This window comes from Solanum verrucosum, unplaced genomic scaffold (genome assembly GCF_900185275.1).
Source record: "Solanum verrucosum unplaced genomic scaffold, falcon-dt-bn FXZP01000285.1, whole genome shotgun sequence".
NCBI classification, from domain to species: domain Eukaryota; kingdom Viridiplantae; phylum Streptophyta; class Magnoliopsida; order Solanales; family Solanaceae; genus Solanum; species Solanum verrucosum.
Window position 1 is genome coordinate 1,147,432 of NW_026019934.1, and position 109,912 is coordinate 1,257,343.

The 109,912-nt window shown below is 36.1% G+C and overlaps 11 protein-coding genes across 18 annotated transcripts; 4 read left to right on the forward strand and 7 right to left on the reverse strand.

The window, feature by feature from the left end:
• Nucleotides 1-3,066: 3,066 nt before the first annotated feature.
• On the reverse strand, nucleotides 3,067-4,282 carry LOC125834037 (uncharacterized). The gene is made up of 4 exons (XM_049513218.1): nucleotides 4,106-4,282; nucleotides 3,881-3,979; nucleotides 3,547-3,789; nucleotides 3,067-3,468 (listed from the first exon to the last, which is right to left on the reverse strand). Exons 1-4 carry the CDS (start codon nucleotides 4,280-4,282, stop codon nucleotides 3,067-3,069), a joined length of 921 nt encoding a protein of 306 aa, XP_049369175.1.
• Nucleotides 4,283-7,121: 2,839 nt separating this feature from the next.
• LOC125834811 (probable ADP-ribosylation factor GTPase-activating protein AGD14) lies at nucleotides 7,122-15,681 on the reverse strand. Of its 3 annotated transcripts, none has more exons than XM_049513963.1 (13): nucleotides 15,381-15,681; nucleotides 14,179-14,240; nucleotides 13,474-13,561; nucleotides 13,307-13,368; nucleotides 13,117-13,213; nucleotides 12,565-12,975; nucleotides 10,898-11,779; nucleotides 10,623-10,748; nucleotides 10,433-10,546; nucleotides 10,248-10,334; nucleotides 9,517-9,652; nucleotides 9,395-9,437; nucleotides 7,122-7,351 (listed from the first exon to the last, which is right to left on the reverse strand). In XM_049513963.1, exons 1-13 carry the CDS (start codon nucleotides 15,474-15,476, stop codon nucleotides 7,297-7,299), a joined length of 2,259 nt encoding a protein of 752 aa, XP_049369920.1. In that variant the 5' UTR covers nucleotides 15,477-15,681; the 3' UTR covers nucleotides 7,122-7,296. The 3 variants fall into 3 exon arrangements, with proteins under 3 accessions (XP_049369920.1, XP_049369925.1, XP_049369930.1); XM_049513968.1 differs by having other exon boundaries at nucleotides 9,517-9,646; nucleotides 15,381-15,640; XM_049513973.1 differs by lacking the exons at nucleotides 14,179-14,240; nucleotides 15,381-15,681 and adding an exon at nucleotides 13,683-13,867.
• A 2,234-nt stretch (nucleotides 15,682-17,915) lies between these two features.
• LOC125834859 (protein ZINC INDUCED FACILITATOR 1-like) lies at nucleotides 17,916-23,980 on the forward strand. Its single transcript, XM_049514017.1, has 17 exons — nucleotides 17,916-18,054; nucleotides 18,610-18,650; nucleotides 19,283-19,343; nucleotides 19,418-19,520; nucleotides 19,657-19,759; nucleotides 19,961-20,014; nucleotides 20,124-20,186; nucleotides 20,757-20,806; nucleotides 20,928-21,003; nucleotides 21,276-21,500; nucleotides 21,626-21,713; nucleotides 21,847-21,932; nucleotides 22,033-22,140; nucleotides 22,720-22,764; nucleotides 22,861-22,949; nucleotides 23,526-23,569; nucleotides 23,753-23,980. Exons 1-17 carry the CDS (start codon nucleotides 17,922-17,924, stop codon nucleotides 23,926-23,928), a joined length of 1,545 nt encoding a protein of 514 aa, XP_049369974.1. The 5' UTR covers nucleotides 17,916-17,921; the 3' UTR covers nucleotides 23,929-23,980.
• A 682-nt stretch (nucleotides 23,981-24,662) lies between these two features.
• Nucleotides 24,663-27,471, forward strand: LOC125834880 (uncharacterized). The gene is made up of 3 exons (XM_049514031.1): nucleotides 24,663-25,064; nucleotides 25,732-25,856; nucleotides 26,969-27,471. Exons 1-3 carry the CDS (start codon nucleotides 24,680-24,682, stop codon nucleotides 27,170-27,172), a joined length of 714 nt encoding a protein of 237 aa, XP_049369988.1. The 5' UTR covers nucleotides 24,663-24,679; the 3' UTR covers nucleotides 27,173-27,471.
• Nucleotides 27,472-27,898: 427 nt separating this feature from the next.
• Nucleotides 27,899-31,395, reverse strand: LOC125834836 (ABSCISIC ACID-INSENSITIVE 5-like protein 2). 3 transcript variants are annotated; one of them, XM_049514007.1, is made up of 4 exons: nucleotides 31,314-31,395; nucleotides 30,004-31,022; nucleotides 29,852-29,923; nucleotides 28,100-28,314 (listed from the first exon to the last, which is right to left on the reverse strand). In XM_049514007.1, the coding sequence occupies exons 2-4, from the start codon at nucleotides 30,823-30,825 to the stop codon at nucleotides 28,234-28,236; spliced, it is 975 nt and encodes a 324-aa protein (XP_049369964.1). In that variant the 5' UTR covers nucleotides 30,826-31,022; nucleotides 31,314-31,395; the 3' UTR covers nucleotides 28,100-28,233. The 3 variants fall into 3 exon arrangements, with proteins under 3 accessions (XP_049369947.1, XP_049369964.1, XP_049369956.1); XM_049513999.1 differs by having other exon boundaries at nucleotides 31,309-31,388; XM_049513990.1 differs by lacking the exon at nucleotides 31,314-31,395 and having other exon boundaries at nucleotides 27,899-28,314; nucleotides 30,004-31,124.
• A 1,281-nt stretch (nucleotides 31,396-32,676) lies between these two features.
• LOC125834803 (pre-mRNA-splicing factor ATP-dependent RNA helicase DEAH7) lies at nucleotides 32,677-44,597 on the forward strand. The gene is made up of 17 exons (XM_049513956.1): nucleotides 32,677-32,956; nucleotides 33,052-33,187; nucleotides 34,402-34,626; nucleotides 35,585-35,658; nucleotides 36,675-36,921; nucleotides 37,323-37,499; nucleotides 37,586-37,725; nucleotides 37,845-37,942; nucleotides 38,097-38,205; nucleotides 39,715-39,892; nucleotides 39,993-40,222; nucleotides 40,321-40,497; nucleotides 41,627-41,698; nucleotides 41,818-41,994; nucleotides 42,143-42,204; nucleotides 42,317-42,469; nucleotides 42,566-44,597. The coding sequence occupies exons 1-17, from the start codon at nucleotides 32,951-32,953 to the stop codon at nucleotides 44,163-44,165; spliced, it is 3,861 nt and encodes a 1,286-aa protein (XP_049369913.1). The 5' UTR covers nucleotides 32,677-32,950; the 3' UTR covers nucleotides 44,166-44,597.
• A 926-nt stretch (nucleotides 44,598-45,523) lies between these two features.
• On the reverse strand, nucleotides 45,524-49,909 carry LOC125834826 (calcium-dependent protein kinase 20-like). Its single transcript, XM_049513980.1, has 8 exons — nucleotides 49,062-49,909; nucleotides 48,824-48,967; nucleotides 48,592-48,744; nucleotides 47,582-47,697; nucleotides 47,027-47,194; nucleotides 46,109-46,333; nucleotides 45,835-45,945; nucleotides 45,524-45,695 (listed from the first exon to the last, which is right to left on the reverse strand). Exons 1-7 carry the CDS (start codon nucleotides 49,807-49,809, stop codon nucleotides 45,865-45,867), a joined length of 1,635 nt encoding a protein of 544 aa, XP_049369937.1. The 5' UTR covers nucleotides 49,810-49,909; the 3' UTR covers nucleotides 45,524-45,695; nucleotides 45,835-45,864.
• Nucleotides 49,910-50,568: 659 nt separating this feature from the next.
• Nucleotides 50,569-55,664, reverse strand: LOC125834869 (binding partner of ACD11 1). The gene is made up of 8 exons (XM_049514024.1): nucleotides 55,555-55,664; nucleotides 55,353-55,459; nucleotides 55,184-55,259; nucleotides 54,234-54,305; nucleotides 54,046-54,108; nucleotides 52,905-53,257; nucleotides 51,525-51,648; nucleotides 50,569-50,927 (listed from the first exon to the last, which is right to left on the reverse strand). Exons 1-8 carry the CDS (start codon nucleotides 55,558-55,560, stop codon nucleotides 50,907-50,909), a joined length of 822 nt encoding a protein of 273 aa, XP_049369981.1. The 5' UTR covers nucleotides 55,561-55,664; the 3' UTR covers nucleotides 50,569-50,906.
• Nucleotides 55,665-56,954: 1,290 nt separating this feature from the next.
• Nucleotides 56,955-57,516, reverse strand: LOC125834900 (uncharacterized). The gene is made up of 2 exons (XM_049514051.1): nucleotides 57,414-57,516; nucleotides 56,955-57,324 (listed from the first exon to the last, which is right to left on the reverse strand). Exons 1-2 carry the CDS (start codon nucleotides 57,514-57,516, stop codon nucleotides 56,981-56,983), a joined length of 447 nt encoding a protein of 148 aa, XP_049370008.1. The 3' UTR covers nucleotides 56,955-56,980.
• Nucleotides 57,517-58,224: 708 nt separating this feature from the next.
• On the forward strand, nucleotides 58,225-68,269 carry LOC125833701 (uncharacterized). 2 transcript variants are annotated; one of them, XM_049512875.1, is made up of 12 exons: nucleotides 58,225-60,268; nucleotides 60,889-60,978; nucleotides 61,056-61,292; nucleotides 61,500-61,721; nucleotides 61,808-61,919; nucleotides 64,312-64,470; nucleotides 65,651-65,709; nucleotides 65,818-65,897; nucleotides 66,014-66,093; nucleotides 66,208-66,248; nucleotides 67,180-67,228; nucleotides 68,032-68,269. In XM_049512875.1, exons 1-12 carry the CDS (start codon nucleotides 58,265-58,267, stop codon nucleotides 68,034-68,036), a joined length of 3,138 nt encoding a protein of 1,045 aa, XP_049368832.1. In that variant the 5' UTR covers nucleotides 58,225-58,264; the 3' UTR covers nucleotides 68,037-68,269. The 2 variants fall into 2 exon arrangements, with proteins under 2 accessions (XP_049368832.1, XP_049368842.1); XM_049512885.1 differs by having other exon boundaries at nucleotides 65,657-65,709.
• Nucleotides 68,270-73,696: 5,427 nt separating this feature from the next.
• Nucleotides 73,697-91,133, reverse strand: LOC125834092 (FH protein interacting protein FIP2). Of its 3 annotated transcripts, none has more exons than XM_049513269.1 (11): nucleotides 91,009-91,133; nucleotides 90,230-90,339; nucleotides 87,856-87,990; nucleotides 86,257-86,412; nucleotides 84,312-84,395; nucleotides 82,621-82,667; nucleotides 82,319-82,392; nucleotides 81,607-81,665; nucleotides 81,248-81,307; nucleotides 78,963-79,043; nucleotides 73,697-73,975 (listed from the first exon to the last, which is right to left on the reverse strand). In XM_049513269.1, exons 1-11 carry the CDS (start codon nucleotides 91,055-91,057, stop codon nucleotides 73,922-73,924), a joined length of 909 nt encoding a protein of 302 aa, XP_049369226.1. In that variant the 5' UTR covers nucleotides 91,058-91,133; the 3' UTR covers nucleotides 73,697-73,921. The 3 variants fall into 3 exon arrangements, with proteins under 3 accessions (XP_049369226.1, XP_049369243.1, XP_049369236.1); XM_049513286.1 differs by having other exon boundaries at nucleotides 90,230-90,426; nucleotides 91,009-91,077; XM_049513279.1 differs by lacking the exon at nucleotides 78,963-79,043.
• Nucleotides 91,134-109,912: the final 18,779 nt, after the last annotated feature.

A 109,912-nucleotide genomic window follows, 5' to 3' on the forward strand; every position in this document is an offset into this window, starting at 1 on the left:
TTGGGTGGGTTGCACGTGTCTCTGTTTGCTGGTTCAGAATATGACAACTACTTTTATATCAATGATACATGTAGGGTAAAGTAAAATAATGCAAACTCAATGAATTGATGACCAAGCTATAATGGAGGAAAATATGCAGCTGAATGTCCTTTGATCCAAAATTTAAACGTCAAAGGGTTCAACATTTCAACAAATATAAGGTTCTTTGCAATAAACTCGTTATAAAATCTAATACTTGTTGAAATGTTGTGTGTTGAAAATATGGTAAATTTGGTGACAATAGACAATCACTCATTGGCACTTTAGGTGTAGACAGTGTCAAGCAACAATTTCACTAGCAGCTGAAAATACAGATTTAGGCTCCGAAAGAAAGTGATCAAGATAGAGTTTCATTTCCAGTGATAGCCCTTACACCCAACAACATAATTCCACAATTAGAGTCTGAAAGGGAAATGATGTATGCAAGTCTTACCCATAACTTTGTGGGGTAGGAAGGTTGTTTCTGATAGACCATTGGCTAAAAAAGAAGTTTTTCAATTACAAGTGCTCAAGTAATACAATGAATGGTCACAAATCAAACAAAATATGCAAGTCCCTTGAATTCAAATACTGTGGAATAGTCCTTTCCATTCCTACGTTCAACAAGGATTAGTAAGAAGCCAAATTGCCTATCCCGTATATGAAACTTGCATACATGCCAAACTGAGGAAGCGTAAAAGAGAGGAAACTAAGGGGAGGTTAAAAAAAATACAACTTTGTCTCGATATTATTTTCCATAGGAACACCTAAGGAGTAAGTTTTACATGCCAAAAAGTAGATTGTTTATATATGTAACAAGTAACAATCCTTTTTTCTCCCACTATCTCCACAACTGCTAAGAAAAATTCTTCAAGAAATCAAATAGTAGAACTTATTCTTGAAGAATAAGCAATTCACTCGTCGCTTTGACAAATGCACAACCAAATAAGAAAAAAAAGAATATTAACTACCCATATCCTAAATATGAATGAAACCAACTTGAACATCTATTCATTCATCCACTAACAAATGGGATCTAATTTTTCTTCACTGTACCCACCTAGTTCTTGTCAAAAATTTATAAACTAGTATCAATTCCCTTTAGATCAAGACAAAGAATAAAAATCCCAACTTGACAAATCAATTCAAACACAAATGCAGAATTCCTATGAAAAATATAAATTGAAAAAATCAGAAAAGATTTTCATATTAAAATTACAAGAATCGACAAAGAGAATTAAGAAAAGAAAATGCATACCAGGATTGAAATAGAGATCAATTTTGATAGTCCACAAAAACCCATCAACTGTTTAGAGGATTAATGGGTCATAGAACTCGCTAATAGGGATGAAAATCCAACAGCAAAAACTGGGATTTGATATAATAATGGAGGATGATCATCACTCGTTAGATTTGTTTGTCAATAGCAGGACAATTACAATATGACTCTGCATCTTGTAGTTTAGCTACTTATTATTAATAGTAATAATAATAATAAAATACCAATACCAATTAAAATGAGAAAAAGAAAGAAGAAAAAAGGTTCATCTATGCACAAAGAATCTCTTGATTCATGTTATCAAGATGTCGATACACAAGAATGCAAATATTAGTAATTGTTTTGCTCCAAAAATTAAAGAATAGAAAAAGATATGTTTTTTGCCATTTGAAATTAGAATTAAGAAAATAAACTATGTCAAATAAATATTCTTAATAAACCTTAAAACAATTTTTTTGTTGACTTTCAAAAGACGAAATACAATAGTAACTATTTATAAATTATATACGTGCCTTTGTAAATAACATTTGTGAAAGCTGACATATGAATCGCATATTTATCAATCGTATTTGTGTTGACAATTGATTAAACGATTGTGTTTAATTCTGAAATGCTATTTATAAAAAAATTGTTTTTAATATGCGATTTAAGCACACATCATCTCAGAATGATACCATCAACTGCACGATAGACCATGAGTAAACACTTTTAGCAAGAGAAGAGTCATCCTCCTCACAAGGATCGACTCCTTTAAGTGCGAGGTGCGATCAACCGTGAAAAGTCAATAATAAAGAATCCACTCTCTGATGAGCGAAGGAAAGCGGGTCAAAGCCTGCCAAGGCGTCATGCCTCACAAAAAGAGTGGAAAATTGGAATAAGAAAAGGAAGAATTTACGCTCTTTCAAGAAAGAGATTATAGTCCTTTATGGCTCTTTCAACCCACCAAAATGAAAGGTTTGCACTGTACCTAACTAGAGAATCTCCTTCAGGTGCAAAGCGTAGGTCCTTTCACGAGAAATTTCCAACGAACAATTTTAACGAAATCTTTCAATTTCTTATTTACTATGTTCAACTATGTATTCCTCTATCCGTAGAGTATATTGACGGTACAAAAATGGCTATAACAAAGTTTCTCTTATTCGTATTAACAACTTCTCTAGGAGAATGTTTTATGCGGTGCACTCAAATTTCTTCCGTTTCATCGATTTTATTCGGATCCCACCCTTCTTCCGAAAAAAGGGAAGGAGAAGGATAAGGATCCACTCCTCTTGTTCCTGTTTGGTCCCTTCCTTTTGGAAGCAGTTTCCATTTCTACATCTCTTTCCACCCTTTCTTCTGTTTTTGAGGCTTCTTTCAATTTCTTAGTAAGAATGGATGAGGGTATTCTGCTAACCCCAATTAACTTAGAGCACATTTAAATCATATTTCAACTATGCGTTTTGCATATTTTAGGAGGGAAATTACATCATCTCATGAATATCCTTAGATAATATGATTGTTCATTTATATATAGTTTGTTAATTCAACATTTTGTTTCATAGAAAGAAAAAATAAAAGAAGATGAAAATAAAAAGAAAAATGAGATTAAATATTATATTAATCGATCTCTCTGTACAATAATTACAACTATTTATTAAACATGTTTGAATAATAGATAATCAATCTATGAAGTTGTTAGTTGTGATATAATTACATAATGTTATAGAGTAACAATCTACAACTAAGCAAAAAGAATAAAGAAAAAAGAGAGAGATAATTGCTTGTCATGTTTACTCGCTTTGTTTTATCTGTTTTGAAGCATTTGGATCAACTTTGATTTCGTCATTATAATTCATCTGTAAATCTTCAGTCTCATCTGAACTTTCCAAATTCGATGTTGTTTCATCAGTAGAGGATATACCATCCTCAGACAATTCGAAACCATTGTCTAATGTTGTCAAGTATTGGTCAGAGGGTAAAGGAGCACCAGAAATAACAAAATCAGTCATCATCTTATCTCCCTCTCTCATGCGATTAGAGTAAGTGACATAATCAAAACATTGTGTGCATTTTCCTCCAAAACATGATTCAAGCTTGTCCATATCAAACAAATCTTCCATTACTTTTTGATCATTTGGATACACAAACTTCACTTTCTTGTATGTCCTCTTCTCAAGGAATGGTTTTACCAACTACAAAAAAAACAAAAACATAATTCATGATGTGCAACAATGAAAAAATAAATTTACTATATATATTATTAGACTTACAATCCAGAAGGACTCAAAAACTTTTGGTGGATTATAAAGGATTGCAAGACCTAGCCTCTCTGGATAACAATCTTGCAGAATACGCGCTGTTTCCCTAGTCACTTTTACTGATATGCTAGACATGTTCCATCCTTCAAAGTCGATCAACCAAACCATTTGCTCTTGACCAGATTTTAGATCCAATATGGAATTCTCCATGCAATAAACTAGATATCTCATTTGCATCTCTACTGAGTAAGGATTCTGAAGTGTACGTAGGAGATATATATCAACTAAACATTAATTACAATTACAAAATTGATATAAGAAAATTTTGATAATTATTATTTCCTACCGGTATTCCAGGCTTCATGACAAGCACAGTCCTTCCATATTTGTCAAAATAATTGGCTTTGTAAACTTTTCCAGGTTCTGCTTGTTGAGCAATATCATCCTAATTAGACACAAACTATATATTATTATTATTTAATATGATGACATAAATGAATAATTATTGAGTGAACTATATATCTTCATTATTGTATTGATATGAAACAAACAAGCTTACATCAGTACGTACCCAACGGATCATGTTTGGTTTGTTTTCTAGTCTCCATATTAATGCTTCTTTGAGCATTTTGGCTGACCTTTTTGTATGCCAATTTCGTGCTCTCAGAAATCTTAGAATTGATGCATCCGAACACATTGCTGGAAATTTGTTAAGAGCAGGACCAATTAATTTTCTAACCTCATTCATCTGAATCACAAACAAATGAATTACTATTACATTTGAACACATCAACCTACAAAAGCAATTTATATTCTTTTTTTCTATTCTTTATTACTATATCATATTCTTATCTTACTACTTAAAAATAAATCCTTTTAATTTCATGGAGAACTTTTTACACATTAAATAAAATATTTATCGCACATGATTGTGAGGCTCTCTACATCAAATTCTAGCTCCTTAATTATAATGAAATGAGGCATATAATAATATATATATATACGTGAAAAATAGATGCTAAATGTAATGTAAATGATCTCGAATATAGAAATTAAATTAAAAAAAATAATAGAGTGGGAACCTTAGCTTGCTGCTCTGCAGATGAGAGAGAGAATTCAACTCCTTGCGACTTTTTTGATGACATATTTACCTAGTCTTGATATAGAGAGAAAAGACGGAATTAAGCATATCAACAAATTAAAGTACTGCACAATAATAGTAACTATTAAAGGTAGCACAATAATAGTAACTATATAGATAAAATTATTTTAATAAAAAGAGAATAAAACAGTTATGACCACTTAAAATACGTACACTAAAAAAGGTTAGGGTAACTGTCTAAAAATGATTAAAATGAAAAATGACGGCAATGTTTTAGTTTACATAATTTTTGTACAAGTAATAAATCAAGAAAGAAGCTAAATTGTGCGTCAGTTTGAACATTAAAAATAAATAAATAGCAAGACATGAGATATACTATATATCTTTTGATAGAGCATAATAAGTAAAGATATAAATTTCAATGCACTGTTGGCAAAACTGAAGCTAAATGCTATTAGAATATCTTACATTGTATCAGTGTTTAAAATACTATATTTAGTTGAATCACATGCAAAACATAAAAAGAGTGTCCATTATAATATCAACATTGTTAAAAGTTTATGCTCGATGGTGACTTTAATTCGTAACTATTTTCATCTACGATAATTTTCTCATTTGCTTTTACATCAATAAAATTAGACATTGTCATGCTGCGATAATTAATGTACCAAAAGCATCAACTAATAAAGAAAAGAAAATATAGCATGTTTTCAGTTATGTTACAAAATTTTGAATATAGAGCAAGTCTTTCTTATTTTAACATTGTCAATCTAAATAAACAAACTTATTAATTTCACTTTACTTTATCGACTAAGAAGAGCAAACAGAGCAAAGTTATATCTCTCAAATGAATAAACAACCTACTTAAATAATAGGTCAATAAATAAATCTTACTCTTTGTCAAAGGAATTTAAAAAATATTGCTTTTACATCACCAAGATCGAACCATTTTTCGTTATGACAAGAAAATAAATCATGTTGTTAAATGCTTTATGATCGATTAAAATAGCACACACATGGAGAATGCGAACATAAAAAGAAAAGGAATAATCACAAGTTTTGCAATTTCAATCAACATACATACATAGATATATTATCAACTATACTTTCGTGTGCACTCACCTATGATAGTAAAACTGCAATATACAAACTGAGATTCAAAAACTATTTGAAAATTCAAGTAATACACATTGAGGTTTTGATGAGAACACATAAAAGTTATTTCCTCTTTCAAGAATTTTTCTTTTTAAAATAAAATTCAACGAAAATATGTTTAAATCACGCTACTCAAATAAAAAAATCTCGTACCTTAGCTTCTTATTAATTGTGCTAGACAATCAAAATGAAGGAGAGGAATAAACAACAAAACATTGAATATCATTATCCGAGTTAAAAATGTCAAAATCACCTTTTTAGATATATTGGTTGAAATTAAAACTCGAATAAGAAGTGGTAGAAAAAACAATGCATTACCAATAGAGTTGAGATTTGAAAGAGAGAAGAAAACCCATAAGCAAGAAGAAGACAATTATTGTGATGCAGAAATTGTAGGAAATTTGGATAATAGTGACATATTTTATTATATATATGTGAAGAAAAATAAAACCAATCATATGTTTGCATCAAGAAAGCTCCGATCTTTCAGCAAGTAACTGGATGGTATAGAAAAATGGTTGACAAAAAAAATGAAAACCGATGGTTATAGGGACATCTAGTTGAAGATTCTTAACTACTTTTTGGATAATATCATGTTTTTAGTTTTAATTGTATTTTACATTACATTAACATAGTCAAATAGATACATACAAGTTTCTCATTATTAGTTCATATACCTTATTTCTAACCTCCCAATTTTAATTATCACATTCTTATTTTCATCATACCATATATTATTTGTATCACATACTGATTCTTATTATTCATTCCATCGGTTTTCGGATATTAATATTATTGTTTTTTAGAAATAAAGTAGAAAATTACACAGCAAATAATTTTAATAATTAAAAAATGGTATTCCTAGGAAAAGTTGCTTGACTTGTAATATAATAATTGTACTATCAAGATAGAAAATCAATCTAATGGTTGTAGTTCCACCTAGTATCACTACCTAATGTGCTTGCTTTTCGATAGCTATTTAAGACATAATTCATTAAAGAAAAAAAATTGCAAGTTTAGCTGCTTCATATTCACGATTTTGAAGTTTGGTTTGCTAATGTTTAAAATGAAGCTTCACTTTTAGCCTGTGGTTTTTGTCTAAAGTTTCATTCAATGTCCTAAATTCTTCAAGTGAATAGTCATCCCCGATAAAATTTTTAAAATTTCAGAGCATTCTACTTGTTTATAAGTTTGTATATATCGATAAAACTACGAAGGGAGCTGACAAGAAAATTAATAAGGCGTCGTCATTTGCAGCCAAAGTAGCCAACAAGGACATTCTCAAAACATTTCAGCCAGATCACATCAACAATAGTATCAGAACACACTGTAGGCCTCAACAAGAAAAGGCATTGCCTAAACACAAGCGTTTGAAATTTGGTAATTTCTGCCTAGTTGTCTCGATACTTTTTTAACAATACAAACATGGCCAATACATGAAATACATAGGAATCTAAAAGTTGAAACAATGACCTAGCTGATCCAACAACTAGTTGAATACAATCCTATGCAAATGGATTTCCGCTAATAGGAGCAACTTGCCCATGTGTCGGCACATTCCTGCACAAGGAACAATCTAGTGAACACTAGAATCTTTATAAGATAATGGATACATCCAAAACTGCACTACACAGAAAGCAAACTCTTCAAGATGTTTTAAAACCTAAATACTATAAACTTAGAAAAAATTTAAAACATTCATATTTTCGTAATTCAAAATAACTCAAAAAAAATAATTATTTTTTGAAATAGCTATATGTGACGTCCCGTTTATCCCATCTCGTTCCCTTCCGATCCGTCTCGGTTCTATCTCGGTATATAGTGGGACGGGACGGAACCGAGCCTCCATCCCGGTAATTCCGGTCCGGTTCATCCCGATACCGGTCAACAACCCGGTCAAACCGTCCCGTTCTGGTCCTGTGGTCCCATTCCAGTCTGGTGCCCAGCCTTAGCCACAAAACACACACACAAATACACGTTTCAACAACAAAATCTTCCAGGCTTTCTTAAGCACCTCCGTCTTATTACCAGTTCTGCCCACTCCATGTAATACAATTTTCTGTGAGAGATTTCAACCCCACTCCCTCCATATAAACTCATCACCTCTTTCTCCCAAGGAAAACACCAATGCGGGATGGTCTTCCTAAAATTTGTATCTCACATGATCACTCAGTCATCCCATTTCAAGTGAACCCCACATGATGCCCCAATCATCCAGCTTCAAGTGATTGGTGCCGTGGATAAAGACTACACACTTGCAGATATGTGTTCTCCAAGGATGTTCCCCCAAAATATACACCTCTATAGAATTGTATTCTAGTAGCACAAACCCACATTATATCTAGTGCATCTTCAAATCTTCTATTCCCATATGTATTCCCCCTTCTACAAACTCACTCTATAAGATTTACTCCACCCTACAACCATATTTTGAAAATGGCAATCTGCCCCACCTTAGAACAATTAATTATCTACTAATCCATATTTCGTAGATATTACCCTTCCATAAATAGACTCCTCTTGAGAAAATCCCCACGATTCCAGAAGTGCCGCCTTGAAGGTGCGCAACCTTATAATTCAAAACCCCCATCAAGTGTGAGCCAATTCAGTATATGTAATTTTTGAATTGTAAAGAGATAGGATTAGAGGATTCAGATCAACTTTTTGAATTCTTAGGATCCTTGTAAGTATTATGCTTTTTGTTCTTTTCTGATTTTTTAAAGGTCCCCAAATGCTGAAGAATACAATGTTTACCAATTCTCAAAAAAAGTATATGTAATCCTGAGACTGCTTCAAACCATACTACTGCATCAGATAGATGCTGAAGTTCTTTTTTATTTAATAAAGAAATAAATTACATAAAAAGAGGGCAAACCCCTACCATACAAGGTATACCTAAAAGATAGAAAACCTTACAAAAAGTGAGGATACAGTCGTACTTCTTGTTCCATCACCATTTATCTCAAGCCCCTCAAATTCTCCTTCCATCATCCTATCCATAACTATATGTAGTCCCTTAATCCAACACGAGATTCTAAAGGATACAAGGGAACACCTAGTCTAATTCCCCTCGAACTTCGAAAAAGATTTCGAAATCTCCAAAAAGAAGGAACAAAGAAAGATTTCTTCTTAACAGAATCAGTATCAGCTCTAAGACCTTCATAATCATTTTAACCACTATATATGTCCCTGCAATTAGATTCAGCAGCCAGACACTGATCTACCACAACAAATCTGGTGAAAACACGAACTGTCACTAGATTAACTCGGCATCTAACAATCCCCATCTACTTCTTGTATGTTAACTGTACTTTTGTACGTATTATCATAAGCAATTCAACAGCACCAGCATTCTTGTGGACACACAAAATTCCCACCAGACAGCAGATACCATCTCCCAAATAACCACACAAGAACAAAATATAAATTAAGTGGAAAGTCTGTCAAAGTGTCAAATATGTTCAAGCATCTTCATAGTAGAGGACCTGGGCATTATGTTATAGTCTAGCAAGTAGAGAGCTAATATTGCTGATGAAATAAGATTTTACTAAAAAAAATTTGCATATTGTTTACAACGAAAATGGAAAAAGTAGAATGACTCACGATATTTGATTGCCAGCTGGTTGTGAGGAAACAAATAATGTCCCTACAGAGAGAGGACATATTTTGAGAGGCTGAAAGTTTGACAGAAGATAAGACTTCTTGAAAAAGTAAACATCACATACCATGCTGTCCAGCAGGAACATAAGTTGTTGCTGGGTTCTGAAGAAACCAAGATTCGGTCACACCACCAACAAAGGAAGATGACATCCCATCACTTGGCAATGCAGCCTGTAATGAGCTCATGTCCCAGTACTGTGGCTGAAATAAATCATTCTCACATTAGAATGCAGCAAAGCAACATTTTTTTTTAGGAAATCAAGTTTTAGAAGGCATTCATGTGTGTTACAGTCCCACTTTGCTTGATGGTACGGGGTTATTGTCTTCTTACATTGGTTTCCTCATGAGCTAATTTTGGGCTTGAATTAGGCTCAATGTCTACTTCATCACATGGCATCAGAGGCAGGCTCGGAAAGAGGGGGGGTTGTAGAGTCCCACATTAGTTGAGTAAGGGTTGTTGTCTCCTTTCATGTTTTTGGACAATCCTTACCTCAAGAGCTAGACTTTGGGATTGAATTAGGACCACCTAAGGCCTATTTTCTTTACAATGTGGCCTGAAATTTGGCCTAAATTCCTAGTGTAAATATCAGATAGATCATTTGCAGATCAACATAAGAAGCCTCCTTTAGTATTTAAAGGAAGCAATTGACCCCTAAAAGTTCTTTTTTTTTCTTGGAGGGGAGTGCTGTCAAGGGAGATTTTTCTTGACGTAGATGAACTCGGATAACCAAAAACAAAATGTCAAATTCTCACACTATATTTTTCAGAAAACAATATAATGAAAAATGTGATTTACCATATTGCTGCATTCCATGTCAGCATCGTAAGGAAGATCAAATGGGTTGTTGGACTTCTGCTCATTTGCATGTGAATGCACTCCTGTCTGTTAATAAGAACCTTATGTCTAAGAAGCAGGAAACAGCATACTGATATCTAGATGTTTAAAAGAGTGGCCAAGCACAGGTGAGTAAATTAACTGACCGCTACAGGAAGAGTGGACAATCCAGAGGACGAGGCACTGACATATGATGGAAAACTAGTAATAGGATATCCACTATCCAGCACAGCTCTTTGACTTTGACCTGTTGCTACATTCTGCAGAATAGAAGTCTTTAAAAGCAAAGGGAAGAAGCAAACTCATAAATTTTAACCATGCTAGGAAGATAATTACCTCTACTCCTCTTAAGCCCATGTACTGATCATCAACTAGATCATGGTTCATTACAACTTGTTCCTTACTATTAGGCAAACTGTTGAGAGCTAAGTGGTCATTAGAAACATCAAAGGCACTCCACAACTGCCAAAGACGAGTAAATATTATCCGACCTCATAAATTAAAGGGTTTCACATAAAAATGATAATAAATTAAGCAGAAGTTGTCAAGAGATGATTTTCAACTCATAAATTGCTTATGCCACTTCCCAAACTCAATAAGAGTACACTTACGTCAGTACTTCTTTCACTTGGAGTTGCTTCAACATTCTGCACACCTCCATGAAATGGAGCAGGCATTGATAAATTTAATGCACAAGCAGTGGAGTCTCTAACGGCTGGTCCATGAGGAGCAGATTCTATTGGTGATGGCCATTGCATGACAGAGAAAGTTGGGTCCGAATTCGGTTGAGAATCACCCTTTAATTGAATCTTGTTGGAGGTAAAGTTATTACTTCCAGGGAGTGTCACGTGCTGAGGCACATCAAATGTTGCCCATCCATCATTTCTCTCTGGATCCACATCCAATGACTTCTCAGTGACCGATTGCTGCTGTGTCTTTTCAGGTAAAAAGTCAAAAGAAGTATGGCCATAAGCAGGTGTCGGTGCCAGGGTGAACTGTTCGATGCCTGTTGTTGCTGCGTGCCGCTGCATATCAAATGTTGCCCATCCTTCATTTTTGGAAGTGACTTCACATGATGGTTTTTCATCAGCACTTGCAGCTGAAGGCAAGTTTGGCACCTCCGAGAAAAAGTCCAAAGATGAAGGTGGGAGAGTAAGCGATGGTTGATGTGAATTACCAATTGGACCAGTAGAAATAGATGGCTGAAATAAATCTATGGAGCCATTTGGTGATGACACTGGCAAATGAGACTTTGTTGAAATTGTAGGTGGAGCGTTTTGAGCAACTGAGGGAGCATTGAACAGATCAGGGCCATCTGGATTTCCGGGTCCCACTGATCGTGGCAAAGAGGGGAAAGTTGACAATTTACTAGAGTGAGTGTCTATTGATTGCTTTGATTCTGAAGTAACATCCGCTAAACCAACAGAATTTACAGACTTGAATGACAAGGAATTGCTGTCAAAGGATTCAAAACTTCCAGAAGATGCAGTTCTCTGATTTAACAAATACCATCATGTCAGTTTCACAAGGAAATGCTGCAGTGAAAAGAACAAGTAGCCTTTTTCTATAAGTCAAATAGAAAGAAATCTGAGTTCCACTTGCATGATCATAATATCCAAATTACATTTCATCGATCATGAATTTAAACATGCTCAATGATTTATCTTCAATATGTATCATAATCGAGAACAAAACCCCTTTTGAAAAAAAAAAATATAGTAAACCCAAAAGATATGTATAGTAAGTCTTAACTATCCCACCTCGCTAAAAGCTTCTGTAAGATTGTCACTTTTCAACTCATAAGCAGATGACTGTCAAGTGTCAAGCCATCACATTTCCTTCTTTCTTTTATTTTTATGAAAATGGCTATTTTCTTGTGTGACCTTTGGCACCTCCACTTAGAAATCAATCTATTATAATATGTTGAGATAAAAATGTTAAAACTCTCTACATTCTGCCCACATGCTTTGCCAAGGTTCATTGGTTGTTCATGGACAATGAGGGGCCCTTCTTGTTTAGCTTGGAGAGTCATATTATCATGCCCATTTATGACATGTAAGGACTAAACCAGAAAGAGAAGAATAAATTCCTTAATAGCATATTTTCATTAGTAAGAACACTCTAACCAGGAACTCAACCAGAAAGAGGAGAAAAAGATAACTTAACAGCATATTCTGATTAATAAGAACACCCCTAATCCAGAGCTGAATATGCTCCACCAATGAATAACAAAGTAATTTGAAGTTTAACATAGGTAAATAAGTAATAATTAAATGACCTGTGCTCGTAATATTCTTCCAGCATCTTTCTTGGCATGCCGTACATCTTCATATGAAATATCCCTTGAGGTGTCACTTAAGGGACTTCCGATGCCTCTCTGAAAGTTGGGACTCTGTGCTACAGACCTGAATGGATCACCTCCACTAGACACAGAGTAGTCTGAAGCTCTGGGATTAGATCCTTCATTACCAAACCTATCATCATACATATGATCACTTAAACGACTAGGACTCAAGAAACTCGACACCTTTCCTTCGTAAAGTCCCCGATCTGATCCTGGCTTTCTAGAGAGTGCTGGTGCATTTTTCCCATAACGCCGTTCTTCATACTGAAAGTCATATGGTGGACTTTGAGAATAGGAATGATAAGAACTTGCTCTCCTCATATCATCGTCGTGGTTTCTCAAGTTCTGACAACTCAATGGATATTGAACACATTAGTCTGGACCCAGTGTTGATTTGAATATTATGACTAAATCATAGCTAGAAGTTTCAAGAAATGTTCTAGTCTAAAGTACTGCATAGACAAAATATTACTCCAGATATAGTACCTGGGTATCTCTAGGAGGTCTATCAGAGGACTGCGCCCCAGCATATTTTTTATCAACATAGACGGTCTTTATAAATTCCCTCACTTTATCAACATTGCTGATGAGAAAAGAAAGTTAGGATTTTGTATCTTGAGGTTGTAAATTTACAGGAACCTAATAATCTACTAACAGTAACTTGCTAATCTTGTACCTGTTATTAGGAAGCCACTGACTTTGTGGGTCCCAACTTTTTAAATATATCTCTCTGGCCCGCTGAAAAAGTAAGTACAGGACAAGAGAATCTTAACTTCAAAGTGAAGAAGAACCAGCAATTATTTTACCTGATTTTTTTATCGGTAAAGAATACAATATTTTCACCTGATTACCACCCTGTTGAAGAGCTTCCACTTCTTGGGAAGTAAACTTAGACATGGAAACTGACTTCACACGGTGAGTAAACTCACGACTGCAATGGTAAGATGAAACATTTTAACTTTCACATCCTGATGTACAGGTACTCAAGTTTACAAACATAATAGAAAAAACATCACAAGCAGACACGAGAGGAACTTAAAATTTTACTTTACCACTGTTTTTATTTGGACAATGCTTAGACAATGAATTTAGATGAACATCACTAACCTGTTGCACCCTCACATGATAGTTAAAAATTAACACAAGGATGGACCTTTTCTTTTTTATGAAGTAATAAGAAAAAGGATGGGCATTTTCTTATCACAAAATGCCAAACTAATTTTTCAGGACATTAGTCCAATAGATTTCAGACAGATTGACTCCTGAAGCAGCTAAAATTAACTATGCATTTTGAAATTAGCTACTCCGCTGTAGTTAGAAAATAGAAGTGCCAATGAATTTTACAATTCTGAACAGAAGAAACCCTCTTGAATACCCCCAGCAGCTTTCCCTACTTTATTTCTGGACTACGCTGAAAGTATAGAAATTGTACAGTATAGACATAAAGAGGAGCAAGACCCCCCCCACCCCCCCTCTCTCTCTCAAACAAGGTTCCCGTACACATTATGCAACTAAAGATGTAAAGAGCATGCAAAATGGTACACTTACTGTATTCCGCTGCATGTCATGCAGACAAAGGTCCAAAAGTTTGTGCACACATACTGGGGACCCTGCACATCGTAATAGATGCAATGATTGATTGATTCAAAATGAAAATGAGAGCCAAAACTATTGACTAAAATAGTGAACAGAGGATAAACAGATTGGTGACATTAGCTTTCTACTGTTCATCTCAAGGAACTACTCCTCCGATTCTTTTTCCGGTAACTATAACCAATAAGTTTGTTTCAACTTTTTGTCACTTCAGAATACCAAGGCGGCATTATTTATTCTCAATTTCACTCTTACTACTTCAAGAAGGCATATAGTCACTGATTACTCATTTAAGAAAGAGATAAGAGTCGAATACCCCTCATAACTAATGTGAGTTTCCTTGATGGCATCAAGAGGATGAAGTGAGTATGAAAGAGAATGTGTTAACTCCTGCTATCAAATGGCTTTCTTAATGAGTGTGCCAAAACCTCTAAAGATAGATAAAAATGACCTAAGGTGTAATTTGTGCCAGTTTCTTGTTTTAAGTTATAGTGCTCATTTCTTTATGTAAACGCAAATATGAAGCAAACAATATGAGAATAATTATAAGAGGCAAAACACCACTGATGCATAAGTACATTCTACTGGGAAAATATATATCAGTCATACAACCCATCCTGAAATTTGTTGGGTTTGACTTGATTACATGAATCCCGTATACATTATACTTTATTCTGGTTCATTTCATTCCAATACATAAAAAAAATCATCTTTTAATACAAATTTAACGGTCCAAGAAACTTAAGGTCCTCTTTTTGATAAAAAAAACTTAAGGTCCTTTTAATTCAACACTTGTATCTACCCTATTCACGTCCAGTTCATTCTGGTATTAAAAGTTGTCCTTTTAAGACAAAGTAGAGATTCTCTTAATGTCACACTTATCCTACCGTATCGACGTCTATTTCATTCATTACTTAAATCTCATCTTTGAACACAAAGTAGGGGTTCTCTCAAATACCTCTCCTCTACCTACCTTTTCATTGGAATACAAAAGTTTGCATTTTTACCTTATTCATATCCATCTCATTCTAACAATTGTATTTTCAAACAAATTAAAGGTTCCCTAAACTTTAACAAGAACAAAATGATGAACATGAAAAATGAAAGTAAAGTGGAAAATTAAAAGAAAAGATAGAGAAATGAATAGAATAAGAAACCAAGCTATTGCAGTTGATGCATTTGCGATTGGGAGGGAGCTTGAGAAGCCCTCTTATTATCTTCTCGTTCCTCTCTTCTTCTCTCCTGCTACTCATGCTTGTAGGTTTGTTTCCCCCAATAAAAAAATTGAATTCCCCCAACAAAATTGGGGGAAATTGATTGAAAAAAACCTAGGGTTTTAAGTATGGATTTTGAATTTTGTGAAGGAGGAATGAAGAGAGAGGCATGAAGCAGCTCTCGCTCTCGCTCTCTCTCCGCCTTCAGATTTCAACTTGAGGTTCTTTTTTTCACTACTGCTGTGCTGTGGTCTATATTCAAATTGCTAATCATTTCTTTTTAAAAAATCTTGTCATCATGTGTTTGTGTCGTCAAAAAACACCACAATAATACTTCCTTTTCACATTTTTTTTATAAATAGTTAGATTTGTCATTTTATATAATCAATGCATAAATTATCATATTATTCCTATTATACTCTTAATAGAGTAGTTAATTAGTCTTATAAATATATATTTTGACCAAGCTAGAAAAACTAAGAAGTAATCATATTCAGTGGAGTAGTACTTCATACATTGATTAATTACTCTCTCCATTCACTATTCTATAAAATTTGATTTTGAAAATAAACTCAAAAATTTAAATAGCCATCCAAATGCATTTTAAGTTTTGAAATCTAGCATATTCATCATTTATTGAAAAATTGACTTAAGAAAACATTAAATAAGGGTAGAAAAATAAATTTACTTAATTTTTTTAATGCAAGTCCAATCTAAAAAGGTGGCATATAATTTCCTAAGGAATGAAGGGAGTAATAGGCTTGTGGCCACATTACTACTTTCTCCCCATCTGCATATTTATTTTAATTTGTTTATGTTATTTTCCTTCTTTTTTTAAGTATGATTTAAAAATTATTTTGATAATTTTTATTTTATATTTAAGATTATGAGATTAAAAAACATTATTTATATTTTGAAAGTAATTGATGAAAAAAGTTTATTTACTTTTTAGCAACTTGAATGGATGATGTATAACTTTTTTCATCAACTTGAATGGATGATATATAGTGTGCAAGAAAGGCTAACAAATTGTATTGTGTGAGAGAAAAGGCAAAAATGGCTCTTGGTCTAGTATTCATTTTTTAGCCATTTGATGTTACTTTTAAAAAATAACCTATTTCAGTATATATTTTTGTCTCCACTTTCAAACTTTAGGAAGTTTTGCCTCTTCTTTTCTTAATATGAACTTGAAGCATCAAAAAATTTCAGACTCGGCCTGGTTCGATCGCCTTATCTAACTGATGCTTTAAAAGGCGAAATCCTCGATTGTAGTTGATGTTACTGGAGGCATTTAGTCTTTGATTAGGGTAGGAGTCCCGTGGGAACATTTTGTTCAAAAAATTATCATGAATCATCTGTGGCTAACTATATATATGAATCTTCAAAGCATGAATCTCACATTTGTTCGAAATCATAACTAAGGAAACTGTGTAAACATTAATTATAAATAGTAGTACTTATTAATATTACTTTTTTGCATTGAATTTGGTCGTTTAATTATGTGATACCATGGATGAATGAAGTGCCATCTTTTTTGCCTATGGAGTTTGGACATGTTTTTGTGTTGTAAAATATGTCCAATCTGCAAACCTAATAAATACTGTAATGCCATCATGGGTCACCATCCACAAATATATATATGTATATGTCAAAATATTGAGTGAAAGAGCTAGAGAGTGATTTATCAAGGAGTTTATTCAATACAAAAATAAAATATAATAAATATTGAGGAAAGCTAAATCTTGATAGATATGTTTCATATCTTTATAATATAAAAAATAATGTTACATCACTCATTCGGAATAATGGTTCTTTCGTTTTTTTTTTTATATAATAACATAATTATAGCTAGGACACATTTAATCAAGATATATTTGTTAATCTTTTTGTTTGCTAAATCAACATGTGCTAAACGACGTAAGGTTTGTTGATACTCCCATACAAGACCTGAGACAATTCAATTATTGGAAGAATATATTATTGAGTTGAAATTTTGGCTTTTTTTGAAGAAGAAAAGTTAGGAAGCGTAATGCTAAACTTGTTTGATGAAGAAACAAAATATATGACCATCGTAAAACTTATTTTGTACATGTCACATAATAATACATATGTTGACAAGAATATATGTTATTTTTAAAAAGAAATAAATATTGTTGGTCAGTGCATGTTATAGTACTATATATATGTATCTAATAATATCTCTCATTATTATTATTATTATTATTATAATATAAATATGATGCACACATCGATGGAGACATAGTAATATATACTGTGTATGCCACAAAATGATTGATAGGAAACTCATTTAATTTTGAAGAGAAAAGGAGGTAATTAATTATGATTGGGACCTTCCCAACTACCCCTGATTTATAATTAACTAACTAATTCCTCCCCAGTCCACACACACATATATATCAGGTTTACAGTAGTGAATATATCTTTTTAATTGTTGACTCTCTCAAGTTTAGTTTGAAGAAGAAAATGGAGGAGGGGTTGTTGAAGAAATACGAAGAAGAAGATTGTCCAGGTTGCAAAGTTGAACAGTTAAAACGATCAAACACTGGCATCCCTGTTAAACCTGTCCTCTTCATCTCTGTCGTTACATTATGTGCATGTATGCCACTCTACAATTTTCTATATACATTCAATTTACATATACTATCTTACGTACTCTCGGATCCGACTACTCATGATAATTTTCATACACTTGGACAATCATGAGCGCGTAGCTAGCAGCTACATTTCTTTATCATGGATTTTTTAGAAATATTTTTCTTCTTCTTTTGTCATACTACACAGTTAATTATTTATAAAGGACAAATGGTAAATATGTTTTGACCCTAGCTACTTCTTTTTTCAGAATAATTTTGAATAAGTATATATTTCATATAGTTGATAATTCAACAACATATATATTTTTGTTTAAGAAGTGGAGAATTGATGATGATGCAAATTGTAGATATGGTTGCCTTGTTTTTAAGCTTATGAACACGTACCCATGGACATATTATTAATTATGATTATATATATACTTGTCCAGCACCATTATCACATAAAACATTGTCATTTGAAGTAATTTTGGAGGTTAAGTTGTAATTCTATATCATTCGTCTACCCTGTGATCACGATTTTCCACTAACATACTTGTCTCTTCTCAAATCTTTTGCAGCTTTGCCGATATCATCTCTCTTCCCTTTCCTCTATTTTATGGTACATATCCATTATGTGACTATAAAGCTTGCATTATTAATTAATGTGTATTTAACTTTCTTCGATCGCCTACGATAAAAGGTTAGTGCATTGGGCTGCTTAAATACGAATGAAGCATAATCAAGAGTTGTCTCTTTGGGCAGTAGCAGAAATTGTATCATGCCAAACTAGAACACGCGGTTAAACTTAAACTATGAACGAAAATGTGGAGAGATCAACATTTGGTCAGGTACAAGTATGTGATGTAATGAGAAGCACCAATGCATTGTCTCCCTTTGCAAACGAAGATTTTTTAGTAGTAGTTTAATGTTAACAAAACCAGAGAATCCCACTTTCATTGGAACTATCAATTTACCAAACTCAATTTTAGTATCTTGTCATACATCAAATAACCAGCCTAATACATAGAGAAGTTTGAGTTGGAGAAACTTATCATCATTTATAGGTGACACCATATAGTACTGGAAATAACTTGCACATAGAGCTTCTCAAGTTAAAACATTTATATTCTACTCAAGCATCTTCCTTGTGTCTTAGTCGTTTAATTATAGCTCCATTCTTCTTGTGTGTGATTCTTGATCTGCTAGTGTCTACACTATGGTTGTGGCAATATTGACATTTGACTCTTACAGGTAAGAGATTTTCACATTGCAGAAAGGGAGGAAGATATTAGTTATTATGCCGGATATCTAGGTCAGTATACCATCTGTTGTTGCTTCTGAGTAATTTCAGTGTTTTCCTTCTTACACGTCTACCATTTCTTGAAGGTTCTTCTTTCATGTTGGGAAGAGCTTTGACCTCTATTCTTTGGGGGATAATTGCTGATCGTTATGGTCGAAAGCCAGTTGTTGTGATTGGCACAATTACAGTGTTAGTAGTGTTGGTTAATCTATGTCCTCATGCATGCATAAGATTTTTGTTTTAATATAAAAATTCAGCTATGATTCCAGTTGCGCAATTTCATTCAAGTTTGCTTTTAATTTCTTATATGAGGAATCAACTGCAGGCTTATATTCAATGCACTATTTGGCCTTAGTACCAATTATTGGATGGCTATAGTTACAAGGTTCCTTATAGGCAGTTTGTGCGGGATAATAGGCACAATGCGGGTATGTCTTTACTGCTATGTGGAATTTTATGTCAACTATAAGCATCTTATTTTTCAGGATTGACATTGTGATTTGCATTATAAGTTTTTACTGGCCTGTTTTAAACTAGTTTAGTACTTGCTCTTCTTTTCATACAATTAAGAGTATGATGAGCATTGTTACTGGATGCATTCAACTTGTTTAGTTGTTCAATATCTCCAGGCTTATGCTTCTGAAATTTGCCGAAAAGAATACCACGCTTTGGGGATATCCGCTGTGAGTTGCTTCTCTCCTTCCTGTCGTCTCTCTTTTCCTTTTAACAGCTTTGTTACATAGCTATGAGATCCTATGCCATAAAATGTTTTTAAGCATCTTATTTATTTAGGTAAGCACATCATGGGGGATAGGCTTGGTGATTGGTCCTGCTATTGGAGGTTATCTTGCACAGGTACAGTACTTCCCATAGTGGAATTGTTGGTGATAACTTTTACTGTAGTGATGACTGAGAACTATCTCTCTTGAAAGAATTATTTCATCTGACTTGATTTATATATGGCATTGGACGAAAATTCATATACTATTTGGTGGTTAGGTAAAAGAATTAGTTTTGGTCACGATGACTAGAAATTATTGCATGTTAAAGTTGCAGTAATACACTGCACACTTGCTTAATGTCTTCCCATGATCCAAAATGAAAGATGTGCCGAAGGAAATCCTAAGAGGTTCTAGCATTGCACTCGTGCAACGTACACAAGGTGAAACAATCCCTTACTCATAGTGATGAAAGTATCCAGGAACAATTTTCATCTCATCCATGATAACTGACAACTTTTGCATAATAAACTTGCTATCAAAACGACGCACCGTTTCATGACTTGAACCTGAAAAGGCGTCCTACTTAGTGTCAAAACCAGCTTACATAAGCATTTAGAAGCTCTACTTATTAAAACTGTTTTTCTAATTATTATGAGTACAGGTTAGTGACTAACAATTCTTGTGTCACTTATGCTGTTTCTAGCCTGCAGAAAAATATCCAAGCATATTTTCCAAAGAATCCCTTTTTGGGAGGTAAGCGACATTCTTCCTGTTCTGTATGTTTAACTACTCTCAACTTTCAATACTGAGAAGAATTTGGTCTGGTTCTATCTGGTTATTTAAGAAGTTTATTTGTTTGTTCTCTACCTTGCAGATTCCCATATTTTTTACCTTGTCTTTTGATATCAGTCTTTGCATTAGCTGCAACAGTAATGTCCTGTTGGCTTCCGGTATGACTTCTAGTCTTATATATACTTATTTCTCATTTTAAGTTCCATCTAGGCTTTCCTCCATAAATATCCTTCCTGTTCACATTTCAGTCGCTTAACTCGTGATAATATTCCATAGCTAAGAACATAGTATGTAATTCTTGAATATGACCTGTTCTAATCCATAACATGAACTAAAGAATTTGACATAACTAATTCACTGTAAAACACATAAGACCATATTTTAATAACTGAAACAGTTTCTGCAGTTTGACTACTCTAACATGTTGCAGGAAACACTTCACAAACATAACAAAATAAAGAAAGATAAAAATAACTTTCAAGACGCTGTTGAAGGAACTCCAGATGAATCAAATGGTTTAAATGTGTCTCAGAACACAAACCATTCTGAACGCAGATCCCCTAGTTCTCAAAAAAGCCTTCTGAAGAATTGGCCCTTAGTGTCTTCTATTATTGTCTACTGTGTATTCCAGCTCCACGATATAGCCTATTTGGAGGTAATGTATCTTTCTTTCAAAAATCATTTTAATGGGAAAACTGGAAATCCAAGGAACCTTCTGGAGAATTGATCCTTAGCTTGAACAAACTTGTCAATATATCTTACCGTCGTGTGCTTTTTCAGATATTTTCACTCTGGGCTGTTAGTCCAAGGACCCTTGGGGGTTTAAGCTTTACAACTTCTGATGTTGGACAAGTTCTTGCCATCACAGGTATAAAGACATTGCCCAATTCTCTGCAGAACAATTTGCCTTGTGTTTTTTAAAGCTTTTTAGGCAGACTTTATTGGAAAATTGTGCATCTTTTAATCTGAAAATACTATTAATGTTTTGCATGATCCTACAGGCCTTGGTTTGCTACTCTTTCAGCTGCTTGTTTATCCACTGGTGGAAAGGATTACTGGGCCTGTCATGATTTCTCGGATCGGCGCAGTATGCCCATGACTAAACTGACAAATCACTTATATAATTACCACTTCCTATAAAGTTACCTTTTCACTGTTAGATTATATTGAACTTACTTATCTTTCAGGTTTTAAGCATACCATTGTTGGCTAGCTACCCATATATAGCTTTATTAACTGGTTTTGGCCTCTCCATAGCTCTCAACTGTGCATCTATGTTAAAGAATATTCTCTCGGTAAGAACTTTTCCTTAGATCATTGAGTTCTTCAGCTTCATGAAGTTATTGATTGATAAAAATTCAATGTGGTGCTTTTGTGAATATCCAGGAATAGTTGCTAATGTCCTTTGTTTTCCCTTTTTTGAATTTAAAATGTTTTTACTCCCTCTGTTGGTGTGTATGCAGTACGATTCACAAAAATCAATGGTGCATGATGAAGAGGAGAAAGAAATGACCTATAATATTTTGCTTCATTCATCTTTGCAGCTCTTTTCTCAAGTTTATGTCAGATTTTATGCTTTGTTACTCAATGTCTAAGATTCTTAGTTGAATGTAAATGAGTTGTATCTTAATTTTCTGGTTCATGATATCTCCTATTTCCTATACATGAAAATTATGAGTAATATATATATATATATATATATATATATGTATTTTTCTTACTGCTGCAAACACTTAATCTTAGTTCTTTTATGCGAGAAGTGAGGTTAATTCAGCACCAGAATATCTGTTCAATTACCTTTGTTTGGCTTTTGCAGTGTTAGTATCTCGAAGTTGTTTGTTTGGTCTAAGTGGTTATTTTTTATATTTGATCAGGTATCAATTACAACTGGCTTACTAATCATGCAGAATAGAGCTGTGGTAACTACCTTATACCATAAGCACTTTTTTTCCTTATGATCCATATAATAATTGTGATCAGTTAAGTTCATGTGTGAGTAAAATGTTTAACTTCAGTCCCAGGATCAAAGAGGAGCTGCAAATGGCATTTCGATGTCCTCAATGTCTCTTTTCAAGACAATTGGCCCTGCAGCCGGGGGCTCATTGTAAGTTGTTAATTTCTCTTTATCGTCTGCTGATCTTCAAGGTCATTTCTGTGCTTGTCACTTGAATTTGCCCTTGTTTGGTATTTGATCATTGGCTCGAGGCATTTTCTCAGCCCCTTTTTACCCTGAAAAGGCAGGTACACCTTACGTTCTTGAACCAATAACCATCTTTCAGCTAACCTAGCCTCCTCCGTCCCTCGGGACTAACAAGGGGTAGTACATGAATATTCACCTTAGCAGTGGACGAATCCTTAGGTTTTGGGGGCATTGGATTCTCACCAATGTTTGCGTTATTCAAGCCGACACCATTAAACAAACTTAGTACCATATATATGTCATGCAAATGAATGTAATGGTAAGTACTTCATGTTTGGCCTGGATCTGAGATTAACTTGGTATATTTGAAAATGCTAGAGTGGCGTAGTGATGTCCATTTTCAGTTTTAGTGAATAGGGGATTTTGTCTATTGAAAATGTATATGATGTTTGTTTAACTCGAAAGTTAAGGTCTACTGTCTATCAATCTAGACGTATAGATAGGCAAGATTATGTATCATCACACTTTTATGATCTGCAGATTGTCCTGGTCACAACGGCGTCAAGATGCTGATATTCTGCCTGGTAAGTAATTAGATTCAAACTTGAAGCTTGTGATCTTACTCACTACTTAAAATTCAAGTGTCAAAACATTTAGTAGCTTACAACAAGCATCAATTCCTGATGGCTCTCCCTGCTTTGATGCACTTGAATACAAAAGTTAAGCCCAACAAACTAAACAAAAGGCGATGTGATGTTGTAATACAGGTGATCAGTTGGTGTTCTTTGTTCTCAACGCCATTGAGTTGCTCGGCCTACTTCTGACCCTCAGACCCTTTCTGCAAGAACCTGAAGACAGCGATAATATTCCAAAATCAATACACAACTCTTTGGATCAAGAAAATGGAATGCAAGAGAGGCTCGTTAACACGGAATTACCCTGAAGTACCAACATTACAAGTTAGATGAATATCATCTTCAAAGAGTTGAACTAAAGCTAGTGAACAAATTCTCTCAGGATGATTGATTGTAAACCTTAATAATATCCACCATAATACAGATTTATGTATGTAATGTAATGTAATGTAATGGAGAGTGAAAGATGAAGTTTTTAGGTGTATCTTCTTAGAAAAATAAATAAATGAATGTTTTTGTGCCTTATGAATTATTATGTGCAAGTTGAATCATAGAATACAAAATCAGGTGAAAAGAAGTGGATTTGTGGAATGCCACACAATTTTGGAGTATTAATCGGCTTCACGACTGTACTTCTCTTCGAGAGGAACCATAATTGTTGATGTTTGGAGAGTCAAATAAAATTTTTCTTTGTCAATGAGCTTATAAGCATTTTAAAATTAGTTTAAACATAAAAAATTATGACTTATGTAAATTAATTTAAAAAAATAAGAAATTAATGCTCAAATTTCTTATGATAAAAGGAATATTGACATTTGCTAGCATAATAATGACAAAAATCAAAGCAAAAAAAATATAAAATGAAGATTCATTGTATTTTTTTACATGTACAACTATTAATTTTTACCTAAATAAACAAGTACATAATTACTACAACTATTAGTTTTTACCTAAATAAAAAACTTATCATCACCATTTTGAAACAAAAAAACTAGGTCCATATAGAAGAAAATAATGTTTTTTTTTTTTGAATATATGAATTTAAGGAAAAAGTGAGAGATGGCAAATCCAAGGAGGACATCATTTTCCCTTTCCGGTAACCAGAACCACCAGCAACTTCCAATTTCCACCGCCCCATTTCAGAATCAGAATCAAGGAACCCAAATCTCAAGTTTGATGAACTCACTCAAATCGTTCCTCAAGAAACCCCATGCTTTCCCTTTTCTCCTCTCCCTCTTCCTTTTTCTCACATGGGTTTCACTCAGATTCCAACGTCCTTCAACTTCTACCCCTCACCGAGAAGAGTGGCATGCTAAGGTTCAATCTGGGTCCGATCAAAATGCTAATCTTGTCAGGTTCTCAGATTCCTCTTCTTCTATTGCCAAAGATAAACGTGGCTGGTTGATCAATCCTATTTCCCTTGCCCTCGATTCTGCCATTTCAGGTCTCCCTTTACCCATCTTTCTTTCTTCATTCTTCAAATATTATATTATAGAATATGCGTGCTCCTGACCTATTAAATGGAACATGCGCGGTAGCTGCATTACTGCCTATGGTGGCCTGCAACCCCCTTCTCCTCGAATCCTATTAGGTTCATCTGGACTGATGAAGAGTAATTAAAGCAAGAAAGAAAATTAAGCATTTTGGGGCAGATAGCTAGTTAGAAAGACCTAGAGGGCAAGGAAAGTTTTGTTTTTTTACTCATAATATATCTCAAGTGGAATGAATGTGAAGGATTTATGTAGCCTCGCCTGACTATTTTTGGCATATTAAAGCTCATTCGATTGAATACCTAGTTGAGAAAAAAAATGTTTAGTTGATTGATTCATTCAAAGTGTCAGAAATTTAAGAAAATGTGCAAGTCTAGAATTGATTTTCTTGTAAAGATCAGGAGGTTAATCTTGTGAGGTTCCTATCTTCCTCGTCCAGTGTTACAGAAGATAAGCGTGGGTGATTGCTGTTGCTCAATTTTGTCTTGCCTCGATTTAAGTTTCTTAACATTTCTTTCTCCAAAAAAAAAAAAAAAAGGAAGAAGAAGCTGATTTTAAACAAATTTATTTGTCATTCTTCAATTGATTCTTATTGACAAAGGGAGGTTATGCTTGGTTCAGGTGGGGCAGCAGTTTGTGCTTCAGTTCATTTGGGTGAGATCAGATCTGGTGGTCTTAGAGGCAACCACAGACACCACACATGCAATGAGACATTTGTTATTTGGGGAGCTAAGACAGTATTCCGGGTATGTTTTTTTCCTCTTAGTAATGTCAAAGCTGAAAGCTTTTACAGTTCTACCTATCTTTACATTGGTAAGCTACTATACAACTTTAAAGTTACCAAGTTTAAAAAAGTTACTTTACAACCTTCCTTTTACTATGTTTATCAGTAGGGAAACATATTTTGCAGTTGCACATAATCCAGAAACATGCAGAAATTTGAAATGTTGGTTTTACACAAATCAATTGGATTCCTTTGTAGTCCCTGGAATGTGATGTATTTACCTGGGTGGAAGAGATTAGTATCTTGCTTAATAAATGCTTTTAGATGAAAGTGTGCATTGATTAGGAAGTGAATTTAGTACAAATGTGTCGACACAAACTGTCTGCCTGCACAGGCTCTTCAGGAATCTTATTGCTGTCACCTGTCCAGTGTACTTTTGTAGTTTTGCCATATTTTCAAATAAAGCAAACACTCTCAGACCTTGAACATTACATTGTATGCTAGAGTTTCATTCATAGACTTATATGATTTGGTGTATTTCTTGAATTCTACCCTAAACCACAATCAAGCTTTCTTTTCAAGTCCTTCAAAATCTTCAGTCTAGCAAAAATCCTCAATTTTTTTTGTTCCCAGTAAGCCATAATTGTTTGCTCCTTGTAATTACATTTTTTAGTACCTAAGATATGTTTTGACGACCATGAGCATGGGTGATTGGTTTTATGTCTCAAATCCTTCCTTCCCTCTTTTCTATTTCCTTTATCCAATTTTTGGGGGTTCTCTACATTTATAGTCTCTCTTTACTCACCATTGTAGCAGGCATTCTGCTCATGCTTTGAAAGAGTTCTATGTTAGTCAATTTTTGCAGCTAGCTCCTCTAAACCTTCCAAAGCATGAGTTGCCGCTTATTCGTTATTTTTGAATCAAATGAAAGGGAAATGAAGATTAAATAAACAATTAAAGCGCTACCTGTCAAAAGAAAAACCAACTATAGTTATTAAATCATCTCGTCTATTACACTTCGCATAGAATTTTCTTTCAAATGAGCTCATATTTTCCTTTTCTTTCTTATGGGTTAGGGTTGCAAGTTAATTATATAATATCAAGTCCTACTCTTGATTCACTAAGTTTTTACAGGTGGAAAATGATGCGGTAAAAAAAGGTTACGCGGAAGTAATAATTGGTGCAGATGAGGTTGCTGTTGCAGTCAGCCCCCTTGGAACTGCCCATGCTCTAGTAAATGTTGATCCGGTGCGAAGTACATACTTCATGGGGTGCCAGGATAGTGTAATCAACTACAATGGCTCAACGACTGATTTTAATGTATGGAAAGATCTATAGGTTTCCATTGTTATATTCTCATGGTTGCTCCAATAAGGCAACCGAAGTTTAACGCGTCTGCATCTAGCTGGTCCTTTTTCTTGCAGATGAGGGTTTTAAAGGGTGTGAATTAGTTTAGCTAGTGTAGATTAGGAAACAGTGTACATAAGGCATAGCTGCTATTCATTAGCCTTCTTTCGTTCTTTCCCTTTTGGTTTTTATGACAAAAAGATGTGAGCTCAGACATATCTCTACTGGATACAGCTTGCCTGTCCTACAGGCTTTACATATGAAAGCAGTATTTAAGCTCTTGAAATTTAGCAGATGTGCATGTTCAAAGATTTTGCTCGTTATCTTAGTTATAATTTTTGCATACTTCATTTGAAAGCCTTTTCCCCTTTGACTAATAGCTACACAAGTTAAATTCACTGTGTGTTATATGATGCAAGGGTACATGTAAGATGAAAGAGTAACCTAACTTGTTGAGTATAATGGGACAAAGGCACTGTATAAGGATGATCTTGCAATCGGGTTAAATAGTTGGAAAATAATAATAAAGTGTGCTTTTGTTAGGGAAATTGATGGCGGATTATAATATTTATGAGTCAAGCAATATGCACTAATAGGGAAATTCCATTTTTAAAATCTCAGAGTTTGAAAAACTATCCAAAGTTTGATCCAGCAAAGCAGCACGAATTCGAGCATTTTCAGTTAGATGAATCAAAAGCAGACCAAATCACAAAAAGGAAAAGGGGGAAAGAAGAAAATGAGTCGCTTGATTCTTAGACAGAGACCGAGTCCAGGCTGTTTTGTGACCTTTGTATCTACTAACTGATGACCCTAAACTATATATGTCCTCATTGTCTAGACACATCGTTAACTGTGAAAAAAAAACTACCAAAACCATGTTCTGAGTGTCCAAACTGTTAACGTTACATACACGGATACACTACATATTAGGGGGAGTACGCATCGACTGGAAATCACTCGAAGAAGTTACCAAGTCATTCTCCTGAACAAGGATGTTGAGAAAAAAGCATTACTAGCTGGTGAAATTTTCAATGACATTAAAAAAACACCATTCAGATAGGGCCTGAACTTGTTCTGCGGAGCTGATACTTCGGCTCTGGAGGTGGAACACTTGGTAAAATATCCTCCATCTCCTGTAGATAAAACCATATTTAATTAAGTTAACTCGTGAAAACTGAAGGGAGCTAGGCAACTACTGAAAATTGTCAAGACACAACCCTGAGTATAAAAAAACTTCATTTGAGGTTTGCCATGTCCGGAGCTTGTGATTTCTTCAAAAGCATTTGAAGGGGTAAACACAATCCAAATGAACAAAGAAAATAAAGGTTGGCATGGACAAGCAAAAGTCTTACCTACACATCTAACAAGTTTATGCAACTAATAATGAGTCTATTAGGGACCAAGCATTGAGGTTGATATTGAACTCCAAAGAGAAATTTTAACACACCCTTCTACTTATGAGACCAAGCAAATGTTGATGCCCTCGATGGGAAAGCACACTTAATTAGGTCCCTGCTAGCCCTCCCTCCCACAATCTGTGCCCCTGATTTCTTTTAAGTGATGTTTCCTCCCCTTGTTGAACATATACAGGAGTATGCAATAAAAAGATCTCTGTGAAAAAGAGCAATGAAGCAAGGATTTAAACAGCTCGATAGTTAGGAAACTAACAATAACTGCAATCTAGAACCATATCCTTAAGAATGTAGCTGGACATATATTTCTTTTTTTTGATAGGCAAGTGTAGTTGGATATGTTGGCTGCAAAAAGTAGAACCTTCTGAATCTTTTAGCAGCCAACAGTGCTTTCCCTAGTCAACACTTCCACAGATAAATATCAGTCTTGCAGTTAGAGAACTACTAGGTGTCACCTGTCCATGTGCATCTATAGGTGCTTTTACTTTCTGATTCTTCCCACTCATTAGATATATTGTTAAACAGAAAAGTAGCTTAAAGCCTCATGGACTACAACAAAATAAAACAGAAAATTAGCTTAATGCCTCATGGACTACAACAAAATAAAACAGAAAAGTAGCTTAAAGCCTCATGGACTACAACAAAATAAAACAGAAAAGTAGCTTAAAGACTCATGGACTACAACAAAATAAAACAGAAAAGCGAATGAGAAAACCGTTTGTATGACAGAGAAGAAAAGAGTATTCATATGGGAAATTATGATCAAGGAGTACAGTGAAGATAGTTAAAGACCTTCTTTAGTCTACTCCTGTTCTCAATGGCATTCCTATCATTTCAAATAGCTAATGGGCAATTCAATAAAATAATTACTTAACGGAACATTTATTAGAAGTTAATGGAGATCTTTTTTCACACCTACAATAACTTTGACATACTTTCATCAGGATACAACAAATCACTTGTTAATATAAAGGCTCTGCTAATTGATTAATCATCTTAAGGGGAAAAAGAAACAAAAGAAGGCATGAATCACCAACTGTACTTCCTTCTGATCGCATAAATGATTAATAACATGTTGTTTCATTGTGAAGGAAAATATCTTGTCCAATTAAAGATTTATCCAATGAACTTAAAGAAGTACGTGTCACAGCATTCATAGACCAGATTCAGCTATAGTTTCTTCCACAGAGAAAGATTGATTATCACAACCAACATGGAACTAAAGAGAATGTGCAACTGTTTGATTCGCAGATCCTACCTTCTGTCTCTTAAGTTTTTCATTCTCCTCTTCAAGAAATGAAACCTTGTTCTCTAGTTCATGGGTGTACGCCTGTTAGTCAGAAGAGTAAAATTTCACTGGCGCAGAGATGAAAAACTATATCACAAAAAATGCAAAATAAGCAAAAGTACCTGCTTTCTTGCTCGTGACCGAGCTGCAGATTCCCTATTTTTAATCATTCTCTTCTGCCTCCTTTCTACACTATTTTCAGCCACATCATGTGGAGCAACTCGCTTTCTTCCAGATGTTTGTGTGTCTGATAGTGTTCCCATTATATGTGCTGGAGACATTGTCACTTGAGTTTCAGGATAAGTTGCATCCATAATTGGGTTAGCAACAACAGGTAAAGGCTGTTGTATTGGATGGCCTGGCATAAAAACTGGTGGTATATTCTGCTGTTGTTGTTGATGCTGCTGTTCTGGTACCTGTTGCATTGTGGGGATTTGATAGTGCGGCCACTGAGCTTGGTGTGTCAATGACATTGAGTCAACCCCAAATACTAAACCCGAAATTCTCTTGCCTTGGGTCGACTCTGCAATCACTCCAGCCTTGACCAAGAAATCCTCCAGAGTTATCTCACCTAAAGTAAGTTGCCTCTCCTGGCTTCTCTTATCAACATTATCTGTTTTTACCCCCTGCTGAATATCTTGCCACACCTCATCGACAGTCTTCTTGCTGAGATCCCTGGACATTGTAATGCTCGATGGACGATGCTGAGAAGCCCCGTGCTGCACTGCCCCGTAATCATTTCCCCCCACCACTTCTTGATTAGACTCGATAGTCCATACAGTTTTAACAAACTCGTCGAGGTTCATGCTATTGAGTGGTTTCCCACAATTCCCCAATTGATTCCGAACTTCATCAAGAGTGAGGCTGTAGAGTGATCCTTGCGTAGCTAAAGCATTTGCCTTTGCTTCACCTCCCCCCTGAGATCCCATCCCTTGTATTACCATTCACCACTATCAATATGTCCACGTTCTCAACTGATCAATCAACCAATACGGATATCAGCTCCTAAAACCCTTAATTCACCTCACCAAAAACTAAAGTCCTAATCTTGAAATGCACAAAGCCCAATCAACCAATCCAGAAAACCCCTCTATTCACCACACTGAAATCTAAAGTCCTAATCTTGAAAATGTACAAAGCCCTGTGATTCACAACTAGCAACATCAGCCAATCCAGAAATCAATTTCAAACCCCTTTTTTTTTATTTACCACAGAAAAGAAAGTAAAGTTGTAATCTTGAAAATGTGCAAAGCCCAATGATTCACATTTGTTCAACGAGAATCCCACACAAAACAGAAAAGAGCAAAAATGAAAAAGAATCAAAACCATTTATATATCATAAAAGCCATGCAACAGAGATTCAAAGAAACAGCAACATATAAAAAAAGGGGGAAAACAGATCAATGGTAGAGAAGATCATACCATACCATACCATTAAACTGAGAAATGGAAGAATCAGTCAGAATCCATTAGCTTGCATGCAGCAACATTCACTATAAGAGAACAAAAACCCAAAAACTGAAACTCAATCCATACAGAGAGTACTATTAATATATTAATATTCGAAGACCCAAAATTCTATGTATAAAAATGGATATCCAATACCATTACCAGAGAAGAAATAAAAATAAAATAAAATCTGCCCTTGGTTTTATCTACTACAGTGGTGTGCAATTTACCACTGACCCCCTTTTTCTTGTAAAGTTTCTGGCTTTATTTATGAGCTTCAGTTACACCTGAAGGCTGAACATGCAACCTCTTTTGTCCTCTGTTTGGTCAGACACAGAGTTTTGTAAACCAATTGACTGATTACTAGGTACTCAGCATTAAATAATGTAGTTTTAGTTTTGTGAAAATACCATGAATTTACGTGCATTATGGAAGTGATAAATGATCAGAAAATTTGGAAACTATAATATTTTTTTAATTTAAAAATAAACTGATTTTTTTCCACTTTTTAGTTAGAATGCATTAAAGTTAAAAAGGGTAAAAATATTTTAAAAGTAAAGTTATCATTCTGGCCAAAAATATTTTTTCATATTAAAAATTTATTCATCACACTTTTTCTTAGTAGTTTAAAGTTGAAATTGTTAATTAATTAATGCACATATAAATATAAAATAGAAAGGCGGAGAATCTAAGAAGAGAAAAGATTATTTGCTTAAATTGGTATATATAAGCAGGATGGTGAGACCGTGAATCCTATTTTGTTATATTGTGAATCAGTCACAAAATTATGATAAGAAGTATTTAGATATTAATATGAAATAGAACTCACTAAAGAAGTAAATAGAGAAAAAAAAGAATTACATTTGTTAATACAAGGATAGAATGAACATTTACACTTTGTTTAGATGATAAGTACATATTGTTTCATAATATATTAAATTGTGTTAATGAATATAATATTTGGATATATTGTATCGTTATCTGTCATTACATAATATCACATATTCATAATTTAAATGATAAATCTATACAATAAAATTTAAATAACAATCAAAACAAATATTATATTTAAAACTAACAATACAATACAATATAACAGATAACAACCCTCCAAACAAGATGTCAAAAAAGTTGATTAGGAAAAGGGGAGGGGAGAATGACTATTTTTCACCGTTGATGATGTTTTTTTTTATAGAGATAGCCAACAAACTATTAAAGAAAAATCAATTAATACTACTAATAATAAATACATAATTTAATTATTTATATTCTACTTATATTTTTAATTTAATTAGTGCAAGGGCAAGAACTTGGCCTTCATCAGATTTCTTTGGTTTGTCTTTTTTTTTTATCTCTTCCCATGTATGTATGTATCTTCTTCATCTTTTGGGTTGATCTCGACTTGTGTTTCTTCGTTTAACCTGCCGATTTTATCTCTTTTCTGTGCGATTTGCCGTCTTCGTTTGAACTAAATTTGGGGCTTTTTGGTTCTTTCGGGGATTTGTAACTTTGAGGTTTTGCGGTCTAAAATCACTGCTTTGATTGCTATAGGGTTGAACTGCCCTTGCAGTGAGTGCAAGTTTATCTTATTAAGAGTTGCTACTCCTCCTCAAAGGGAACATGCAGGTGAGTGTATATGTTATTCTGTGTTTTTATAAACTTTTTTCAAGCCACAAAAATACCTTATACAATTCTTCTTTTTTTTTTAAATTTTCTAAAAGAAAGGAGATGCTGGACCAATTGATCTGGACAAGACAACAACGACATTGGAACCTGATAAGACGAGCAGTGGGGGTCTTTTTGTTCCTGGGAAAGAGAGAGTAGTTTTTAAACCTTCAGAACGGAAATCACTTCTAGGTATGATTGATTGACCCATATCTTTGTGGTTTTGGCACTTTATTTATTTCCATCTATGGTTTTATATAATATAATAGAAATATTGCATAATTTCTGTTTGTCGAATAGTTCAACATCACAAAAATTTGATCTTTATATGAAAACAAGTTTATTCTTTTGATGCTTTACATATTTATCTGAGAAAACACACAAACTTAACTAGGATGACTCCTAACTAGTATGTAAACATACTGCCCATTCCTTTCTCTCTCTAACAAATTGAAGGACCATCTGCAGACTAACGAGGAAATATGATCCATGCTATCTTATGACCTTAGATTATCAACCTCTCTCTCTATCTATCAATGATAGATTTTCTTTTCAAAAAATTGCTACTTCTTTTGGGTAGCTGAAAAGGGACAAGGCCGTAACGTGACAAACCTATATAAAAAGGGAATAGAATGACCTTAATAATTTTGCGGAAAAAATGAATCAGAATTTTGCACTGAAATAACAAGAAAGAAGTAAATGAGGCTGCACCTTGTGACACCTCATATACAATGATTGTGATGTGCATCATCCTTCCACACTTCCTTAATTTGTTTATATCTGCATACCTACACATATTTTTTTTCAAGCCTTGGATTCTCGGAGGCCCCACCCTGAACATAAGCCATTTACAGGATTTCCATTATTTGTATGTTGGGTTCTTGTACAGAATGTGCTTGTATCCTAGATTAATTGTTTGTATAGTATTCAAAAGCTTTATATAGACATTCCTTTTTTAATCGAGTAAAAATTAGATACAAGTTCCTTCTTCTTGCAAGAAGTATGCTTTTCCATGAGAACAGCAACAACTAGCCTCAGTCCCAAATAAGTTGGGGCTGGCTATGTGACTCCTCAGTGACCATGTTACTTCATTTAAACTCATCATGAGAAAGTTCTTGGAAAATAATTATTTAGGTCTATCTGAATCTTTTCTTTGTTAGGTGACATATGAGACATGCAGGTACTAAGATTTCTTTCAAGAAACGAGTAGTATAAGAATTAAGAACACTATATTGTAATAGTTTCATCTGCTTCTTTTCAAATTATGTGCTTAGACTAAACACATGTATTAGGTCCATTGCCATATTGAGTTATAAACTTTGACTATGCCCCCTTCTCGATAAGTGTGTGATAAAATGAAATTGTTTAGTGATTTATATCTTTATCAACTTTTCACAATTGGATAGGGCTTGATGCCTTGGCGATTGCTAAAAGGGGAGGGGCTACTGTAGAGAGTGAATTTAAAGTTCCAAGGGAGAAACTTGCTTCATTTGCGTCATCTTTAGATGAGGATGAAGAGTCATCTGCTGCTTCTGGAATTGATGAGTTGGGACATACTGCATCTAATGTTTCACGGAATAATGTACAGAGGAGGTATCGTGAATCTTATGCTAGTGAGACATCTGTTTCAGGTACCAGTTTCTTAACACTTTTTTCTTTTTACATTAGAGGATTCATTAGTTTAGTCAACTCCAACTTCATCAAAAAAAACTCTGATGTTGTGATTACTTGTGATATTTGTTGGTCTCTGCTGCCTGCATTTTAACTCAATGTATGAGTAGTATAACCCCTTCAGTCTGCATCTTACTACACTGCTACATATGAAAAGAACTAAGAAATTAACCATCCTCTTTATATCTTGCGCATTTTCATTTTTACACCAAAGGATCAAGTGAGCTAAACATCTATTCTTAAAGGTACAAATATTTCCTTTTTGCCTGCAAAGTATCTTTGATTTCTCTCCTTCATCACAGTCCACCATATAGTGCCGGTATAGTGTTCCTTTTTATCTTCTTTTCCGCTGTCCTCTTTTATTCCAACAAAGTAGTAGGTCTTTAGGAGATTATGGTATGCTTTGAATGTGCTGGCGACCTCAACAGAAAAAATAATTTTTTAGAAGAAGTTGCTGGAAAGAGTGATGCGTTGCCGGTGTCGGAAGTTCTAGTGGTGCATGATGATGCGTCGGAGGTGGTTTCCTGCAGCGTCTGGTTGGGGTCTGCTCGCCGTACCTTGTGGTAGTGTTAGTTTTTCTATAGCACTAATAGATAATTATTTAGACGCGGACAGGTTTATGTGATGAGAAAACTCAACCTCTTCTTGTGAAAAAAAAGAACCCTAGTGCTGCAGTGCTATGAGGGAGAAGACTTACCTCCAAAGGCAGCAACAACTCTGATACCATGAAGATGTCAAGAAGAAAAAGTTTCTTTGTATTTTTTGATGAATTTACAATCCATGAGTATGGGTACTTATACAATGAGTCCTAGGACTAAATAAGGCAATATTATACAATCAATTACACTCAACCACAATATCAATCTACTCTTATGATTAAGCTAGGAAATTGGTAATTAATCAACCTTTATTTTCTAGGTAGTGCAGTAACCTATGAACGGGAAGATGCTGAGACAGTCGTGAGGCCTCCTCACTTGAATGAGAACACAGAGGTACATTGCTTATTAGTACTCTTGCTTTGACATATTTCTATGTTATTTTCTATAAGTTTTGAAGCTTGATATTGTTGAATTGCTTTTTCTATAGTACCTTCAGTGAATCTTAGAAGTTTCTAGATTCCTATCTTTTTTTGTGTGTTTCAATTTTTTGACCAATATAGAGAGAGGAGTTCTGTGGGGTTTAATTCTTCCTCTTACCGTTTGATGTCTTTGCATATTGCATCGAGAAGAACAACTTCAGTGAGATGATAGAAGGCTACATTCTGAACTAGAAACTTTGAGGAGCTGGTACCATAACTAGCTGGAGTCTAAGCTTGATTGTAGATTCCCTTCCTTTTTTTGTGTGTTTCAGTTTTGACCAATATAGGGAAACTTTGAGGAGCTGGTACCTTTATTAGCTGGAGTCTAAGCTTGATATTCAGCAATACGCTGACTTACTATGAAGCAAATCTGAATACATTGTCCCTCTTCAGTACAGTGGAATATTATTGTTAATTATCGAAGTAGTATAAAATTGTCCTTTTTTTACATATCATAAATTTGCCCAAAGCTATTTTACAAAATACATATGAATGCACATTTATAGGTCATCCATCTTTGTAGTTCAATATAATGAAATAACAAATGCATAGAGGTAAATGGTTGCAAATTACCAACCATTCTTTTCGATGAAGAATTTATTAATAAAGTACAGCATTGAGTTTCATCAGAGCGTCTCGTATGCAAGATGAAGCTGTAATGTTACTGATTGAGTCATTTGAAGTTCGTTTCGCTGTTTTACTCTTCTTCTGTTCCTCTCGTTTCCATTAAAGTTAGTCAGGTTCTCCTGCTTGAGATTTTGGGTCTGAAATCTCTGTATGACTTGTTGGAAACTCATTCCTCAGTGCATGTGTCCTGCTTCTTTAGTGTTTACTGGTAAATTCCATCAGATGCTTTAGTTTCTTGCCTTAAGTGGATGGACTATTGTGTTCTGTAACGAACTCAACCTGTTGCTTCATTTCTGGTTCAAGGTTCCGGCTGCATCTTCTGGGAGTTTACGTTCTATGATATCTAGGGGCGAGTCAGTTGACCGTGAAAGAGATGGAAGTAAATACAGGGATAATTACAGAAGTGAAAGCAGGGAAGGGAGAAGGAGAGATAGAAGAACCAGCAGGGAAGAGCACCACTATAGGGATTCATCACGTGGTTATGAAAGAGAATATGATGGGGATGACGGAAGAAAAAGAAGTAGATATGATGGTTTCAGGAGGACTCCTGGTAAACATTACATCTTCATTTGTCAATGCCTGGTATTTTTGGTTCTGATTTTCCAAATGAAAAACAAGTAGGTAGCATGTAAACATGTCAGTGTGTGCACTAAAATGTATATGTCACGATGTACCTATTCTCGTGCTGGTGCTTGATGGAGTTGCAATGGTGTCAATTACTGTTCACTCAAATGAACATATCTGAGTCCAAAAAAGTGTCTTGAATTTTGCATGCATGTACACTACATCTTTCTTTTAGAGCAGGTGGTTCTAAAATCATCTGAATCAACATATAGAATAGGAATGAGCATGTTATAATTGGGGACTGTTGGGTTAGTCAATGGCTACTTTAATTTTGTGACATTTCTTAAAGCATTTGAATTGATCTGGCAAATTGTGTAATCTTTCAAGGAAGATCGGAATGGGATGATGGTAGATGGGAGTGGCAAGATACCCCTCGTCGTGAAAGTCGTTCCAGTAGTAGTAGCAGGCGTTATGAGCCTTCACCATCACCAAAGTTTCTTGGTGCTTCACCTGATTCTCGACTTGTTTCCCCATGGCTCGGGGATCATACTCCTCATTCTGCTGGTATGGTGTTTGTGAATTCTAACACTAGCATTGTTTTGTAAAAATATGGTCAGCGCATCATTAATGAGAAACCTTCATACCTGCAGGATCTGCTTCTCCGTGGGACAGTGTGGCTCCTTCTCCAACTCCAATAAGGGCATCTGGGTCATCTGTAAGATCTTCAAGTTCCAGATATGGTGCAAAATCCAGTTTGATTATGTCTTCTACAGGAGGTGCTCTGTCTGAGGTACTGCTTTATACTCAAAGTTCCATCTTCCTTAGTTTTTTTTTTTGTTTATGGGCGTGGGGCCTTAATTGGAATATTAAAAGAAGGATTTTTTTCACCTGTGCGTTACTTCCTTCTAGGACGGAGGAGATGACACAAATGGTGCCTCTGAAGATCAGAATGAAGAGATTACTGAAAGTATGCGTTTAGAGATGGAGTATAATTCAGATCGTGCCTGGTAATTGTCTTGCCATTTTATAGTATCTACAGTATTATGAAGTCTTATGACCCCTCTCTCAGAAAGTTATATGTGCTTACTATGTATTTTTTTCTCTTTCTAGTAATCAGTTTTGTTATATTTGGTAGAGCCAATAATCACTTGCATTATGCAGGTATGACCGCGAAGAAGGTAGTACAGTGTTTGAGGGGGATGGTTCATCAGCATTTCTAGGTGATGAGGCATCTTTCCAGAAGAAAGAGGTGGAATTGGCCAAAAAACTGGTAAGCACAGAGGGTACAAAATCCTTAAATCACAATTTTGGCAGATGTTCGCATTTATATGTTTGTGGGAGAACTAGCAAACTCTCGGATGTTACTGGGACTCAGTGGAAGTTGTAGCAATATGAATGACTGGTGCTTTAAGCTGATTAGAAAATTTACTTGATGGTTAGGGGTTTAGCTTGCGCTTGACAATTCGTGTCACTGTCTGCATAACAATCTTATGTGTCATAGCTTGCTGTATTTCAATGAGGCATTATGGATTTATGTTTTCTGCTTTGCGATCCCTCTATCATCAATAACTAATGATGAGAATGAGATGAATTTATATAATTCTCTGGTGCAAAGGGAACTAGAGGGCACGTGCCGTTTGATGCGTGAGCATGTTTTTCTCACTATTGTGATTGTGTCAGACAATGTGCTTTACCTACTGATTGAATTCCCTTTGTGTAGACCTGCTGTCTCTTTTAGATATGTATTTTGTATCATCCTATTTTAGACCATTGATGAACATCTGAGAGGTCACAAAGACGTTTGAACAGAAAAGGGATGAAAGACCTTGCACAGATATTATCCTTTTGACCCTAAACTGAAAGTGCTGTATTTTTCTTTCTTTTACATCCAGATGTATCTCGATTTTGCACCTCTTTGGTGCCACCATCTGCATAACATTGTTGCTTTCGATTAAAGAAGAATGAATTTTACATCTGAGAGGCATTTAAATTAGAACATGTTGTTTTTGGTTACAAAGCTTTGAAACTTGGTATGAAATTCAGGAAATTATAGGGAATTGCGAGATCAAAATAGTTTTGTCATTTTTAGCTGATGAGCTGGTTCTTCTTAGAATCTGAGCTAAAATGACTATTGGGGAGAGAACACAGAGATTTACTGGCTAAGTCAGGATATCATTTTTAATTTAACATCAAGAACTTCTTGGACCTTTCCTGATGAGATAGTCTGTTCTATGTGGGTTAGCATAATATCAAGAACTTCTGTAGTCTATCAAATGCAGTGTTATCAAAGGCGCGCTTTAAGCGCGCTTAAGCCCTAAAGCGAGGCTCAAAACGTGTTAAGCGCTTCGCCTCGCTTTATGTGCGCTTCAGTGCCGTCATCAAAGTTCTAAGACAAACTTTTCCTTGTCAATGAGCCTCTTATGAAGAAGCGACACTAAACAATTGATATTTCACTTTATCATTAAAAAAATTCAATTTCTTTGGTCATATATTTGTCATTCTTGTTTATAATTATTAGTTTTGGACTAAACATACACATTTTATTTTTTTCTCCCTTTGCGCCTTTTTTCATTAAAGCCCACGCTTTATTTGCACTTTGCGCTTAAAGCCCCCATGGACCTTAGAGCTTTTTTGCGCTTTTCGCTTTTAATAACACTGATCAAATGTAACTATACTGTGTAGTTAAGGATTGTTTATATATAATGAACACTAATGCAATGCATTTATGGTCTGTCATTGACGTCACCTTCTCTCTTTCCCTGCCTGCCACTTGTAACAGGTTCGTAGAGATGGAAGCAAGATGTCACTTGCTCAAAGTAAAAGGTTATCACAGCTCACTGCAGACAATGCTCAATGGGAGGACCGCCAGCTTTTGAGATCTGGAGCTGTTAGAGGTACCGAGGTGCAGACAGAGTTTGATGATGAGGATGAACGGAAGGTTATTCTTCTTGTTCACGGTACATCTCTATGATACACCTCAGCGGACAAATTTATTCTGGCTTCTCAAAAATGTTTGCTGTATTTTTTGTTTGGATATCTTACCATTTGTTGGGACAGATACAAAGCCTCCCTTTTTGGATGGAAGAATTGTTTTCACCAAGCAAGCTGAGCCGATAATGCCAATAAAGGACCCAACGTCAGATATGGCCATAATTTCACGTAAAGGTTCAGCTCTAGTTCGGGAAATACGTGAAAAACAAAACATGCACAAGTCTCGTCAAAGATTTTGGGAGCTGGCTGGTTCAAAACTCGGAGATATCCTTGGTGTGGAGAAGAGTGCAGAGCAGGTACCTTATGTTTCCATGAAATTGAACATACTGTGTTAATCTGGTGTGTTGCAGGTTGTAGACGATATAATCTGGCATTCCCTTTCACCTTATGCTAGGTTGATGCGGATACTGCTACAGTGGGCGAGGATGGTGAGGTGGATTTTAAAGGAGAAGCTAGATTCTCACAGCACTTAAAGAAAGGGGAAGCTGTCAGTGATTTTGCATTATCAAAAACACTTTCACAGCAAAGGCAGTATCTGCCCATCTTCTCTGTGCGAGATGATTTATTGCAGGTTTGACCTATTTTCTCATTCTGATACTCTGTGGAGTTTATTGAATGATGAGTTACTGTACCTGCTGATTGGCTTTTCATGTCTGTGAAGACATGTAGGTGCCACATACTGCGAGGTATGAAAACCTAATCAAAACTGATTTACTGTACCTGTTATCCACCTTAACACATACCTAGAAACTTTTACTTTGAACTTCATTGGGAATTAGTTAAATGGTAAAATTGACCTGAGGTTCCGTAATTAGGACTTGGAGCACTGCATACAAATTAGATGCTAAGCTGCTTTCTTAAAGTCTATTGATGTCTTTTCCCTTGAGATAAATTCACCAAATATTTTACTTCTGAAAAACAAAGTTCACTCTTTATGTTTTTTTTTTTTATAACCATGGTGTCCAGGCCATCTAATTCCATGGGGTGCTTGCTACCTCCTACCAACACAAGTACTGAGTACTCTATCCACTAAAGCTTGAATGAATAGGAAACCACCTAGTGTTTTGTCTCCGCTGGCTTTTGAACCTAAGATCTCATGGTTCTCAACCCACTTCATTGATCCCCAGGTCATGGGTACCCAACTCATTTAAAATGGGTAAAAAACGAGTCAAACTCATATTAACCATTTAAAATTGGGTAGTTAAATGGATAAAAGGGACCCATTTATAAAAGAATGAAGAGTGACATTAATATTTTTTTTAAGGTGTAGGTGGTCGGGATAGGGATAAGGAAAAAATCAATATTTTTTTTGGGAGGGGGTGGGGTAGTGGTGGGGAGGGGGGGTGCAACGTAGTAAAAAATAAATTTATTTTTTTTAAGAACAAATTTAAAAAAAAATAAAAATTGAGGCATTGGGCTGTGGGGTGGGGGTGCGGGGGGTGAAGAGTGAGGTTAGAGATTTTGCTTTTAAAGCTTTTAACATGATCCCTATAATAATATGGGTAAATATGGATACCCATATTATCCATTGGGTAACTCGCTTTACCCATTTAAAATATGAGTTGAGTCGAATATTTTACCCATTTTTATTTAACTCATATTCAACTCGACCCGTTCGTTTGCCGGTCCTAGTCATACCCTTTGGCGCCGCTGTATTTCTTCATTGAATGATTTTTTTGGTTTTTTCTTTTTGGGAACAGGTGGTTCGCGAAAACCAGGTGGTGGTTGTTGTTGGAGAAACTGGTTCTGGAAAGACAACACAGCTAACTCAGGTTGGCTTAGACTAGTGTTTTCTTTTTCTAAATCATCTTTTTAAATCTTAACTGGAATCTGTTGAATCTTTTATACGGTCCTGGGTCTTATTTGTATGTGTGTCTGTAATTGCATGCAGTACCTTCATGAAGATGGCTATACAAGTAATGGGATTGTTGGTTGCACCCAACCCAGGCGTGTGGCAGCCATGAGTGTTGCAAAAAGAGTCAGTGAAGAAATGGAAACTGAGCTTGGTGATAAAGTTGGATATGCCATTCGTTTTGAAGATGTCACTGGGCCAAGTACTGTTATCAAGGTGAGTCTTTTGACCATATGAGAGATGAGTCTACTCGCACCTCGTAATTGTATTTTATGTAATTTATGCAATTGGAAGATTTCAAGGTGAGTACCTTGGTTCACTTATAAGTTGGTGTAAGCTTATATATGTATATTTCCTTGTGCAGTACATGACTGATGGTGTTCTTCTAAGGGAAACACTCAAAGATCCTGATCTTGAAAAATATCGGTATTGTCCCACTCTTTATTTGCTTTCATAAGCTTTTATATTTGATTTCCTGGAACGTCAACTTTCTGCTTTCTTTATGTAGTGCAGTCACTCAAATATCTCTTTTTCGCAGTGTAATTGTAATGGATGAGGCCCATGAGAGATCACTTAACACTGATGTCCTTTTTGGCATTCTTAAGAAGGTTGTGGCTAGGCGACGTGATTTTAAGCTTATTGTCACTTCTGCCACTCTGAATGCCCAGAAGTTCTCTAACTTTTTTGGGAGGTAGGTTTTTTTATTGGATAGCTGGACAAGGATATTGTATGTGTTGGCTTTCCATCAACTTTCCACTTCACATAACCCCGTGTCTCTTTATTGCAGCGTACCAATATTTCACATACCTGGAAGAACCTTTCCAGTTAATAAATTGTATAGTAAAACCCCATGCGAAGATTATGTCGAAGCTGCAGTTAAGCAAGCCATGACCATCCATATTACTAGTGCACCGGGTGATATACTCATCTTCATGACTGGTCAGGATGAGATTGAAGCTACCTGTTATGCACTTTCAGAGCGCATGGAACAGCTTACCTCGTCAGCAAAGCAAGCAGTGCCCAATCTATTGATTCTTCCTATATACTCTCAACTGCCCGCTGATTTGCAAGCAAAAATATTCCAGAAAGCTGAAGACGGGGCTCGAAAATGCATTGTTGCTACTAATATTGCTGAAACATCCTTGACTGTCGATGGAATTTACTACGTCATTGATACAGGCTATGGTAAAATGAAGGTGTACAATCCTCGTATGGGTATGGATGCTCTGCAAGTGTTCCCTATTAGTCGAGCTGCAGCTGACCAGCGTGCTGGTCGAGCTGGTAGAACTGGCCCAGGAACTTGTTACCGGCTTTATACTGAGAATGCGTATGAGAATGAAATGCTGCAAAGCCCCGTGCCAGAGATTCAACGGACAAATCTTGGGAATGTGGTTTTGCTGCTCAAGTCTCTCAAAATTCAGAACCTGTTGGATTTTGATTTTATGGACCCACCTCCTCAGGATAACATCCTTAACTCCATGTATCAGTTGTGGGTATTAGGTGCACTTAACAATGTTGGGGATTTAACAAGCCTTGGCTGGAAAATGGTGGAGTTCCCATTGGATCCTCCCCTTGCCAAAATGCTCTTGATGGGAGAACAACTAGACTGCTTAAATGAGGTTCTGACTATTGTTTCTATGCTTTCAGTGCCTTCAGTTTTCTTTAGACCCAAGGATAGGGCTGAGGAAAGTGATGCCGCTAGGGAAAAGTTTTTTGTGCCAGAATCTGATCACCTTACACTGCTTAATGTTTACCAGCAATGGAAAGCTAATCAATACAGGGGGGACTGGTGTAATGACCACTTTTTACAGGTCAAAGGTCTGCGCAAGGCTAGGGAAGTAAGGTCTCAATTGCTGGATATCCTCAAGACACTTAAAATTCCACTCACTTCCTGTGGTCCTGATTGGGATGTTGTAAGGAAAGCCATCTGCTCTGCCTACTTCCATAATGCAGCTAGGCTGAAAGGAGTTGGGGAATATGTTAATTGCAGGAATGGAATGCCTTGCCACCTTCATCCCACTAGTGCTCTCTATGGATTGGGTTACACTCCTGATAACGTGGTTTATCATGAGCTTATCTTGACATCAAAGGAGTACATGCAGTGTGTGACAGCTGTGGAGCCTCACTGGTTGGCTGAACTGGGGCCCATGTTTTTCTCCGTGAAAGATTCTGATACATCAATGCTGGAACATAAAAAGAAACAGAAAGAGGAGAAAACTGCCATGGAGGAAGAAATGGAGAAGTTGCGTACAGTACAGGCTGAAGCTGAGAGACGAAACAAGGAGAAGGAGAAGGAAAAGAGAGCAAAAGAACTGCAACAGGTTTCTATGCCTGGTTTGAAGAAAGGCTCGACTACTTATTTACGACCTAAGAGGCTCGGTCTGTAAATTACATTTTTTGCTGTAGTTGCTAGATATGGTGTGATGACTCTTGTCCCAGTGCAAAAACCACGTACAATTCTCAGCCCATCTCTTAGTCATCCTCAAATTAATTTAGTGGAAGGAGATTCAGAGAACTAAAAAATTCAAAAGAAAGTTTACAGTCAACAAATGCATGCACAAGCTGAAAGTTTACAGTCAACAAATGCATGCACAAGCTCCTTCATATAGCAATTATCTTTACCTCTTGCAACCCTGAATTTGACGAGCTTGTATAAGTTTCTTGATATAACAGTTACATTTGCTCCTTTTGATCATTTGAACGTTTGGGTTTTAACTACTTTTGGCAGCATTCAGATTTGCAGATTTGCAGATTTGCTACTATTGTTGTGTTACATTATCTTCTTATCTGGAGTGATATAGAAAGGATAATCTACAATCAATTACTTTGTTTATCAGCATCCTTTGCACGAGTTGCAGATAGAATCATGTATGTTTTTGGAAATTTGTTGTTCATACCTTTTTTAATTATGAAAAAGATGTTGCATAATGTAGGCTTGCAATAAGCTTTGCTCTTTCACTTCTTTTGGCACATAAGAGTGCTTTATGTTGGCCAGAAGGTGATATAATGTTTATAGATTGAAGAGCAAGTGATATGGCGTAAGCATAGAAATGAAAAATTACATCCTCTGCAAGAGATTGAAGATGTTTATTTTTGCATAATTCCAACTACATGATTAACACGGGAAGACGAAAATGGATAAACAGTTCATTTAGTTGGTTTAAATTTTGTGATATTACTCGTTTTAAGTTGTCGCGTATTAATCATTCTACTGCTCCTGGGGAAGAGAAATCTCTACACTGGAAAATAAGCTCGATTCATACTGATGTGATGACCATTCCAAATTTGTCTTTCATCTGGTTTTCAACTCAACTCTACATTTCTATTACATTATGGAGAAGTCCATTCTCGTCATATTATGACCCTTGTGATCTTCATATAACGCTGATAACAGCAAGAGATCTAATAAGCTTTAAAAATAACAGAAATTGGAAGACAATGATTCAAAATTTAAATCTTTGCCAAGGCTGGTATGGCAGTGCAGAAACTGTTTTTTTTTATTCATTTTCAGGTAGCAGTTGAGGAGAAGGGGGATGACATAACAACACAAGACTGATGATATATCAAAAGAGAGAAGCCACTACTCATTACTGTAATGTAATTTTAACAAGAGAAAAAGGCACTTCAAAATGTTACTATTAAACAAGAGAAAAAATGTAGTGTACATCAAACTTCATCAAAAAAATGAATGCTACACACATCAAAATCATCTAATAAGGTGAAACGAGGGCACGGGACTGATATTGTGACTACGCCAAAAGGTAAGAAGAATAGCATTGAACTTGGACTCACGCATTACTTCTGCAGAAAATGCATTTTTTATGCAAAGCAGAAACACTGAAGAGTGAATGAAACACAGGTTCTAATCTGCTTCCACGGTATCTGCAGTAGTTTTGTGATCAAAGGGCCAAGCAAGCCTAAAATTAAGATGCGCAGGATTATATAAGATGGAACACAAGAATTAGCAGTAATTTTTACAGATATATGCAAACAAAAGTGTATGTTATGTAATGATGATACTAAAACCAATATGGTAGGATTGTTATCAAGTTTTACTAGGTTCTAAGGCTTCTGGGATGCCAATGCTCACACTCTCTTGTTACCATTCTTGCCAAAACCAGTATCCTGCATCATTGCTACAAATTCATTGTAGTCAATGCGCCCATCCTGAAGAAAGAATAAGAATATGAAGCTGATTAGTTTGAAGTTTGATCATTCTTTATTTCCAATTCTATGGTCATGTTCTTATTTATGTTCCAACAATTAATCATGCTTCCTATGTATTTTCATGATATTAGAAATAAAGTTCTGATTAGAATGACGAGTATACATTATCCTGATCAACTTCACGCATAAGTTCTTCCATGGGAATATTGCTCAAACCAAACTTCTCACAAGCCTGTTGGAGCTCTTCTTGTGTGATATATCCACTACCATCTTGATCAAAATATGAAAAAGCGGCATACATGTGATCCTCCTTCTGGACTTTGTTTAGATGGAGCATAGCAGCGATAAACTCGCCATAGTCAATGGTACCACTATTATCCATATCTGCCTGCATTTTTCCATGGAGAAGGCTATTTAATAAGGATCAGACTTGATGGTGTATTGTTAATGAGATATGATTGTTCCACTTAAAGACTGTAGCAAAGAAGCTGAAAGATAGAAGCCAGAAACATCTCACATAACTAACCCAAAGGCTACATATGTCCAAAGATTTAACAAAACAGAGAATATCAAGCCTTTGCTTCTTTCGAGCAACCATGACTTTTCTGGTAGTATTCTTAGTCTAAGTTTCTAAAACATTCACAGTAGAGGCTCTTGTTTCTATTACCAGTTACCTGGTCCTAATGGGCAAAGGGCACAGCTCTTCTGTGTAAGAGGAGTCTTTCTCTATTTTGGTCTTAGCAACCACATAAGGGATTTATATGTAATATGCTGTTGGACCTCTAATAAAAAGTTTGGAGTACTTGACTCAATACTAATATGTATGATTTTGCTAATTTCATTAGAGAATGCAACTAAGAGATCAATATTTCTGATGTTACAGCCATTGAATAAGAAACAGCTTTGTTTTGTTCTGGTCTTGCTTTTATCAACAGAAAACAATTGTGATTGTTAGGATTTGGTTTTGAGTATGTCTTAGAAAAAATAGGTTGTACTGAGTCAAAGCAAGTAGGAAAGATATCGAACACAAAAAGTAAAAACCAAAACCAAAACCAAAAATGAAAAAGGAACTTCTACATACCGCTTGCATTAAACTGTTTATTTCTGAATCCTTAAGTTTGGAACCAACTTTTTCTAAACCCTTTTTCAGTTCCTCCAGCGTAATATGTCCACTGTTATCTGCGTCTATCATTTTGAACATTTGCTTTAATCCCGCAATTTCCTCTCCAGATAGATTTTCAGCAATAACCTAAACAAAACAGCTGTACTTGGTCAAGCATAATAATACAAAACCTAGTACAACAGCAACAGCAACATACCCAGTGAAATCCCACTAAGTGGGGTGGGGTCTGGGAGGGTAAAGTGCACGCAGACCTTACCACTACCTCGAGGAGTAATACAAAACCTAGTAATAGTTGATAACAGTAACATGCAAGGGTATCCTTTTCCTGCTCCTCATTTTAAAATCACTAAGGAGAAATGGAGAAATACTGGAAGATAGCCTTTCCACTTCCCAATTTAGAATAGATATAGTTCTCACATTGTTTCTACCCAAGATTCTCTATTGTCAAAATAAGAAATACTGCTACTACACTAAGATCAGTGATCAAACGTGTCAAGAATTGAAACAACTTACTCTGATTGCTATCTTCTTTAATTTATTCATTGCAGAAAATTGATTCAGACGAGAAAGAACAGCAGAATCAAGAGGCTTATCTGGAGCAACTCCACCTACACGGACCCATGGGTGACCTGAAATAGACAATAAACAGTTTTTCTTGCAAGTCAAAATGCATCCAAATGAACTCTTAACCAAATATAAAGACAGACAAATGGACTTAACTGTTGCATTTCTATCAATTTATGAATGTTTTTACAATTACATTTTCCCTATATATATCATAGTCTCTGTTAATCAATCCATCAAAGAAGCTCAAATAAAAGGTCAGAATCTCTGTTAACCTATCCATCACAAAAGCTCAAAGTAGAAGGCCAGAACCTTCCTCATATTTCACAATATCTTAGCCAATGATACAGATATCGTCGTTAGGAGCATAGGCCTTGCAATAATGTATCCCAACCTGTCAACAATTTGGCAAAAATGCACACTAAAAACAAAGTTTCACAAAACGCTTGAGAGGAATTGTTCTTGGGTCCATCATTCTTCTTCCTTTAAGTGAACTTATACTTGGCAGTGTACAAGTAACTATTGATGTTCATAATTCACTTTAATTATTTTCCATCTCATGCGAGTCGCCTATATTTTGCTCCGCAGTTCAGTGGATGCTACAATGAGAAAAAGCTACTAAACTGTGACTGCTATCGAGATCCAGTGTTCAATACATTTTCCTTTTGGCATCTACAGTTTCTCTCATTAGAACTTTATTTGCCTTTCTTCATATCAAATTGGAAAAGAGGAAGGAAAAGAAAAAGAGGTTAGCAGGTACAAGAACATTTCTGCAACAAATAGCACAACCTTAATCATGTTCAACTCTAAGAATGATTTAAGAAGTATGTCAAACTTATCTGTTTCAGCAGACTGCATGACCATATTAACACAGAGAATAAAGGATGAGAAGAATCAAGCCAAATACTCAAAAATAGAAAAGTATGTCAAGAGAATAAAGGATTGGACTTAGATATTACAGAGAACTTCGTGAGCTGTCAACCGCTTTTTGGGATCTCTCACAAGCATTTTTCTGACTAGATCTTTGGCACTTTCTGATATAGCTGGCCAAGGTTCGGATACTAAGTCAAGTTCCCCTTTTACAATCTGTTCAAATATTCCTTGCTCCGTTTCTGATAGAAAAACATCAATGTATATTAGGCATCATGGTCAATATCATGGTAGCTTAGAATTATAGAAATAAAATCTCACCATCCCAAAATGGAGGCACACCGCTAAGAAGTATATAAGTTATTACTCCAGCACTCCAAATATCACATTCTGGACCATAACGCTTGCGCAGTACTTCTGGTGCTACATAGTAAGGGCTTCCAACCACATCGGTGAATGTTTCACCTGGATGCAAAAGATCCTTAACTAAAGCTCTACTTATGTATCTAACAAATCAATGATTAATGTTGCAGAGATGAACAATTATATGTAAATGTACCTGGTCTAAAGAAGACAGATAAGCCAAAGTCGATGGTCTTCAATGAGGACTCCTCTTTCTCATTGACAAAAAGGAAGTTCTCAGGTTTGAGGTCCCTATGCATAACACCGAGTGAATGACATGCTTCTACAACACCTACTATTACTCTTGCAAGTTCAGCAGCCTTCTTCTCAGAATAATGGCCTCTCTTTATAATCCTATCGAAAAGTTCACCACCAGCACAAAGCTCCATTACAACATGAACAGCAACAGCATCCTCATAAGCCCCAACAATCTGTACAACACTAGGGTGGCCTGCCAAGTGATGCATTATCTGAATTTCCCTCCGTACATCCTCGACATCTTCTTCAGTTGTCAACTTTCTTTTAGCAATTGATTTACATGCAAATTCTTTTTGTTGAGCTTTGTCGACACACAAAAAGGTTGTCCCAAATTGGCCTTGTCCTAATTTCCTTCCTAAAGTATAAATATCTTTCAAATTTCCGGTTTTTCGTCCTAAAACAGTATCAACTTGGAGGCCTGCACTCATTACTCGCTTAAGATTACTAGACTTATTTCTTTTGACATCTTCCACAACAATGTCGTCACCGTTTTGGGAATTTGTCGATTTTTCATCCTGATCTCCAGGTATCTGAAGATGTGGAGGAGGGGTGTTCTGGACATTATTAGAATCAGAGCCTTTTCCATCTGTCTTTGATGAATCTGCTGAATCTTTGTTCAAAGTGGGTCCGGAGCATGTATTCCCCATCAAAACATAAGATATATATTGCTCAGAAAATTAAAATCTCAACCATATTGATGAACAATAACAATGTAGAAACAAAAAATCCCCCCCCACAAACCAATGAATATAAAATTAAATTGGGAAAGAAATGATTTTATTTTTATTTTTTTATTTTTTTTTAGGTTTTGGGGGTGTGTGAGTGAGGAGATATATGAATCAATTGCAATTGCATGCATGCGTTATGTGTAGTAAATACATAATTACGGTTCACATGCTAGTTAGCTATTTTCCTCATAATTAATTAATTCAATTTGGATAATGTACCATGTCAAATTGTGACAAAAATGTACATGGATATCTTCTTGTTTTCAATTATAGTATAGTAGTAATATATTACGGGGTCTTTTGACAAGGTACCTAGTAACCTGCATAAGTATGTATATATCCTATTATTAATATTAATTCTTACCTCCTCTTAGTTGTTGTTAGTAATATTTGTCGGCTCTTTTTCTAATAAACCAGGAGGCGTGAAAGGGAAGGTAAGAATCAAACCACATTCCCACGTAGCTACCATTTCACTGTAAACCTTAGTAGGAATGCATTTACAGTTGATTAAATGATTATAATACAAAAACAACTTCATATTTAGAAGATAAATTCATAATTGTCTATAGGAAGTTTTATTTTTCTTAAATTGAGCAAAAACTTGAAATGATTAACATGAATAAACTTATCTAAGAGGTGAATATATATGCTGGATGTCATCGTAATATAAACATCAAATCTGAAATCTTTCTAATAAAATTCAGCCTCACCAAGAAAGATATGATATCAATACAAGCTCCTAACCTATCGTGACTTTGAAGGCTTACAAACAAAAGAATTACACAACCTCGTATAGTTGTATTCACCACACCACTCCACATTCCACAATAATATGGGAAGAAAAATTTACAGTGAAAAGAATCACATCACAGATGAAACTTGCTTGAATTTGACACAGACGACCTGCAATCTGCATACCGGATCCCAATTTCTAGATGTGCAAGGAAATAGTTATTGGAATCCCAAGCTATTTGACAGAGGCAACTTAGCAACTCCAACATACATTCGGCTATGATCTAGGCAACAATAGAAGGATCCTGCAAGACGGAACTTCAGTTTCAGTATTTCAGGAAAATTACCCTCAAATATACAAACAAAAAAGAAAGAAATGGCAGAGGGACGGGGGAGCACTTTGCCATCCAACATAGTGCAACTGTTCAGGATAGCACTTTGTAAGTTTATATTTTAAAATGTTACAGAGACATTCCTACCAAGCAAAAGTATATAGGTTGTCTAAGAAATATGCTCTTTACTGACTGCTTTGAGTCTAATTGTTCTCTCATTTCTTCCTCTGGTTACATGAAAGAGGCATGTCTAGTAACAGATTTCCTGCACTTTGTTTTGTTTTACTTTACATTTTTACTGGCCATAAATGTTAGCCAGAATAGTATAACAAAAACAACCTTCCTTAATTTTTTTGGGGGGGACCAAAGAGAACATATATAGCAGCATGATTCTTGCTTAAGGTACTCATTTTTTTAATCCCACCTATCATAATATTTCTTTTCATCTGTTTTTCTATCATTGTTAGTGACCTACGCCAAATAGGACAATGAATACAAATTGATAGATAGAAGTCAAAAGGTAGAGTTAGAGATACATAGGGGAGAAAAGAGAAGTGAGGAAAAACATACCTTTGCTGTCAAATTTGACAATGCAAAATTCCATTTCTCTCTCGTTTTTGTACCAGCAACTTGCCCTGCCTTGGCTACTTTACTAAAAGCACCATTCAGCCAGGCAGCTCCAGCATTAACATACCTGATCAGCTCCAAATTAATGGAAATGTAGAGCTTTAGTAATATAATAATAAGAACACCTTGTGCTTGCTTGCTTGCTAGAGTACAAGTGCTTAAACCAAAGTGAGTGGTCATGCACATTCCATCTTAAACCAAGGTAGTTCTCCCCCTCATTCCATCTTTACTTGGGAGATGCACTGTACTTAGTCTCTCTCCTTTTAATAAGGAAAATGCACAATGGATGCGGAGTGAGTGGCCATACACATTATAAGATGCTCATTAAAAAGATGAAATCAAGATAATCTTTGCCTCCTCAACCAACTGAAGTTTTTGAACTTTAATACTTCTTCAGCAAGTAGGAGCAACATGCCTAATTTTCAACTTCAACTTAATGGATTAGTAGCTCAAGTTATGCAAAACCTAAAAGTTGAAGAATTCATTTTAATTATCCAATGGAAAGCTATTGATTATGGTAGCAGGACCCACAATTTATGAATAGTTTGGAATTGTTTAAGGAGATGTTGTGAGGCCGCATACTAGATATTGCATAAAATGGAGCAGTAAACAGGGTGATGAAACTCGAAATTATTCAAAAAAAAAACAAAGAATGATTCAATGCCCAATGCTCTCTCAGATGTCAAATCAACAAGTCATTCAGTTCAACATTGACCATAAAGCAATCTAATCTTCTGTTCGACGAGAAAAAAATATTTCAATGCCAAATGCTCTCTCAGAAGTCCAATCAACAAGAAACATCCTATGCACACTGATGATAAAGCAATTCAATTCTGCTGTTCGATGAGATAAGGTGTAAACCTGACTAAAGAAGGGAAATGATAAAGAGGAAAAGCATGGAATGCGAAAGGACTCTATTTTCTTTCTTTTCTTTACTTTGATCAGAATGTTGCAAGGAAAGGAAAATATGTGCTATTCCCTTCTCTCAGAGACTCAGTTTAAATAAGTGGCCCCAAGGGGAAATTAGTCATCTTTTTTGCTTTATTTCCTCTTCTTTTAACAAATCAAACCAGAGTAGAGAACTTTAAAACTTTCCCTTCCTTTCTCTACTTCAAGATATAGGATAATTCGGCACATATAGCCACTTAACAGCATGCAAGATTCTCTTAGGATATTATCTCAATAGATAGAAGCAGACAAAGAGACAAAAGAGAGCAGGTAATACTCTAGAAATCCTAAGAACCAACTGTAGCAACAAGTACAGAAAACTGCATTGTTAAAAAACAGACTTGAATCACCTAGACATTTTTAAAGAATCCAGACCTGCTTGATTTGACCGCTGATCCTGTGTCATTCAATTTCCGTTCTGCTGCCATAACTGCAGCCATCGTTTTGTCTGACACTTGAAGCCTTTGATCAACAGATTTAACTTTCTCATTTACAACAGAAATTCCAACCGTAAGCTTTTCTGTTAGCCCAACTCTTCGGTCAAAGGAAATGACTCGGGCAGATGCAGTGGCTCTTAGCTGATGTTTCTCATCAAATGCCTTGGCTTTATTCATTGCATCTTGTCTGATAGCTGAACCTTTTGCCAACACATTTGAGACAACATCTTGGGCTTTACTGATATATACTTTCCCGTTCACCCTTCCATTGCTAGGAGAAGTAGGTTTGGCCTGCTAATGGAGACAAGTGATCAAGAGATTATACAAGTAATGCAGATCACTATAAAGCCGAAAAGAGCCTACAATAAGTACACAGTCGAAACAAATATATGCCTGCAAAGTGCAGATCATAATACATGAATCCTACACCACAATATACTTGCAATGGCTCTTCCATATCTAGAAGCTCTCTATAGACACAACAATTTTTATGTTCTTGTGGATAAAAGATACCCAACTTTTTTATCCTTCGGGGTGGCCCGGTGGTTTGGGCTTGGGACTTCCATGTTGGAGGTCTCAAGTTCAAACCCCTTGCCAGCGAAAGCAAGGGTTTGCCTTCTGGGTAAAGCTCGTCGCACCTCTCCTGTGTGGTTTGCGAGCTATTGCATAGGAGAGGGGTTTTTACCCCCTGCGCACCCAAAGGGTAGCGGCTGCAGGTTGCCCTTGTCATAAAAAATAAATTTTAAAAAAAAAGATGCCCAACTTTTTAATAACTTTAAGGAAGAATTATCCACCAACTTTATTTTCTCCCTCCGTCCGTCCCAATTTATGTGACACTTTTCGTTTTTCGAGAGTCCAGCAGTTTAAGTTTGATCGAAAATTTGCACATGAAATCTTCATTTTTTTTAAAATGAAATTTCTATATTTGTAAACTACATAAAAAGTATTATAAGTCACAATAATTGATAATTCAAAATGTTTAAAAGATCTATGAAAACTTACGGTCAAAGATAGACTTGTTTGAATCTCAAAATCCGAAAAGTGACACATAAAATGAGATAGAGGGATTACTATATTACCTCAGCAAGCGGAGAAGAACTTTCTCCAGCAACATTCACGGCATTATCAACTAACCTGACTTCCTGGAAGCAATGAGTAGACTACATGAATTGTCAATATAGATATTCCTAAATTGTTATACTTTAATAACCGATATTTGCAATTATATGAATAGAGATAACACTTCCACACTTGTCTATGTAGTTACCCGAGTCTCAGATGATGGAACATAGTCTTCTTCCTGCATAATATTTACAATCTGATCCACTATGGTTGCTCCCTGCAAAATGAGTAGAATCAGAAGGGTACTTCTCACAAGCAAACAATTCAACAAAGCAGTAGCAGTGAATATACACAAAACCAATTTCCATGTGCTTATTATTCTTCAAACAACAATGGCATATCAATATTTTGATGTCCTATAGTAATTTGAAATTAGGAGCATCATTCCTTCATTCTCTATATTGAATAACTCAATCAATAGGAACATTGTCAAGTATGCATCATCAGTCACTGGCCAAAAGCTAAAAGCAGATTAGGGGAGGATGTAGCATATATATACACTCATTATATTTCATCAAGATTTAAGTTATAACAAAGATTTATAATATCATCAGGTTATTTAAAACCCAAAAAGATACATGTAATAGTTGGAAAATTTGTTAACTCTTCAATTACCAAAAGAGGTGCTGAAAAATACATGCTGTATAGTTGAGCCTATATTTCATGTTTAACGGTAAAATCTACCTTTACTTTTTTCTCCATCAGACAAATGATTAGCTAAAGAAAACAGAATCTTAAATTTCTTTCCTAGTTCCTACACCTCCTTAAATTTCTGTGAGTTTATTCCACTCCTATAAACTGTCTTCCTGTGATGCTGCTAAATAATTTACTCCACCAACAAAAGAAGGATTTAATACTTTAGTTTCAACTAAAATTGCATTCCCTTGTAGTTTAACAGGTTATAGCATGTTTGTTCATCCTTTCCCCGAGTTACAAACAATTGTAATTATAAAGAGTTACATATAGCTGATTGTGTAATTCTAGACCACAGTGCATAGGATGTAGGAATAGCTTGGATGATAAAAGCATACACGGTTATGCAAATATAGACTAGAAATTAGAATTACTGTGAAAAAAAAAAGAAAGGAAAATTACCGACAACAACAAAGCAATTTCAAGCGCTTTCGGATCTTTAAATGTAACAAAGGCAGTCTTGGATTGTCCTTGTTCTCTGCACTCAACACCAAAACCAGTGAAATAATTAAGCTCGAATATATATTATCTAAAACTCAAATACCATCACAGAAAAGGTGAAGCTACTGACCGGCGAATCTCAATATGCTCAATCTCGCCGGAAAACGAGAAGAACTCGCGAACCTCTCTCTCAGCTGCCAGATCTGATACATTACCTACTCGTACTGTTCTTACCTCCTGAAAGTACATACAGAAGAAAGATTCAATTCATCACTGAGAGAAGAGAAAGAGATAAAAGAAGATAAAAATTGAAAAAAAAATGGAGAACTCACCTGCATTATTGAGTTTAAAATCTATATCTCTCAGCTTTGTTTTGCTGAGCCTGAGTGGAAGAGGAGAAGATATAAATGTGACAGCTGAGAATGTAACTGTTGTAGTTGTATAATGAAAATGGCCTTGCTTTTTCCCTCAAATATCGGCTTTGACATTCATCACTGTCGCTTTGCTAATTATTGAAGATTCCGCCTGCGGTCAGCTCAATGTGGACTGTATTAGGCATATATGTACGTCTTTTTAATCAAATTACAATTGACTCCCTATCTTTTGCGTTTCTCCCTCTTTTAATCCAAAATGTGGTTCTTTCTTCTTCTTCTTTTTATTTATTTAATTAACTAATAATTAATTTAAATTTTAAAGAGATAAAAGACAAGTTTGCTATCCTAGTAATCGACCAAGTAATTCACATACATGCATTTCAGCCCTAGTGTAGTTATCCACTGACATTGAAGGAGAAGAATGTCAAGGTACTTTCACAGTAAAGATTGCCGCCTAGTCCAATCCAAAAGCAAACAAGGGACGCTTCATTAAGCAAGAATCCGAGCTAAGAGCGAGACAGTTCAATTAAGGTATATATATAGAGAAAGCTCCAAGAGAATATTTAATCATGTCAAAACATATTTATATTAATATATATATAATATAAAAGATAAGACAGAGGGGGTATATGTTTAATGGTAAAAGCTGGCCCAAATCTTGTTTAAATTCTTTTCTTGTTTTTGTCAATGTTCCTTTATTAGTTCCCCCTTCTCTCCTTCTTTCTTTTCCCCTGCCATGAGACTTGCCACTTTTTTCTTTCATACTACACAAAAATACATTGCAAGCAACTTGAATAGTTTAATTAACATGTATGACATCCATTTCTAATTAATTTTCTTTTAAGTCAATGTTTCAACGTGTTCTTTGACTTAGCTTGAACTAACATCTATGTCATCTAATTTTGATTGTGCATAAGTCGACACTTAAGCTTGTATAAAATTAAATAAATAGACACATTCATCCTATCGGCATCCTACATGATAATTTTGTATCCTAAGTGGCGTCCTATGTGTATTATATTGTGTCGTGTAGGACACATGTATCTATTTATTCAATTTTAAACAAGCTAAAGTGTCTACTTGTGCACATCCAAAATTGAAGGGCGTACAAGTCAAGTTATGTATTATGCGTAAATAAAATGATGTTTTACTCTTTGTAATTAATTATTTTTGAGTGTGTTTTTTTTTTCAAATGTTAAAATCTTTTAACAAATAAAGTTGTGTAATAAACAGAAAGCAACTCATTGGTATCAAAGAGAAATAGAGCAGGAATAGTAACAAGGATGGAAATATTGGAATATGTTATGGACCTCTTTATTTCCATTGTATCATGCATACTCTTAATTATAATAATGTTATATAAATAGAAGTAATTTTAATTATATTAGTCTTTAACAATTGTAGACCTATAAATGTAGTAAGCGAATCCGGAGAAAGCAGAAACTACAACCACGATAGCTGCAACACCCAAGGCCACCTTTTTGAATTTCTTGAATCTTGATTCATTTGATACTTCATTTAAGCTTTCATTAGTACTCTTCTTTGGCAGTGTAATTTTGAGAACACCCTTCTCAAATTTGGCCTTTATCGCATCTACGTTATGATCCTTTCGTAATTGAATCTCTTTGAGAAAATTTAATCTGGTTTGATTTGCTTGACCATCTCCTGAAATCTTTACAACTCCACAATTGCTAACTTGTACCTTCAATCCTTCTTTATCCTTGAATTCTTGAATGCAAAGAAAAATAAATAAATTGAGGGATATATATTGCAATAATATTTTCAAGAGTTCTAACTAATTGTACTGTATTATTTACCTGGGAGATGGACCAAGAGAAGATCAACTCCTTCTTGATGTTGCCACTCATAAGATGGCTCAAAATGACCTTCTACTGATCCATCTAATTTGTTTTCCATCATGTAAGTGTATTTCTTCTGAATTAGTATAGTAATTTATATCTTTATATGCTTCTAGTCAACCAATGTCATGGTTTTAAGTTGTGCTACTCTCAAATTCTCTTCTTATATATAGGGCAAACATGATTGTTCTTTATAAAAAAAAAACATGACAAGGGAATGATTCCTTTTTTGGTTTTGATGGTTTTCCATTTGAGTTTCTTTAATTTGTGGTTTTCCTAGATTCTTGTTTTGAGCACATGATGATTTCCTTTTTGCAAGGCAATGAAAAATTCCATAGTCACTTCTTTCGTCCTCTAAGAGGGATTTTATTGGCAATTTCCTATATTCAAAAATTTAAGAGAGATGATGAAATATGTGAATATGCTCGTATCAATCAAACTTTTAAGTGTCGTAAATTAACTTTAGGAGGTATATATTGAGTAGTATTATAGACAACTTTGCAAGTGAAGTGATAGATAATTATTTCAAATGTCTCACTCAATTTTTCGTAAAAAGTATAACCGATCAAATAAAAAATAATTTATCTTTGCATAGATAAAGATTAAGCTACTTCTTTGCAAATTGAAGGTATATGAGCTTTAATTTTGGGTGTTAATTTTTTTTAACAACTTTTTCTTTAATATAAACTTAATATTTTAATGAAAAAAACTCTCCAAAATCTTAGCAAGACACCAAAATAGAAAGGGTGTTTTGGTTAAATCCCGTCTGTACGGTAACAAGTGACTTCTCCCTTTCCCCTGTTTCTACAATGCCGCCGAAAGCTTCCTCCGCGCCGCGGTGGGGCCGCACTAGATCGACCGCCAGAAAATCTGCTCTCGAAGCAATCGAATCCACCGGCCCGAAATCTTTTCCGCCTCCATCCACTTCCACCGCCGTGATCGATTCCCCATCGCCTCAAAAAGATAATCAATCGTCTCCCTCGATGACCTACTCTACAATTTCTAAAATCAGTGAGCATCCGGAGCAATCCCTGAGCTCCCAAGTTCCAGAAATAAACACTGGGGAAACCGGAGTTGAGTTGAATGAAGCTGACCAAGTCACGCCGCCAAAAACAGTGGAAATTGAAGCTGTTGGGGAGCAGAAAGTAGGGCAGAGTGGTAAGAAAAAAGTGGTGAAAAAGACAGTAAAGATTGTCAAGAAGATTGTCAAGAGGAAAGTGCCCAAATCTGTTGCAAAGAACAGTGAAATGACAGACGAATCAGAAAAAGGCTACGCAGAAACTGTTTTGGATTCATTCGAGGTTGAAAAAACTAGCTCTCGAGGCACAATTGAACCAGAAACTGTATATTTAGAGTCTAGTAGTGCTGCTACAGTTGGTGAGGGTCGTAACTCGGAGAAGGGCAATTTTCAGCCAATAGAAGTTGAGGAAGGTATTATTGCTGTTGAGGTTATGTTAGGAAAGGATGGAATGAAGGACTGTGAGGTTACTGTAGCTAAAGGTAAGTTAGAGCTTCCAATTTTGGAATGTAATGATGCAAAGGACAATCTAGGTTCCCTTGAGACAGGAAATGTAGTTGTTGATTCAGAAAAAGGTAATCTCCGTTCAGTAAAGATTGTCAAGAAGATTGTAAAGAAGAAAGTGCCCAAATCCGTTGCAAAGAACAGTAGAAAGACTGAGGAATCAGAAAAAGGCAGAGAAAATGCTAACACAGAAACTGTTTTGGATTCATTAGATGTTGAAAAAGCTAACTCTCAAGGCACAATTGAACTAGAAACTGTATATTTAGAGCCTAGTAGTGCTGCTACAGTTGGTGAGGGTGGTGACTTTGAGAAGGGCACATTTCATCCAGTAGAAGTTGGGAAATGTACTATTGCTGCTGAGGGTATCTTAGGAAAGGATAGAATGAGGGACTCTGAGGTTAGTGTAAATGAAGGTAAATTAGAGCTTCCCATTTCAGAAAGTAAAGATGCCAAGGACAATATAGGTTCCCTTGAGACAGGAAACATAGTTCTTGATTCAGAAAAAAGTAATCTTCGTTCAGTAAAGATTGTCAAGAAGATAGTGAAGAAGAAAGTGCCCAAACTTGTTGCCAGGAAAAGTGGAAAAAAGGAAGAATTGGTGAAAGGTAGCAACAATGGGGACGCAGAAACTATTTTGGATTCAGCAGGTGTTGAAAAATCTAAACCTAGTCCTCCAGAAACTGAAAACCTAGAATCTTGTAAGGATGTCTCAGCTGAAAATGAGGAGTCAAAGAAATACAGTTTACATCCGATGGAAGTTGAGAAGGCTAAGAGTGTTAGTGAGTTTGGTGCAACTGAAAATACATTAGAGCCTTGCATGTTGGATTGCAAAGATAGTGTTGTTGAGAATGATAATATGGATTCTCTTGAAACACAAATTGTAGTTCTTGATTCAGAAAAAGGTAGTCTTAATGTTTCTAGTAGTGATAATGTGGATTCGAGTAAGGATCAAAATTTGGTTCAGTTGGGAGAGGAAGGGTATAGTCAAGGCAGAGAGGAAACAAAGGAAGCTGTGGATACTAGTCTGAGGTTGAATGAAGGAATTCTATTGAGTGGGGAAATGGAGGCATTAGAACGGAAAAAGAGGCGGAGGACAGAGATTTTCATTGGGGGATTAGACAAGGAGTCAAATGAGGAGGATATCAGAAGTATCTTTGGTGAGGTTGGTGAGGTCGTGGATGTAAGATTGTTGATAAATCGTGAAACAGGAAAGAAAAAGGGGTTTGCTTTCCTCCGGTATGCTTCTGCTGCTGATGCAAAGAAGGCTGTAGAAAGATATTCCAAAGTTGAGGTAATGTCATTTGGAATTGCTACCTGTAGTCTTCTAAGTAGAACAAACGTTTGTTTAAGTAGTGCAGTTAGTTGGTTGGCTGTTTGTCTACATGTACAGCTAATAAATCAAGTATGTGGCGAGATTCATATTGATTTTTCGACAGACTATCAATTTACTGGATCCTATAGAACATTTTAAGTTTTAATTGAACTTATCTGTGCTTATCAAAAAAATTTGCTGGAAGCTTATGTAACAAATTTGCATACTCTAATATAGGTTAGAAATAGGTCTATGATTTTGGAAAGTAGGTTGTTTGAACTCATTTTTGGATACCTAGCTTTAAATGGATATGGCTGCAAATACTCTCTTTTCTTCTTTGTCGATAAGAGGTATGGACATTTCTTACTATTTGCTTAATATAACCGTACAAGTAATAAACACTATGCTTTGAGGAATAATCATGCTGTTGGGGGTGTATTCTTCATTTAATTTTCATATTACACCCAAAATTTAAGACAGAGAGAATAATATATTTTAGCTAAGTTTACTGGTGAGTCCTGCTGGATAGATAATTGCAATTTCTGCACTAAGCTGTTGTATGCGATGGACTAATGCATTTATTTGATTTTGAAACCTAGATATCTGGGAAGCAATGTCGTGTATCCCTTGTTGAGGGTAATGACACAATATACCTGGGTAATATTGACAAGAAATGGAAGACTGAAGATGTAAGCTTTACTGTTTGCTGCTGATTATTGTAATTCCTCTGGGTTAAATGACTTCTGAAGAGTTTATTTCTGGACAGGTGATTGATCTACTGAAGAAGGCTGGAATTGAAAATATTGATAAGGTCACAGTTATGGCTAATCCTAACAACATCGAGCAGAATCGAGGGTTTGCATTTGTTGAACTTGAAACAAGTAAAGAAGCTCAGATTGCTTTCAGTAAACTCCAAAAGAAGGATGCTTTTGGGAAACACATGAAGGTAAAAGTTGCATGGGCACAGCCTTTAATTGAGCCAAATGAAGAAGAAATGCTAAAGGTCAGTTGTGATGAAAGGTTTTGGAATTAATATATTGATGCTTATTGAGTTGTTTACCTGAAGTAAATGCTAAGCGATGCATGAGAAAAGAAGCCTCAATACTCTATTTTGTTTCTTCTTCTTTCCCTAGTCTTTCTGACTAACAATCTTCATCTATAATACAACTTTTATTTGATTAAAATACTTAATTGCTTCACCTTTGTCAAGGTTAAATCAGTTTATGCTGAATATTTACCTTCCTCATGGATTGAAGAAAAAGTGCGAGACTACTTCGGCAAATTTGGTGAAATTGAGAGTGTTGTTCTTGCAAAAGATCTTCCTTCCTCAAGGAGAAAAGATTTTGCCTTCGTCAATTATGTAAGCCGTGAGTCTGCTCTTGCGTGCATTGAGGCATTCAGTCATGAACCAGCTAATGACAGTGGATCCAAGGTTTCACATTGTTTCTGTAATTTACCATTAAGTTATTGCAAAAATTGCTGTGCTTATGATTATCTTCAATGTTGATTATATTTTAGGTAAGCATTAAGGTATCTCTTGCTAAACCCATGCCGAAGAGTAAGCAAACTAAACGTGTAACCCTTCCTTCTAGAAGGGAACCTCGTGAGGAGAAGAAAATACGGGACCAGTGTGAGTTTTTTGAAACCTATATTTGTCAATTTGATGATACTTTGGTATAAAATTGTTTGCTTTGTGGCATAAAACCATGGATGATCCTTATTTTTTTTGTAAAGAAAAGAGAGGAGATTCTTGGGGAATGAATTGCTTGATTATTACTTTTTCTGATCAGGTAAACAATTTCATTTCATAAATGAAAGTCAAAATTGGTCATATACAAGAAGTATACCCAAACGTTTAAAGAACCTACAAAATGATATGGTTCTCAAAGAAAAATCCCCCAATCATCTATTCATCCCGGGACTACATTGGTGCACCAAAAATAAATAAGGAATCAGAGACTACTCCTCAACTGCTCAAAATTCATTTCTACCCTTTCTAAAGCCCTTCTATTTCTCTCTCTCCCAATGATCCTCTTCAGACCCAGATAACAACTTTTCATGGCGTGCTCTTTCTTGCTTGATTATTATGTCAAGTAGGGTATCAAACATGTTTACGAGTTACCAATTAAGTAAAATACATATTTTTCTACTTAGATAATTACTAGCATTCTAAATTGCTACCCTTTGACCTTTAAATTTTCAACCGGCAAAAGTGGATAAGACTCTGTTTGTTTATTAAGATTAAGACATTTGAATCTTCATAAAACATCTGAATATTATGATGTTGTATGAGGATACGAATAATAAATAATTAAGATCATTTATATTTTCAACATTTGAATGTTTGAATCTTATCTTTATTGAAAGGTCATGAATATAAAATTGAAAAGAAAGCACCAGTTCATCTAATACTATATCAACAAAATGTAAGAAAGATAAATTATTAGGGTGGCAGGTAGTAGTGATGGTTGATAGTGCTAAATGGCGGTGGGTTAGTTGGGTGATAGTGGTGGTTCTGGGTGGTAGGTAATGGTAATGATGGTTGATAATAGTGGTTAATGTTAGTGGTTGGTAGTGGCAGCCGATATAGTTGAGGATGATGTGGTAGTGATTGATAGCGGTGGTTGGCTATATATGCCAATGGCATGGTGGTGGTGGTTGTGCTGATGATAGTAAATGGTGGCTACTGACAGCGACGAGTGACTGTGGTGATTTGGGATAGTGATATTTGTGGTTGAGATGGTGGGGTTGTGCATGATGGATGGTGTGTTGATTGTAAATGGTAGCTAGTTGCGATGACGGCTGACTATGGTGATCGACAGTGATGGTGATTGTGGTTGAGATGGTAGTTGTGGGTGGTAGACTGGTACTTGATACTTGATAGTAGGGGGCAGCAGCAATAGTGGGTAGTGATAAAAGTGATGGAGTAGTGATGAAATACGTTCTTTGCATAAACCCTTGAATCACTAGCATCTTAATAATATCAAGATTTTTTTTGAAGTCTTAATCATTCAGATCTATTCTAAGTCATTAAATGGTTATAACGGAAAAAACACACTTAATGATTGAGTTTTGAATGATTAAGATTTAGACCTAAAAAATGAGGCCCAAGTAAATGAAACATAGTAATATTCTTTTTCCTCAATATAATCTTTTCTTTTCCTTATGAAAAATCCTTTAACTTGTTGTGTGTCCTTTTTTTTTTTTGATGACAAGGGAAACCTGCAGCTGCTACCCTTTGGGTGCGCACAGGGTAAAACCCCTGCTCCTATGCAATAGTTCGCAAACCACATAGGAGAGGTAGCCCGCACTAGGCAAGCCCGGTGCGACGAGCTCGACCCGGAAGGCAAACCCCTTGCTTTCGCTGGCAAGGGGTTTCGAACTTGAGACCTCCAACTTGGAAGTCCCAAGTCTAAACCACTGGGCCACCCCGAAGGGTCTTGTTGTGTGTCCTTTAACCAAATATTTTTACTAGAGTTGGGTATCTTGTTGCAGTAATTAAGCCCATTGAAACATTATTGCATTAAGCGAATATGTCAAATTGGTCTCCAGCAAATTAGTACCAGTTGAAAGAATTTGGTAGAAACTAACATAATAAACTGAATATAGTTAAATTCTAAGCTGCATAGCCATTTCCCTTATTGTTTATCTTTAGATGACTTTGAGGTTGTCATGTTATTGGAAGTTATTGACACTGTGACACTGTAATATTAGCAAATTTGGCTAGAAAGCTGGGATCTTCTGTCAAAATCTATGTTCAAAGGCTTTTTGAAGGTTTTTTTAGACATGGTAACAAAATGTATATAAATCATCAACACAAAGTGTTGGAAACCAAATGAAGTGTTTACGACAGTGGATTCAAATCATAAGTATAAATGAAGCCTTTTTGTTGCTTGTGTCAATTCTTTTACGGAAAGAGGTTTCTTCTAAGCAAACATGATACCTATGGAGTAAAACAATTGTGTCTTGATAGCAGTCGTGAGTCTCGTCTTTAATGAGTAATTCCTTTATCGTGGTTATAGCCATCTTGAAGAGGCATGAACCCAGCAAAAAGGTAAATTACATGAGAAGATATGATGAGGATCATAGAATTGATGGAAGATCTTCTACAACCAATGAACTTCTGCACCTCTTGAGACAACAAGGGCCAGTTCGTCAGCTCCATTCCGGTTTGAACATGGGTAATTTCATATATTTCACTTCTAAAATTTTCTCTTCCTTTGCCTCATGTCATTAGACATAATTTGTTGGCCTAGCTTTCCATTTAAATGTTCTGCTAGTTGTAACTTGCTTTATTTTTTTGATAAGCTAAAGGTTAGTGTAGTGTACTTGTTCATGTACTTTTGTATAATGACCTCCTAAAATCATTGTTGTTGAACATTAGGGGAATAGAAAGCTACTTAGAGTAGAATGGTGTGTTAGGGTAAAAGAAAAGGTCCGAAAAGCATGAAAATCTGCAATATGTCATCAGCAAGGGACCATGTTACAGCTAAGTGCCGAAACGATCTCATGAACAAGGAATTTTATTCCTAAGTAGAGCCCCCTAGGCTGGGAAGATGTGCCCATCCAATCTTATGTTGGACAGGAAGTTTATTATGCTTTTATACCCTTTCTTATTTATTCGTCTTAGAGATTGGTTTAGTGATGTCGGTTAATATGTCCTTCGGTAGTTAAAGGTATTTTGGTGAAGAGGGTCAACTGCTTCTTTAGTTACTCTAGCAGTGAGAAGCTATCAATTAAAGTGAATTTCCTTGGAGGAAATGAGGCCCTTTTTATTAAGGTGGTATTCGGGTCGGTTTGCATGTACCTACACTAGTATTCTATGATCTCCCATGGTTTTGCCTACTTCATTGGCCCATTGGGTTCTAAAAAATGGACTTTAGAACCTCAGCTTTCTTTTAAAACAAAAGAAAGAAAGCAGGAGCTTGAAAGTAACGTCTAGTGCCTAGCAGTGTTATCAAAAGCAAAAAGTGCAAAGAAGTTCTATGGTCTGTTGGGGTTGTGGGCTTTAGTGAAAAAAGGCGCAAAGGGAGAAAAAAATAAATATATATATATGTTTTGTTCAAGACTAATGATTACCCAGGTGGAGCTGGGAGTCACCAAGGGAACAAAATATGAAAGAACCATGGTGCAATCGTGGTATGGGAGTTTGGGGGTTCTGTAACCTTGTAAGGAAAAAGAGATAAGAGGATGTATTTACCTTTTTATAGTTCTTATGCTTTCTACTTTGTTGTATATGTTTTATGTTTTTAATGGTTATTCATTGCCAGACCTCTGCACTTTGGATCCACCCCACCCTTTTTTTCTTTCTTCCTGTTGTATATAATTGAAATCTGTTTTCTATTATTCTTGTCCGAGAAGGCTCAGGTATTAACCATCAGTACTCGTTATCTGGAAGCAAGCGACTGTTTTCAGCTGTAGTAAGTTGCGAATTTGGTTGCATTTATGCTGCTTGCATCTCCTTATGTCCCTTCCACTTCTTATGTAGACATACTTATCTCTGAGGTACCCTCCTTCTGCCTCTGCAGGTACATAATCCACATCGTATGGATTCCAGTGGAGTTTCTAGAGTGCAGTTAGGGAGCTCTTTCCTTACTGCAAACCGAAGGTTCATACTATTGTCTGTCGTTGCTAATGGACATCTTATGCAGTCGTATAAAGTAGAATAACTTCTTGCAGATACTTTACCTCATTAATATTGACTTTGTACTTTTTTTCATTTAGTATGTTGCCACGTAGTCGTGGACCTCTGGGTACACCATCTTTTGCCTATTATGGCCAGCTTGGCAGTGACCATTCACCAGGTGAGTTCATACTGCAACTAGATGGTTCTTGAGATCATTTTTGACTCACAATAGTTTATGCCTTATTGAGTATGTCTATTTTGGTTAAGTTGTCTTCTTTTTGGGTCTTATCAGGTTCAGTTTATGGGGTCGAAAGCTTTCCGAATTCTTTTCAGGTATAGAATATTGAATGATCTGTGGTCATTGTTACGGTTCACCATTTCTCATGGCAAACATTTTGTTGTTCATTGGAAACCCCAGTTATATTACGTCTGGCACTCTTGTCATGCTCTAATTTATGCTACTGTTGTATGTTCTGTGGTTTTGAATTTAATGGACTGAGAACTGGGCGTGTTTTCTTTAGATAATTCATTGCTTGATATTGCAAGTGGATAGTAGTGTACCTCCCTGTTCCTGAATCAGACATTCTGTAGAATACATTTGCAATTGTGGACCAGATGCATCTTCTTTAGATGAAAGTACGAACTGTGGGCCATATCCAAGTCCTCCGGAAAATAAATAAGAGGGGAAAAAAGGTTTCCAGTGTGGCATGCAGTAGCTTTCCTTGGGAAAGATGGCATGTAAACAGACTAACAGAAAGATAATCTTTTAACTTCATTCAAATGTAACCAATTCTGAAAAAAAGAAAAATTCATTCTGCTCAATGACCTAGGATTTTTATAATGCTATCCGGTTAAGAAATGGGAAGCTTGTTCCTAAATAGCATTATGTTTTTAAATATTTTCTCATATTCTTGATTAGCATGTTTACTTTTGCATAGTTGCTTCAAGTGGTTTATACGACCCGATTATTCACCTGCAAAAAGTTCTTAAGCTCAGGAAACTAACTCATCAGGGAAGTACATCTCGATGATACCTATTTGACACAATTTCTTAAATGTATTTGATAAAGTACCATATATACATTATTATTAATTTATTTTAATCAGATCCTCCAGCCTAATTTTTTCTCCTTTCTGAGTAGTATTTATGGACAATTCTTTTTTTTTTTTTGAACATTAAATGAAAATTGAGATGCTAGAGACTGACGTTTCTGAGTTTTAGATCGGCACACAGTTTCTGATCATTGTTTTTGTTTGTCTTGCAGTCTCATGACCGCGACCCTTATGGTGGAAATCGTAGCATATATCGTAGATGTGAGTAAACTTCTTTTAGTAGCTTATTTGGCTTTTGAAATGTTTCTTTGAGCGGTCTCAGCCGATTCATTAATCAGTATATTATGTTTGCTTCATTCTTTGAAACCAGTCCCACCTGTCCTTGCTATAAAGTTAGCAGATGAGGTGTTCCTACTGCCCAGATATGTATATGAACCCTGACTAATGCAATCATAAGTTAAGGGTCGTCTTAAATGTTGGTTTCTTTTCCTGCATGTGTTCCTTCATTTACTTTTTCTGTTAGTTTGGGTGGGTAGGTGGGTGGTCACAAGAGAGTCCCAATGAACTCTTTCCTTCCATCTAATCCATTAGTCAATATTCTTGTCGTAGTGTTTTTCTTTAAAGTTGGGAGAGCACCATTCAAATGTGGTGCTTCAACAGTTTATTGTAGATGAAGACTCAAATTTCCATGGTGATCTTGGGTTTGCGTGAACTTTCTATTAAGTTCACATTATCATACCGTCTTTTGGATCTTGTAGAAATTAGATTCATGTTTGTCATGCATCTTGTCATTTTTGGTTGAGTTTCTTGTTAGTATGGTAGTTCTATCTTAAACACATGGTCTCCAATGTCTTGGAATTCCTCTTAAGGTTTATTTTACGTCTAAGCGCTGTTTCAACTTTAAATTTCTGCTGAATGTTATATGTAGTTGGTTGGCAGAAGAAATGAAATATAGTCAAAAGCTGCCACAAGTATCTGCTAAATGATGTGCTGATCTAATCCACTGTTGATCTTAGTTTTCATTCGACGTGATCTTTATCGTCATTCTTCATTGGTTTCTACAGATTGAAGGAGTGATCTGGGAATGCCACTGAACTGATGTTCTAGCAAGGATTGTCATACTGACCTGTTATTTGATTCTGTCAAGTTATTTGCAAAGTTCATAGGAATGTTGAGTTGAGTTGACTCATGCTAAGGGGTTTTGTAACTTCATCCTTACATATTTGGGTGACCACCCCAGGATCCAGGTCCTTCCTGTATACCCTGCAAATTTTGGCGATTTGCCTCCTGTTAAATATAATCTATTGTCATGAATTTTCAAATAGTATTTTTATCTTGGCAAACGTTTTAATTCTTTCTTTTTGACAAGTTCAGAAATAGTCGAGAGCATCAACTCAACTAGTGAACAGAATCTTGCTGGTCTGGTATTTCTTTGAGTAGATTCAACCATTAAAATGAGGAATAATCTTTACAATGAAAAAAATAAGAAAAAATTGGTGAGAATTGTTCAAACAGACAACTTTGACCAACTTGGTATTACGGTGTATTCGATTAAGTGTAACACCCTTAAATATTCTTTCATTGAAAAATATGATGTATGATATATCCAGTCTGGAAACAGTATTTGAAGGTGTTGTTTGGTTGAGCAATTCGCTACAAATAGGCTTGATCTGCTTTTAAACTTTAAACTGTTAAAAGTACGAAGTGCCAATGCGAAATGTTGGTTTATTTTTCTAATATTTAGTATTTTAAAATTAATAAAAAGTTTAGGTACTTTTTTTTTGTTTGAAGTATTTAGGGCAAACCAATCGGTGGCCACCTAAAGTTGGCACTAATTTTCACTTAGATACCTTAACTAAGCTTGGTTCATTTTAGACACCTCATGTCATGTCTTGCTGTGTCAATTTGTCACTTTCTGCTGAGATGGCATAGCAAGTGTGCTACACTCACTGGACGCGCGTGAGAGCCTCATTTTACCAAATTTTAATTTTTTTTTTCTTCTTCTTCCCCATTTTTTGGCTACCATTTTCCAAGCTTAAACTCTTGCCATGGTGAAATAAATTTGACAATGCCACAAACAAAAAGTGAATTCTAGCGCCCATAAATTTTAAGCTTAAGTACTTTCACTTATTTTGTTGTCCTTCCTCCTCAAAATAATTTGAGAAAATCAACATAAATTTCAAGAAGAAAAAAACACACTCAAAAATGGCAAGAAATCATATTTTCAATTATCAAATCCTACATTCACAACTAACAATTTAGCGTTCCAATCCATTTGTATGCCATCTCACATCATAATTACAGAAAAAGTCCAAATCAAATAGATAAGCTATATAATTTTTAGTAGAAAGTTTGTGACTCCATAGTTATGTACCAAAGAACCAATTTTTGACTTGCATTGATCCAGAAATCCAAAAAAAAAGGAAGAAAAAAAAAAACCCCAAAAAGGTCAAGCAAATGCATTACCACATTCACCAAATCAAGCATTCAAACATCATTCTATTAGAAAAAAGACGTTCTTATCTCACAACATTCACAAAGTGATAAAAACAAACAAAAAACAGCTTCTTCTTTTGACACATTTGGGTGAGGGAGGGTCGGGGGTGGAGAAGAAAATCTGGGTGAGAGAGAGGGGTTGGGGTTTGAGGTGGGCGTGGGTTGTAGAGAAGACAATTTGGGGTGGTGTGCATATGATTTTCTTTTTATTCAAAGTGTTTTTTTTAAAATTATTTAGTTAAAGAAATGTCACATGTCAATGAGTCATTGGTAGTTTTTTTCCTACTCAAGATTCATCATTTAATAATTATTTTTTCTATATATGCCATGTGTCTTTATTTAATTCGTCACTTTGACACGTCATCAGCAAGTGTGTTACACACATCTTACAAATTTGGCAGATTGTCGAAAAAGTGTCAAATGACACAATTGGGGATGACATGAGGTGTCTAAAATGAACAAAGCCTAGTTAAGGTGTCTAAATGAAAATTGATGCCAACTTTAGGTGGCCACTGATGGGTTAGCCCAAGTATTTATGAAGTCTAAATGTTTAGATTTACAAAACTAGAACTAGGACAACGTTTGAGGTAAAAATTATTGTCTGTCTTCTCACTTTGTTCTCCAACAGACACTTGTAATGGAGTAGGTTTTTCTTAAGTTTGAATGCTTTAGTTGTTTTTGTTCCCCCTCAAATATCATTGTAACAATTAATAATTCAAGCTACTGCTCATGCTGGAAACCCAGCTAGTTCTCCTGTCAATTGTTGCTTGAATCATCTTTAACCAGATTGCAATCATTTCATCGATTTTATAAAGCACAACTTATGAATTGTTATTCATGAAGGATAACAATCATTCATGAATACTTCTAAAAGGAAAATGCTTCAAAAGCAAGAAACAGATAAAATGTGTGATCGAGGAGAGTTTATGAATTCTAATTGTCGTGATTTGTTTGCATTGCATGAGATCATCCACCAAAGATCTTATCCACATACTCCACAACAAAATGGAGTTGTAGAAAGGAAGCATAGGCACCTCTTAGAGACAACAAGATCTATCAAATTTCAAGGGCAGTTACCAAATAGATTTTGGGGTGAATGCATAGAAGCTGCAACATATATCATAAATAGAGTATCTCTCACAGTCTTGGGAAACATGTCACCATATGAACTGATGTATGGCAAACAATCTTCTTTAACTCACCTAAGAGTGATAGGGTGTTTGGCATTTGCTACTAGTTTGAGGAATGATGATAAGTTTGCACCAAAGGCCAGAAAGGCTGTGCTACTTGGGTATGCTGTCAATCTTAAGGGATATAAACTGCTGTACATTGAGTCAAGGGTTATGTTTGTTAGCAGAGATGTTATTTTTTATGAAAAGGAATTTCCATTTCAAACATCAGGTTCAGGTGATACCACTGATCAAATATTTTCTATACTTCATTCACATGTAGAAGATTGTAAGCTCACACCATGTGTTGTAAGCAGAAATGATACTACTCATTCTAGTAGTGAAGGACATCCCAGTGGCAGTCAAGACTTTCAGCCTCATAACACAAATGTTTCCTCTGATGTTGCACCTCCTCAGGATGATCAGGCCTCTATGCCTGATGTTTTGTCTCAGAATCAGACCCCACCATTAGTCTTACATGATGCTGTTGAACCTGTTATTGTTAGAAGATCCAATAGACCTGCTAAGCCCCCTTTGTGGCACACATACTATGTTTTGCCTAAGAAGCTAGCTAGCAATTGCTTGTATCCCATTGGAGATATAGTTGATTATGAGAGCATCACACCAGCCTATAGAAGCTTTGTTACTAAGTTATCTCAGGAAAAGGAACCTGCTTCTTATCAGGAAGCCATACAGAACCTAGATTGATTGAAGCTATGCAAAATGAGATCCATGCTTTGGAAGAAAATCACACATGGAAGCTTACACAATTGCCTGAGGAAAAAAAGGTCAGAGGGTGTAAATGGGTGTACAAGGTGAAGTATAAGGCTAATGGAGGGGTTGATAGATTCAAAGCTAGGTTGATAGCCAAGGGTTACAACCAAAAGGAAGGTTTGAACTATCAGGAAACATTCTATCCTGTTGTGAAGATGTGGACTGTTAAAGTTGTCATAAGCTTGGCTACTACACATCACTGGCAAATACACCAAATAAATGTTTTTAATGTTTTTCTTCAAGGTGATTTGAATGAAAAAGTATACATGGAGTTACCTTTGGGTTTTAGGCATCACAGTGAGAGACGGATAGTGTGTAAACTCACCAAGTCACTGTATGGACTCAAACAGGCAAGTATGCAATGGAACATCAAGTTAACCAGATCCTTAGCTAATTCTGGTTTCCAGCAGAGCCATTATGATTACTCTTTATTCACAAAGCATCAAGGTGAAAGTTTGGTATTGGTATTGGTATTGGTGTATGTTGATGATTTGTTTATCACAGGGAATGATCACAAACTGATCCTTGAAACAAAGAAGGCTCTCAAAGACAGTTTTAAAATCAAGGATTTAGGGGAGCTGAGATATTTTTTAGGAATTGAGTTTGCTAGAAATGCAACAGGGCTTCTTATGCACCAAATAAAGTACTGACTTGAACTAATCTCAAACATGGGGTTGTCCATTTCTAAGCCTATCAGAGCACCTATTGAACTATTGAACTGAATCAGAAACTTACAACTACAGAATTTGATCTGCACTTTCCTCTACTGTGTACCAGAAGTTGGTGGGAAGGTTGCTTTATTTGACGATCACAAGGCCAGATATAGCATTTGCAATACAACTCCTAAGTCAGTTCATGCACAATCCCAAGACATCTCACATGGATGCAACAATGAGGGTGGTCAAGTATGTTAAACAATCAACTGGGTTGGGAATTTTTATGAGTGCCAATGCTGATAATCAACAAACTGCATATTGTGATGCAGAGTGGGCAACATGTCAAAATAACAGGAAATCCATTACTGTCTACGTGGTCACATATGGAAATTCTTTGATATCATGGAAGTCCAAGAAGCAAAACACTATCTCAAGGAGCTTAGAGGCTGAATACAGGAGCTTGGCATCAATAGTTACAGAAGTTGTGTGGTTAGTTGGACTCTTCAAAGAACTAGGAGTGCAGGTGAAGATGCCTGTGCCTACTTACAGTGACAACAAATTAGCAATACAGATTGCTGCCAACCCAGTCTTCCATGAACGTACAAAACACATAGACATCGATTGCCATTTCATCAGAGAGAAGGTTCAACTAGGATTAGTTCAACCTATGTACTTGGAAACAACAGAGCAACCTGCAGACTTACTCACCAAAGGATTAACTTGTGTTCAACATGCGTATCGGCTTGCCAAGCTAGGAATGAAGAATGTTTTTCATACACCTAGCTCGAGGGAGGATGTTGAGCAGCTAGTAAAATGCACAGCTATCAGTTAGCTCTGACAAGTTCGTTAAATTAACAAATTTAGTTAGTTAGAATTTGTTAGCCTGTTAGCTTGATGAACTGATTGTATATATAAATGGTATAGTCATAGAATGAAGAGAGTTGTAAAAAGAGTTCCCTTGTAAAGGCTTTCAATGTTCAATGAAGAAGAGAGTTTCTCTCCATTGTTAAGCAAGCTGTACTTCTACTCATTACTGCAGTAACTCGGTTCTATGATCTTAACAAATTATACTCCAATTTGATCTATCTTATTTCTCTATCAGAAGGATTTTCTACTGCTAGTATCTTTGCAATTGCCAAGTGTAACTGGAAAAAAAAGGCCACCATGTCGCAGTGGGTACAAGGTAATGGTACATCTTGCAGTTACTTTTGTTTCCCTATCTCCCTAGCCCCTTTCATGAGGTCCCTTATGAGGAAAGTGAATTAACCTGATGAACTCAAAGGAGTAGGTGTATGAAATTGTGATACCAGTAAGGTATGTGTTTTGGTGGTAAACAATTCAATTTGCAGCTTATTGCTGTTTCCTCGACTGCTAGACCTAAAGGAAAAAACCAGCAATGACAATATATGATCCATGTTATGTACTAGGATTGGGAAGAGTAGGGCATTTGCTAGTTCCCGTTTAGAGCAATCATTCAATGCACTGAAAGGATGTTACTGTGTAATGTGTTGATTACATTCATATATACTTAAACTAGACTTGTGGGATTATTGCATGATCCACAAATCATTTCTTCGGAAAAACCCTTCTATGCCTATTCAATTCTTCTTGGAAAGTACCTCTTGTTTGATCATTCTCAGATTTGAAAAGTTAAACATTCTTACAAGGCCAGAATGGTTTGAAACAATTTGGGTTTACACACATACAGATAATTAAATTGAGATTTAGAAACCAAATTAAACTAAAATAGTTGGTCAATACATGTAAGGCTTGATACTATTGCTATACAATTCTTTTTTGTAGATCTCTTCTTTAATGTTGCTCTGGGAGAGGTTTGGGATGAGCACAAATCTGTGGTGTCACCTGATTGCACCCAGTAAATTGGCACCATCAAGCTTTGCCCCCTCCAAATGCTGAGAGAAAGACAAATATTTAGTTCCAACTAGAATCAAATACAATGGCGAGCAAAGAATATTAAGCAACAGAGCTGAATCACACCCTTCAAGCTTCATCCCTTTCCCTATATTCCAGGCAAATATACGAAAACATACTATCATCAGTTAACTACTATGGTTAAATTTGTTACATCAGACATTTCTGCATTGCATGCAGTGGTAAAAAGGAGATTAGTCCAAGGATCAACAGAAGCATAATTGGATACACAGCTCAAATGATAGGATATTGACTAATATATGGAAACTTCACCTAGGGAAAATAAAACACTTCATATGACTTGTAAGAACCTCTTTTTAAAAAAAAACTCATATGGGTTGTAAGACATAACAATCTTAGATTCACTAGGAAGATAATTGACTTCCCCAAATGCGAATGATGTGATGATGATAAGGACTTTTCACATATTATTAGGACTTGTCCAAAATATAGATAAATTTGGAATAGTTTCCTCTCCCAAAATGAGATTGATTTCATGAAATGAATGCTATGCTTATGCTTGAATGGATTGATTGATCTCCTACTGTGTTACACTAACATTTTCATCTATTTGGCAAATGGAAAGAAAGAAATAGAAATTTGATTGGAAAAAATAACGTCCATCAACAGATCTTTGCACATATTAGTGGTTATGCTTGGGAAATTGTTGAAACATTTCCTTGACGAACTTCTATATCTGAAGTTAAGATTAATCATTCACTTGGTCTCCTCCTTGTTTAGAAAAAGATTAAACTGAATACTGATGGCAATGTGAAAACCCAAACTGGAGATGCTGCTTTTGGAAGACTTTTTGAGATACTCAAGGGAAAAGGATAATGGGATATTCATGTAAGATAAAACCTACCTCAAGCTTCCCTACGAAAATAGGAGTCAAACAAGGGCTACAATTAGCATAGGCAGTGAGATAAAAAGAGTTAGAAGTGGAAACAGATTGTTTGCTTCTTGTTAAGCTTATCAACGAAGACGGCATACAGTTTCATCCTCCAAGGCTATTATCAAGGATTGCAGATACCCGGAAGTCGAGAAAGCAAATATTATCAACAACTGGAGGGAGCAAATCAGTGTGCAGACATTTTGGCAAATAAAGGTCACAGACATAGAATCAGATTTGCTAATATGGGAAGATGTACTCATGGAAATTCATTGCTTGAACTCTAGTATAAAACTCAATGGTGCCTCTCTGGAAGGAATCAGACTTGATCATCCGAGAGCAACATTTAGGGAATTACTGATCTTGGGCGTATTTATATGCCCATTTACTACGATTTACCCGCATGTGACTTAGTTTCGAGGACATTTTTATGATAATTGTTGTGTTTTGATCAGTGTTATCAAAGGCGAAAAGTGCAAAAAACTCTAAGGTCTGTGGGGGTTTTAAGCGCAAATAAAGCGTGGGCTTTAATGAAAAAAGGCGCAAAGGGAGAAAGAAATACAAATATATATGTTCAGTCCAAGAATAATAATTATAAACATGAATGACAAATATATGACCAAAGAAATTGAAAAAAAAATTACGATAAAGTGAAATATCAATTATTTTGTTTCACTAGTTCATAAAAGGCTCATTGGCAAGTAAATGTTTGCCTTAGAATCTTTATGACGACACTGAAGCGCACATAAAGCGAGGTGTGACTTTGTATATAACTTATGAGTTGTGTGATACTTGCTATTAAGGCCTTATTTTGAGTAGTACTTTATTGTGAATGCTTGATTGCTAATAAAATTGCATCATCTTTGACACCTAGGCTCATGATTGTGACTTTGTATATAACTTATTTTATTTTGTAGTTTGTTATGATCTTGTCTCTCTTAGAAGTGGAATTGATACATCTTGATTAATACTTCTGTCATGTGTGGTGAGAATTTGTTTATTCCATGTTTTGCATCTTAGTCTAGAACTTGCCCTGCATATTATTGAAGCGAAATAAAAAGTGTCGCTTTGTTTAGGAGAAAATAATAGGCTTTCCTTGATTTGTCTTATAAATTTAAGCTTTTTCAGATATTATATCACTAGCTAGCCCTATGAGCATGTAGCCTTTTGTTGGTAGCCATATTTTTGCCTTAACTCTTATGTTGAATCCTTGATTTTTGCACCTTGCTTCCTTGAGCACTATAGCATAGATTGATTATAATTGGTAAATCTAAAGACAAAAAAGGATGGTTGAGTGGAAAAAGGTAATCAATGATAGCTATAAAGTGATGAAAAAGCCCTCTTCGAAAGAATGTGAAATGAAAAAGAAAAAAAAAGGGAGAAAAAAGAAGAAAAAAAAATCCTTCAGAAAAAAAATGACTGAAGCATTCTTGAGATCATGATAATTGTTGTAGAGAGGGCTGAAAATAAAGAGAAGAAAACAATGGGTGATGAAGTCTAAAATTGTCAAGTGCTTAGGGAAGTGTAAGTCACTATTATATAGTTTTCCTACCCGTCCCCTAGCCTATATTACAACCCGTTAAAGTCCTAATTGATTCTATTCGAGCATGCTTAATTAGCGGAGATGTACATAATGGGCAAGCCTATGGTTCTTTGTGCATACATGTGAATTTTATTTGTGAGTGTGAGAGTTGTTCTTTGATGTGAAGTCCTTAATTTATATTCAATCTTTTGAATTGAGTGTGTGAACTATTTCTTCTTGTGAGACACTTATTTCATGATGGATAGGTAGTTTTATTAATGTTCTTTGATGAGAATAGGTGAACAAGCTTAAATTTGATGAGTTCAAAGTTCTTCCTTGAGGTTAGGAGGTTAGAGGTTTGTTGTTTATTTTTATATCTTTCATAATGATCGAGAAGTGTACTTGATGTTTGGAAAGTTGTATATGACCTAATTGTTTGAATCAACCAAAGTGATGGCGTTCCTAGTTTGATTTTTTTGAGATGAACTTTAATGTTTGTTCAAGGATGAACAAAGGTTTAAGTGTGGGTTGGTGATCTTGGGTGTATTTATATGCCCATTTACTACGATGTACCCGCATGTGCCTTATGTTTCGAGGACATTTTTATGATAGTTGTTGTGTTTTGATTAAGTATTGCAATGAATGCGCACTAACATGCATGATTAGCATATGCAGGGGCTTCTAAAGAAATTTGAGCTAAATCGGAGGCGACGAGAGCGAAGGGAAAATGAACGCGAAGAAAAACGCCCATGGAGCAGCCTGGCGCGCTGTGCCAGGGCCTAAACTACTGAAGCCAAGTTCTGGCGCGCTTCCCCACAAATGCCCCGATGAAAATACTGAAATTTAAGGAGTCCAAATCCAAATAGAAGGAGGAATTATTTTCCCCAACTCTATAAATAGAGCCCTAGGCTTCTTTTGTAGGGGAACTTCTATTTCAAGTGCAAGAGACAAGGAATACAATTCACCATTAGGGTTCTTTTTCTTTTTCTGCTTTTCTTAGACATTAGTAGCTAAAGACCATTGTTGTGGGGCTGCGGCTACGAGTAATTGTTGAACATCGATTGTTTTGAATTAATGTTGGCTATCACTTAAATTACTTTTGAATTTTGGTTTTAGTATTTCATGCTTGTTCACCATAGAAATAAACATATTGTCTATTCTTGGACTCGAGAGATGAAGGGGTAGATAGACCAAAGAATACAAAGTGCTCGATCTCTCTTGCATATCACTTGTTTAGATTCAAGTTCAAAATTAACACCCAGATGAACATTGAGCTTAGTTACTAAACATGATGAAATATAAATGCTCGCCAATTGAGTTTGTCTATCCCTGCTCAACGATGTAGTTAGAAAGTCAATTGGAGTAGGCGATTAGAGGTCGGGAAATCATGATCATAAAATCAACCCTGTAAATTAGTAATTTGATAACCGTAGTTAATTCATCACATGAGATGTGATACATGAAACCTTAAGCATGTTGCAGCCCTAAAATTTCCCCAATCATAGAAAGGTAATCTTAGTATTTAATTCTTGCATTCTTTATTTATAAATCAAACTCTTTTGGCACTCTTGAATAAATAATTAGACTAGTATAATTTAGTAAGATAGTTAATCGACAAGTCTTATGGGTTCGATAATCCGGCTCTTTTAGAGCCACTACATTACTTGTGCGACCACGTACACTTGTGTGTGCAATTGGACGCAACAATTACCAAGCAAGTTTTGCACATAATTTGATAGGTGTCTCACAAACTTCATAAATGGCATATATTCATAACTAAAATATTCTGCCTTTTGGCCTTTTTGGTTGACGAGACATTAAGTAGTCAAAGAACATAATGACATACCGTTATACTCCAAAACTTGGAGCTAGAGATTGAAAAATGCTAATGTTAACCTCTCATGCTTCTTTACACATAATACATAGAAAATACAGTACAATTTAGCAGTCACAATTAGAAATATGCAAGACAGCACAAGAAAACTTGTGAGGTAGGGAAAGTTATTTCAACACTGAAAGATAGCAACTTGAAGTTGAAATGAACTCGTGAGATAGTAGCCATATGAACGCCCAAAAATTCAATGGTTTAAGTCAGAAAAGGAATTTCAAAGGCAGATATACAGGAAAGATGGTTTATAGTGGGAGAGAGTGTCATTTACTTATCTTTAGAAATTTATGATTACTACATCCCAATAGTTGGTGAGGTGAAATGCATTTCCTATATGTAGTTTGAAGTTCAAAGACGAAGGTTCCATCGGATCTCCCTGAGATTCCAATATAATTATTATTATTCAAGAGAACTTTGATTCACATTATCAACTTTCTTTCCTTCCAGATGGAAATTCATCGGTGAATTGGATTACAAGAACATCCAGCAGAATGCCAGGGAAAAGGTTAATCTTTGTCAGTGAATGAAAATCTGGCTTTGTTTCAAGCAATTATCTTTTCTTTCCTAAAAATTTCCACGTCTGTGCTTCACAGAATCAACATAATTGAGGATAGATGAGTAGGCAATAACAAAGCCCAACTGATTGGCAGTGGTAATATGACTTACTGTATCACGAAGATTCACATGCCGAAGATAAGCTCTTTGAAGGTTTGCACCCTTCAGATTTGCATTGGTTAACTTCGCACCCTGGAATAAGTAGTGGAAAATCAATTAAGAGGCATAATGGAAACTGACTCGTGTTTGGATTCAGAAGGAAATATAATAAGAGTAGCTGACTCATTTCATCTGATCTTTAGAGGAGTAGGCTATTGTATGGTTCATAGTAGAGAAAACGACCAAAATGGTCCTTGATGTTTAGGGGTTGAACTATTTTGGTCCTTTATATATACTTATTTTATTGAAATAATCCTTGATGTATATAAAAAGATGATCATTTTGATTCTTAACCCTAAAACTAACAGTACAAATGAAAAATTCTGTTAAACTAATTGTGGGTGCCTCGAAATTGACAAGTGGCAGACCCCTTCTACTCAATCGTCTTTCTTACACCAATTCTGCTGCAATTTTCAATTGGTTTATTCTTCTTTTCATTACCAAAATCCTTTTTTGCACACAAAAATCTCTTCAATTTTCAAAGAATATTGTTAAGATATCGATTTTCAACCTCTGTCCGTTCAGTTTTCACCCTTCTATTTGAACAACGAAATAAAAAAATACATGAAAAGACTATTAGTTTTTTTTTTTTTGATAAAGGTAACGTTTTGTATATCAATCATTAGTTTTAAAAAGGACAAAACAAAAAGAAAGCTATATTCTTCCCATATCTAGCTATAAAAAGAGAGACTAGTTGGTTAAAGGTTGAAGAGAGTTGGTTTATGGAGTTTTCTTGGGAGGAGCAATGGAGTGTATCATCTGATTTACTTAGTTCACATTTGTTTTAGCAGTCTCAATTTTTGTTTTATTTATGTATATATGAAAATGGGAGCTGCTTGGAATTATTGTTTGGAGTGAGATAAGAAATGAGTGTAGTGTGTACTATTTTTCTTATAAGAATATGGCTGGTGGGTGGACTGAAGATGGAGCATACCTTTAATGGTGAAAGAAAGAAGATTGAGGGAGAAAGGGTCTGTCAGGTGTCAATTTTAAAGTAACCCACAATTAAATTTAACGGAACTTTTTACTTTTACTGTTTGTTTTAGGGCTAAGGATCAAAATGACCATCTTTCTATATACATCAAGGACTATATCAATAAGGTGGTATATATAAAGGACCAAAATAATTCAACTTGTATACATCAAAGACTAATTTGGTCGTTTTCTCATTCATAGAACTCTCACTTCTCATTATTTTTTGTACTTTTTGACAATACAGAAGGATCTGAAAACCCTTGGTGCCCCTTTATTAATGACTGCACTTACTATTTATAGATCCCAAAGAAAAAAGGAGAAAGAGAGAGAGCGATCCTTGACTGCAAAGTTCAAGAAAAAATTGATTATTGGTGAGAGATATCTTTCTGACTGTTTGGGAAACTCGTTTACTCAAGTTATTGGAGGGGATTGGCAGAACCTATTGGTTTGAGACTGAAAGAAGAGATCTTATTGCATTATACTTTAGGTGGTACAGTAAACCGGGTTTTGCAAGTGCCTTATGGAAACAATGGAATGGCCCGTCCAGGTGAAGACAAAGAAGGTTAGGGTGACATCGATAAGCAAGTAATGTAGAACCCATCACACATCAGAAGGGATGGAGAGTTGCACGCCTTATAAGGTGGTGTCTGGGTATGCTTGCCAGTTCAAGTTAAACATTTCGTGCCTTGTAAACTTTATCCCCTAGTGTTTACAATTGAATTCACCATTCAATTGTTCAGCTCTGCAGGTCAGGCCAAGATAACTAGCATAATACATGAGGAGGAATCGCTTTTGAGGCGAATAGAAGGCCCATGTGTCATTGTGTTAGGATAATATCTTAAATGTTTTCATTGTGTCAAAAAAGCATTTTGAAGCTGTGCGGAGAAGAATTAGGTATATTAGGCTGTCGGAAGGTCACTTGTTCCTGTTGCAAGAAACTGTGGTCCAAGAAAGAAGCAAAACTTACATAGAGTACTTTACAATCACTGTTAAAATAACAGTTAGTAAGATTTTAGCAGAAATCTTAACACTAACAGAAATGGAATGACATGATCATTTGAGAGAACTTCCAGTGAATTACAAGCAATTAAAATATTTTAACAGTCTGGGCCTCTGGGTAAGTACTTTTAAAGAAAGTTTGCAAGATTTTAGCAGAAGCACAAATAATACTTTTGACTATAGTTTTAATAGCTGCTTCTGTATCCAATATTATTTCACCTTCGGGTGAATTTAGGCTATAGTAATACATGCATAACTTTTACCTTCAGATTTGCACCTTCAAGATTAGCTCCTTCGAGGTTGGCATTGGTAAGATCAGCTGTCTGGGAATAAATATAAACAGTAATTCAGCACATTAAACAGGCCTCAGAATATAAATGCTAACAGAGTTGTAAAACTGAAGTGAGAGGATTCAGGCAAAGGATAAGAATCTAGGCCTTATTCCAAATCATTACATGCTCACTTTCTACCATCAAAGATGAATAAGAATTATATAATTTAGGTGCATCAGAGAATGGGGCTGTAGTAGAATATCTTGTCAAGAAAACACATAAAAGTGTCAAAAATTTAAAAGGATCCACAGAGGATACAGCAACAGACATTACGGTTTTAGAAGTTTAACCTGTAGGTGAGCAGAACGAAGATCCGCCCCACAAAAGCTACAGCCTATTAGACAAGCATCTGTATGGAAATAAAGGAAGATTATCATAATAATAAATATGTCAGGGAGACCAAGAAAAATAATAGATATCTAGATAGCAAGCAGATCGTTCATCATACTTTAAACGGGGAAACAAAAACAGCAACTTATAATGAAAGTGAAGAGTCCGGGCAACTTAGAGCAAAGAAGGTAGATACATTGATTATCTGATAAGTTGATAAATTCAGAATACACCTACTTCAAACATTATAACCTACCTGTCTAACAGTAAGCATTTGAGGTTCTAGCACATAACACTTCAAACATGCATGATGCACCATAGAACAGAAACATAGCACACTTCCATAGGAGTGCCTGATGCTAGAAAAATCACCCAAAGAATACCTCTCTTCCAAGAAACAAGTAATTCTTGCTGTTCTCATTCTCTCAACACCCCCTCTCCACCCCCACCCCCTCTCTAGTCTCTCAACCTTCTTCTATTCTCCCTTTCTTTTCTTCTCAGGATATAAGGAGATTGGACATGGCTCGAAATACAGCAACAACAAACTTGAAGAAACACAAATTATTGGTTGTAAATTGTAGTCTTACTTGTGCAGAACTCCACATGAAGAAATCACTCTTACCGTTTAGTTTCAGAACAAATCGGTACTCTGTAGTCTGTAATAACCATTACCTTGTAAATTTGCACTTTGAAGATTAGCACCAGCTAATACAGCTCCACGAAGATTTGCTCCAGTAAATTCACATCTTCCCTAGGCAAGATGAAATCACTAAGGTTGCAACTTGACAATAAAGATGGGCTTGAAAATAATATTTATGTGCTTAAATTTTAATCCACACATACATGTAAAGCCTGTTAAAAAGAGGATGTAAAGAGGGTGAATCTTTGAAAAATCAAACACTGTTAAGATGATTAAACACTATGCATGATCTACATAAGATGTGGAGACCGAGAGATTATGTGCTATAGCTTACTCGCGCAATGTGGCATTGTGAAAAATGGAAGCTTCGGCATCGACATCCTGCGACAAAAGTTAAAGAACGACCAAGAAAAAAAATAGTATTATTTAGTAACTAGGTCATGGGAGTGTTAGGAGCTTAGAAGTACAAATGTTCCTAGAGTCCCTTTTCAACAAAGACATTGAATATACCACCATCCAACTAAGAGTATCACTGCATAAAAGCTAACTTTTCCTTTTCCTTTTCCTTTTCCTTATCCTTTTTCTAGATTTGTAAGCAAGGACTTCTCATTGAAGAAAACCAAAAGTTGCCAGCTATGTACAATGGCTACACCAAAGAAAATGTGCATTTTTTTTTCTAACTGCAAGTAAACAGGCAATATTGTGCACTTAACTTATAGAAACAACCAGCTTAGTCTGAAGTATGTTTGCAAATACCCTCAGCACCAAATGAGACAATTAGCAAGGCTGAGACAAATTGATATGCCTATGTCTATGTTATTTATCTTTTTATAACCGTGGTGTACAGGCTAGCTTGAGTGCACCTCAACTAATTTCACCAAATACCTGCCACCTCCCGCCAGCAACAGGTAGCAACAGGTATCAGTTAACTCTATCCACCAAGGCTAGGACAAATGGGAAGAAACCACCTAGTGTTTTTGTCTCTGCTATGATTTGAACCGAAGACCTCATGATTCTCAACCCACTTCATTGACCACTAGGCCACACCCTTAACCTTGGGTGTGCTTATGATTATGTTACATGGAGTCAGGAATGATATTTAACCACACACAGTCCAATATGATATTACCATGTCATACCCAGTCAACATTGGTATATCAAGGCAAATTAAGAGTCTATGGCTCTATGCAACATTGCTTACTATCTCCAAAACTTCTTTTACCCAATATAAGGCATACAATCTTGTACATTTGTTACACAAACTACCACTTAGTCAAAAACAATGTGCAAAACACCCCTTAGCATAAAAGGAGACAATTTGCAAAGAAGACTAGAAATCACTGAGACTGAGGTATGAGAATCTGCAAAAGCTATCAATCCAACAAGGCAGACACGTGCGATGCATATTCAACGTGGATACTCAAGACAAAATGAAGAGTCTTGTAACATAGCTAACCATTTCCATAACTTCTTCTTCCTTCCTATGCTGCAGCCAAACAAGATTACAGACCTTTCATCTAGCTGGTATAACCTAGTCAAACCCCAGTCCAGCCATTTTTCTAAAATTGGCTACTAAGACACTCATCTCTCATCAATAACCTCAACAGGACTGAAGCATGCCAATTAGCTCCAGTTGAGCGCTCGGCTAAGGTTGACTGCTGCAACACTGCGAAACATAATTCCTAATCTTGCAAAAGTAGAAAGACCTAGAAGTATTTTTCAGTCAAACAAAGCTAAAGTGAGAGCACATCAAATTCAGAACTTTTCTCCCTTCATCAAACAAAACCTCCAAAACTGTAAACAAGTAGCTCATCCACAGAAAGTGGAGTACTACTATGTTCTTACTCAGAATTATATATTATTCTAGACTATTATCACAGGTGTAAATAAAAGAAATTTACTGCTAAAGTTAGATGCGCACTCTCCCAAGGTATTATGACTGTAATTATAAAAGTACAACATTCCTAGTGATCTACACACTAACTGCAGTTGAAGATTCAGCAACATTTAATTGAGCAATAATACCCTGAATTTTGCACATTGAAGATTGGCACGTGAGAAGAACACTGTTTTCAGACATGCATAGCTGAAATCCACAAATGACAAGTCCTGCACATAGAACAGATATCATTGACTAATTAAAAAGTTGTAGAAAATTACATGAATAATGATATCAACACATCTGCATAGCCAAATGCTTGGGAGATTCTCCCAAGTTGCCAAAAAAGAAGGGATGGGGGGTTGTACTGCAGTAAAACAGAGCAAAGAAGTCATTATCAGATGCTATCAAGATGGGCTTCCTTTTTTGGAATTTTCCCCTTTGTAAGGAACATAGTAATAATTTTATTAAGGGATAAAGTCAGAGTAGGGGTGTGTGTAAGACCCGAAAAACGACCAAACCAGTTTTCGCTTTATTCCGTCGGTTTAGGTTATGCATATTTGTAACTTCGGTTGTTCAGTTCAGTGATTGGTTTCCAGGGCTCAGTTTTTCGGTTACTGAAATTTTGGAAAAGCCTTGATTCGGCCTTCCACGGTTCCAAACTCAATCGCAAAACCAAATGCTATATTCATGAAGATTGAAGTCCAAACTCCGCTCCTCTCTCTTTGTTTCGATGAATGCCTCAACGCTTGCATTCTACGGGAAACTTTTTTGACTATTTACCTTCGTAGGAAGCAAAGGGAAGCAGAAAAGGTCATCATGCAATCTGCCAAAGCTGAAGCTTTTTCTGCTGCTGAATAATCTACATTTCCCAATGAGCTACATTTGCCTATTGCCCATAGAAAGGAGAAATATCTTGCCCATGGCTTTATACAAGAGGTATACCAAAAAAGGGGAAAACCTACAAAATATGGTTCTCTCCAAAAGACACCCAGTCCTCTATACAAACAGGAACAACATGGGTGCACCCAAAAAAAAGGGATCGAAGACTACTTCTCAATTGGCAAAGCTCATATCCACCCTTCAAAAGCTCTCATATTTCTCTCTTTCCAAATGACCCACAAAAGAGCAGAAGTAGTAACATTCCATGCCTTGTGTCTTCTTCTTCTAGCTTCACTCCTCCAGCGGAACATAAACTCCTTCACAGATCTTGTCATTACCCAAGAAATGTCAAACCATCTGAATATATCCCCCGATAACCTCGTGGCTAATTTGCAACGTAATGGAGTATGATCCACGTCCTCACCCGCCTCCTTGCAAAGAAAATACCAGATCAAGCAGAAAACCTTTCTTTTTCCAAGATTCTCTGCTGTCAAAATCACCCCTCTAGTAGCTAACCACGTGAAGAAACATACTTTCCTCGGCACCTTAAGAATCCGGACCATAGCATATGGGTAACTCTCATCCCCCCTACCCAAGAGCTTCTCATAAAAGGACTTGACAGAGAACACTTTGTTATTCCCCAATTCTCAACTAAAAACATCAGATTTGTTGACTGGTTCACATTGCTTTTGAAGTAAAACTTGCCGTCTCTGAAGCTCAGTCACCTCCCAATACTGAAAATTCCTCCTGAACCTCAAATCCCAAAAAGTCTCTTAAATAGAACAGCGTTTTTATAATTTGTGGAGTAAGGCCACAGGACATTCCTTCAATTCTAGATTAGATCAACTCTGTATTCTAATTTTCCCCCCTTCTTGGGGCAAATGGAAAACAGAGTTGCATGTAATTGCTCCCTTTTTCTTAATGTAAGACTTATCTTATTTGAGGACAACTTGTCCTTTGCCATAACCTCTTTGACTAAATGGTTGCTTCTCTTATTTATTAAAACACAGAAAAACAACATAAAACAATGAGGAGATGACGATCATGTCCATAGAAGCATAAGCTCTTTATGAAGCATAGAAACTACATGAGGAAATGAGCATAGTTATTAAGACAACAAGACGGTACTGCAAGAAGTCTAGATCAAGTATCCATGTCTGCAACTAAGAACATAAAGAAATGAAATAGTCTAGCACTAGATTATATTACCAACTTCGAAAGATCAAGACCAGAAAGATTAATTCCCCGAAATCTGACTCTGTCAGACTGTATGCATTTGATAATGTCAATGCGTGTCAATTCAGTACCCAACTCCTCATCCTCCTTCCTCTTACTTAGGGCACATTTAATTCCATCTACTAGACCCTGAAAAGAAATAGGTGAACTAAGAGATCTTAACAACTCCGCAGACACACAAACTACTTTAGCTGTCAGAAAATATTTATAACTCCCAAAATAGCTACATTTCAGTACAACATACCTCTTCAGTAAAGGAAGATTTTAAAAAATAAAATTATCAAGTAAAAGATTTCATTGATAATAACAAGGCCAACATGGTCGTATACAAGAGGCATATCAAAAAGGAGAAACCTACAAAAAATGGTTCTCTTCAATGTTATCAACTTTGAACCAATCCTCTATACAAACCAATGTTATCAGAAGCGAAAAGTGCAAAAAAGCTCTAAGGTTCGTTGAGGCTTTAAGCACAAAGCGCAAATAAAGCATGGGTTTTATTGAGAAAAGGCGCAAATGGAGAAAACATACAAATATATACATGTTTAGTCCAAGTCTAATAATTATAAGCATGAATAACAAATATATGGACGAAGAAATTGATTGTTTTACGATAAAGTGAAATATGAATGTCTTACTGTCACCTCTTCAGGAAATGCTCATTCGCAAGAAAAAAGTATGTCGTAGAGCCTTGATGACGACACTGTAACGCACATTAAGCAAGTCGAAGTGCTCAACGTGTTTTGAGCCTCGCTTCAGGGCTTAAGCGCGCCTTTGACAACACAGATACAAATAAGAACTACATGGGTGCACCAAAAGAAAATAAGGATCGGAGACTACTTCACAATTGAGCAAAGCTCATCTCCATCCCTTCAAAAGCTCTCATATTCCTCTCTTTCCAAATGACCCACATTAGAGCAAGAGGAGTTACATTCCACGCATTGTGGCTTCTTCTTCTAGCTCCACTCTTCCAGTTGAACATCAACTCCTTCCTAGATCTTGGCATTACCCAAGAAATGCCAAACCATTTGTATATATGGCAAAACTGACATCTCTATAACTTCCATTTAACATATATATTCAAGAAAAGATTCACCAAAAGAAATAAAGCACAACTGTTGAGTGGGTGTGTCAATATCGATGGTTTGGAAACCATGACAAGTAGCGCTTTGGTTCACTATCTCAGGAAATATTGGTTTATAAACCAAGAAAATCTCAAGCATGCTCAACCTATATCTCAAATAGCTCAATGATCTAGGAAAAACCTGGTCCTGTTCTATTTGAAGAGGCTAAATATAACATTCTCCTAGGTCTTTAAGAAGCATAAGCAAATGAATGAAAAGTATATCACCTACATGAAACACCAAAAAGTTACAGAAAAAGTATCTCCAAGGCTTGAAAAACTAAGAAAAGTAATTCCAATCATAGACTGCCACAAGGTACAGGCACATGGTTCAAGCAAACAAAATCTGCCCTTAAATCTTAATGACCACATTCACATGGCAATATGAGTAATTTAGAACACAGTACATATACAAGTGCACGATAAACACTAGAAGAGGATAATGGATTTACAAGGAGCTGATAGTACTCCGCCTCCCGCAGAAGCTGAGCATATTCAGAATCTTTCAGGGGTGGAATTACACCATCCCTCAACCAATTAAGGATATGGCGAAAGTGCTTTCCGTCCCTGTCAACGAATATGTGTCCCTGCAAAAACACATTGAAAGGAGATATGAAGTCGTGAAAACATAGACCATAGATGTCTCTTCTCTCAAAGATCAACATGAAGGAGCATGAACTTGATATCTGTCAAAGATAATAAATATATTTTTTGACAAGAATGAGCTATAAATAGCATTTCCAGAAACTAAAGAACCAGCTAATACCAATGAACAAGGCCTCCGAGCTAATTCCTAATATGGATGAATGCACAGTGCATTATGGTAAGTGGTAACCAAAACCAACCAGTATTTTAGGACCCTGTGCATCTCACAGTTTATCTAGAACTGTCCAAGTTTGAACTACTAAACATCAAAATCATTGATCCTATGAGAACACTTGACACAAAAGCTGAGCATACTAGTGTCAAGACTAACATGATGTAACATCTAATTACACACAACAGAGAAAGAAAACGCAAAAAGAGCAAAGAAAGAAAATAAGTGCAAAAATGTAAGAGACCTTGGAGATTTTGTACATGCTTGGTTATGTTTCACGTGAACCTGTTTTAAAAATCGCATCTTGTACTGACATTTCAGCACTCCATTTCCAAAGAAAGGAATAAAATATTGAGATTCATAAAGTAATTGGTGACAAGATTGGTGCTTTTTTATTTTATTACAAAATTACAAGAAGTTCAAGGTAATTTCTTAGCTTGTTTCCTTTTATTTTGTTGATGTTCTGATGTAAGTAACCCAGTATATAGTATGCCAAAGAGTAGAGAAACCACACAAAATTATGGTTCTCTAAAAAAGACGTCCAGTCATCTATCTTGTGAGTCATGGGTGCACTCAAAAATTATCAAAAAAACAAAAGGGATATTCTAATCTGTGCAAGATCATACTACTCTGCTTAATTTCTTTATCACATACATTGAAGCTTTCAGCAAGCTGCATTTTCTCTTTGAACTAACAGACATCAGTAATGGGATACTAAAATGAAAAATATGTTCATGAATACTACAGTATTCCTTATTCGGACTATCCCAAGATAACAAAGATCACTCGCCAGCAGTGTGTGGGTAAGATAAAGGATCCGTGTCTGAGTCGCTGGATCACAAAAATGGATCTATGGTTTCAAGTCCACTTGATTTCGAGAAAACCGAATCAATTGGCCTCCAAGCAGAAGACTACTCACCTAGGACTTCTTGTCATCAGATGGTTTTGGTTTATTAACAAGAGTTCTAAAGTTAGTTATCAAAAAATAAAAAATCGGTTTATATGGATCACATCCAAATTGGATTCTTTTGTCTAATTCTTTTTTACCATGACCCAACAAGGTGTTTTTCTCTTACTATAAGAACCATCATACTCAAACATGGATCGTATCCTGATGCATGCTTTAGATTTCACATTTGGTTCAACATCGTTCATCGATGAATGAAGAATAGCTAGCCTAAAAACAGAATGATGCTATGGCATTACATTATGCATAACAAATGATATTGTCCAAACTCAGCCTAGGAATAAGTTGTGAATTGTCAAGAGAACATTCTAGTGAAAGACTCTGAAAAGCTAATAGCCTGTTAAATGTTGTTCACCAGGTGCCGGTCATCTGCAACAACCAAGGGCCAAAAAATTTCATTCCGAAGTGGGTCCATTCCAGCTACGTGTTCCACATCAGAGTTTCTTGCAGAATCTGTGGGGGTCAATTCCGAAGGTGATGAACAGGTTAGAACATTCAGTGTTGCTACTGGAAAGTGCCAACATAAGTTTAACTCAAGTTGAGACATATGGATGAGACCATAAAACCTCAGACGAATAGTTTGTTAGACATGAAAGAATGAAAAGTGGCTCCCTTGGTAGGGGAGGCAGGTGCATGACAGCCATTCTTTTGGGAGATAATCTCTGACTAGAGAAGGAACCGAATCTGAATTGGTGCTTTTATGTGCAACCAGTGGTCTTGCTTTTTCCAATCAAGGTTTTTGCTTGTCCAATTGCAGCATATGGAAGGGACAACCAATCGTTTAAAATTCTTGCAGCTCTCTACTTCACATCATTGTATAAGGTATGAGATAGAGCAGTATTTCAAGGGATACGAGAAGACCCCACATTCTCTCAGGTCATGGAAAATACTCGAAATTTCCAAAATTAAAGTAAAAAGGCAAACTTCCATCCTCCTTCATTAACTATGAATGATACTCTTCTCTAACTATAGTTCAACATCTGAGAGTCAATCGCAATGTGCCTTATGTAATTAAAGAAGTGAGTGTGTGCATAACATGTACCTTCTCTGACTCCTGGCAGATAGTGTGACGACCACTAAACATAGCAGCGAGCATCGAGTCCGGCTCACGTTGTGTGAGGGTATCCAGTGTTGTGCAAAACTTCCTCCCTCCTTTAGAGAAGAATTTTCAGAATCACTCATAAAAATCAGCCCAAAAAAGATTTGTGTGTGAGAAAATGACAAGGCAAAATCATTTTACTGCGTGACAATTCTTCAGCATTATCCTTTCATGTTTGTAACAAAGTGAAGATATTAAACATAATATTTAATACTAAAATACGTAATCCAGCTGGAAAGGAGAATATCCCTGGGATGAACTTAAATGGAAACAACCTCCAATATTTTAGTTGGAACTTTAATTTAAGCAAAATTCAACAGGTCTATAGACTCCAATCTTGCAGAATGTTTCTTAATTGTTTTATGTTGTAGAACGAAATGGAAGAGAAATATCATTTCTGTCAACTCAGATGTCTAAGATTGGAACTACTGTAACTGTTATACTCATTTCTGACCCAAATAGATTACTGCTTCTAATATTGTACCTTATGCATCATTCAGTGTACTATGAGAAAAGGAAAACCTGTGAGCTAAAACCAACTTTTGAGATTTACATTCATGACCTAAGAAAGAGTAATACTTCTAAAACTGCACCTTATGCCCATCCATTGTATAGTGACAGAATTGGAAATCAATTCGTCTAGATCTTAATATGGAGTATCACTACAAATTCTTAATCCCCGAAATGCCTAGGGAAGGAGATTCAAAAGAGCAGGGGTTTACCGATATTCAGACGAACCATGGAAGACGAACTGTCGGAGTGATAGGCCATTCTCAGAGTTTGAGGATTGATGTATCAATGGACTGTCAGTGTCACTCTCCAAAGCTACAATAGATTCTACTCATTCTTTCTACTTTCTAGTCCTCGAAAGTAGCATTATTGACCCCTCTCACTTAAGTAATTTCCACTTTACCTCCTACACTTTTCGTATTTAGGAATATTATTACACTTTATTTGGAAATTTATCAAGTTATGAAATTGTATTTGGTTAATATTTAAAAAGCTTAAGTCATTTGCGGTCTCTTAAAGTTATTCACATAATTAACTTAGACACCTAAACTGTAACGTGTACCTTGTAACACCCCGGAAATTAGTAGGCTAATCTAGAGCTTAACGTGAGGGTTAGCGTCAAGAAATGAGGGCAAGGGCCAAGGGAGTGGGCTAGGGTAGCCTACCTTGGTGTAGACACTGCCCCACTTACCACGCCCACCACCACGACTCGTGATCAAGACCACGACCCGTGGTGTGGCTCGTGGTGGGCTAGGCAGTAGCCTCCCCAAAACTGCCCAAAATTAGCCCCTCTTCACGAGCCACTTCACGACTCGTGGTGAAGACCACGGCTCGTGGAGGGGAGTTGGGTGTGTGAGGGTGGAGGAGAGATGGCTTAGCCACTACCTCAAGGCCCACGAGAGGGACCACGGCTCGTGGCAAGCACCACGACTCATGGTGCCCTCCGTAAAGGTGTCTTGGGCTTGTGGGGCTAATGGTACTTTTGCTAAGCCACTTCATCAAGGTCCACGAAGGGGACCACGACTCGTGGGACCCCACGTGGTACCTGGGCAACTAGGAATGACAATGGGGCGGGGTGGGTTTAATTAAGGCTATGTGGCGCGGGGCGGGTTTAAGGTTGGGTGGTGCGGGTCGGATGTGGAGCGGGTTGGGTTTTTTAAAAATTAATGTGGGGTGGGGCGGGGTGGGTTGCGGGTATATGTGATTTTATGTGGGTTCAAACTTAATTTTAACTTTTTACATGTTATAAGAGTGATAGAACATTATTTATTAAAGCTACTAAAATGTTCAAGATAATAGATGAAAATTGTTCAATAAAAAATAATATAATTTCTTACATGTTTCCCAGTTGACCTCTAAAAAATAAAATTTTAAGTCACTATCTTATTAAATTAATACAACTTAATGAAAAATGAATTTATTTTTATGAATTTTATTTTTAGTATCAAACATAACTAGAAAAGAAAATATTAAAAAAATTATGCGGGGCGGGTTGAAAATGAAAAGAGTTGTTATGCAAGGCGGGGCGGGGGGGATTAAAAATTTTGCGGGTTAAGCTCAACCCGCACCGCCCCCGCCCTACACCGCCCCATTACCATCCCTATGGGCAGCCCACTTAAAATGGAGGGTGTTTTGGGTAATTTCGGTTACTTAGGGTCACTATATAAACCTTCTTAACTCTAAAACTCACCAATTCAACTCATTATTTCCAAAACCCAAATAAATCCCAAAGTTCATCCTCTCCCAAAATATTCTCTCTCTAGAAACTTAAGGAGGAAGAAGAAGAAGGAGATTCAAGCTAGGGTTCAAGAAGCAAGGTTCTTCACATCAAATTCATTAGGCTTTGTTGTTTTTGGCCGTGAGGGCCAACTGACTCCATAGCTAAGGTCTTAACGGATGTCCATGAAAATTTTTAACAAAAATGAGGTCGGAATTTTGGATCACCAAAAAATTCATGGACTATAGCACACGAAAATTGGCAAAATTGGGGATTTACCTGCTCTGGGCTCGTTTGACCTTGAAAATAGGTTGTTTTGGCGGTGAGGGCCAACTAGCTTCATAGTTAAGGTCTTAACAGACGTCCATTAAAAATTTCGGCAAAAATGAGGTCGTAATTCCGGATCACCAAAAAAAATGGTGAACTATAGCACACGAAAATTAGCAAAATGAGGGGTTTACCTGCTCCGGAGTTCGTTTGACCTTGAAAATGAGCCGTTTTGGCCGTGAGGGCCAACTTTCTCCATATCTAAGGTCTTAACGGACATCCATGAAAAATTTCAGCAAAAATGCGGTCGGAATTCCGCATAACCAAAAAATATGGTTAACTATAGCACACAAAAATTAGCAAAATGAGGGGTTTACCTGCTCCGGGGTTCGTTTGACCTTGAAAATGGGCCAACTTTCTACATAGCTAAGGTCTTAACGGACATCCACGATAAATTTAGGCAAAAATGAGGTCAAAATTCCACATAACCAAAAATGATGGTGAACTATAGCACACAGAAATCAACAAAATAGGGGGGGTTTACCTTCTCCGAGATTCGTTTGACCTTGAAAATTGGTCGTTTTGGTCGTGATGGCTAACTGGCTCCATAGATAAGGTCTTAACAGAAGTCCATGTAAGATTTTGGCAAAAATGAGGTATGAATTACGGATCACCAAAAAAGATGGTGAATTATAACACACAAAAATTAGTAAAATGAGAGGTTTACCTACTCCGAGGATCGTTTGACCTTGAAAATGGGTCATTTTGGCCGTGAGGGCCAATTGGATCCATAGTTAAGGTCTTAACGAACATCCATGAAAAATTTTGGCAAAAATGAGGTCGAAAATCTAGATCACCAAAAAAGATGGTAAACTATAGCACACGAAAATTGGCAAAATGGGGGTTTACCTGCTCCGGGGCTTGTTTGACCTTGAAAATTGGCAGTTTTGGCAGTGAGGGCCAACTGGCTCCATAGCTAAGGTCTTAACAGACGTCCATGAAAAATTTCGGCAAAAATGAGGTCGGAATTCTAGATCACCAAAAAATATGGTGAACTATAGCACACGAAAATCGGTAAAATGGGGGGTTTACTTGCTCCGGGACTCATTTAACCTTGAAAATGGGTCATTTTGGCCATGAGGGCCAACTAACTCCATATCTAAGAGTCTTAACGGACGTCCATGAAAAATATCGACAAAGATTAGGTCGGAATTCTATATCACCAAAAAATACATGGACTATAGCACACAAAAATCAGCAAAATGGGGGTTTACCTGCTCCAGGGATTGTTTGACCTTGAAAACGGGTCGTTTTGGTGGTGAGGGCCAACTGGCTCCATAGCTAAGATCTTAATGGACGTCCACGAAACTTTCGGCTAAAGTGAACTATAACATACGAAAATTAGCAAAATAAGGGGTTTACCTGCTTCGGGGTTTGTTTGACCTTGAAATTGGCCGTTTTGGCCATGAGGGACAAATTTCTCCATACCTAAGGTCTTAACAGACATCTATGAAAAATTTCAGCAAAAATAAGGTTGGAATTCCGCATAACCAAAAAAGATAGTGAATAACACAGGAAAATCTGCAAAATAGGGGTTTACCTGCTCTGGGGATCGTTTGACCTTGAAAATGGGCCATTTTGTCCGTGAGGGCTAACTGGCTACATGGTTCAGGTCTTAACGGACGTCCATGAAAATTTTCGGCAAAAATAAGGTCGGAATTATGGATCACCAAAAAAGATGGTGAACTATAGCACACGAAAATCGGCAAAAAGGGGGGTTTAGCTGCTCCAGGGCTTTTTGACCTTGAAAATGGACCGTTTTGGCTGTGAGGTCCAACTGGCTCCATAGTTAAGGTCTTAACGGATGACCATGTAAAATTTTGGCAAAAATGAGGTGAAATTCTGGATCACCAAAAAAGAAGATGAACTATAGCACATTAAAATTGACAAAATGGGGGGTTTACTTGCTCCGGGGATTTTTTGACCTTGAAAATGGGTCGGTTTGGCCGTGAGGGCCAATTGGCTCCATAACTAAGGTCTTAACGGACGACCATGAAAAAATTCGACAAAAATGAGGCGAAATTCTGGATCACCAAAAAAGAAGATGAACTATAGCACACGAAAATCGGCAAAATGGGAGGTTTACTTGCTTCAGGGCTCGTTTGACCTTGAAAATAGGTCGTTTTGGCCGTGAGGGACAATTGGCTCCATAACTAAGGTCTTAATGGACGTCCATGAAATTTTTTGGCAAAAATGAGGTCTGAAATCTGAATAACCAAAAAAGATGTTGAACTATAGCACACGAAAATTGGTAAAATGAGGGGTTTACCTGCTCCGGGGATTGTTTGACCTTGAAAATGGGTCGTTTTTGGCCATGTGGGCTAACTAGCTTCATAGGTATGGTCTTAACGAACGTCTAGGTAAAATTATGGCAAAAATGAGGTCGGATTTCTGGATCACCAAAAAAGATGGTGAACTATAGAACATGAAAATAGGCAAAATGGGGGTTTACCTACTCTAGGGCTCGTTTGGCCTTGAAAATGGGCCGTTTTGTCCAAGAGGGCCAACTGGCTCCATAGCTAAGGTCTTAACGGATGTCCATGTAAATTTTTGGCAAAAATTAGGTCGGAATTACGGATCATCAAAAAAGATGGTGAATTATAGCACACAAAAATTAGCAAAATGAGGGGTTTACCTGCTTCGGGGTTCGTTTGACCTTGAAAATGGGTCGTTTTGGCTGTGAGGGCCAACTTTCTCCATAGTTAAGGTCTTAACGGACAACCATGAAATATTTCAGCAAAAATGAGGTTGGAATTCTGCATCACCAAAAAAGATGGTGAACTATAGGACACGAAAATCGACAAAATGGGGGGTTTACCTGCTCCGAGGATCATTTGACCTTGAAAATGGGTCGTTTTGGCCATGACGGCCAACTGGCTCTATTGCTAAGGTCTAAACGGACATCCATGTAAAATTTTGGCAAAAATGAGGCTGAATTCTGGATCACCAAAAAAGAAGGTGAACTATAGCACATGAAAATTGGCAAAATGAGGGGTTGACCTGCTCCGGGGATTAACTGACCTTGAAAATGGGCTCTTTTTGCCATGAGGGCCAACTGGCTCCACAGCTAAGGTCTTAACGGACGTCCAAGAAAAGTTTTGGCAAAAATGAGGTTGAAATTCTGGATCACCAAAAAAGATGGTGAACTATAGCACACGAAATTCGGCAAAATGGGGGGTTTACCTGCTCCGAGACTAGTTTGACCTTGAAAATTTTGGCAAAAATGAGGCTGAATTCTGGATCACCAAAAAAGAAGGTGAACTATAGCACATGAAAATTGGCAAAATGAGGGGTTGACCTGCTCCGGGGATTAACTGACCTTGAAAATGGGCTCTTTTTGCCATGAGGGCCAACTGGCTCCACAGCTAAGGTCTTAACGGACGTCCAAGAAAAGTTTTGGCAAAAATGAGGTCGAAATTCTGGATCACCAAAAAAGATGGTGAACTATAGCACACGAAATTCGGCAAAATTGGGGGTTTACCTGCTCCGAGACTAGTTTGACCTTGAAAATGGGTTGTTTTGGCCATGAGGGCTAAATGGCTACATAGCTAAGGTCTTAACGGACGTCCATAAAAAATCTCGACAAAAATGAGGTCGGAATTCTAGATCACCAAAAAAGATGGTGAACTATATCACATGAAAATTGACAAAATGGGGGGTTTACTTGCTCCGGGGATCGTTTGACCTTGAAAATGGACCGTTTTGTCCATGAGGGCCAACTAGATCCATAGCTTATGTCTTAACGGATGTCCATGAAAAATTTTGGTGAAAATTAGGTCGAAATTTCGGATCACCAAAAAATCTATGTACTATAGCACACGAAAATTGGCAAATAGGGGTTTACCTGCTCTGGGGATCGTTTGACCTTGAAAATGGGCCGTTTTGTCCGTGAGGACCAACTGGCTCCGTAGCTAAGTTCTTAACGGACATCCATGAAAAGTTTCGGCTAAAATGAGGTCGGAATTCCAAATCACCAAAAAAGATGGTGAACATAGCACACGAAAATTAGGAAAATGTTGGGTTTACTTGCTCCGGGGTTTTTTTGACCTTGAAAACGGGCCGTTTTGGCCATGAGGGCCAACTTTCTCCATAGCTAACGTCTTAACGGACATCTATGAAATATTTTAGCAAAAATGAGGTCGAAATTCCACATCTCCAAAAATGATGGTGAACTATAATACACGAAAATTAGCAAAATGAGGGGTTTACCTGCTCCGGGATTCGTTTGACCTTGCAAATGAGCCATTTTGGCCGTGAGGGTTAAATTTCTCCATAGATAAGGTCTTAATGAACATTCATGAAAAATTTCCGCAAAAATGCGGTCGAAATTCTGAATCACCAAAAAAGATGGTGAACTATAGCACACAAAAATTAGTAAAATGAGGGGTTTACCTGCTCCGGGGTTCTTTTGACCTTGAAAATGGGCCAACTTTCTACATAGCTAAGGTTTTAAGGGACATCCATGATAAATTAGGCATAAATGATGTCAGAATTCCGCATCACCAAAAATGATGGTGAACTATAGCACACGAAAATCGGCAAAATAGGGGGGTTTACCTGCTCTGGGGTTCGTTTGACCTTGAAAATGGGCCATTTTAGCCGTGAGGGCCAACTAGCTACATGGCTAAGGTCTTAACGGACATTCATGAATTTTTTTGGCAAATATGATTGTCACGACCCGAGCCTACACCCTGGACATGGCCGGCACTCGAGAACCATTGCTGGTCCCCAAGCGAACCCTCATCCTGGCTGACTACAAGCGGAAAACTGATTCAAGCATACAAAAGCTTAAGAATTGAATAAAATCCATAACTCAAATACAAAGCTTTAACTCAAAAGAAAACTCTGAATAAAAAAATAATATTCAACTCGCCATAAAATAGGCAACTTAAGTCTTTAAAACAGTTAATAAAATAAATGAATAATACAGACTTCTCAACTATACTGACTATCTATGACGCCTCTAACTGATAAACATGGAAGTCGGGACAAGACCCACGACATCCTAACAACTGATATAACTGAAAGGTAAATGAAATCCTCCGGAAGCAAAGAGGCTCACCATAGCTAACTCAAACTCTCGGATGTATCAACAAAACTCCTGGATAATACTTGTGTCTGTATCATGAGAAGATGCAGGCCAAATGGCTCAGTACGTGGAATTTACGAGCATGTAAGAGGAATTCTAATGCATAACATAAGCTTGAAACTTGATAAAAAGGAAACATATTTACCTCTTATCAAACTTACTCAACTCAGGGAATTCTCAAGGATACTCAAAACAACTCAACTTACTCAACTCAGAAGTACTCAAGGATAAGATACTCAACTGAAAAATATGATATTCGACTCTTGGTATTCAACTCAATTTAAAGCAGCAATACACATGCAATATATGGAAAGCTTTATAAAATAGTAAAAGCAACTTAGTTTGTTAAATAAAATGCAATAACAAACTCAACTTTACTTATATAATAAAGTAATATAGTTTATGTGGGAGATTCTCTAACCGACAACCACCATTATGAGCTTAAGTGGTGATACAACGTCTTGCCCACGCTGCCAGAACTGTCCTATACTTTGCCGTTATATAGAACATTTAACTTAGTGGATCCACTAGTCTATGCTAAAAACATCTTAAGAAGTCATCTAAAAAGTATGATCCTTTACAACCCATGATGGCTACATGGTTTATGGAAACTTGAGTTAATATGCACTCGCATCCCCATATCGGTGCTCAATACTACTCCCAAAATATACTTAGCTCATATGTTTGTAAAAACAAAACTCTTTCTTTGAATTGAGATAATTACTCAAAACTTAGCTTAAAAGCTCTCTTGGAATCGATGTTCCCTTTTCTTGCTCAAATGTGAAAACATTTATAAACTTTTTGGGAATACTTAGTTCCCTTATAGCTTTTTGAGAAATGGACTCAACTCTTTACTCTTGGTTTAACTTGAAACTTTTAGTCTTAAAACAAAGTTAAAATATTTGTAAAAGGCTTCTTAAAATGAGGTTCATGTCGAATTATGGACGTGAAGGACTCAATGCAAGGTTTACAATAACCATAGATAGAACTCAAATACTTGGAACTCCAGAACTTCAATAATACTACTCACTTCAAGAATGCTCAACTCAGAGGATTCATGCGGAATTTATGAGCATGAACTACTCAACTCAATGACTCAAATATACTTCTCATCTCAAGATTTTTCGACTTATAATGTTCATACGGAATTATGGGCATGAACAACTCATGGACTTCATGGGTAATAGGTAATAGTCCCATGATTAGGATTATAATCTCAAATGGGTTATAAACTCAATACTTAAGACTTAGGACATGGAGATATTACTCCTCTCATAGATACTCAACTTATGGAGTTCATGCGGAATTTATGGGCATAAATGACTTGACTCGAAGGTCTACAAACTACATGGACCTCATGTATATGACACTTCTCATTCTCTTACTTACTACCTCAAGACTTGGTTCAAATTGATGGTTGATCTTAAAGGATTCACAATTGAACTCAATGGCTTTCTTGAACTCTACTTTTAACTCTCTCTCTTGAATGAGAATTATGAATTCAAGAGTTATGGTTCACGATATGAAATAACTCATGATGACAAAGTAGACTCATGAGTACATTCTCATCATCCTCACACTCACTTGCTCGAGTCTTGAAACAAGTTGCTAGAAGTTGTAGAAGACTCCATAAAAAGACTCAAAGGGACTTTCTTAGAATGTTCGAAAGAATTCTCAAAACTTAACTCTCAACTCTACCTTGAATTTGAATTATGAATTCAAGGTGATGATCATGTTAGGAATGATTTTTAGGTGTTTAGAAGTAACTTAGAGTAGTTAGAATAAAAAAGAAGTGAAGATGCATTTTAAACGAACTCAAACGGGGCAACCGACGACAAACTGGATGGTGCAGGCGACCCTGGTTCTATGGGTGGCACGGGGCGCCATCCCCTAAACTTTAGAGAAGGGTTTGGGGTGCTCTGGCAGGCGCATTGCACCAGGCCCCAACCCAATTTTCCTTGCTCGTTTTCTCACCCTAACTCACCTAGAATCAAACGGTTTCTTCCCCAATCACTTAGAATCAATTACTTAACATAAGTATACTCTAATCTACTCAATACAACCCTTAAAACACTCACTTTGATCTCAAGAAATCATCAAAAACTCAACACAACAAGATTTAGAAAGAACTTCAAGAACACCTATCAAGAACTCATCAAGAACTCTAATCTTTCAACTTCAAGAATGAAATTTCGCTGAAAATAACATGATTGGTATGTGGGTGAACTAACCCAACACTATGGAAGCTTACATACCTCTTAGGGATTAAGCCCATAGCGAAAATCTGCTACAACATGCAAGAATCTCGACAAGCGCTTGATCCTCTCCTCTTTTCTCCTCTTTTCTCTTATTTTCTCCTCTTGAACTCTCAACTAAAACCCTAGGCTAGTTTTTAGGATTATAAAACCGAACCTAATAGGATTAGACCTTTAAAATATTACTAAAAACAAATTAAATCTGATTGGGTAAGGAAAAGACCTAAATACCCCTCTCTATTTTCGGCTAACTTTCCTTAACTGGACAACCTATCTTCAAAAGGCCATATCTCACTCATCCGACCTCAAAACTTAGCAAACTTGGTGGCGTTGGAAATATAATTCAAAGATATTTCCTACGGTATCTTGTAGAACACCTAACTCATCCTGAGCTAGGATTTATGATCATTTGAAGTCGACCCAAAACTCATACTTAACTTAACTTGCAAAATTTCAGATTTTGCTATTTCCAATTTAATTCTTTTTGGAACTCAAGGTGCTACATCTAGTGACCTTAACACTTAAGAAATTTTAATTTCTCGGTAAAATCCTACTCACAACGAAGGATGGTTCAAGTCTTAGTTCAAAAAAATTTATGGGGTCTTACAATATCTCCCCCTTGTGATCATTCGTCCTCGAATGACGGCTGGTGTGGGTATGGAATGGTTTACTCTTACTAAGGTCTGCGTCTGATGGTATTCTCTTACTATATTCAAGCTTAACCCAAATCCTTAAGTTCGGGTTCTATACCTCTCTTTAAGGAATCCCATCCCAAAACTATTACTTTTTACCACCACATTGAGCTCATATCGAGAACCACCTAATGTTTAACAACACCACATTCAAGTTTAGTACTCTAACAACTTCGTTACTAAAAGGACCTCTAAAAAGATATCCCCCAAACTCTTTGGAACTCATTACTATCTTACTCTCAAACACTTGACTTGATTTCTCATCTTATCATCTCCCCCTTAGGTCAAAAGCTAACACTTGAAAGCTATGGACATATTCTATCATCTCTAAATGGTCTACCTCTTATTCTAATCTAACACTCGGGAGAATTTTATATCATGACTACCAAACTCTCAATAAGCAGGAACTAAGACCTCTTTCTAAGGTGTTTCTCTTAACTTCTTTTGATTATATACCCTCTTGGTACACCTCTTACTTCTCTTGTTACTCTTGAGACTTAGCCACACTTCACTGCCCTTATCTAAACGTTAGGGTCTCTCACTTGTACCACTCATATCTATTGCAGCTAATCACCTCAATTCCTCACCTACTCTATGTCAAGTCTTCTAGATTAAATCTCAAGACTAACATCATCACCCTAATGTTGCCATTCTTTGATCATGACACTCATCTCAAATTCAAGCTTAATGTTTATGACTAAACCCGAATATTAATATGATTGTTCGCTTACTATACTAACTTACAAATACTAGCTACAAATTCAGAAACACTCGCCCACTAGGACCTTATGACAAATAGTCAATCCCACCTCTTAGTATTCATACTTACAATTTACTATTATATTTCCCTTCACAACTTAAGTACTATTCGCTCCTTCACTATACATCAATGCCTAATTAGGTCTATTACACTTTGAATATTATGGGCTTTCCCTCAAAATCATAAGCCTAGCTTAGATCTATAACCTCCTGAATACTCTTTCTCTTCTATTCACCACTTACACTTAGTCTTTTCCTACATAATGACACTTCATCACCAACTCCTTTCTATCTACAACACACTCTACCTCCTATGATGGAATCTTCACAACTCATCACTTCTTAGTCTACCCATAAGGGAAAACTCCTCATTACTAAGTTACTAGGTACATGACTATAGTAACATAGCTTGTCACAACACCATCTCCCTTATTTAGATTACTAAACCTCTACATACTTTCCTCTAACTTAACTTGCAAAATTTCAAATTTTGCTATTTCCAATTTAATTCTTTTTGGAACTCAAGGTGCTACATCTAGTGACCTTAACACTTAAGAAATTTTAATTTCTCGCTAAAATCCTACTCACAACGAAGAATGGTTCAAGTCTTAGTTCGAAAAAATTTATGGGGTGTTACAATGACGTCGGAATTTTGGATCATCAATAAAGATGGTGAACTATAGCACACGAAAATTGGTAAAATGGGGGGTTTACTTGCTCAGGGGTTTTTTTACCTTGAAAATGGGTCGTTTTAGCCGTAAGGGCCAATTCGCTCCATAAATAAGGTCTTAACGGACGTCCATGTGAAATTTCGATAAAAATAAAGTCGGAATTCTGGATCACCAAAAAAGATGATGAACTGAAAATCAGAAAAATGGGGGTTTACCTGCTCCGGGGTTCGTTCGACCTTGAAAATGGGTCGTTTTGACCGTGAAAGCCAGTTGGCTCTATAGTTAAGGTCTTAACGGACGTCAATAAAATATTTCGGCAAAACTGATGTCGAAATTCCGGATCACCAAAAAATCCATGGACTATAACACAAGAAAATTGGCAAAATAGGGTATTTAACTGCTTCTGGGATTGTTTGACCTTGAAAATTGGCAGTTTTGGCCTTGACGGCCAACTGTTACCATCGCTAAGGTCTTAACAGACATTCATGAAAATATTCAACAAATATGATGTCGGAATTCTGGATCACCAACAAAGATGATCTCGGAATTTCGGATCGCCAAAAAATCTGTGGACTATAGCACACGAAAATTGGTAAAATGGGGGGTTTACCTTCTCTAGGGTTCATTTGAGCTTAAAAATGAGCCATTCTGGCCAACTGGCTCCATAGGTAACTTCTTAATGGACGTCAAGATAAAATTTTGGCAAAAATGAGGTCCGAATTTTGGATCACCAAAAAAGATGGAGACCTATATCACACGAAAATCGGCAAAATGGAGGGTTTACCTGCTCTAGGGCTCGTTTGACCTTGAAAATGGATCGTTTTGTTCGTGAGGACCAACTGGCTCCATAAGTAAGGTCTTAACTGACATCCAGGTAAATTTTTGGCAAAAATGAGGTCGAAATTCTGGATCATCAAAAAATCTGTGGACTATAGCACCTGAAAATTGGTAAAATGAGGGGGGGGGGGGGGGTTTACTTGCTCTAAGGATCGTTTGACTTTGAAAATGGGCCATTTTGGCCGTGAGGGCCAACTGGCTCGATAGGTAAGGTCTTAACGGTCATCTAGGTAAAATTTTGGAAAAAATGAGGTCGGAATTTCGGATCACCAAAAAATCTGTGGACTATAGCACACAAAAATCAGCAAAATGGGGGGTTTACCTGCTCTAGGGATTGTTTGACCTTGAAAATGGACCATTTTGGTCGTGAGGTCCAACTGGCTCTATAGATAAGGTCTTAACGGACGTCCAAGTAAAATTTTGGCAAAAATGAGGTCAGAATTTCGGATCACCAAAAAATCTGTGGACTATAGCATACGAAAATCGGTAAAATGGGGGTTTACCTGCTCTAGGGCTCGTTTGACCTTGAAAATTGACAATTTTGGTCGTGAGGCCAATTTTCTCCATAGATAAGGTTTAACAGACGTCCAGGTATAATTTTGGCAAAAATGAGGTCGTAATTCTGTATCATCAAAAAATCCGTTGACTATAGAACACAAAAATCGATAAAATGGGGGGTTTACCTGCTCTAGGGATCGTTTGGCCTTGAAAATGGGCCATTTTGGCCATGTGGGCAAACTGGCTCCATAGATAAGGTCTTAATGGACGTCCAAGTATAAATTTAGCAAAAATGAGGTCGTAATTCTGGATCATCAAAAAATCCGTAGACTATAGAACACAAAAATGGGTAAAATGGGGGGTTTACCAGCTCTAGGGATCGTTTGACCTTGAAAATGGGCAATTTTGGCCGTGAGGGCCAACTGGCTCCATAGATAAGGTCTTAACGGACGTCCAGGTTAATTTTTGGCAAAAATAAGGTTGGAATTCTCGATCACCAAAAAATTTCGGGTCTATAGCATACGAAAATCGGTAAAATTAGGGGTTTACCTGCTTTAGGGCTCGTTTGACCTTGAAAATGCGTCATTCAGGCCGTGAGGGCCAACTGGGTCCATAGGTAAGTTTTTAACGGACGTCAAGGTAAAATTTTGGCAAAAATGAGGTCGAAATTATGGATCACCAAAAAATATGGAGACATATAGCACTTGAAAATTGGCAAAATGGGGGGGGGGGGGGGGGGTTTACCTCCTCTAGGGCTCGTTTGACCTTGAAAATTGCTCGTTTAGGCCGTGAGGGACAAATGGCTCCATAGGTAAGGTCTTAACGGACGTCCAGGTAAAATTTTTGCAAAACTGAGGTAAAAAATCTGGATCATCAAAATATCCGTAGACCATAGCACACGAAAATCGGTAAAATGAGGGGTTTATCTGCTCTAGGGATCTCTTGACTTTGAAAATGGGCCACTTTGGCGTTGAGGGCCAACTGGCTCCATAGGTAAGGTCTTAACGGAAGTCCAGGTAAAATTTTGGCAAAATTGAGGTCGGAATTCCGGATCACCAAAAAATCATTGGACTATAGCATACGAAAATCGGCAAAATAGAGGCTTTACCTGCTCTAGGGCTCGTTTGACCTTGAAAATGGGCCATTTTGGCTGTGAGGTCCAACTAGCTCCATAGATAAGGTCTTAACGGACGTCCACGTTAAATTTTGGCAAAAATAAGGTTGAAATTTTGGATCACCAAAAAATCAGTGGACTATAACACACGAAAATTGGTAAAATTGGGGGTTTACCTGCTCTTGGGTTCGTTGGACCTTGAAAATGCATCATTTTGGCCGTGAGGTCCAACTGGCTCCATAGATAAGGTCTTAACAGACGTTCAGGTAAATTTTTGGCAAAAATTTGGTCGAAATTCTGCATCACCAAAAAATTTGTGGACTATAGCACACAAAAATCGGTAAAATAAGGGGTTTACATGCTCTTGGTCTCGTTTGACCTTGAAAATGGGCCATTATGACTGTGAGGGGCAACTGGCTCCATATGTAAGGTCTTAACGGACGTCAAGGTAAAATTTTGGCAAAAATGAGGTCGGAATTCTTTATCACCAAAAAACATGGTGACCTATAGCGTACGAAAATTGGCAAAATGGGGGGTTTACCTGCTCTAGGGTTCGTTTGACCTTGAAAATGGATCGTTTTGGCCGTGAGGGCCAACTGTCCCCATAGATAAGGTCTTAACGGACGTCCATGTAAAATTTTGGCAAAAATGAGTTTGGAATTCCGAATCACTAAAAAATCTGTGGACTATAGCACACGAAAATCGGTAAATTGGGGGGTTAACATGCTCTAGGGCTTGTTTGACCTTGAAAATGGGTCATTTTGGCCGTGAGGGCAAACTGGCTCCATAGATAAGGTCTTAACGGACGTCCGGTAAGATTTTGGCAAAAATGAGGTCAGAATTCCAGATCGAAAATCGGTAAAATGGGGGGCTTACCTGCTCTAGGGTTTGTTTGACCTTGAAAATGGGTCATTTTGGCCGTAAGGGCCAACTGGCTCCATAGATAAGGTCTTAACGGATGTCTAGGTAAAATTTTGGCAAAAATGAGGTTAGGATCACAAAAAAATATGTGGACTATAGCACATGAAAATTGGTAAAATAGGGGGTTTACCTGCTCTAGGGTTCGTTTGACCTTGAAAATGGGCCATTTTGGCCGTGAGGTTCAACTGGCTCCACAAATAAGGTCTTAACGGACGTCCAACTTAAATTTTGGCAAAAATGAGGTCGGTATTTCGGATCGCGAAAAAAACTGTGGACTATAGCAAACGAAAATTGGTAAAATTGGGGTTTTACCTTCTCTAGGGCTCGTTTGACCTTGAAAATGGTCATTCTGTCCGTGAGGGCCAACTGGCTCAATAGGTAAGGTCTTAACGGACGTCCAGGTAAAATTTTGACAAAAATGAGGTAGAAATTCTTTATCACCAAAAAGGATGGTGACCTATATCACACGAAAATGGGCAAAATGGAGGGTTTACCTGCTCTATGGCTCGTTTGACCTTGAAAATGGATCCTTTTGTCGTGAGGACCAGCTGTCCCTATAAGTAAGGTCTTAACGGACGTCCAAGTAAGATATTTGCAAAAATGAGATCGTAATTCTGGATTACCAAAAAATCTGTGGACTATAGCACACAAAAATCGGTAAAATGGGGGGTTTACCTACTCTAAGACTCGTTTGACCTTGAAAATGGGTCATTTTGTCTGTGAGGACCAACTGGCTCCATAGATAAGTTCTTAACGGACGTCCAGATAAAATTTTGGCAAAAAATTAGGTCGGATTTTTGGATCACCAAAAAATTCGTGGACTATAGTTCATGAAAATCAGTAAAATGGTGAGTTTACCTGGTTTAAAGCTCGTTTGACCATGAAAATAGGACATTCTAGCCGTGAGGGCCAACTGGCTCCATAGGTAAGGTCTTCATAGACGTCCAGGTAAAATTTTGGCAAAAATGAGGTCGAAATTCTTTATCACCAAAAATGATGGTGACCTATAGCACACGAAAAATGGCAAAATGGGGGGTTTACCTGCTCTAGGGCTCGTTTGACCTTGAAAATGTATCGTTTTGGCCGAGAGGGTCAATTGTCCCCATAGGTAAGATCTTAACGGACGTCCAAGTAAATTTTTTGCAAAAATGACATCGTAATTCAGGATCACCGAAAAATCCGTGGAATATAGCACACGAAAATTGGTAAAATGGGGGGTTTTACATACTCTAGGACTCGTTTGACCTTGAAAACTGGCCATTTTGTCTGGGAGGGCCAACTGGCTCCATAGATAAGGTCTTAACGGACGTCCAGATAAAATTTTGGCAAAAATGAGTGTAGACACGTATTTTTGACCGAACTTAAAATTTTATACCATTTTTAGAGCTGAAATATTTTTATAAATATAAATTAAATATTTTGACTTTTATCTTATTTTTATTAAGTTTATTTTAAAAGATTTGAAAACAACAAAATAGAATCACATTTTAAGGTAAGTTTTATTGTCAATTGTTTAAAAAGAAATGGAAGATTACAAAAATCTATATTTGAAATTAAGTTTTTATAAATAAGCTAGTATTATTTAATTGATCTTATCTTATAGCTAGTTGACTTTTTCTTAGATTTTTATTAATTTTAAATAATTAGTTGATATGCTATTATAATCTATTATTTTAAGAGTAAAATTAAACTAAAACTAAAGTAAATAAAAAATAACCTAATTAGTCTAACAAACCTACCCCACTCCTATACCTACCAAAAGACATACTACACGTAAAAAAAAAAAAAGGGAAAAGAAGAGCAAAAACAATTGGATGCTTTTTAAAATAAATAAACAAATAAACAACAACAATACCATACACCCCACACACTCCCACTTTCCCACAATTCTCTACACTCCCTCACATTCTCCTCAACTAAACAGCCCACTACCCACTCCTATACCCACTAGACTACTACTAAGATCTGCAAGAAAAAGAAAAAAAAACTATCCTATATATAGGACACATACGTACAAACCAAAAAAAGGAGGAAAAAGAAAGAAAAAGAGGACACACAAAAAAGGCATACACAGAGATATAAGCATTAATTAAAAAGCAATACATACATTGTACTTTCTCACATTGTGATTGAAGATCTGGAAATTTGTTTTTCGCGGTTTCAAGTTCGTGGCTCCTGATTATTTGTCGTTTCTTCTCGTTAACTAATTTTCACAAGAGGTAACATTTATTTGTATTTTATTTTTTGCATAATTTTATGTCATTATTGTGCAAGAATTAATTTCAATATATTGAAGTTGTTCAGATTTTGTATGTGTTTAATCTGTTAATATTATTAATGTTGTGTACTGAAATATATTCGAACATGCTATATGACATGTGAGTATTTTTTTTTACATGCTTAAGAGTCCATTCCTCGCTCTTTTCCTTAATTAATTATCAAAGTTTTTATGTTTGTGTCTTACTAATTTGAATGAATTCTTTGTTTGATCGTATGTAGAAAAGTATTAAGTCATGTTTTATGCTATAATATGTGTGTTGTCTTGATATTTAGGGTTCTAACAAAAAATATAATAATAAACTTGTTAGGATAAGGAGAAGAAACGAATTGAATTAAAATAGATAAAAAAGAAATTAAAACAAAATGTACAGAATGTCAAAAGAAGAAAATATAAACAAAAAAAAGGGAAATAAAACGTACGAAAATAAATAAATTAAAGATTAATTTTATTTAAGGAAAAGAGTAACAGAAACTTTTAATAGAAAGTCAAACAAATATTATAAAAAGAAAACATGAAAAACAAGAAGAAAAATTACTTAATTATAGAAATTTAAGAAGAGAGAGAAGGAAATAAAAAATAATAATCAGCAAACAACATACAGAGACAGAGAAGGATCAAAACAAAAAAAGGAAAAAAGAGGAAAAACGTACTACACTCAAGAAAACAAAAAGAAAAACTTTCCATTTTTATTTCATTAGCCTCTTAAAAATTCACCAACAGATTCATATTCTTTTCCTTTCTCATTATTATTTTTATACAAATACCATACATATACCACCACACATACCTATAAAATTTGTGGGTATTCTAATTGAGCTTCGGTTAGGATTTTGCGGTATCCACTTTACCTTACCTTTCTATTTATTTATTTATGGAATTTGATATAATTTTATGACAAGTTCTTTTTATATTTTGTTTCCTTCATGAATTCGATTGGAATGATTAATGTGTTAGTTGTTATATCTCTATTTCATGAATAAGTTAGCTTTAATCGATGATTTTTTATTTATTTGTTAGTTGTGATCTCTTAAAAAATAAATAAACATCTATTATAAAAAAGGTAGAAACCGAAGAAACAAAAGATGAAAGTGAATAAAAAGTAATAATAGTAAAAATTAGAGAATAGGTAAAAAAAAAAGGGAAAACAAAACTTAACCAAAAATTATTTAAATGAAAAAAAAAAAAGAAACATTTTGTTAGACAAAAATAAAATAAAAGTAAGAAGAAGAAGAAACAGAATGTAAAAAAAAAAAAAAAAAAAAAAAAAAAATGAAAGTATAAACTACAAAAAATAACGTGCAAAAAAAAAATAAATAGAAGAAAATTAGAAAAAGAAACATTTTGTTAGGAAAAAATAAAAAATAAAAATAAAAAAAAAAAAGTAAGAAGAAGAAGACACAGAATGAAAAAATAAAAAATAAAAAATAAATAAAAAATGAAAGTAAAAACTACAAAAAATAACGTGCAAAAAAAAATATAGAAGAAAATAAGAAAAAGAAAAATTTCAAGAAATTGGTCTCAACCTCTTTAAACATTTTCTTTTTCTAAAATTAATCCTAAATCCCGTAGAAGTTTACCTCCTATTATAATTCAAATATCGACTCCCACTAAAACGACAATACTAAAATTCTCCGGACTCTAAAAAATCTAAACAAGACAGTTACAATAAATCAAAGAAGGTGGGACATAAGTAAATGTATAGCTGATGAGATTACTATATCCAAAAACTAAGTCAAGCCAAGATATAAGCCAATGAAGCAACTGTGCTAGAAACACGGGACTCGAGGGGTGCCTTACACCTTCCCCTTGGTCAATAGAATTTCTTATCCAGATTTCTAGTTCGCAGACCATTAAAAATTAGAGTCAACTTCCTTTTGATTAGGGGTAAAAAATTAGGTGACTTGGAACACCAAAACTCGATTCCAAGTGGCGACTCTGAAATAAAAATAATCCCT

Excerpts from the sequence above, each read along its gene's own strand:
- LOC125834037 (XM_049513218.1), bottom strand. The coding sequence starts at position 4,282 with ATGAATGAGGTTAGAAAATTAATTGGTCCTGCTCTTAACAAATTTCCA. Across the intron at positions 3,790-3,880 it reads TCATGAAGCCTGGAATACCG|AATCCTTACTCAGTAGAGAT; the intron begins GTAGGAAATAAT and ends CGTACACTTCAG. Across the intron at positions 3,469-3,546 it reads TTTTTGAGTCCTTCTGGATT|TTGGTAAAACCATTCCTTGA; the intron begins GTAAGTCTAATA and ends TTTTTTTTGTAG.
- LOC125834811 (XM_049513963.1), bottom strand. The coding sequence starts at position 15,476 with ATGAGTAGCAGGAGAGAAGAAGAGAGGAACGAGAAGATAATAAGAGGG. Across the intron at positions 13,562-14,178 it reads ATGACATGCAGCGGAATACA|TCGTGAGTTTACTCACCGTG; the intron begins GTAAGTGTACCA and ends TTACCATTGCAG. Across the intron at positions 13,369-13,473 it reads TTCAACAGGGTGGTAATCAG|CGGGCCAGAGAGATATATTT; the intron begins GTGAAAATATTG and ends TTACTTTTTCAG.
- LOC125834859 (XM_049514017.1), top strand. The coding sequence starts at position 17,922 with ATGGAGGAGGGGTTGTTGAAGAAATACGAAGAAGAAGATTGTCCAGGT. Across the intron at positions 20,015-20,123 it reads ACGCTTTGGGGATATCCGCT|GTAAGCACATCATGGGGGAT; the intron begins GTGAGTTGCTTC and ends TTATTTATTTAG. Across the intron at positions 22,950-23,525 it reads CCTGCAGCCGGGGGCTCATT|ATTGTCCTGGTCACAACGGC; the intron begins GTAAGTTGTTAA and ends TATGATCTGCAG.
- LOC125834880 (XM_049514031.1), top strand. The coding sequence starts at position 24,680 with ATGGCAAATCCAAGGAGGACATCATTTTCCCTTTCCGGTAACCAGAAC. Across the intron at positions 25,065-25,731 it reads CCTCGATTCTGCCATTTCAG|GTGGGGCAGCAGTTTGTGCT; the intron begins GTCTCCCTTTAC and ends TGCTTGGTTCAG. Across the intron at positions 25,857-26,968 it reads GAGCTAAGACAGTATTCCGG|GTGGAAAATGATGCGGTAAA; the intron begins GTATGTTTTTTT and ends AAGTTTTTACAG.
- LOC125834836 (XM_049513990.1), bottom strand. The coding sequence starts at position 30,825 with ATGGTAATACAAGGGATGGGATCTCAGGGGGGAGGTGAAGCAAAGGCA. Across the intron at positions 29,924-30,003 it reads GGTCACGAGCAAGAAAGCAG|GCGTACACCCATGAACTAGA; the intron begins GTACTTTTGCTT and ends TCTGACTAACAG. Across the intron at positions 28,315-29,851 it reads AAAAACTTAAGAGACAGAAG|GAGATGGAGGATATTTTACC; the intron begins GTAGGATCTGCG and ends TTTTATCTACAG.
- LOC125834803 (XM_049513956.1), top strand. Across the intron at positions 33,188-34,401 it reads AGAACGGAAATCACTTCTAG|GGCTTGATGCCTTGGCGATT; the intron begins GTATGATTGATT and ends ACAATTGGATAG. Across the intron at positions 37,500-37,585 it reads TCATACTCCTCATTCTGCTG|GATCTGCTTCTCCGTGGGAC; the intron begins GTATGGTGTTTG and ends TCATACCTGCAG.
- LOC125834826 (XM_049513980.1), bottom strand. The coding sequence starts at position 49,809 with ATGGGGAATACATGCTCCGGACCCACTTTGAACAAAGATTCAGCAGAT. Across the intron at positions 47,698-48,591 it reads GACAGCTCACGAAGTTCTCT|GTCACCCATGGGTCCGTGTA; the intron begins GTAATATCTAAG and ends TGTCTATTTCAG. Across the intron at positions 46,334-47,026 it reads TAAACAGTTTAATGCAAGCG|GCAGATATGGATAATAGTGG; the intron begins GTATGTAGAAGT and ends GGAAAAATGCAG.
- LOC125834869 (XM_049514024.1), bottom strand. Across the intron at positions 55,260-55,352 it reads GAGCATATTGAGATTCGCCG|AGAACAAGGACAATCCAAGA; the intron begins GTCAGTAGCTTC and ends TGTTGAGTGCAG. Across the intron at positions 53,258-54,045 it reads GTTCTTCTCCGCTTGCTGAG|GCCAAACCTACTTCTCCTAG; the intron begins GTAATATAGTAA and ends CTCCATTAGCAG.
- LOC125834900 (XM_049514051.1), bottom strand. The coding sequence starts at position 57,516 with ATGATGGAAAACAAATTAGATGGATCAGTAGAAGGTCATTTTGAGCCA. Across the intron at positions 57,325-57,413 it reads TCTCTTGGTCCATCTCCCAG|AATTCAAGGATAAAGAAGGA; the intron begins GTAAATAATACA and ends TTTGCATTCAAG.
- LOC125833701 (XM_049512875.1), top strand. The coding sequence starts at position 58,265 with ATGCCGCCGAAAGCTTCCTCCGCGCCGCGGTGGGGCCGCACTAGATCG. Across the intron at positions 60,269-60,888 it reads AAAGATATTCCAAAGTTGAG|ATATCTGGGAAGCAATGTCG; the intron begins GTAATGTCATTT and ends TTTGAAACCTAG. Across the intron at positions 60,979-61,055 it reads AGAAATGGAAGACTGAAGAT|GTGATTGATCTACTGAAGAA; the intron begins GTAAGCTTTACT and ends ATTTCTGGACAG.
- LOC125834092 (XM_049513269.1), bottom strand. The coding sequence starts at position 91,057 with ATGGCCTATCACTCCGACAGTTCGTCTTCCATGGTTCGTCTGAATATC. Across the intron at positions 81,666-82,318 it reads TCAAAGTGCAAATTTACAAG|ATGCTTGTCTAATAGGCTGT; the intron begins GTAATGGTTATT and ends ATTTCCATACAG. Across the intron at positions 73,976-78,962 it reads ATGTGAATCTTCGTGATACA|CATTTGGAGGGGGCAAAGCT; the intron begins GTAAGTCATATT and ends TCTTTCTCTCAG.